At 35.0% G+C, this 105,150-nt stretch overlaps 4 protein-coding genes across 8 annotated transcripts; 2 read left to right on the top strand and 2 right to left on the bottom strand.

Moving 5' to 3' along the window:
* Positions 1 to 29,322: 29,322 nt before the first annotated feature.
* On the top strand, positions 29,323 to 37,592 carry LOC144422236 (thymidine kinase, cytosolic-like). The gene is made up of 7 exons (XM_078112225.1): positions 29,323 to 29,500; positions 30,060 to 30,091; positions 30,283 to 30,396; positions 33,548 to 33,638; positions 34,194 to 34,283; positions 34,577 to 34,696; positions 36,096 to 37,592. The coding sequence occupies exons 1-7, from the start codon at positions 29,411 to 29,413 to the stop codon at positions 36,195 to 36,197; spliced, it is 639 nt and encodes a 212-aa protein (XP_077968351.1). The 5' UTR covers positions 29,323 to 29,410; the 3' UTR covers positions 36,198 to 37,592.
* Positions 37,593 to 37,910: 318 nt separating this feature from the next.
* Positions 37,911 to 80,043, bottom strand: LOC120342523 (histone deacetylase 4-like). Of its 5 annotated transcripts, none has more exons than XM_039411413.2 (25): positions 79,847 to 80,043; positions 67,210 to 67,345; positions 62,243 to 62,305; positions 53,892 to 54,031; positions 52,627 to 52,674; positions 50,897 to 51,023; positions 50,018 to 50,120; positions 49,729 to 49,841; positions 49,279 to 49,431; positions 48,444 to 48,595; positions 47,513 to 47,626; positions 46,905 to 47,043; positions 46,613 to 46,684; positions 46,285 to 46,409; positions 45,499 to 45,644; positions 44,421 to 44,633; positions 43,603 to 43,768; positions 43,365 to 43,505; positions 42,768 to 43,119; positions 42,219 to 42,336; positions 41,677 to 41,890; positions 41,122 to 41,338; positions 40,393 to 40,632; positions 40,110 to 40,253; positions 37,911 to 39,551 (listed from the first exon to the last, which is right to left on the bottom strand). In XM_039411413.2, the coding sequence occupies exons 2-25, from the start codon at positions 67,223 to 67,225 to the stop codon at positions 39,193 to 39,195; spliced, it is 3,675 nt and encodes a 1,224-aa protein (XP_039267347.2). In that variant the 5' UTR covers positions 67,226 to 67,345; positions 79,847 to 80,043; the 3' UTR covers positions 37,911 to 39,192. The 5 variants fall into 5 exon arrangements, with proteins under 5 accessions (XP_039267347.2, XP_039267355.2, XP_039267330.2 ...); XM_039411421.2 differs by lacking the exon at positions 79,847 to 80,043 and adding an exon at positions 67,742 to 67,880; XM_039411396.2 differs by lacking the exon at positions 67,210 to 67,345.
* Positions 80,044 to 87,359: 7,316 nt separating this feature from the next.
* On the top strand, positions 87,360 to 89,128 carry LOC120342753 (uncharacterized). Its single transcript, XM_039411721.2, has one exon. The coding sequence runs from the start codon at positions 87,422 to 87,424 to the stop codon at positions 88,784 to 88,786; it is 1,365 nt and encodes a 454-aa protein (XP_039267655.2). The 5' UTR covers positions 87,360 to 87,421; the 3' UTR covers positions 88,787 to 89,128.
* Positions 89,129 to 89,373: 245 nt separating this feature from the next.
* LOC120342601 (sphingomyelin phosphodiesterase 4-like) lies at positions 89,374 to 93,740 on the bottom strand. Its single transcript, XM_078112196.1, has 2 exons — positions 93,628 to 93,740; positions 89,374 to 92,292 (listed from the first exon to the last, which is right to left on the bottom strand). Exon 2 carries the CDS (start codon positions 92,255 to 92,257, stop codon positions 90,095 to 90,097), a length of 2,163 nt encoding a protein of 720 aa, XP_077968322.1. The 5' UTR covers positions 92,258 to 92,292; positions 93,628 to 93,740; the 3' UTR covers positions 89,374 to 90,094.
* Between the last annotated feature and the right edge of the window lie 11,410 nt (positions 93,741 to 105,150).

The following is a 105,150-nucleotide window of genomic DNA, read 5'->3' as shown; positions in this document are numbered from 1 at the left end:
GTTTTGGCCATTTAGTTACGTCCCATACTCAGATAAAAAACGTATATATCATGGCCCTTGTTTTTTGGGAATTATTATCTATGTTTAATCAATCGTTACTTAACTCTTTTTCGGTCTTACACAAATGATAAAAAGTGATAGTTTTACCCAATATTTATGCCACCCATCCACAAAAGCAATCGTATTTTTGCGCAAAGTAGAAACTACATTTCGCGCCAATATTAATGCCTTTCATAATATATGCTCGCCAAGTTACTTTTGTGACAAATAAAGTTGACTGCTTGAAATATAATTTCCTGTCTTGCCACAATGTCGATTTTGAAATTTTGAAACGTTTTCTTAATATGAAGTTAGATATCCACGCAAAAGAGATGGCAAATAAAATTATTGAAAAACAATATGCTAATAAAACTGCAGCAATAGCTTAAGTCACATAGCTATTATATATTATTTTATACACTCCAGATTATTAGATGTTCTTGTAACCTTGACATATACCGTTATCCACCATTCCATGCATGTAGTTTATTTTTTTAATATATTTTGGTGATGTACACCGCGTTGAAAATTTTATCAGGTACAAATGGTTACGAGTTTTGTAGTGTAATTTGTATTGTAGTTCTGTCAGTTTGTTAAAATAAGTTCTGTGCAATTAGCGATACCTACATCAGGAACTCTTATAATAAAATTTGTATCTCTTTGTTTAAAATTTTTGGTCGTATTGGGTGTTGATTTATCGAGTTAAGTTGAATGACTTTAACCTTAACTTCGTATATGCTGACCATACAGCCGAGCCGAGTTATCTGAGAAACATCTGCCGAAAGTTAATTAGAAGAATGTTCATTCGTTTTGCTGCTGCGAATGTTTGGTCCGAATTATTGAGCATCGTTTTTCGTTATTCAATCGTTTAACGATCGCAGGTTTAAATCACTGAGTTAGTTTCATACAGCGATAGAACTCTGGACCCAAAATGGCGGGAGTGACGTCACACAAGCGCTTATAGCGTTACCAATGGTTGTCCTCACTTGTGTTATAGTCACTTTGGCTCTTGTGAATCTCAAATGTGACTATACAGTTGACTGCGTATTGGTTTTTTCTTTGATATGATACTAAATGCGTGTCGATAGCGCGCGTCATTCAAGCGTGGTGGAAATTTACCGTTTGAGAAGTCACCACATCGAATCAGGCGAATCAATTGATTTATCGAGTTGAGTTGAATGACTTCAACATTAACTTCATCTATGCTGACCATACCGCCGAGCCGAGTTATCTGAGAAATATCTGCGGAAAATTAATTAGAAGAATGTTCATTCGTTTTGCTGCTGCGAATGTTTGGTCCGAATTCTTGAGCATCGTTTTTTTTTTATTCAACTGTTTAACGATCGCCGGTTTAAATCACTGAGTCAGGTTCATACAGCGATAGAACTCTGGTCTCTGGACCCAAAATGGCGGGTGTGACGTCACACAAGCGCTTATAACGTTACAATATGCTAATAAAACTGCAGCAAGAGCTTAAGTCACATAGATATTATTTTATACACTCCAGATTATTAGATGTTCTTGTTACCTTGACATATACCGTTATTCTCCATTCCATGCATGTAGTTTATTTTTTTAATATATTTTGGTGATGTACACCGCGTTGAAAATTTTATCAGGTACAAATGGTTACGAGTTTTGTAGTGTAATTTGTATTGTAGTTCTGTCAGTTTGTTAAAATAAGTTCTGTGCAATTAGCGATACCTACATCAGGAACTCTTATAAAAAAATTTGTATCTCTTTGTTTAAAATTTTTGGTCGTATTGGGTGTTGATTTATCGAGTTAAGTTGAATGACTTTAACCTTAACTTCGTATATGCTGACCATACAGCCGAGCCGAGTTATCTGAGAAACATCTGCCGAAAGTTAATTAGAAGAATGTTCATTCGTTTTGCTGCTGCGAATGTTTGGTCCGAATTATTGAGCATCGTTTTTCGTTATTCAATCGTTTAACGATCGCAGGTTTAAATCACTGAGTTAGTTTCATACAGCGATAGAACTCTGGACCCAAAATGGCGGGAGTGACGTCACACAAGCGCTTATAGCGTTACCAATGGTTGTCCTCACTTGTGTTATAGTCACTTTGGATCTTGTAAAGCTCAAATGTGAATATACAGTTGACTGCATATTGGTTTATCCTTTGATATGATAGTAAATGCGTGTCGATAGCGCGCGTCATTCAAGCGTGGTGAAAATTTTCCGTTTGAGAAGTCACCACATCGAATTAGGCGAATCAATTGATTTATCGAGTTAAGTTGAATGACTTTAACCTTAACTTCGTATATGCTGACCAAAGTGACTATAAACCAAGTGGAGACACCTAGTGCAATGATGCATATCGGACGCCATTATGTGTCCGGCGAACGTGGCAGCGTCGGTTTGTTTTAGCTTCGTCAGAAGGTTTCGCTCTTCAATTTCTTTGGAGATTTGTGACTGTTTTGCATTTTAAGAAAGTTAAAGTTGCGATAGCTATCTCATCATCCCGTGTGAGTTACGAAACTTTGAAACCTCATATCTCACGAACCTTATATTATATATAGATAAGTTTTATATTGTTTGAGAGCCAATCTAGGTCCTAGGAGACTAATAATAATTATGAGATGGAGATAAAATGTCGTGATTATCTTACAAAAATCGGCAAAATTGAAAAGCGTTAAATTTTTTTGAAAAGCTTTTGAATTGAATAAAAATAATAACAATAACTTCGATTTGTTCTTGATTTAACCTAATATGATATCGACACATTCGCAGAGGTTAAAGATAACTTTCGAATGGTACCATTAGATAGAATTTATCGTGCACCAGTAAAATTCTAAAAAGCTGTTTTATTCAATGTTCTCCAATTCTTCACATGTCCGCCAACTTGAGTTAAACAATGACGTTCTCTAATCACTTCGTTACGCAATTATGTTGCAACGTAGCAGCTCTACGTTCTTCATAAAAAACACATATCGCTTTCCCTCGCAAGTGTGAAACGTCATTAACTTAAAGCATATGTTTAAAGCAGGTACTCTTTGAACTCGTATTGTGATACCCGTTCACACCATGCCGATTGTTTGAAGCCTTCGTTTTACATTAATTATTCCAGAAGCTGATGAAATGCCAGAATTTCCTCGGCTTTTCTTGATTCAACGAGCTGTTGCAACAGTTGCTCCAAAAATTATAGAAAATAAACGATCTCATGGCTAGCACATTGTGCGGCCTAATGAATTTCATCGAAGCGTACAAGTTGTGTTGTACATTATACCGTACAAAATTCAAAGACCAGTCGCCGCGACTGGTGTTACAGCAGGGGCGGGCACCCATGGCTCACGAGCCACATATGGCTCTTTTGGTGACGGCATATGGCTCCCAGAAAAATCTAAGGCTAAGCTTACTATAAGTACCAGATCTCAAACTATAAAGTTATTGCCAAATTTGGCAGAACATTTACCAATACGTTTGAGAACACGCGCTCAACGTCTGTCTATGTCTTGATAAAAGAAATGCTAGACAGGCATTGTGACAAAACTATGGAATTCTGGAACATATTTTGTGACACCACGAAGCGATAAAGTTGCGGAGCAATAAAAAATGCCTTCCGTCCGTTTGTACTGTTTATTTGTAATATTTAGCACCACGGATATGCCTAAAAGAAAGAAAGACGATGAGTATCGTCGATTTCAACATGTGTGCATTCGTTCAAGGCCCCAAGTGACAATATATCAGAAGTCACATTGAATGTATATTGAGACATTGTATGTGTTGACTTTTTAAGTAAAATTTTGAGACATGATTAAGGAAGGAAAAATGCAGTATGGCTCGCACGGAAATGCAATTAAATATATGTACCTTTATGGCTCTCTTGGCCAGAAAGGTTCCCGACCCCTGTGTTACAGTGTTAGTTCGATTCTTTCGCGTCGGAAAACGTAAAATATTTGCTAGGTGATCCAGCGACGCCATCATGTCTTTCATGTTCTCGTTGATAAAACTTAATTGTAATTTTAATGATATCCAACTGTGAAAAATTAGCATTGATGTTTCCGGCGGAACTCTATAAAGACGCGGGGTTCAAATTGTTTGTTTGTTTCTATGGAAAGTGTCAATCCCGGTGAATGACCCCACAATCATTAATAACTCTATTTCGGTCTTACACAAATGACAAAAATTGATAGTTTTACCCAATATTTATGCCACCCATCCAAAAAAGCAAGCGCATTTTTGCGCGAGGTATAAACTAGATTTCGCGCCAATATTAATACCTTTCATATAATATATGTTCGCCAGTTCCTTTTTAACAGATAAAGTTGACTGCTTGAAATATAATTTCCCATCTTGCCACAATGTCGCTTTTGAAATTTTGAAACGTTTTCTCAATTTAAGGTTAAATATTCAAGCAAAAATTTCACGTATTGATACATTTCAATATAATACCTTTTTTGCAATGAGTTTTATATAAACGAACAAACAAAACCTAACAACAGTCAGTGAAATCACATTTATTGGGCCATGGTATAGAAAAGCCTGCTTTATATAAATATTAAGTCCCCATGGAGATGGGGTGTGCAACGCTTTTTAAACCAAGGAAAAATGATCGTTATCTACAGAAAACCGAATTTTCAGAATTAAACTTATTTATTATAACATCATCACGAAATTTTGCGACGCCCTAGCAGAATTGAAACTTCCACGGGATTAGGTGAACAAATTGCGCTATTGACGAAGTCTTTTTTCAAGGCGAGCGGTTGAATTAAAATCATTTTTAAAATTCAGGCATGGCCTTATTTTGGGGGAAACACGGTAGAAACATCGCACTTGCATAACAATGCATATTCTGATCGTTTGACCGATTTGCGTGCTTGCATAACAATGCCGGTTTTAAACGTTAAGCCATAGCGGTTCCGGAAAGCGATTTGCTAAGTGCGCCTTGAAACATATTATATTTATTCCAAATGTTTTATTGTTTCTTATTAAAGCAAATGATGTGTATATGAATCAAATTCATTTTACCGTTTTATATTATTTAATTTTTTGTTACGTTGTTACGTAATGCTTAATGCTGCAATTTCGTTGGCGCAGTTTATTCATTTGCTGAACCGAATTTATCGAACATGAGTGAGTTTTGAGCATTTTAAAGAAAAGCTGGGCAGAGTTAGGCCTACATGTTTATAAACCTCAAAAAGCATAAAGTACATATTAACGATGACAAACTCGTGTTTTATTTTGCGGCAGCATATTTTTTTAGTGGAGGTGCGTCATTTAATTTTTCCTTGATGATTTGGTGCCGCTGCAAACCGATGCTTTATGCTAAGTTTGATCAATAAGAGTGAACAATTCCGGATTAAGACCAGGTCGTCGGTGGGCAGACATCGTAATTTATCATTAGGCCTGCATAAACAAACATTGCGCCACGGCTGAACTTGCTATGCAGCAAGAAGCATTCGCACCCATTACATTGAATAATCTGAAAACAGATGTTTTTGTTATTGAGTAGCCCTATTAAAAGTTAAGAATTAGCTGTGTCAATAAAATATCAAAAATGCATATTTTGAACTGTTTAGCATTATTAGCGTGAACATGGGCCGCGAAAAATTTTAATATATTATAGGGGGCCGCGAGCTCAAAAGTTTGGGAAGCCCTGGTTTACACAAAACGTCTGAAATTGCGCAAATGCACCTGGTAGATAAAAGCAGGTTCGCAACCTTCAAAATCTTTCTTCTTAAGATATTAGGAGAAATAATAGGCATGTTTCAATAATTATGTGCGAACTTCTCATAAGGCAAAACTGGACGAAAACGTTGAAAAAAAAATTAATTAATTAGGAATTAATTATTAACCCTCTACTGTACACAGAATTTCTCAAAGTCCAATTTATTTTTAAAAATTTTTGAGATAATTTTGCAAAAAATTTTTTTTTTCGGAGTGTGTTTTAAAGATATATTGCTGAATAGTACTCTAGCACACGCTTTTAAAAATTCATAAGAGAAGCTTTAGGGCTTAGTGGTTGACAAAAAAAATAACTTTGAAAAGACCATGTCAAATAAATTGGGTCAACAGCTGGAAGAGAGTTAATATGAAGTTAAATATTCACGCAAAAGAGATGGCAAATAAAATTATTGAAAAACAATAAACAATATGCTAATAAAACTGCAGCAATAGCTTAAGTCACATAGCTATTATATATTATTTTATACACTCCAGATTATTAGATGTTCTTGTAACCTTGACATATACCGTTATCCACCATTCCATGCATGTAGTTTATTTTTTTAATATATTTTGGTGATGTACACCGCGTTGAAAATTTTATCTGGTACAAATAGTTATTTAAAATTTTTGGTCTTATTGGGTGTTGATTTATCGAGTTAAGTTGAATGACTTTAACCTTAACTTCGTATATGCTGACCACACCGCCGAGTCGAGTTATCTGAGAAACATCTGCGGAAAATTAATTAGAAGAATGTCATTCGTTTTGCTGCTGCGAATGTTTGGTCCGAATTCTTGAGCATCGTTTTTTTTTATCCAACTGTTTTAACGATCGCAGGTTTAAATCACTGAGTTAGGTTCATACACTGATAAAACTCCGGACCCAAAATGGCGGGTGTGACGTCACACAAGCGCTTATAACGTTACCAATGGTTGTCCTCACTTGTGACTGCTCTTGTGAATCTCAAATGTGACTATACAGTTGACTGCGTATTGGTTTTTTCTTTGATATGATACTAAATGCGTGTCGATAGCGCGCGTCATTCAAGCGTGGTGGAAATTTACCGTTTGAGAAGTCACCACATCGAATCAGGCGAATCAATTGATTTATCGAGTTAAGTTGAATGACTTCAACATTAACTTCATCTATGCTGACCATACCGCCGAGCCGAGTTATCTGAGAAATATCTGCGAAAAATTAATTAGAAGAATGTTCATTCGTTTTGCTGCTGCGAATGTTTGGTCCGAATTCTTGAGCATCGTTTTTTTTTTATTCAACTGTTTAACGATCGCAGGTTTAAATCACTGAGTCAGGTTCATACAGCGATAGAACTCTGGACCCAAAATGGCGGGTGTGACGTCACACAAGCGCTTATAACGTTACAATATGCTAATAAAACTGCAGCAAGAGCTTAAGTCACATAGATATTATTTTATACACTCCAGATTATTAGATGTTCTTGTAACATTGACATATACCGTTATCCACCATTCCATGCATGTAGTTTATTTTTTTAATATATTTTGGTGATGTACACCGCGTTGAAAATTTTATCAGGTACAAATGGTTACGAGTTTTGTAGTGTAATTTGTATTGTAGTTCTGTCAGTTTGTTAACATAAGTTCTGTGCAATTAGCGATACCTACATCAGGAACTCTTATAATAAAATTTGTATCTCTTTGTTTAAAATTTTTGGTCGTATTGGGTGTTTTTTATCGAGTTAAGTTGAATGACTTTAACCTTAACTTCGTATATGCTGACCATACAGCCGAGCCAAGTTATCTGAGAAACATCTGCCGAAAGTTAATTAGAAGAATGTTCATTCGTTTTGCTGCTGCGAATGTTTGGTCCGAATTATTGAGCATCGTTTTTCGTTATTCAATCGTTTAACGATCGCAGGTTTAAATCACTGAGTTAGTTTCATACAGCGATAGAACTCTGGACCCAAAATGGCGGGAGTGACGTCACACAAGCGCTTATAGCGTTACCAATGGTTGTCCTCACTTGTGTTATAGTCACTTTGGATCTTGTAAAGCTCAAATGTGAATATACAGTTGACTGCGTATTGGTTTTTCCTTTGATATGATAGTAAATGCGTGTCGATAGCGCTCGTCATTCAAGCGTGGTGGAAATTTTCCGTTTGAGAAGCCACCACATCGAATTAGGCGAATCAATTGATTTATCGAGTTAAGTTGAATGACTTTAATCTTAACTTCGCATATGCAGACCATACCGCCGAGCCGAGTTATCTGAGAAATATCTGCGGAAAATTAATTAGAAGAATGTTCATTCGTTTTGCTGCTGCGAATGTTTGGTCCAAATTATTGAGTATTGTTTTTTTTTATTCAACTGTTTAACGACCGCAGGTTTAAATCTCTTAGTTAGGTTCATACAAAGTGACTATAAACCAAGTGGGGACACCTAGTGCAATGATGCATATCGGACGCCATTATGTGTCCGACGAACGTGGCAGCGTCGGTTTGTTTTAGCTTCGTCAGAAGGTTTCGCTCTTCAATTTCTTTGGAGATTTGTTACTGTTTTGCATTTTAAGAAAGTTAAAGTTGCGATAGCTATCTTATCATCCCGTGTGAGTTACGAAACTTTGAAACCTCATATCTCACGAACCTTATATTATATATAGATAAGTTTTATATTGTTTGAGAGCCAATCTAGGTCCTAGGAGACTAATAATAATTATGAGATGGAGATAAAATGTCGTGATTATCTTACAAAAATCGGCAAAATTGAAAAGCGTTAAATTTTTTTGAAAAGCTTTTGAATTGAATAAAAATAATAACAATAACTTCGATTTGTTCTTGATTTAACCTAATATGATATCGACACATTCGCAGAGGTTAAAGATAACTTTCGAATGGTACCATTAGATAGAATTTATCGTGCACCAGTAAAATTCTAAAAAGCTGTTTTATTCAATGTTCTCCAATTCTTCACATGTCCGCTGCGCCAACTTGAGTTAAACAATGACGTTCCCTAATCACTTCGTTACGCAATTATGTTGCAACGTAGCAGCTCTACGTTCTTCATAAAAAACACATATCGCTTTCCCTCGCAAGTGTGAAACGTCATTAACTTAAAGCATATGTTTAAAGCAGGTACTCTTTGAACTCGTATTGTGATACCCGTTCACACCATGCCGATTGTTTGAAGCCTTCGTTTTACATTAATTATTCCAGAAGCTGATGAAATGCCAGAATTTCCTCGGCTTTTCTTGATTCAACGAGCTGTTGCAACAGTTGCTCCAAAAATTATAGAAAATAAACGATCTCATGGCTAGCACATTGTGCGGCCTAATGAATTTCATCGAAGCGTACAAGTTGTGTTGTACATTATAACGTACAAAATTCAAAGACCAGTCGCCGCGACTGGTGTTACAGCAGGGGCGGGCACCCATGGCTCACGAGCCACATATGGCTCTTTTGGTGACGGCATATGGCTCCCAGAAAAATCTAAGGCTAAGCTTACTATTAGTACCAGATCTCAAACTATAAAGTTATTGCCAAATTTGGCAGAACATTTACCAATACGTTTGAGAACACGCGCTCAACGTCTGTCTATGTCTTGATAAAAGAAATGCTAGACAGGCATTGTGACAAAACTATGGAATTCTGGAACATATTTTGTGACACCACGAAGCGATAAAGTTGCGGAGCAATAAAAAATGCCTTCCGTCCTTTTGTACTGTTTATTTGTAATATTTAGCACCACGGATATGCCTAAAAGAAAGAAAGACGATGAGTATCGTCGATTTCAACATGTGTGCATTCGTTCAAGGCCCCAAGTGACAATATATCAGAAGTCACATTGAATGTATATTGAGACATTGTATGTGTTGACTTTTTAAGTAAAATTTTGAGACATGATTAAGGAAGGAAAAATGCAGTATGGCTCGCACGGAAATGCAATTAAATATATGTACCTTTATGGCTCTCTTGGCCAGAAAGGTTCCCGACCCCTGTGTTACAGTGTTAGTTCGATTCTTTCGCGTCGGAAAACGTAAAATATTTGCTAGGTGATCCAGCGACGCCATCATGTCTTTCATGTTCTCGTTGATAAAACTTAATTGTAATTTTATTGATATCCAACTGTGAAAAATTAGCATTGATGTTTCCGGCGGAACTCTATAAAGACGCGGGGTTCAAATTGTTTGTTTGTTTCTATGGAAAGTGTCAATCCCGGTGAATGACCCCACAATCATTAATAACTCTTTTTCGGTCTTACACAAATGACAAAAATTGATAGTTTTACCCAATATTTATGCCACCCATCCAAAAAAGCAAGCGCATTTTTGCGCGAAGTATAAACTAGATTTCGCGCCAATATTAATACCTTTCATAATATATGTTCGCCAGTTTCTTTTTAACAGATAAAGTTGACTGCTTGAAATATAATTTCCCATCTTGCCACAATGTCGCTTTTGAAATTTTGAAATGTTTTCTCAATTTAAGGTTAAATATTCAAGCAAAAATTTCACGTATTGATACATTTCAATATAATACCTTTTTTGCAATGAGATTTATATAAACGAACAAACAAAACCTAACAACAGTCAGTGAAATCACATTTATTGGGCCATGGTATAGAAAAGCCTGCTTTATATAAATATTAAGTCCCCATGGAGATGGGGTGTGCAACGCTTTTTAAACCAAGGAAAAATGATCGTTATCTACAGAAAACCGAATTTTCAGAATTAAACTTATTTTTTTATAACATCATCACGAAATTTTGCGACGCCCTAGCAGAATTGAAACTTCCACGGGATTAGGTGAACAAATTGCGCTATTGACGAAGTCTTTTTTCAAGGCGAGCGGTTGAATTAAAATCATTTTTAAAATTCAGGCATGGCCTTATTTTGGGGGAAACACGGTAGAAACATCGCACTTGCATAACAATGCATATTCTGATCGTTGGACCGATTTGCGTGCTTGCATAACAATGCCGGTTTTAAACGTTAAGCCATAGCGGTTCCGGAAAGCGATTTGCTAAGTGCGCCTTGAAACATATTATATTTATTCCAAATGTTTTATTGTTTCTTATTAAAGCAAATGATGTGTATATGAATCAAATTCATTTTACCGTTTTATATTATTTAATTTTTTGTTACGTTGTTACGTAATGCTTAATGCTGCAATTTCGTTGGCGCAGTTTATTCATTTGCTGAACCGAGTTTATCGAACATGAGTGAGTTTTGAGCATTTTAAAGAAAAGCTGGGCAGAGTTAGGCCTACATGTTTATAAACCTCAAAAAGCATAAAGTACATATTAACGATGACAAACTCGTGTTTTATTTTGCGGCAGCATATTTTTTTAGTGGAGGTGCGTCATTAAATTTTTCCTTGATGATTTGGTGCCGTGCAAACCAATGCTTTATGCTAAGTTTGATCAATAAGAGTGAACAATTCCGGATTAAGACCAGGTCGTCGGTGGGCAGACATCGTAATTTATCATTAGGCCTGCATAAACAAACATTGCGCCACGGCTGAACTTGCTATGCAGCAAGAAGCATTCGCACCCATTACATTGAATAATCTGAAAACAGATGTTTTTGTTATTGAGTAGCCCTATTAAAAGTTAAGAATTAGCTGTGTCAATAAAATATCAAAAATGCATATTTTGAACTGTTTAGTATTATTAGCGTGAACATGGGCCGCGAAAAATTTTAATATATTATAGGGGGCCGCGAGCTCAAAAGTTTGGGAAGCCCTGGTTTACACAAAACGTCTGAAATTGCGCAAATGCACCAGGTAGATAAAAGCAGGTTCGCAACCTTCAAAATCTTTCTTCTTAAGATATTAGGAGAAATAATAGGCATGTTTCAATAATTATGTGCGAACTTCTCATAAGGCAAAACTGGACGAAAACGTTGAAAAAAAATTTAATTAATTAGGAATTAATTATTAACCCTCTACTGTACTGTACTACTCTACTGTACACAGAATTTCTCAAAGTCCAATTTATTTTTAGAAATTTTTGAGATAATTTTGCAAAAAATTTTTTTTTTCGGAGTGTGTTTTAAAGATATATTGCTGAGTAGTACTCTAGCACACGCTTTTAAAAATTCATAAGAGAAGCTTTAGGGCTTAGTGGTTGACAAAAAAAATAACTTTAAAAAGACCATGTCAAATAAATTGGGTCAACAGCTGGAAGAGAGTTAATATGAAGTTAAATATTCACGCAAAAGAGATGGCAAATAAAATTATTGAAAAACAATAAACAATATGCTAATAAAACTGCAGCAATAGCTTAAGTCACATAGCTATTATATATTATTTTATACACTCCAGATTATTAGATGTTCTTGTAACCTTGACATATACCTTTATCCACCATTCCATGCATGTAGTTTATTTTTTTAATATATTTTGGTGATGTACACCGCGTTGAAAATTTTATCAGGTACAAATGGTTACGAGTTTTGTAGTGTAATTTGTATTGTAGTTCTGTCAGTTTGTTAAAATAAGTTCTGTGCAATTAGCGATACCTACATCAGGAACTCTTATAATAAAATTTGTATCTCTTTGTTTAAAATTTTTGGTCGTATTGGGTGTTGATTTATCGAGTTAAGTTGAATGACTTTAACCTTAACTTCGTATATGCTGACCATACAGCCGAGCCGAGTTATCTGAGAAACATCTGCCGAAAGTTAATTAGAAGAATGTTCATTCGTTTTGCTGCTGCGAATGTTTGGTCCGAATTATTGAGCATCGTTTTTCGTTATTCAATCGTTTAACGATCGCAGGTTTAAATCACTGAGTTAGTTTCATACAGCGATAGAACTCTGGACCCAAAATGGCGGGTGTGAGGTCACACAAGCGCTTATAGCGTTACCAATGGTTGTCCTCACTTGTGTTATAGTCACTTTGGATCTTGTAAAGCTAAAATGTGAATATACAGTTGACTGCGTATTGGTTTTTCCTTTGATATGATAGTAAATGCGTGTCGATAGCGCTCGTCATTCAAGCGTGGTGGAAATTTTCCGTTTGAGAAGTCACCACATCGAATTAGGCGAATCAATTGATTTATCGAGTTAAGTTGAATGACTTTAATCTTAACTTCGCATATTATGCAGACCATACCGCCGAGCCGAGTTATCTGAGAAATATCTGCGGAAAATTAATTAGAAGAATGTTCATTCGTTTTGCTGCTGCGAATGTTTGGTCCAAATTATTGAGTATCGTTTTTTTTTATTCAACTGTTTAACGACCGCAGGTTTAAATCTCTTAGTTAGGTTCATACAGCGTTAGAACTCTGGACCCAAAATGGCGGGTGTGACGTCACACAAGCGCTTATAACGTTACAATATGCTAATAAAACCGCAGCACGAGCTTAAGCCACATAAATATTATATATTATTTTATACACTCCAGATTATTAGATGTTCTTGTAACCTTGACATATACCGTTATCCACCATTCCATGCATGTAGTTTATTTTTTAATTATATTTTGGTGATGTACACCGTGTTGAAAATTTTATCAGGTACAAATAGCTATTTAAAATTTTTGGTCTTATTGGGTGTTGATTTATCGAGTTAAGTTGAATGACTTTAACCTTAACTTCGTATATGCTGACCATACCGCCGAGCCGAGTTATCTGAGAAACATCTGCGGAAAATTAATTAGAAGAATGTCATTCGTTTTGCTGCTGCGAATGTTTGGTCCGAATTCTTGAGCATCGTTTTTTTTTTATCCAACTGTTTTAACGATCGCAAGTTTAAATCACTGAGTTAGGTTCATACACTGATAGAACTTCGGACCCAAAATGGCGGGAGTGACGTCACACAAGCGCTTATAACGTTACCAATGGTTGTCCTCACTTGTGTTATAGTCACTTTGGCTCTTGTGAATCTCAAATGTGACTATACAGTTGACTGCGTATTGGTTTTTTCTTTGATATGATACTAAATGCGTGTTGATAGCGCGCGTCATTCAAGCGTGGTGGAAATTTACCATTTGAGAAGTCACCACATCGAATCAGGCGAATCAATTGATTTATCGAGTTAAGTTGAATGACTTCAACATTAACTTCATCTATGCCGACCATACCGCCGAGCCGAGTTAGCTGAGAAATATCTGCGGAAAATTAATTAGAAGAATGTTTATTCGTTTTGCTGCTGCGAATGTTTGGTCCGAATTCTTGAGCATCGTTTTTTTTTATTCAACTGTTTAACGATCGCAGGTTTAAATCACTGAGTCAGGTTCATACAGCGATAGAACTCTGGACCCAAACTGGCGGGTGTGACGTCACACAAGCGCTTATAACGTTACAATATGCTAATAAAACTGCAGCAAGAGCTTAAGTCACATAGATATTATTTTATACACTCCAGATTATTAGATGTTCTTGTTACCTTGACATATACCGTTATTCTCCATTCCATGCATGTAGTTTATTTTTTTAATATATTTTGGTGATGTACACCGCGTTGAAAATTTTATCAGGTACAAATGGTTACGAGTGATTATTGAGCATCGTTTTTCGTTATTCAATCGTTTCACGATCGCAGGTTTAAATCACTGAGTTAGTTTCATACAGCGATAGAACTCTGGACTCAAAATGGCGGGAGTGACGTCACACAAGCGCTTATAGCGTTACCAATGGTTGTCCTCACTTGTGTTATAGTCACTTTGGAACTTGTAAAGCTCAAATGTGAATATACAGTTGACTGCATATTGGTTTATCCTTTGATATGATAGTAAATGCATGTCGATAGCGCGCGTCATTCAAGCGTGGTGGAAATTTTCCGTTTGAGGAGTCACCACATCGAATTAGGCGAATCAATTGATTTATCGAGTTAAGTTGAATGACTTTAACCTTTACTTCGTATATGCTGACCAAAGTGACCATAAACCAAGTGGAGAGACCTAGTGCAATGATGCATATCGGACGCCATTATGTGTCCGACGAACGTGGCAGTGTCGGTTTGTTTTAGCTTCGTCAGAAGGTTTCGCTCTTCAATTTCTTTGGAGATTTGTTACTGTTTTGCATTTTAAGAAAGTTAAAGTTGCGATAGCTATCTTATCATCCCGTGTGAGTTACGAAACTTTGAAACCTCATATCTCACGAACCTTATATTATATATAGATAAGTTTTATATTGTTTGAGAGCCAATCTAGGTCCTAGGAGACTAATAATAATTATGAGATGGAGATAAAATGTCGTGATTATCTTACAAAAATCGGCAAAATTGAAAAGCGTTAATTTTTTTGAAAACCTTTTGAATTGAATAAAAATAATAACAATAACTTCGATTTGTTCTTGATTTAACCTAATATGATATCGACACATTCGCAGAGGTTAAAGATAACTTTCGAATGGTACCATTAGATAGAATTTATCGTGCACCAGTAAAATTCTAAAAAGCTGTTTTATTCAATGTTCTCCAATTCTTCACATGTCCGCTGCGCCAACTTGAGTTAAACAATGACGTTCCCTAATCACTTCGTTACGCAATTATGTTGCAACGTAGCAGCTCTACGTTCTTCATAAAAAACACATATCGCTTTCCCTCGCAAGTGTGAAACGTCATTAACTTAAAGCATATGTTTAAAGCAGGTCCTCTTTGAACTCGTATTGTGATACCCGTTCACACCATGCCGATTGTTTGAAGCCTTCGTTTTACATTAATTATTCCAGAAGCTGATGAAATGCCAGAATTTCCTCGGCTTTTCTTGATTCAACGAGTTGTTGCAACAGTTGCTCCAAAAATTATAGAAAATAAACGATCTCATGGCTAGCACATTGTGCGGCCTAATGAATTTCATCGAAGCGTACAAGTTGTGTTGTACATTATAACGTACAAAATTCAAAGACCAGTCGCCGCGACTGGTGTTACAGCAGGGGCGGGCACCCATGGCTCACGAGCCACATATGGCTCTTTTGGTGACGGCATATGGCTCCCAGAAAAATCTAAGGCTAAGCTTACTATTAGTACCAGATCTCAAACTATAAAGTTATTGCCAAATTTGGCAGAACATTTACCAATACGTTTGAGAACACGCGCTCAACGTCTGTCTATGTCTTGATAAGAGAAATGCTAGACAGGCATTGTGACAAAACTATGGAATTCTGGAACATATTTTGTGACACCACGAAGCGATAAAGTTGCGGAGCAATAAAAAATGCCTTCCGTCCGTTTGTACTGTTTATTTGTAATATTTAGCACCACGGATATGCCTAAAAGAAAGAAAGACGATGAGTATCGTCGATTTCAACATGTGTGCATTCGTTCAAGGCCCCAAGTGACAATATATCAGAAGTCACATTGAATGTATATTGAGACATTGTATGTGTTGACTTTTTAAGTAAAATTTTGAGACATGATTAAGGAAGGAAAAATGCAGTATGGCTCGCACGGAAATGCAATTAAATATATGTACCTTTATGGCTCTCTTGGCCAGAAAGGTTCCCGACCCCTGTGTTACAGTGTTAGTTCGATTCTTTCGCGTCGGAAAACGTAAAATATTTGCTAGGTGATCCAGCGACGCCATCATGTCTTTCATGTTCTCGTTGATAAAACTTAATTGTAATTTTAATGATATCCAACTGTGAAAAATTAGCATTGATGTTTCCGGCGGAACTCTATAAAGACGCGGGGTTCAAATTGTTTGTTTGTTTCTATGGAAAGTGTCAATCCCGGTGAATGACCCCACAATCATTAATAACTCTTTTTCGGTCTTACACAAATGACAAAAATTGATAGTTTTACCCAATATTTATGCCACCCATCCAAAAAAGCAAGCGCATTTTTGCGCGAAGTATAAACTAGATTTCGCGCCAATATTAATACCTTTCATAATATATGTTCGCCAGTTTCTTTTTAACAGATAAAGTTGACTGCTTGAAATATAATTTCCCATCTTGCCACAATGTCGCTTTTGAAATTTTGAAACGTTTTCTCAATTTAAGGTTAAATATTCAAGCAAAAATTTCACGTATTGATACATTTCAATATAATACCTTTTTTGCAATGAGTTTTATATAAACGAACAAACAAAACCTAACAACAGTCAGTGAAATCACATTTATTGGGCCATGGTATCGAAAAGCCTGCTTTATATAAATATTAAGTCCCCATGGAGATGGGGTGTGCAACGCTTTTTAAACCAAGGAAAAATGATCGTTATCTACAGAAAACCGAATTTTCAGAATTAAACTTATTTATTATAACATCATCACGAAATTTTGCGACGCCCTAGCAGAATTGAAACTTCCACGGGATTAGGTGAACAAATTGCGCTATTGACGAAGTCTTTTTTCAAGGCGAGCGGTTGAATTAAAATCATTTTTAAAATTCAGGCATGGCCTTATTTTGGGGGAAACACGGTAGAAACATCGCACTTGCATAACAATGCATATTCTGATCGTTGGACCGATTTGCGTGCTTGCATAACAATGCCGGTTTTAAACGTTAAGCCATAGCGGTTCCGGAAAGCGATTTGCTAAGTGCGCCTTGAAACATATTATATTTATTCCAAATGTTTTATTGTTTCTTATTAAAGCAAATGATGTGTATATGAATCAAATTCATTTTACCGTTTTATATTATTTAATTTTTTGTTACGTTGTTACGTAATGCTTAATGCTGCAATTTCGTTGGCGCAGTTTATTCATTTACTGAACCGAGTTTATCGAACATGAGTGAGTTTTGAGCATTTTAAAGAAAAGCTGGGCAGAGTTAGGCCTACATGTTTATAAACCTCAAAAAGCATAAAGTACATATTAACGATGACAAACTCGTGTTTTATTTTGCGGCAGCATATTTTTTTAGTGGAGGTGCGTCATTAAATTTTTCCTTGATGATTTGGTGCCGCTGCAAACCGATGCTTTATGCTAAGTTTGATCAATAAGAGTGAACAATTCCGGATTAAGACCAGGTCGTCGGTGGGCAGACATCGTAATTTATCATTAGGCCTGCATAAACAAACATTGCGCCACGGCTGAACTTGCTATGCAGCAAGAAGCATTCGCACCCATTACATTGAATAATCTGAAAACAGATGTTTTTGTTATTGAGTAGCCCTATTAAAAGTTAAGAATTAGCTGTGTCAATAAAATATCAAAAATGCATATTTTGAACTGTTTAGCATTATTAGCGTGAACATGGGCCGCGAAAAATTTTAATATATTATAGGGGGCCGCGAGCTCAAAAGTTTGGGAAACCCTGGTTTACACAAAACGTCTGAAATTGCGCAAATGCACCTGGTAGATAAAAGCAGGTTCGCAATCTTCAAAATCTTTCTTCTTAGGATATTAGGAGAAATAATAGGCATGTTTCAATAATTATGTGCGAACTTCTCATAAGGCAAAACTGGACGAAAACGTTGAAAAAAAAATTAATTAATTAGGAATTAATTATTAACCCTCTACTGTACACAGAATTTCTCAAAGTCCAATTTATTTTTAGAAATTTTTGAGATAATTTTGCAAAAAATTTTTTTTTTTGGAGTGTGTTTTAAAGATATATTGCTGAATAGTACTCTAGCACACCCTTTTTAAAAAAATCATAAGAGAAGCTTTAGGGCTTAGTGGTTGACAAAAAAAATAACTTTAAAAAGACCATGTCAAATAAATTGGGTCAACAGCTGGAAGAGAGTTAATATGAAGTTAAATATTCACGCAAAAGAGATGGCAAATAAAATTATTGAAAAACAATAAACAATATGCTAATAAAACTGCAGCAATAGCTTAAGCCACATAAATATTATATATTATTTCATACACTCCAGATTATTAGATGTTCTTGTAACCTTGACATATACCGTTATCCACCATTCCATGCATGTAGTTTATTTTTTTAATATATTTTGGTGATGTACACCGCGTTGAAAATTTTATCAGGTACAAATGGTTACGAGTTTTGGGGTGTAATTTGTATTGTAGTTCTGTCAGTTTGTTAAAATAAGTTCTGTGCAATTAGCGATACCTACATCAGGAACTCTTATAATAAAATTTGTATCTCTTTGTTTAAAATTTTTGGTCGTATTGGGTGTTGATTTATCGAGTTAAGTTGAATGACTTTAACCTTAACTTCGTATATGCTGACCATACAGCCGAGCCGAGTTATCTGAGAAACATCTGCCGAAAGTTAATTAGAAGAATGTTCATTCGTTTTGCTGCTGCGAATGTTTGGTCCGAATTATTGAGCATCGTTTTTCGTTATTCAATCGTTTAACGATCGCAGGTTTAAATCACTGAGTTAGTTTCATACAGCGATAGAACTCTGGACCCAAAATGGCGGGTGTGACGTCACACAAGCGCTTATAGCGTTACCAATGGTTGTCCTCACTTGTGTTATAGTCACTTTGGATCTTGTAAAGCTCAAATGTGAATATACAGTTGACTGCATATTGGTTTATCCTTTGATATGATAGTAAATGCGTGTCGATAGCGCTCGTCATTCAAGCGTGGTGGAAATTTCCCGTTTGAGAAGTCACCACATCGAATTAGGCGAATCAATTGATTTATCGAGTTAAGTTGAATGACTTTAATCTTAACTTCGCATATACAGACCATACCGCCGAGCCGAGTTATCTGAGAAATATCTGCGGAAAATTAATTAGAAGAATGTTCATTCGTTTTGCTGCTGCGAATGTTTGGTCCAAATTATTGAGTATCGTTTTTTTTTATTCAACTGTTTAACGACCGCAGGTTTAAATCTCTTAGTTAGGTTCATACAGCGTTAGAACTCTGGACCCAAAATGGCGGGTGTGACGTCACACAAGCGCTTATAACGTTACAATATGCTAATAAAACCGCAGCACGAGCTTAAGCCACATAAATATTATATATTATTTTATACACTCCAGATTATTAGATGTTCTTGTAACCTTGACATATACCGTTATCCACCATTCCATGCATGTAGTTTATTTTTTAATTATATTTTGGTGATGTACACCGTGTTGAAAATTTTATCAGGTACAAATAGTTATTTAAAATTTTTGGTCTTATCGAGTGTTGATTTATCGAGTTAAGTTGAATGACTTTAACCTTAACTTCGTATATGCTGACCATACCGCCGAGCCGAGTTATCTGAGAAACATCTGCGGAAAATTAATTAGAAGAATGTCATTCGTTTTGCTGCTGCGAATGTTTGGTCCGAATTCTTGAGCATTTTTTTTTATCCAACTGTTTTAACGATCGCAGGTTTAAATCACTGAGTTAGGTCCATACACTGATAGAACTCCGGACCCAAAATGGCGGGTGTGACGTCACACAAGCGCTTATAACGTTACCAATGGTTGTCCTCACTTGTGTTATAGTCACTTTGGCTCTTGTGAATCTCAAATGTGATTATACAGTTGACTGCGTATTGGTTTTTTATTTGATATGATACTAAATGCGTGTCGATAGCGCGCGTCATTCAAGCGTGGTGGAAATTTACCGTTTGAGAAGTCACCACATCGAATCAGGCGAATCAATTGATTTATCGAGTTAAGTTGAATGACTTCAACATTAACTTCATCTATGCTGACCATACCGCCGAGCCGAGTTATCTGAGAAATATCTGCGGAAAATTAATTAGAAGAATGTTCATTCGTTTTGCTGCTGCGAATGTTTGGTCCGAATTCTTGAGCATCGTTTTTTTTTTATTCAACTGTTTAACGATCGCAGGTTTAAATCACTGAGTCAGGTTCATACAGCGATAGAACTCTGGACCCAAAATGGCGGGTGTGACGTCACACAAGCGCTTATAACGTTACAATATGCTAATAAAACTGCAGCAAGAGCTTAAGTCACATAGATATTATTTTATACACTCCAGATTATTAGATGTTCTTGTTACCTTGACATATACCGTTATTCTCCATTCCATGCATGTAGTTTATTTTTTTATTATATTTTGGTGTTGTACACCGCGTTGAAAATTTTATCAGGTACAAATGGTTACGAGTTTTGTAGTGTAATTTGTATTGTAGTTCTGTCAGTTTGTTAAAATAAGTTCTGTGCAATTAGCGATACCTACATCAGGAACTCTTATAATAAAATTTGTATCTCTTTGTTTAAAATTTTTGGTCGTATTGGGTGTTGATTTATCGAGTTAAGTTGAATGACTTTAACCTTAACTTCGTATATGCTGACCATACAGCCGAGCCGAGTGATCTGAGAAACATCTGCCGAAAGTTAATTAGAAGAATGTTCATTCGTTTTGCTGCTGCGAATGTTTGGTCCGAATTATTGAGCATCGTTTTTCGTTATTCAATCGTTTAACGATCGCAGGTTTAAATCACTGAGTTAGTTTCATACAGCGATAGAACTCTGGACCCAAAATGGCGGGAGTGACGTCACACAAGCGCTTATAGCGTTACCAATGGTTGTCCTCACTTGTGTTATAGTCACTTTGGATCTTGTAAAGCTCAAATGTGAATATACAGTTGACTGCATATTGGTTTATCCTTTGATATGATAGTAAATGCGTGTCGATAGCGCGCGTCATTCAAGCGTGGTGGAAATTTTCCGTTTGAGAAGTCACCACATCGAATTAGGCGAATCAATTGATTTATCGAGTTAAGTTGAATGACTTTAACCTTAACTTCGTATATGCTGACCAAAGTGACTATAAACCAAGTGGAGACACCTAGTGCAATGATGCATATCGGACGCCATTATGTGTCCGGCGAACGTGGTAGCGTCGGTTTGTTTTAGCTTCGTCAGAAGGTTTCGCTCTTCAATTTCTTTGGAGATTTGTTACTGTTTTGCATTTTAAGAAAGTTAAAGTTGCGATAGCTATCTTATCATCCCGTGTGAGTTACGAAACTTTGAAACCTCATATCTCACGAACCTTATATTATATATAGATAAGTTTTATATTGTTTGAGAGCCAATCTAGGTCTTAGGAGACTAATAATAATTATGAGATGGAGATAAAATGTCGTGATTATCTTACAAAAATCGGCAAAATTGAAAAGCGTTAAATTTTTTTGAAAAGCTTTTGAATTGAATAAAAATAATAACAATAACTTCGATTTGTTCTTGATTTAACCTAATATGATATCGACACATTCGCAGAGGTTAAAGATAACTTTCGAATGGTACCATTAGATAGAATTTATCGTGCACCAGTAAAATTCTAAAAAGCTGTTTTATTCAATGTTCTCCAATTCTTCACATGTCCGCTGCGCCAACTTGAGTTAAACAATGACGTTCCCTAATCACTTCGTTACGCAATTATGTTGCAACGTAGCAGCTCTACGTTCTTCATAAAAAACACATATCGCTTTCCCTCGCAAGTGTATGGTGGCCCATCGTTGTCACGCGTAAAATTGAAAATAAAAATGAAAAATAAAATAAAAAACCGAAAATAAAAAAATAGTTGTGAAAAAACATAAAAATAATTAAAAAAAATAATTAAAAAAAAAAATTAAAAAAAAAAAATAAAAATAAAAACGAAAAAAAAAACATAAAAAAAAATTAAAAAAAAAAAAATTAAAAAAAAAAAAAAATTAAAAAAAAAAATAAAATAAAAATTGAATAAAAAAAAAATAAAAAGGTTGACAACGATGGTCCGCCTCGTGGCCCATCGTTGTCACGCGTTTTTATTTTTAGAAAATTTGCTTCTGCTTGGGACCAACGTTGTCAGGCCTAATCCTACGCGCACAAATGTGTTCCCTGGGTTTCCAACTCTACTGATTTTTTTGAGCAATATTCAATATGAAAATGTTCTATAAATTCTCCATGCTACAATGCTACAAGTTCAACAAGAAGTAATATATTTATAATAATGATAAGAGAATATAGAATTGAATACGAAAATTCGGAAAATTTGTTTTTACGTGTAGAAGGTAATTTAATTGGAGAATGCTGCTTAACTATTCAGTTGTCTGGACACTCGCGATGCCGGTACCGTACCGTCTTACCAAATACCGATAGTCGGTTATAGTCGCTTTGCGTCTGACCGTACCGGTAGCCATGCAATCACTCATGAAAGAATGGGAGATACGGATAGTCTCGTAGAATATAGACTACTGAAACACTCTCTGCGCCTGCCTCATACCGTACAGCCGTAACGTACCGATCCAGACAAATGATAAATCGCCCGTGCTCAACCATTTATTTCAATCCATACCTCGACTCACTATATTCTACTAGGATCGAGGTATGGATTGAAATAAATGGTAGAGCACGGGCGATTTATCATTTGTCTGGATCGGTACGTTACGGCTGTACGGTATGGGGCAGGCGCAGAGAGTGTTTCAGTAGTTTATATTCTACGAGACTATCCGTATCTCCCATTCTTTCATGAGTGATTGTATGGCTACCGGTACGGTCAGACGCAAAGCGACTATAACCGACTACCGGTATTTGGTAAGACGGTGCGGTACCGGCATCGCGAGTGTCCAGACAACTGAGTAGTTAAGCAGCATTCTCCAATTAAATTACCTTTTACACGTAAAAACAAATTTTCCGAATTTTCGTATTCAATTCTATATTCTCTTATCATTATTATAAATATATTACTTCTTGTTGAACTTGTAGCATGGAGAATTTTTAGAACATTTTCATATTGAATATTGCTCAAGAAAATCAGTAGTGAGTTGGAAACCCAGGGAACACATTTGTGCGCGTAGGATTATGCCTGACAACGTCGGTCCCAAGCAGAAGCAAATTTTCTGAAAATAAAAACGCGTGACAACGATGGGCCACGAGGCGGACCATCGTTGTCAACCTTTTTATTTTCTTTTTATTCAATTTTTTTTTTTTTTTTTCAATTTTTTTTTTTTTAATGTTTTTTTTTTTTTGTTTTTTTTTTCGTTTTTAGTTTTTTTTTTTTTTTCATTTTAATTTTTTTTATTTTTATTTTTTTTTTAATTATTTTTATGTTTTTTTACAACTATTTTTTTATTTTCGGTTTTTTATTTTATTTTTTATTTCTATTTTCAATTTTACGCGTGACAACGATGGGCCACCATACAAGTGTGAAACGTCATTAACTTAAAGCATATGTTTAAAGCAGGTACTCTTTGAACTCGTATTGTGATACCCGTTCACACCATGCCGATTGTTTGAAGCCTTCGTTTTACATTAATTATTCCAGAAGCTGATGAAATGCCAGAATTTCCTCGGCTTTTCTTGATTCAACGAGCTGTTGCAACAGTTGCTCCAAAAATTATAGAAAATAAACGATCTCATGGCTAGCACATTGTGCGGCCTAATGAATTTCATCGAAGCGTACAAGTTGTGTTGTACATTATAACGTACAAAATTCAAAGACCAGTCGCCGCGACTGGTGTTACAGCAGGGGCGGGCACCCATGGCTCACGAGCCACATATGGCTCTTTTGGTGACGGCATACGGCTCCCAGAAAAATCTAAGGCTAAGCTTACTATTAGTACCAGATCTCAAACTATAAAGTTATTGCCAAATTTGGCAGAACATTTACCAATACGTTTGAGAACACGCGCTCAACGTCTGTCTATGTCTTGATAAGAGAAATGCTAGACAGGCATTGTGACAAAACTATGGAATTCTGGAACATATTTTGTGACACCACGAAGCGATAAAATTGCGGAGCAATAAAAAATGCCTTCCGTCCGTTTGTACTGTTTATTTGTAATATTTAGCACCACGGATATGCCTAAAAGAAAGAAAAACGATGAGTATCGTCGATTTCAACATGTGTGCATTCGTTCAAGGCCCCAAGTGACAATATATCAGAAGTCACATTGAATGTATATTGAGACATTGTATGTGTTGACTTTTTAAGTAAAATTTTGAGACATGATTAAGGAAGGAAAAATGCAGTATGGCTCGCACGGAAATGCAATTAAATATATGTACCTTTATGGCTCTCTTGGCCAGAAAGGTTCCCGACCCCTGTGTTACAGTGTTAGTTCGATTCTTTCGCGTCGGAAAACGTAAAATATTTGCTAGGTGATCCAGCGACGCCATCATGTCTTTCATGTTCTCGTCGATAAAACTTAATTGTAATTTTAATGATATCCAACTGTGAAAAATTAGCATTGATGTTTCCGGCGGAACTCTATAAAGACGCGGGGTTCAAATTGTTTGTTTGTTTCTATGGAAAGTGTCAATCCCGGTGAATGACCCCACAATCATTAATAACTCTTTTTCGGTCTTACACAAATGACAAAAATTGATAGTTTTACCCAATATTTATGCCACCCATCCAAAAAAGCAAGCGCATTTTTGCGCGAAGTATAAACTAGATTTCGCGCCAATATTAATACCTTTCATAATATATGTTCGCCAGTTTCTTTTTAACAGATAAAGTTGACTGCTTGAAATATAATTTCCCATCTTGCCACAATGTCGCTTTTGAAATTTTGAAACGTTTTCTCAATTTAAGGTTAAATATTCAAGCAAAAATTTCACGTATTGATACATTTCAATATAATACCTTTTTTGCAAATATTATATAAACGAACAAACAAAACCTAACAACAGTCAGTGAAATCACATTTATTGGGCCATGGTATAGAAAAGCCTGCTTTATATAAATATTAAGTCCCCATCAGTGATTTCCCTACACCCCCCCTATAGGGGGTGAACACCCCCCCTAAAATTTCAAACACCCCCCCTAATTTGGAGGTGCGATTCCACACTGTAATTCCTAACTCAAGTATAATTGTATTCAAATATAACGCCTATGGCATATTCATCAGTGTAGATGAGGGGTTCCAAACCGCAGTCTGCGGGCCAATTACGGCTCGCGTGACGATTTAAAATGGCCCGCCGAACTTGAGTGAAATAGTTTAACCCTTCATGTGGTACCTTTTGAGTTTTAGATACCGTCTATTGTTACATCATTATCACAGTTTAAGCACGTTTATTTCGTAACAATTGAATTATACCGGTATCTTATGTATGGACCTTTCCCCGAGCATCAACTTCCTTGTTTACTTCGTGACATTGGCCAATCAGCAAAATGCAAAAAGCGACGTAACAATGCCCCCTTTTCGCATCCGCTCAGACACTTTTTTCACTCAGACAGATTTTCAAGCGTGGTTGTAAACATTACCTCGTTTTCGCGTTTTTGAACTCTATTCGCTAGTTTTCAGTTGTGTTTTGAAAACTTAAATATAAATCAGATAATTCAATGATCACTCTGTCTTCCTAGGAGTTTTAATTTAATTGCAGTAATAAAAATTAGTGTAGAAATAGCTGTGATAGACTAGCCTGAAATTCTTTACCGGTACCTTTAAAAAACAGATTGTTGTATGCAATGAATCATAATGATGGTTTGAAACATATACCCCATTTTACAGACGCCAACTTGCAAAAGCACTCTTAAAATAGCCCCGAAAATTTTGCAATGGTAAAGTATAGGAAGAATTTTCGGGGGTTAAAGGTCGGGGAAAAGTCCATACGTATTGGTATTAGGATTACACACTGCAGTATTTTAGATGTCAGCCGTATATTAAGAAAGCTTAATAATGTCACAAAACGAAAACTAGGCACCGAAAACAGACGTTTTTTAGATGAATGACAGCGTTTTTATTTCTCTATTGGAAAGAATCACAAATTTCAGCGATTTGTCTTCTTACCAACAAAATATTTCAGTTCTGAAGGAATACAACATTATGCGCCATTATGATCAGTTGACGCGCGTATTTCAAAATTTAATTCATTGCATAATTCATACAAAAGTCAAACAAACATGTTCGAAAAAATGTGAAATGTGTAACAAAACAAGTCATAAGTAGCCATTCATACAATGCCAGATGAGCTAGTAACTTTATTAGTCACTATCAGTTGCAAATTACTAGTAGTATATATTTACGTTTGAAATTCGTGCTTGTTATCTATTTCCCGGGAGTTCTATCAGCTAAATATTATAATTATTGATTTCATTACATAACAAACTGCGATGCTAGGTGTATCTAAAATCAAGCTTAGAGCCTATTTTGGTGCCTATTTCTCAAAATTTTCTCAGCCGTGCCGTCCCGCACTTTTCCTCGCTGCCCTTTTCTGGCCCTACAATTTTATTCTGCTGTGGATTTCGGTTCACCACAATCAATGTTCCCTCTAATTTTTGTAGTATGTGTGCGCCGAAATTTTGGTGTGTGCGCACTTTTCTGGAAATGACTAATATTTGTGCAAAAACCAATGAAGAAATTTGGGCGTTCTAACCGGGTAATAGGTGGGCTTATTAAGAAAATTCTGGTTATTCAATAAGTTTTTCTGTAGATTGTAAATGCTTTAGTGAAGGCTATATGTTATCAGTAGATAACAATGAACATACATGGAAAATAATAAATGAAATTGATTGTAACAGATGGTTTTATTTGAATTTTAATAAGGGGTGAAAAAAGAACAAAAGAACATTGTTACATTACATCGAAATACGTCTGTGCGCAGTAAATCTATGCGTGTGCGCAGCCTCTGAAAGCTGTGTGCGCGCGCACACGCGCACACCTTAGAGGGAACACTGCCGTCAATCAACTTGGGGGGGGGGGGGGCCTCTTGTACATTGTTTCTTAAATACATACCATTTTTTTTTAAGAATACAAATAGCCTAGTTTTATCTCAAATAGCAAATTATTTACCACCCCCTAAAATTCGAAACACCCCCCCTAAATGGAAAAGCTGGGGAAAATACTGGTCCCCATGGAGATGGGGTGTGCAACGCTTTTTAAACCAAGGAAAAATGATCGTTATCTACAGAAAACCGAATTTTCAGAATTAAACTTATTTATTATAACATCATCACGAAATTTTGCGACGCCCTAGCAGAATTGAAACTTCCACGGGATTAGGTGAACAAATTGCGCTATTGACGAAGTCTTTTTTCAAGGCGAGCGGTTGAATTAAAATCATTTTTAAAATTCAGGCATGGCCTTATGTTGGGGGAAACACGGTAGAAACATCGCACTTGCATAACAATGCATATTCTGATCGTTTGACCGATTTGCGTGCTTGCATAACAATGCCGGTTTTAAACGTTAAGCCATAGCGGTTCCGGAAAGCGATTTGCTAAGTGCGCCTTGAAACATATTATATTTATTCCAAATGTTTTATTGTTTCTTATTAAAGCAAATGATGTGTATATGAATCAAATTCATTTTACCGTTTTATATTATTTAATTTTTTGTTACGTTGTTACGTAATGCTTAATGCTGCAATTTCGTTGGCGCAGTTTATTCATTTGCTGAACCGATTTTATCGAACATGAGTCAGTTTTGAGCATTTTAAAGAAAAGCTGGGCAGAGTTAGGCTTACATGTTTATAAACCTCAAAAAGCATAAAGTACATATTAACGATGACAAACTCGTGTTTTATTTTGCGGCAGCATATTTTTTTAGTGGAGGTGCGTCATTAAATTTTTCCTTGATGATTTGGTGCCGCTGCAAACCGATGCTTTATGCTAAGTTTGATCAATAAGAGTGAACAATTCCGGATTAAGACCAGGTCGTCGGTGGGCAGACATCGTAATTTATCATTAGGCCTGCATAAACAAACATTGCGCCACGGCTGAACTTGCTATGCAGCAAGAAGCATTCGCACCCATTACATTGAATAATCTGAAAACAGATGTTTTTGTTATTGAGTAGCCCTATTAAAAGTTAAGAATTAGCTGTGTCAATAAAATATCAAAAATGCATATTTTGAACTGTTTAGCATTATTAGCGTGAACATGGGCCGCGAAAAATTTTAATATATTATAGGGGGCCGCGAGCTCAAAAGTTTGGGAAGCCCTGGTTTACACAAAACGTCTGAAATTGCGCAAATGCACCTGGTAGATAAAAGCAGGTTCGCAACCTTCAAAATCTTTCTTCTTAAGATATTAGGAGAAATAATAGGCATGTTTCAATAATTATGTGCGAACTTCTCATAAGGCGCCGTGTGAAATGGCCGAGGATAAAAAGATGGCCTCCATTGTTTGAGCGTCCATTGTCACATTCGTTTTGAAATAACAACGATGCTCATATTTCTATTGTAGTCTGGTGGTTTAATGTTTACTGTTCGACCGACAACGTCCTCGAGAACAAACTCGAAGAAACTGATATAACGCTTTCGTTATAAGTGAAAAATGTTCGTTAAATTCAAGTATCTTCACCCGACATCAAAGCGATACAGCTCGGTTTTAATGAAGTTGAGTAAAGAGTTTTAATATTCCGGTGTACGATGATATACTTGGGAGATAGTTGAACGATATGATAATAAAGAAAGAGACTATTTTAACGAAAGATATGAAATTTATGTACCCTTTAAATGCGATCTCAAAGAGACTAATTGTTCAAACTATTGGCAAACATTTGGATACTTACCACTGATAAAGTGCTTACCGCAAATGTAGACATTTGGGCCCGTTGGATTCCACGCGTTAGATAGATAGCTAGTTTATTTTGAAAACTCCATAACAGACATAAATTAAAGATGGAGAAGTCTGTAGCCTATAATTGATATTTTGACGTGGCCAGCATTGTTAAAACAGTATACACACAGAGAAAACAAAAATATCCAATAAATGAATGTTTAAAAACGTTGCGCATTAAGTATCTTGCACCGGTGCGTCAAGCAGTAGACAAAAATAATGTAACAAATAATGTAAACCTGTAGTCCCGGTAGCGCGTAGTATACCTGCAGTTTCCTGGTAACCGTTGGTCACGCATGAATGCGTCAGAATTACAGAATACACTGATAATATTTTTAATTCATAATTTACAATTTTCATTATTTAATTTCTAACATGAATGCAATGTTATGTCTTTAGCTAGAAATCCTATTACAATGTCTTGTTCGTCTATCTCTGCTTTATCGCATAGTCCCACGAAAAATCGGGGACAAATTCAGGTAAAAGGGGATTTCTTTATTTCAACTGTTTATTGTACAAGAACAATATTAAGTTACTTGTCTGCTTGTGCGGTACGTCGCAATTTTTTGATTTCAAGAATATCCCCCATATTAAAAGACATCAACTATTTTGTCCAAATTCTGTCAGAGTCAAATGTACTTTTACAGTTTTAATAGTGATAAGAGAATTTTTGAGAAATTTAATAAACCTTGAGTAAATTAAGCGTTCCTACCTAACAGACAGTTTTGCATATGCCAGTATGCCAATGTTTTGGTTTCCAAAAGTCTAAAAGCAGAAAAATCGAAAAAACGAAATCTTTTTTTAACCAGCAGTTTGTGGTAATTCAAATTTTCTTTGACTTCACAATTTTTATTGGAATCCAAAGCCATGGTAATACAGTAATAGAAAGTGAGCAATTCTGATAATACTGTAATACCAAACTACTGGACTGAATTTTTAGTATTCGTGTCCTTTTTCACCTGCAAGCTGTTTTAAGTGGTCAATATCGCATCACTGTCAAAAACTGTGTGTTTTCTCACTGTCATATTTATTTTTCAGATCATTTTGGGTCCAATGTTTTCTGGAAAATCGTAAGTTCAAAGGTTAAAGTTTATATTTCTATTTCAGTATCCCAGACTTCCCTGTATTGGGAAATTTGGTTGCGACTCTATTTTCTTATTAAGAATTAAGGCATTTAATTTTCATCGATAATTATTGTAATTAATATTTTTGACTGCATTGTTATTGCGGATAAGTTCAAACCAATCCAAATTTTTTTTAGGACTGAATTAATGAGAAGAATTCAGAGATATGAATATGCAAATCACGAATGTTTATTGATCAAATACGCTAAAGATTCACGTTACAGTGATGATTCCATTTCTACTCACGATAAGTATGTATTTGAGAGAGTATTATTAGTTTATTTAGAGTCAATTTTGTTCTGAGGACTACATTTGAGTTACCTCGGCTGTGAAATAGGAGGGAAACTTAAAATTGGCTCTCGGTTCTGGATTGAAAACAATGTGACTCCGAACTTCGAAAAAGTCAAATTTTGATAACCAAAACTATGGCACATGCTAACCGTCTTCCATAGACTTTTAAAAATGCCTGGTAAAATTAACAAGAAATCGTTAGAAACACCATTGATAGTTTGCAATCCTGACTTCATGGAATTCAGAATTTCGACTCCATTGGAAACGTGCTAAACTACAACTCCTACAATTTAATATTTATTGACATTCTGAGAAAATATTGAATGTATTATAAATTTACTTCACCAACATTCGACTGTTAAGTCTAACCTTAGTTGCTCTGGTAGCAGGGATGGCCAATTCGAATAAAGTATTCGAATGTATTCGAATATCTCGTCATTCGAATATCGGAATTAGCGTTTATAAGAATATCGGATTTTCGTGTGACGTTTCGACGCCGCGCTTTCAAGACGTTTCTATGAATGAAAACATTCTCGATAGAAACTTGAGCGCGATTGCTTTATCAGCGGACGAATTATTTAGGCCGTAAACGCCTTTACGCTTGTGTTATTTTCTCTAAAACGCAAGTATTCCACAAATTTGTTCCACGATAACGATGACAATTATCTATTTTTGTACTCGCACGGAATTGTGAATCCCGTGAATACGCTCATCGGCGGCGAGTTTCTAACGAAAACGCAAATTTTCTGATTGAAAAGAGGCAATTTAAAATACTGAAAATAAAACCGTAAACAAAGGATAGTATTTACAGGATAGTATTTACATATTTATCCCGGGGGAGAGGAAAGCCGATAAGACGGCTTATCCATATGGCGAACCACGACCTCTCGTCCGGTTACCATTCCAAGTCGGGTATGGGATTAGATTTACTGTATTGTTTGTTTTCGGAAGCATGGACTTGGTGGTGGAGGAAGCCGTAACCGACCAGCGGTTACGTGAACCTCGGCTGTGAAATAGGAGGGAAATATGTTCTATTGAAGCCCGCGACAGTTTAAAAAACGCCTTTCTAGGCGGTGAAAATTTCCAAATTATGTTTGGTCCGCGGAGTCAGTGTTACACATCTCAAATTTGCCGAATTCGCAAAATACGGATCAAAACAATATATTATCGGGCAGTTTACCACACATTTTTATTGGGGCTCCCGAAGTATGCGAACCAAGATGGCGGACATCGGAATGTAAAATGTGTACTAGGTTAGGGTTAGTCCATAATTTTATGTATAAATACTACGAGAGGCTCTTGGCTAGTCTTCGAACTGATAATAGGACTAAAATAAGGAAAACTTGAAAAAAATTATCGCCTAACCCTAACCTGTTACCAACCTGTTACCCATGTTACGTTCCGATGTCCGCCATCTTGGTTCGCATACTTCGGGAGCACCTTTTTATTTTTATGTCCGCAGATTGTCATGGTATATTAGAGTGGTGAGGATTTTATTTTGACGACGCAACCGCAGGTTAAATTGAAAACATTTAAATTAATAAAGCAAGACATTTTAAATATGCCCGTATCGGTCACGGATTCATCACTTTGCACAACAAAAAAATATATACGGTACCGGTACCGGTACCGGTATTCGTTGTAAAAGTCGGTTTTTTTAACAGGGGGAGTAATCGCGCGATATGTATTTTTAATTTCCTGCTAAACTTTATATGTATATAAATTGTATGAAATGAAGTTGTACTCTACATAATTCGATATAAGTTATTGAGATTTTTCTAACGGCGATAACGAGTAGGTGAGATTGCAAAAATACGTATTAAAATTAAATACATCAGGCAGTTTAACTCGTACTTTTAGGCCACAGATCGCTGTCGACCGAATAGTAATGTTTTTATTTTGACGTAAGAAGAAGCAACCGCGAGTCACATTGGACTCATAAAATTAATATATGAAGATATTTTAGGATTTCGTAGTTGTCATGGATTGAATATTTTACGTAACAGGATGATCATTATACGCTGAAAAGACGGAACGAGCGGGGATAGTATAGTTTAGTACCACAAGTACTTCCATTGGGCGTAGCATAACAATTTTTGCATATGTTATTCCTAATCCTCACTTGACTATGCCATCCAAAAATTACGTCACTATGACGTCACCATCACGCCATAGGGATTGCCAAAGTATAATTACGATCGCCCGAAATGGCATTTGCTAAAGCCGGCGATCTCTCTCCTATCGTGATCGTTGCGACGAGAAACGAGAGAAATAGCTTGCTCGATTTCGGGTTATCGTCTGCGCGTTTTGGACGACCAACCGCATACTTCGGTGGGCCTCATTACGCCACTGTGACGTCGGAATGACGTAATTTTTCGGTGACGTAGTCAGGTGGGGGTTAGGATTGACATATGCAAAAATTGTTGAGCCAGGCCAACTAGAAGAGGATGTGGTACTAAACTATACCAGACCCGAATCGCGGTGGCTGTTACATCCTAACTTATTGCTAATTTCAGATATAACGATATGCTACACATAATAACAATATGTGTCACATAAATTAATATACAAATATACTGGTAGGTAGTAGAATACTCTAGGCTTAAATATTAGAATTTGTAAAGGCATAATGGATATTCGATAGTTGTTGCTTGCTGCAGTTGCCTGTATTGCTAATGCATTTTATTACTCTCAGAAAATATACACAATCATCTGAATACAAATAGTATTTTTGTCAATAAACTTGACTTGTTGACTATTATCATAATATCATGGTACCAATGATAGAAAGCGTCAGACAACTCCTTGGCTATCTTTCCATATTATATGGTCATTTGTACTAAGTGTACAATTTTATTAAACTGACTGTGTCACAAGTTGCTATTATTCTTATTGATAGCTCTAAACTATCAATTACTTTGTGTACATATACTGTTGGTTTGTGGCTTTATTCTGGTATTACCATTGAAGCTTATTCCCTATTTTACTGGGTTTTAATAAACTTAAAAAATAATGTGTTTTCGATTTTAGAATGTATTCGGAATAGTTTAGTATTCGGAAATGGCCATCCCTGTCTGGTACTTTATAATTTTCACAACCTTCCACTTCTAGACGCATGCTATCTGCTGTAAAAACTAAAGTTTTATCAGAAGTTTCTATTCCATCGGATTGTTCAGTAATCGGAATTGATGAAGGACAATTTGTAAGTATTTTGAATTCCTCCGGCTCTGATGCAGGAACATATCTATAATTGTTTCCGAAACGAATCTTATTTTTCAATGGCTTATTGACTCGATACAAACACAACATGATATAGGATAGGATTCACATATTTATCCCGGGGGAGAGAAAAAACGATGAGACGGCTCAAAAATATGGCGAACCACGACCTCTCAGCCGGTTATTATTCCATGTCGGATATGTGATTTGTTAGCCAGAATCAACGCAGGGTAATCAGAGGTGCGTTGGCGAGTTTATTTCTATCGCTTAGCACGATGCGCCACACTGCTGAGCGTTATGTAGAATTGAAACAAGGCTGGGGAGCTGGTTCGAAATCACAGACTCTAATCCGGGCTTCCCAGCCCTGGAATGACAGTATTAAATATATTTTCAAAACAGAATAAGCTAAATTAAACATTGTTTTCATTACATTTTGTAAAAGTGCGTAACTATAAACTTGAGTCTCATTTTTTCGCAGTTTTAAAATTGGAAATATGTATTTTCTATTAATTCTGCTAAACGTTTTAATTTTATTTAGTTTCCAGGCATTGTTGAATTCTGTGAAACCATGGCTAACAATGGTGTGAAGGTTGTTGTTGCTGCATTAGATGGTACTTTTGCAAGAAAGGTGAGAATAGCATCCTTATATGAGTAATTTGCCATTAGTTGTTTTAGCTATTTAAGGGTGATTTTGGAACATGATGAATTGTGTGCTTTTCCTCAGGTGGATAATGTTAGTTTCATATATAATTAGCTTGATGGTGGTAATATGGCCATGGTTGGCCATGCCTCACTGCAGGATAAATATAAAAATTCCATTCTATAATACTGTTTGAATTTTAATCAATACCAAACAATAAATTGAAAGGCATGCCAGGTCAAAATCAGTTACCACCAGTATATTGTATTTCCTATTTCCAGGAATTTGGATCCGTTTTGTCATTAATACCTCTAGCAGAAAGTGTTGTCAAACTTAATGCAGTATGTATGATGTGTTATGGTGAAGCTGCTTTCACAAAAAGAATCGGCTGTGAAACTCAGGTCTGACTTTTTATTCTTCAGATAATGGTTCTATAAAATTGAAACGATGCTGTCCTCTCAAAGCGCATACAAATATTGTTATGTATGTCATTCTCTATTTGAATGTTGTAATTTGTGATGCAATTTCTGAGACTAGCATTTATTTTTACTTTACACTCAATTTATAACAGATTGGACTTGAGTCGATTTGAATTTAATTAAAAAGTCATTTATAGAGATTTAAACTACCTTTTTCATTTTAATACCATAGTTTCAATATAGTATATATATTTTGAGAATAATTAAAACAATTGTTAGATTAATTTAGAATGCATATTTGTGGGACAAAACCAAACATCAGGGCTTTAGAGCCGAGACGAGACTCTGGCTTTTGATTGCCTTTGACTTCAACTCCCAAATAAAGAGAGGAAAATTTAGACCACAACAAGTTTGGCATATGGAAGTCTTCTTTAATTGTCTGTTGAGAATGTCTAAATAACTACCAGTATGTTTTTTAGTTTGTGTTGAAAATTTTAAAATTGTTCATCACCATCCGAAGTCCGAAGTACTTTTTTTACTGTGGCTTCCAACTCTAGTAGTTTTAAAATATGACTCCGGCTTCAAATATCAATAAAACAATGCCAAACTCGGACTTCACAAGTCACAACCCCGCCCAATATTACTTGTTAAAATGGCAGCTAATTGCTAAGATCAATGAATAGGGATGACGCGGTGGCCTAGCAGTGAAATCGTCAGATTCAACTGTGTTGGCATTGCGAAAAACATATCTTGGGCTTGAATCACATGCACCCCACCCAGGGAAACCAGAAAAACTGATGTCCTTTCAAATAGAATAGAAATGACTCTTAACATATTTTGAGATATGAGAAGGCTGTTCAAAAACAAATATTTTTTTGATTCGAACCAAATAATTTCTCGAATCGAATGGAACAATCGAATATTATTGTTCAATTATTAATATGTCTCTATTGTACAATGAAAACTTCCTCATTTGATATTGTGGTAACGCATGCATGCCAATGAATGATTGTGACACCTTTTTATAGCAAAATGAAGGCGATAGAAATATTGGAAACCAATTATGAGAGAGGCGAGACAGGAGTCGCCTAAGCACGAAGCACCACCACTTGCCCAGTTAAAAACGCTGTGGTCAATAAAAAGGTGGTCAATAGGCTTTTTCCGCTTTATTGTGTACCTCATTTTAGCAATTCACAAATCAGCCGCAAACTGATTTGAATAATTTGCGAATATTCGGTTCGCTTGGACAGCGGTATTAAGAGGCTGCTTGTATAGCGCCATGTTTGGAGTGCAAAGCGTGAATGAGCATTGTATAAAAAGTCAAAATAGACATCTTTATTTCTAAAGTCCAGAAGGCTTTTGAATATTATCTCTATTACAGGTCGAACTCATAGGAGGGTCTGATAAGTACATGGCTGTTTGTCGTGATTGTCACAAACAAGATCATAAAGAAGCGGACACCACTCCCGGAACTCGATCTTAACAAACAGCAAGACACAACGCCAGAAACAAACACTGTTGACGGACATCGGAAAATTTCTATCCCACGACAATTGCTGCTTTTCACAAAAAGTTGAAATTGTCCAATTATGGTCAGAAAACTATGACAGCCTGTTATATTTCTAATACAGTGATACCTCGGTGGTCCGACGACTCGATGCTGTAGCACCTCGGCTCTAGTTAAAAATGCTGCGGTACTTGAACACAAATTCAGTGCTCGAACACCGAAGCGTGCCGTCAAGTGAATTTAAATAATTATTGTTGTTGAGGTACATGTTTTGTTAATATTTTTGGTAGTGAGAACAAATTAATATACCGTATTTCCTGGCGAATAAGTCGCTTTTCTGGACCCAAATTTTTGGCCTGATTTTGGGGGGTTTGTCTTATTAGACGAGTATGGTAATTTTCATTTTTTTTTTGGTGTAGCTTTATTCAATTCAGACCATAAAATACCTTCAGATTCAGATGTTGATGCGATTTTACTACCCGTCTTATTGGCAGGTTATATTTGCCGGGAAATACAGTAACTGCCATTGTTTCTCATGGCAAAAAAGTTTCGGTAGTCGAACACCAGTTCTGAACGAGTTATGTTCGACTAACGACTCAGGAACGAGGTATCACTGTATTTCCGGAAATATTTAATAATAACAATCAAAGAGACCATGTGTGTATGATGTAGAATTTATAAGCTCATAATATTATCATGTAAGTACTTGGATTGAATTTTATATTTTTATCCTATTCCAGCTAGAGGTCAAAGTTTATAACATGAAGCAGGAAGTAGTAAAATATCCTATTTCCTGATTAATTGTACTTTGGTACCATGTCTCCAATATCGACTAGTCTGTCTTAGCTGCTTTTAGCTTAATTCTCGATGAATAATTTGTATGTTTTGACTATGCACTGTATTCCGCTGCCACTTTAGAAATGTCTATTTCGCATTAAGTTAGGAGCTTCAGTGCTTGCAATTCCTCTTTAAATAATATTGATCCTACATGTAATTAGATTTGATGTTCCAGCAGTCAATTTATGGCCCACTCGTCCCAAAACTTAAATTTGATATTCATTCATGGGAGAGGAAAGCTTATATAGGTTGATTGTCAAATTGCCAGTCCAACTCAGTTATAGGAATTTGCCTGAATATATATATATTTTTGTTATATATATATGATGCCATTTTTTTTTTCACCCTGTATATATCAACCAATAATCAGAACTTTGGTACAAGTGGCAAGATGACACATTTTTGAGACGCCACTGTCAAGTGAATTAATTGTTCGATGCATGGATTAAATAAATAGATGTTTTGCTTTGCTCTTCTGCTAGCTGCTATCTCTTTTATTTGTCTCTATATATAACATCTATTATCAAAATTTGATTTCGTTCTCTCAGTGTTCGTAGCTGGGTGTAGATTGCAGATTTCCACAATCCTGGATAGTATAGAGCAGGTATAGGGGAGTTTGGATTATCAGCAATATTTCATTTCGTAGCTTGGAACCCAGGGGACTCTTGAAACGTCCTCCGGCGAATTTAGAACCCCCCTCCCTTTGAAAATTCATGGCGTAGCTTAGCCCCCGCCTGCTATAGCCGCACATCTTTCATATACCAGTGTACAAGCAAAATCTGACCTTATTCCATAGATCAATTTATTGTTAACGGCCATTCCCGTCACGCCGACGAGATAAAAATTAAAAACTGCAAAGACATTTTAGTACATGATACTAAAATCTGACATTACAAGAGAAAAGATTATTTTAAAAAACCCATGAATATTATCCAATATGCAAAAGCAAATATAATTATCAAACTGAGGGAATAAATGATTATTTTAACAAAATCACTGGAGCAATTGGAAATTTATATTCCCACAGAGTTTTTCAATTATCCCAAGGAAATGCCATCTAATATCAACGAAATATTCAGACGAAAGGAATTACCTACCTTCAAATGAATGTCACATAGATTCAATTAAAAGTAAAACGCAAAAATTGCACAGCATCGAACAATTTCATATGACACATGATAATTACTAGAAAGCTAATAAAAAATAGCTGTGTGCGCCCTTTTTCGGTCCTGGCAAAGTCTATTAGACCATATTGTACGAAGCGAATGGCACAATAAAGTGGAAACAAATCCTAATTCTAGTTATATATTGTAAAATTCTAAAAAGGTGTAAAAAGGACTTCCAAATTATAAAACGTGCGCCGTAAAGAGATTTTTTGTCGTTAAAAAATTTCGTAAAAACGAGTCCGTAATCCTGGTCATGATGGTAAAAGAAAAAAAAAAGTGTCAAACAACAAAAAAATACTATAATAACGAAAAAGAATAATTTGGAAAGCAGCAAGAAAAAAAGATACGACCACCAAGCCATCAGTTTTTGTGTAAAAATTAGGAAAAAGTAAAAATCAAATGCAATGTACAATAGAGGCTTGTTTTGGCAAGTAAAATCAACCAACGATCTGCCCACAAGTAATTTTTTTTATATCGGAAATATTTTCCAGAACATAATTATCGTATCAATCAAAAGTCTGCTGCATAAGAAATGTCCAGCTCAAAATAGAACATGCAATAGCAAATTTTGTTTTACAATCTCGAAATGTGTAAACCAATAAGCATAGGATCCCAGTAGAGAGGAAAGTTGATAAGACGGCTTGATCATATGGCGAAGCACAGAATCTTATCCGGTTAGGAAAAAAATGACCAGTCATTTGTTTCAGATATATAGACTTGATCCAGGAATAACGTACCAACATTAAAATACCCAGAAATTGTAGTTACCAAGTTGAGAATGACCCCTAATGTGTTCTACGCCCCAAAATCCATTGTGTATGAGAATATTCATTGTCATTTTTTTTCCTCAAAACCAAATTGTCTGTTGAGTGAAAAAAATGATTGACACACTGCTCGACGTGTCCGTATCGGCCTACATCTCATAAACTTGTCTCGCAAAACCCAAGTCGCTTTAAGCAAACTCATGGTCATGTTTCGTTGTTTTCAGCAGTTGGGCTGTCCTCCTGATCCATTGGTTCTTCTTTGATTGCGTTAGAAGCATTTTGATTTTCCGATGATTGCGACATATTACGTGATACGCCGGACGTAACGAAAGCAGTGCTTGGTATGGGTGACGCTGCAGGAGATTCTGATGACGGTGATGAGAGTCCCACAACATCGAGTGGAGAAGATTCCGCACTCATTGCTTCCTCACGATTTTGTCCATGCATTTCGTCAGCTTCGTCGGTGACTATTGTCAGTTTCGGTTCTTTTTCGTGTTCCGGCATCAAATCTCGTTTCGGACTTTTTGACGCTTGTGATCTGGTTAGAACCTCTCGTAACTTTGCTAAAACCGAATGCAGAATTATTTTATTAGATTAATTTTCTATGACAAATATAACTAATTTCATAATTTTGGGACTTGCAAACACAAATGCATATTCATACAATTCTAATTTCTCAGGAAATATTCCCCAAATTCAAGAACTTTTTGTAACGAATATAACAAAGTTTGTATTTGAAATTCATTTATTATACATTTTTGATGTGTGTGTACCAGGTTGGGGTTAGGCCATAATTTTATTCCGATTTTTATTATTTTAGTTCTATTAATAAAAGTTCGGGGACTGTCTGTGTTAGTCAATTGAATATACCCCCTGCCCATAAGATTCAGTCCCTTTACACAACTTGATACCTCCATATTGGTACACATGCTTCTAGAGCGCCCATTTTTCCACACCTTAAACAATGTCCTGTACAAGTAGCCAATGATACGTAAAAGGAGCAAATATTATTGAAAGGAAGTTCGACACAGTCTACCCAAAATTATCACACCCTGGGTGAGGGTGACGTGATTTGAAACCTAGATTAGCCAACTAAGTTGAATACAAGACTAGAAACAAACCTTTACTGTCCATATGTTTCGAATGTTCGACAGACAATGAAGCAAGAGCTACTACTGTTCTGTCTTCCTGTTCTTGTCCAAGGTAGGCTGCATGAGTAATGCTCGTATATGCAGACATTCTCTTTAATCGACTCCAGTATCGTTCTGAAATTAGACAAAATTGAGAAACATTTTTTTTTCTATTGTTAGTATGATTCTATTTGGATGACTGGAGCCACATAGGGTTAAAGCTCAAGTCGAGTCGATGGCACAAGCCCCCCCAGAACTGACCCACATTACCCACCTTGGAACCTTGATATTCGATGAATGGAACGAACTGCATTATCACATGGTATGCTTTTCAACGCTGAATCAGGAAGTTGTCCGACAGACGCATCCCCAGTTTCTCCAGAGTCTGAAAGCAATGTTCGAACGCAGATTTCTACACAATCTGCAAGAGGTTTTAATTCGAAACCACCTTCCAATGCCATAACGACTTTTCCGTTCGCAAGCTGGGACAGCAGGCGAGTAAGGTAGCTGAAACCTGTAAAAAAAGGAAAATTTATTGAAACGCTAAAAGAGAAATTATTGAAACTCCATAGGCAAAATGAGCTCAATGTACAACTATATATATGAACATGATGTGCCATTGCCATAAAAAAGTCATTAGGTTAGTACAAACTCATCATTATCAATATTTTGTGCGATTGCGGTAAAAGAGTTACTGGTTGGAATCGCAGATAAATACATTTCAGGTTTAAAATACCATGCCCCCAACCTCAAAGGGTGTGATAAATTGTGTAAAACATTACCACGTTGGAAAGGTTAAGACCCCTAATATAGCTGCTTGAATGAAAGACGATGAGCTTGCAAGCATGTTAAATAATATAACTCCTGAGGACACTCCAAGTATTAATTCTAACCTTAATTAAATAATTGATAATATTGAAAAGACTATATATTGATAATATTAAATATAATTAATTTCATAATTTTGGGACTTGCAAACACAAATGCATATTCATACACTTACATTGTGGGGAAACTTTATACCCTCCAAGCGTGGACGGATGACCATCGGCCGCAGAAAATCCAGCAGATATAAAAACAAAGTCTGGATTAAATTCTTCTGCTATTGGCATCACAACAGATCTGAATGCCGACAAGTACTCTGCATCGCCAATGGGAGGTTCCAGTCCGCCAGTGAGGCCGATGTTTACGTTGAAACCAACACCAGGTCCAGCTCCAGTCTGAAAATAATATATTCATCAGGATTGAGAAAAAGTTTAGGTGGCATACTCATGGGCTATAAGTTTTCATCCGCCCTCTAGACAAAGAATTCTTCATGGCCAAAGTTTTTTATAATCATTTCTGGTAGTTTTCTGAGCGAGTTTGTTTGTATCTTGATTTGAGCAATTTTGCTTCAAAAAATTATAGAAGTGAAAATTAGAATTGAAATTACAACAAAAATTTCTACGTCAAATAATTTCCGTACAAGGAATCATTTTTAGGTCATTTTTATTTTGATAGGATTGACTTCAAGCCCAGCGTAAAATAATTGCAAATTTCACAAAAATTATATATTCACCTCTTCCGGAGCGCCAGTTCCTGGAAAAAAGTGTCCTTCGTCATAGCGATGAACCGATATAACTAAGACAGAATCATCATCGTAAAATATATCTTGTGTACCATTGCAATGATGAACGTCCCAATCTACAATCAAAACTCTGCGAATTTTATCTGGGTAGGTACGTTGTAACTGACGTGCAGCTATTGCGACTGAGTTGAAGTAGCAGAATGCCCTGTAAAATTAAAAATGATCAAATATGTTTGAGTGCAATAAAAAAAGGCTAAAAACCCATAAACCGCATGAAACCCAGAATAATGCACTTAGTTCAGTTGGGCCCGAACTGTTTCGATATTATTATTTTTTTTTTGAAATTAATTAATTTTTTTTCATTTATTTTGGAATTGATTAACAGGAAAAAATGCGGAAATAATTACAATAAAATTCAGAAAGTTGAGTACTACAGTCGGCTACTACTCATTTTAAGTTTCTCTCAGTGTATGGTGTAAATTAACTTCTATCCTTAGACTAAATTCACCAAAAATACAAGAATGAAAACCTACATAGCCAAGTTTTTCTCTGCATGATGTCCAGGTGGTCGAACAACTGCAAAACCGTTTCTCAGTTCGTCAGCAGCGACACTCAATGCAAGATCAACTGTTAATCCAACAGCCATTCGTGCTAAAAATAAAATGAAGATTAATAATACAACAGACCAACACAATGAAAGCGTCGGATAATTCTTGTTTGAATATGCATTGGAGAGTCCAACCTACCGTCTGCATAGCAGCCTTATTCATGATTTTTCACTGTTTTGTGAGGTTTTTGACAGTTTAGTCATTTTGACGATTAGGACCATACAACCATTCTTACTTGTAAATTGTTATTGTTAGTATATGAACATAAATGAAGTTATTTATAACTCTCGCTAAGACAAATGATATTCATATTCATGATCATGCTAAAAGCATTAAATTGGTTCTTCTTAACTCAGCATGTTCCATTCTCATTTTAATTTTTGTTGTAAGATATGAGTAATGATGGAATAGGATAAAACTTGAAAATGAGGTATGAAAAAATTTTAAATAATTTAATGAACACTGTGTGCGTACCTGCATTAATAGTGGCCAGCTCATTCCAGACAGTGTCAATGTCAATTCCGTTATCTACTCCGACCCCCCCACAAGGTAGAACAATGAACTTGTTTGGAACTACAGACTGCTGCCTAGCGAGCGAAGTTGCACCATATCTGAGTGTGTGTTCTTGCGTGTGAGCAAGTTGTAGTTCCTCCATTGTAGCTTTTCGTGGTTCAAGCGTTTCACATTTCTCCGTCAAACCTACGTTAGTTAAACGAGACCATACTTCCTTGAGACGTCCTGCGTGTTCAGCGTGAGCGTCTCCGCACGCACACCCATGCTGGAGCATGATTGAATCGTATCCGAGACCTGTGGTGTATTTGTACTCCTTCGAAAATGAAAAGAATGAAAAAATTTGATGCAAACAGATTTTTATGAGGTGTTTTTACTCCTTCACTCTAAACAAGTCTCTGTATAAGCAGCCACCAATAGGTAAGTCACTATTTTCGAACATGTTTTGCCGAAATTTTGAAAATGATTAAATTTTCCATCCACTGGATGAAAGAGAATACTTAGAATTAGATATATCCGGATATATCCGAATGACCTCAAATACATCAAACTGTAACTTACTTTGTGTTTATGTTTTTGTGAAAAAGATACTGCGGGCGAACTTTGCGTTCGTGTCAAAGGTCGATGATGACCCATTTCACCTTCAAGAAGCGATCTTCGTCCTTGCAATGGCATAGGTTTTATTGGAGTGTGATCACTTGACTGCAAAGAGAAAATGTGAGAGAATTTATGCATGAGTGATTTTGTTTATGCATGAGTGATTTTGCCATTTTCGAATACAATCTCAACTCTCTCATACCTTGTCTTGTACGGCCATGGCAGCTAATCTTTGATGACTTAAATGTGGTGATAAAGCATTAACGCTATCTCCCGATACATCAGGTGCTTCTTGCTTTACAACGATAACATCTCGATCTTCGCGATCTTCCGAAGATGTTCGTTGTGGTGTCGAAACAATAACCGATCTAAAATATGAAAAGTGTGTGTTTCTCTGAAAATTCAATATTTTATTTGTTTGCTCTGAACAAAGCTCTTTCAAAGTAGCAGCTGTGTGTTGTAGGGAACTATAGGATGAGAATGAACATAATTTCGGTAACAATCACTTTCGTTCACTAATTCAAAAGTGTGTCATCCATTTTCGACAATTCTTACAAAATTAATAATATGTGACAATTTTCGTTTGCTGTTTTTTTATTTATTTTTTGTCGAAAAATATTATCTAAAATTACTTTTGTTTTATTTTTCTGTTTTCTATGTGCGTAAGAGTGAGTATGCATGAATTAAATATTCATCCTTTATTTGGAGGCGAGTAAACAATTACAATTAATTTGGAAACACCTTTTTATTAAAATTTTGTACATTATAAACCTTACTCCTACGAGATCCAAAATTTCACGCAAAATTGGCTGTTTTATTTCAACAACAGGGAACACTGTTTTTATTCCTTCAAGTTAAACTGATTCCGTCACAGCTGTCCTTCATTTCATTTCGCAAACTCTGTGCTCGGGTAACTGATTATTGCTACTGAGATTAGCATGCATGACATTTGACCTTCGTGTGTATATATTTGAGCATTACTCTCTTGTCGAGTATAACTCGAAATACAAAGCCACTCACCTTGATGATTTTTCAGGTGTAGTCTGAGTATGTTCCATAGAAGTATGTCGCGATGTTGGAGGTGAACTTGACTTATTGTCTGATTGTTTGGGAAATGATTTGATAGCTTTGTTATTGTGTTTGATCAAATGTGAATGTAATGCAGCAACAGTTGTACTTGATATTGCAGCAGGATGGGTGGGAGGTGGAGAGGCTGCTAATTTCTTTGTCCTACTGTAGAAAAATATAGAAGATGATAGGAGGATCCAGAAATGGGCTGTGGAGTAGGAAACATTTACAGTTGACTCCCCAATCAGCGCTCCAGAAGTGTGTGTACCAATATGGAGGTAACTAATTTTGTTCGCCTATTTTACATCTAGTTGTGTAAAGGGACGGAAGCCTATGGGCAGGGGATATTCACTTGGCTAACACAGACAGTCGCCGAAATCGTAATAGAACTAAAATAAGGAAAATCGGAATAAAATTATGCCCTAACCCTAACCTGGTACACACACTACAGGAGCACCCCCCAATCTGGTTTGGCTCAGACTCCTGGTTATAAAAAATTTTGACTCTGGCTTTTCTCATATGGTACCCAATCTGGACTGGTAAACGAACAAGAACTTGTGGTGAACTATTGGAGTTTTTGTGAGATGTTTTCACAATTGCACTCTAAGCAAGGCTCTGTAAAAAAAAATCCAATGATTATGAACCACATAACAGTTTTTGGACAAATAGTTTTTTTGTTCAGCATTGTCTTCCCAATTCATTAACCCATGGACGACTTGGTGGAAACTTGCAACACCAACGAAGAGAATTTTCTATCAATCACTCCAAACACCACCAACTGCCCCCACCCATTCACCATCTCATCAGCTCTCCTCTCTTTCATATATATTCGTCACATAATTTTGAAGGATTTCCAAGTATCTCCCACAACTTACAGCAGGGGTATATGGGCAGCACACCTTTCAAAATTGGCCCTTTTTTGCGGATGGCACAATTTTTTCACAATTTCCTCGTAGGCCACATTTGGCCTGTGGGCCGCTGTGTGCACACCCCGAACTTAAAGTATCCGACAGTATTCCCCACAACTTACTTTTGTTTCGATGATTCTGCATGTTCAGCGGCTTCTCTATGTGTAGCAAGTGGTCGATAAGGTGCTTCAGCAGCCATTCCAGATATAAGATGTGGTGCATGTTTATGTCCTGGCATTAACAGACGATTGTGTTCTAATCTTTTCTTCTGGAAAATAAGGCAATTTTGTAATGAAATACTGCACACATCACATAAAAAAACTTATCATAACTCACTTATCATAATATCCTATGTGATTTGGTGCGTGTTATGCGATCATGAATAACCAAATTTTCTCATTATGTTAATGTTTTCACATCACATATGATATAACGTTGTGTGTTATCTTCATATCATCGTAAAATTCCATGTGATTTGTGTGCGTGTTATGTGATCGTGATTAAGCAAATTTTCTCATTATGTTAATATTTTCACATCACGCATATTTGAGGATATGTTATCTTAGATTATATGAATCTCGTAAAAATAATTTTTGTGTGTTTCTATGAGCCGAAAACTAACCAAAATATCTTATCGTGTAAGTGTTTTTACTGTGCATAAAAAGTTGTGTGCTCATACTATAACCTAAATATTTCTTCTTAATCTTATCCTATCACATGAAAATGATGCAGGGCCAAAAAATATCAAGTAGATAAATATGCCAATGTTTCACAATTGACATGAAAGATGATTTAATGTGATCTAAATATCTTGCAAAGTTTTTTGTAATTACTACATTATTTCAGCAATAACAGGAAATAGAAGAGACCAATGAACGAATTTTGCAAATTTGATGACATTTTTTTACCTGTAGTATTTGATGCTGAATCTGAGGTGCTGTAGGTGCAGAGTGAGTTCGACTCAATGCTTTATGTGGTCTGGTATGAGGTGTGCGAATAGGTCCTGGAGACGAATCTTTCTCAGTCGCAGCCGCTAGAACAGAAAATTTCATGCTAACCGTAGGAGTCATTAATGTGAGAACAACGCAAAAATATTCTGCTACTAGAACAAAAATATTCATGTTATTCGTAAAAGTCCTAAATGTAAGAATCAACACGAAAAAATGCAACTGCTAGAACAGAAAATGTCATGTTATTCGTGAAAGACCTAAAAAAGCTGAGCACTAATCTCCTCACCCAATAAGGCTGACTGTTGTTGTTGTTGTAATAGGTAAGATCTCATTGCAACGTCCATTTCTGACATTTGACCTGCACACGTAAATACGAGGAATTAAATCAGGAAGTTAAATTAATAGTTGCTGTTATGTGTCTATGTGTATCCTTCCACCACAGTTCAAGGTGATTCATAGTGGCTTACTTATTATGAAAAAATTGATACTTTTGGAAACTGTTAGAAAATTGACAGTTCATTTTCAAACATCTCATTACGATTGTACTACTACGAATGAGGTTATTTTACGTCTCGTACCTGGAAGTTTGTACATTTGTTGCATCAGTGGACCAGGCAGAGACGACGTTCTACCTAGAACTAATCTCTGGAGATCTGCTGCCTCTGGTGGATACATGAGAAAACTGGGTGGCGTACCAGTGATCATTGTATTCGGATCCTAAAACAGAGAAATTTATAAAAATTATTTTAAAAAGTCGACAGTGGCATAGGATAGTTGTCAATCATCATCAACAATAAAGCTTCACAACTAGGGTTATGAGAAATGAAAAATTTAATTTTTCAATTCATTTATTTAACATATGGCTTTGAAAACTAGAATTCCAACACCCCTTTTTACTTGTTTTAATTTAGATGCATTAATTGTTCTAACGAAGCAAGACTTTCAATCCATTTGATAATACTAGTCCAATGAAACTTCATTTTCACAAGAGAATTTTTGCTCAAAAAAGTCATACACTCACTCAGAGTGAAGAGACTGGGTTCTGAACCAAGTTATAGTGACCACTAAATGCGAAGAACTACTGAAACCACATAGAAATATGTGGTGCATCACATGTCAGTAAATGCTCATTGTACTTGTGTAGAAATTTTGAATAAGCAGGTTTAGTTCAAAAAGTTTTACTTACCACAGATTTGTTTTGTGAAAAACCAAGTGATATGTTAGGTAACGAGGGTGAAGCATAAATCTCACGAGGTTGCAATCCCATGGCAAGAGGGAAGGGGTAGCCAGGCAATTCAGTCTGAAAAAAAAAATTCCAGGTAATATTAAACAATTTAAACTGAGCATTTGGCCCTCTAGTGGACATGTACCGGTTCTCCGAGAGCCTTCACTCGATACCATTCGCGATGACAACATTAATTTAAATCAAATTGACTGTGAATTAATTAATTTCCTGGCTGTAATGAATTTATTCTTTTTCTTTCTTTTGTTTCATATTTATTGTTGAATATGGGTCATAAAATAATTGATGGAAAGCAAAAATAGATAGTTTTATAAAAGATAAAGGGGACACATAGGAGGTGTCAAAGATCATGAAAGTTTGAGAACACCCGTAGGAAGAAAAAAATATTTGCGACAACCTTTATTCAAAAATGAATAAACCAAATTTTTGAAACTCTAAATTCTTTATCACTGTAACTAATTACGCTTTTCCGATTCGGTAATCATAAAATTGAGTATAGGTTTGACCATAATTATACCAAAATTTAATATAAGATATAATTTTTATGTAAACCATACATAAGAGAAACATTTCCCCTCAGTTATATTCCATCAGAGCATGGAGATAATCACTTCCCTATTAACCTTGCGTCAGTATTTCTTCAAGAAAAAACGAGACACTGACTTTGCATAATGTCTTCTACTGTGGGTACCACATCATAATCACATTACGCACAAAATTTTAAAGTTTAATTCAATTTCAACAACGAGTGAACTTTTGGATTTTTTTGAATAAATGTAATTAAATCTAAAAAGTTTTCTATATAATTTTGGCATTTCATGCTCGATTCATCAGTAACTCTTGTATGGCCAAAAATAATCTTTTCATATTATACCTCCGAGGCCCCTGTGGTGGGAAGCTGTCCGAGACCACGAATAGAAGAGCTGCTTCCAGTAGTTGAACTATTGTTTATATTACTGTTACTGCTAAGTGGTGAACTGGGGCCTGAATTGGGAGCACTGTTACTTGCAGAATTGTCGACACCAGCTGTAAAAATGTCGAAAAATTACTAATCTTGCATTGCTTGTAGTACTTATTTGATGTTGTACATTACAATTCATTCAAAATTATTGAAAACTTGAGATTTTTCAACGACATTTTGCGAAATACTGATTTTCTATTTTTATGAATTTCATAAGAATCACTAAACATAATGTTTCATTTCGAAAATTGAGATATGCTCGAAAAATATACCTTATAATTTAAATGTTCAATCTATTTTATTACCAAAATGATTATCTTTCGAGGACAAAAATGTTTATAACAAGAAAATTTGATTACAAAGGTATAAGCAATGAAACGAATCAATTTACATCCGAAATAGTGAATCATTAACGAAACTGTCAGACCAAAAATGCTCATTTTCTGTTAATTAGGAGATTAAACTAAAGTTCACAACAAAATCAAGAATGTGTCCAACTGTAATCGTAAAAGTTTACTCAAACTTGACATAGAATATGTTTTTTTTGTTTTTTCATGGATTGTTTTAAATTAAAGTCAAAAATGTGACAAAATTTAATAAAAAAATTTCTAAATCCAAATGTACTGTTTTTACTTTATACGCAAACAACACTCAAAAAAACAACTCACATTTGAATTCTGCGAAATATTTTTTTTAAAAGCAACAAAGTCCTATAAAAATAGTCATTTTTGAATCCAAATCTACCAACCTTGGTCATTGTTCAATATTTTCTGTTTGATTCTGTTTGCGATGTCGACTCGACTGTTGTCGATAGGATGACGTGGAAGTAGAGGAGAACAACGTCGATCTAACGTATTAACCTTCCGAAGTCGAGACTTTACTTTCAAATTTGGCTCGGAAGCTGTAGAAAAAATCAAAGTGAATACGGGATTTGATTATCCCTGATATTGGCATCTTGGGTTCAATTGCAATACAGCCATACACCTTCATAATTCTATATTGTTTTAGTAGATCATGGCATCTGAGTGACAGACAGGTCACCAATAACTCTGATGAGAGATGATTCTGATAAAGATACCATTGAAGTCCTATGTAGGGCTTTTTGAAATTCATTTAAAATCATGGAATATTTTTGAAATGTTTGAAAAGTTGAAATCACTCGCCGCATGTTATTACTTATGATTTACCAAGTCTGTACCTGTTTTCCTTAGAGGAAATGTACTCCTCTTGTCAAAGAGTAAAGGATAAGGTGCCGCAAGATCATGAACTCCATTTCTGCTATCCAGTGAAGGTGTCCATCTCAACATTTTCCTAAAAATATTGACAAATGAAAACTAGTGAAAAAGGTATGTTAAAAATAGTCAAATGAAAATTAATATTAAAAACCTAAATATAGTGTATCACTCAATATTTTGAAATTGGATAAGAGCAATTATAGGTTCATATTAAAATATTAGATTAAAAAAGCAACATAGTCCAATTCCTACCTTTCCACAACGTTATTTGGATAGCCATCATATGTTTTTGTTTTTTGTCTTCCGATAACAAATTTCTGTAAATGTTGTTTTACTGCACTAGAAGCATTTGCACCTAGAAAATAAAAACCATAAAAAAAATCAATAAGTAACATTTCGTAAAAAAGGCTTCGTAAATATATTTTCAAAATAATATATCCTGATGTAGTAGTGTTGCCAAGCCCACAAAAACGAGTTAATCAAAATTGCAATTAGAAATTTCTAATTATGATTAATAAATAAATCAATACATATACTTAAGGGCAAACTTAGAAAGCTATTTTGTCATTACACTCCATTAATACTGACAGAATCATAGCATTGTGAAATGTATTTTAGTTTCAGAATCAGTTCCAATCTGAATATTGGCTATCACATAGTTTGTCATTCTAGAAATGTGCCTTGCAATTCATTTAAGTTAGATTAATCTTCTAATTGAATCAATTTTGCAGAAATCTAAGATATGTGCAAAAAATTTGCAATTACCAAAAGAAGGCATTGTACATGCACACAAAATAAAAATTCTTTTCAAAATAAAAAAATCTTTTTACATATAGCATAACTTTGATTTTTTAGAAGACTTTTATAGCCTTTTGCTCTGAGCAAGGCTCTGCAAAAGCATAAGTACGGATGTTGAATAGACCTGAATCTAACAAGTTCAGTATTGCCTACCCATTTTATTACACACTGGGTGATGCGATGGGATTTGAACCTTTTAACGAAATTCTTTTGACATTCCAAAAGTGGACTCAAATAGGACATGCTACCAAATAAACAAGAAATTTTCTCCGTCATAACCACTTTATTTTGACATATTGCATTACCAGTAAATAATATAAAATATATCCTTACTTTCTCTACTTTTATCTTTATTTAAAACTTGACCAAATAAATCATGCTTTTGTTGCATTTCTTCTTCAGCAATGCGCATATGATTTTTCGCAGCATTTTGTTCTTCATGCTGTTTTTGCAAAAATTGCTAAAAAAAAAAGAAGAAAAAACAATAAAAAGGATATCCTGCCTCATTTTAATACCCCTTCCCAGAAGCTAAGACATTTTTTGATGTCAAAGTAGTATGTTCGTTGTTTAATGATTACATCATTTTTAATAACTAATAAATATTATCAATTAAAATAATGTTGCGGTTAGTGAAGGATATAATTATTTATAAAATTATTCCAATTAAAACTTATAATTAAGGATATAGTACCGGTACTATATTTCCGAGAAACAAGTTATACGAATGATAGAAACGTTTTGTTAATCATATACAACAGTAAACTCTCTGAAATGGTCAATTTTTCAGCCAAAGGTTTTATAAAATACTAGTTATTGGTCAGTGATTGCTCAAGCGGTAAATCAAGGAGTTTTAAAACCAACATTTGAGAATTCAAATGATTTTCCTTCAAAAATATCTTCTCAGGGCATTGCCTACTCAGTGAAGTGAGAAACACTCACTCCAGACTAAAATCACAAGATACTAATGACTACTAAATGAATAGGCACCCAACTTTAAAAATTCAATCTACTTTCCTTAATTAAAAATATCAGTTCACTTCACCCATATTCACAATAATGTATTCAGAGAAGCAAAACGCACTCACACACCCCGAGTAAAATCGGAAGAGACCTATGATTAGTGAATACAGAGAACATTCTAGAATTTGGAGGAATTTTCTATTCCAATTCCTTTTTGATTGGTTTAAAGCAGTTTTGAGAAAATGGATCAATTCCCCCCATTGAAAGGTATTGCAAATCAGTTTTACAGGGAAAGACAAAAAGACCAGCCACATTTTAAATTTATCAATTAATAAAATCACCTTGTATAATTCAGAATAAATATAAAATAGTTAAATATTCAACTTGCCTAGCTCATTATCATGTGATGCATAGGCATTAAAAATACGAAAATCAATGCATTCCATTCTAGGCAAATTCAACCTAATCATTTCCGTCCCTATTGTGTTTTATCTGCAGCAATGCAGCAATGAATGCGATGCAAGAAAAGTTGAATGAACCGAATTCTATTTTTGGAAATAATTTGACAATGTACCTACGATAGCCTGCATTAATCATTCATAAATGTCAACAGCATACATTGGAGATTAACATTTTGCGTAAAGAATTTAGTGCATTAGACTTTCTGAAATTTGAGAAATTAGATTGCATAATTTGTACGGTTAAAGTTTTAGGAGCTATTTTGCATATTTTATCTTGAGTGATAATATCGTAAATTGAGTAATTCAGGTGAATAATAAAAAATAATTGGGCCTCATCAAGAAGGATGATTCTGCCAAAAAAATCATTTTTCTGTGTTTAAACGATTGAAGCATGGTGTGAAAGACAATTAGAGAAAATTGCAACAACCTAACTTCCTTGGTGACGTTTCACATCTTGACTCTAAGCGAGGCTCTGTATCAGAAGTTACCGATTTGTTAGAAGCTGACATAACTTGATACATGTGAGATTTTCGATAAATAGAAAATGGCAGACATGAAAGTGTCAGTGAATGAGATTTTTTTTGATTATTCTTCACAATTCAAGAAAGATAATAGTGGGATTCAATAAATATTAATATTTACCCTGAAATGCTCTTGGAGTTGCTGCTGACGCTGAATGTTGGCGAGTACCTGAATAATTAGAAAAAAAATGAATATACTAAAAATTTAAAACTAAAACAAAAATTGAAAGACAAGACCAAGACAAAAACCATAGGAAATTTTCAATAAAAAAAATTAAACCAAGTACCGGAAATATGATTTTAGCTAAACACTTCATAAAAATTTGAAATTATTCTTCAATGAATTTCCATTTTCAATTAGACAGTCTCTTTTAAATCTTACTTTTCAAATAAAAAAAAATGTATAGTATATACACGTAAGTCTGAATTTTCTTGGCCATAATTTGTGTTATAATGTAATATTATGGACAAACACTCTACATTCCATAACAAGTGTTCACCTGGCTGGTGTCACAACAAAGTATTGATTATGGATCTACAGAACAATGTTAATTAGCTCCTAACTATCAATTACTTCATACAACATAAATAAAATAAGTGGATTCAGATGCAAATGGTTGAATTCTAGAAATATACAAAAATAAACACATACATAATAAAAAAGATGGAGTAGTAAATAGATACAAATAATAGAGCATCCAACATGTTTTGAAGTTTTTGTTTTTGAATATTTATCGTAAAAACATGCATTTTTACAATGTTAGCTTTTGGGTTATCATTGTTATAAAATAAATAATATGTTTTTTAATTTCAACAGATGGGCAGGGACAATCATATACTTAGTTTCATATTACAAATGTTGATTAGAAAACAATTTTGAAATTTAGAATATTATATCAAATCGGATATTAGAAATTTTGAATATATTCAAATATGGTGCCGGTAATGTATTTGCTTCAGACATCATTTCGTCGTGAGCATGCATCTTCCTGACTATTTTTTGAAATTTTAACATTCAGAAATTATAATTTAAGATATGAACTACCTATGTTTCAATTTCTATGTTAAAGGGGCTGAAAAGTTTAATGAGTGGTATTTTTAAACTCCCCATTTTCAAATTTTTTCACAACTTAGGGTCGAAATTTTAAACTACTAAGGGAGGTAATCAAGTCAAATTTTTTGACGGCCATTAAAAACAAGGTTTACAGTGCATTCTCAACTAAAGATTAATTTAAAGACGATTTTCCGATGCTGCAATGTTATAAGTAGGGTGTAAATTTTTCAACCTTCACAGCCCTGCATAATAGCAATCAAACTCAAGAGAAGTGTAATTTCACCATTTTCTTTCATATTCTCGAATTCAACGTAACATCAAACAAATCCTACCTGTACCTGTTCGTCGAACTGCTGCTGCCTCAACTTGAGTAGTTTCTGGTACTCCTCCGACATAATTCCAGCGCCTGCTGCCCCGGCCAACTCAGCTGCCATTCCAACCCTCGGAAAGGTTCCGATAAATGTTCTATCCTCTGTAAAAAGAAAAAAATTATATATACACTAACTTGCTGTAATTTGACAAGGAACATTATCATGGATTCATTTTTTAGTTATTTTCTGATAAGTTAGCAATTATATTTATGTTAAAATGTTGATAACTTGACAACATATAATACCAACTAACCTACTTTGAAGTGAATAAGTTTGGGAAAAATGAAGATCTCCATAAAAACTAATGTCATATATCTATAAATAACACACAAATATGCAATATATAAAACAATGTTTTATTATTTTGTAGTGCTATGCGTCATTGTTATGCAATAACATATTCAATATTTAGATCAGCATTAGATTTAGACATTTTGGCATAGCAAATAAAGTGAATAGCATCTTATTATTCAAACTATGACACTGAAACAAATTAAATTACCAGTAAACATAATTCAAAATATTTTTGTTTAAAACAAGTGATTTTTAATACGAATTTGGATATATAAGGTACCGGTAATCAAAATTATCATTCTTTATGGAAAATTTGGAATCCTGAAGCAAAACCAGAATTGGCGCTCCAGAAGTATGTGTGCCAATATGGAGGTAACTAATTTTGTTCGCCTATTTTACATCGAGTTATGTGAAGGGACGGAAACCTATGGGCAGGTGGATATTCACTTGGCTAACACAGACAGTCCCGAAATCGTAATAGAACTAAAATAAGGAAAATCGGAATAAAATTATGGCCTAACCCTAACCTGGTACACCTACTTAGGGAGTACCCCAGAATTTATATCAATTTTGCTTGTAAAAATTAGCAAATACCATGATTTTATAAAAAAAAAGTTTGCAAAGCAGAGGATATATTCAAAATTAAGTTGTGTTCACAAAGAATGAGAGAACGTTCCTAAATCAATGCATATCATAGAATACATATTATTTCATACCCTAATTCCCTCCTAAACTAAAACTAACTGTATCGATTATAACTAATTTTGAATATACTCATATATCCAGCTAATTTTAGTTATTTCTGCTTCTTATTCAAAATAGAATAAACTATAAATACACTCACCTATAACTGAACAATCAGAATATACTGCTCTACAAACAACCAAACAAAACTATCAGCTCAAACTTAAATTTCTCTTTAAATCCAGAACTTGCTTGCTAGTCTAGAGTCTTATTAATAGCAAATAGGTCAAATATCACATACAAGAAAGTCAACATTTGTTCGAAAACATCAGCTTAATTAAATTTAACCAGTGAGTTATTCCTAAATTAAACTAAAATTGAAATACTCGATTCTCGACGCTGACCAAGAATATTATTGATTATTCTGGAAATGTCAAGTTCAAAATCACGTTTAGGCGTGTTAATATTACAAAAGAATTGCAGAACTTCAAAAATCATGACATACCTATAGTTCAAATCCATTACATGCCATTTAATTTAGTAATGCTAAATTGTGTGAATGCGATACTCCAATGTATATTTAGTTTACCAAATTTAGAAATGATAAACAACATGACATAACATTGATGGATGTGCAAGCTGTTCCTAACGTGTTATGTGTCATTGTTATGAAATAATGTGATCTATATTTAGATGTTATTAGGCATACATTTTGGCATACCAAATAAAGTAGATAATACAGGAACCTTATTACGCAAGCTATGATACCGAAAAGAATTAAATTACCAGTAAATGTCATTCAAAATATTTTTATTTGCAATATGTGATTTTAAATATGAATTTGAATATAATATGATTTCGGTAAATTATTTTTATGAAAAATTTGAAAATCCAAAACAAAATTAAAAATTACGTAAAATTTTGGTTGTAAAAATTAGCAAATATCATGATTTTATGAAAAATAAATATCTTTAAAATATTCAAACTTGATATGAATTTCAAGGCAGAATACTAAAATAGCATAAATTATTTAGATATTGAAATACTTAATGCAAACTACTGATTAAAAAAAATGAGAAAAATTTTTATTATCATCATAAGGCAATAAAATAATAATAAAAACATCAAGTTTTAATACCAATAAAAATCATAAATGAATAAATCTGCTATTTAAAAAATTTCAATTGCAAAGTTGAACACTGATAACGCACTGAATAAATTCTCTCTTTTGCTTATTCAATTCCAAGTTCAAATTATTAAAATACTTCAGTTAAAGGTAATACTTCATTTTACTTTCAAGTTTTAACCCCCCACGAACATAACTAACATAGCATTACTTCTCATTCAAACAAACTCAGTTGGGTAATGGAATACGAACAACGTTGTCTCCAAATGAAATATTCAATACATAATAGTTGAGCGAAGTTGAGTACTGCAAGTCATTGATAGTCTAATATTTACAATGTTATCGGTTTTTGCTTCCCGAAGCATGACTTGCATAAAATGTTTGCATTACTATGCATTTCTCCCATAATGTAAATTTAATTAACAAGCTTCAAAAGTGGTCTTGTAATACATTGAACTGCAAACATTAGGAAAAAATAATTAAATTAATTGCGCTAATTATATCAATTATTTTATAATCTCAATATTTTTAAAAATTCATCATTTTCTGAAATAAAAATAAAAAATCTAGCCAAAAATATATTCAAGTATTCAGATAATTTGAATTAAAATTTTTCATCTCTAATCACATAGGATTTCCAAATCATTTCCACAAAAAACTATTTCTTGTCTCAATTTTTCCATATATAAATAGTGATTTAATGGTCTTGTGATTAATCTATATTTCAGATTTTACAATTGCAACCTATTTTGCAGCAATATTACTGTAAAGCTACAAAATATTTCATGATAAAAAAGGCAAGTTTTACAGCAAAGCGTTTATTTTCTATCACTGGAAAAAAAAATTCCCAAATTTTATTTCAAAAAACATAAATTTTAAATCTCATTTGGTCCAAGGTGGCTAATTTTTTAAGGGAAAGGTTAATTTTGATTTCATAAAAAATTCCTATTCCTACAAAAAACTCTGAAAAAACACAACTTTTCATAGACTTCCTATGTTCCTATCTACAAATATATTGAAAAGAAAGCTTGACGCTATTCACCAGATACCGGTAACTGTCCTTAAACAATATTAGGAATAGTAACTGTGATACATTATACAATTTTTAAACAAATTGTTTGATGAAATTTCCCTTTCTCTTTTTAGGTCATATTGAACTTTGTTCGTTCAACCAATAGTTATTCGATAAAGTTTGACGTAGTTGTTCACAATACAAACAGACATAACTCAAATATAGATAGTCACGTCGTACTCTTTTGTAAATATGAACTAACAGTGCCACCATTGATAAACTTTTTCGGGGTCATGGTAGTATACGATAAGAAATATCTTAATTTAATGTAATTTGAAATTTGATGTTCATAGTTAGATTGCAATTACTGAGGAGCATCTGAAAAAAAGGGACCAATAGGAGAGTTTATACCTTGAACAAAGAGAAATTCAACTTGGGTCGAAATATCAACATTTTTTTTTGGTAGTTCGTCTATATTCTCATAGTTGGGTTAAATGTGTTCGCATCAAAGATCAAAAATTCAATAAGGTTCTAGACTCACCCAGGATGTAAATAAATTGGGTAGCCAGTGCCAAACTGGAAAAATCTTGTTTGAAGTGAACATTATATATAAAAAATTTGGTTTGTTGTAACTTTGAGAACAAAATATGAGAATTTTTAATAATAGGAGTAATCATCAAAAATTTGGTTTGTTGGTAACTTTGGGAACAAAATAGTAGAGGTATTAATAAAAAGAGTAATCATCAATTTACCCTTGGTTCCAATTAAATTTCCATTTTCAAAGTAGACTTGATAAACCTTTATTTCCTTAGATAACACAGTAAATATATTTAAAATATCCTGAATCATATTACAATGCAGAAAAGTATTCATTAAATGCTAGGTTTGTTGCACAAAGTGAAAATGTGAAAATGCCCAGTCTGATCAAGTTTGCCTGAACTTTGAAAGTTTGTCTATTCGTCCGTTTTAACATTAAACATAGAAAATACAGTACGTAGCAGATCTTTGTTAGACAGATTAAGATAAAATATTTTCAATTTCGAAGATTCACCACTGACACCACCCACGCAGAATACTGGTTGATAAACCAGGTTAAAACTTATTGAGCTATTTTTGGTGCTGATGAGTCATGCGTTGAAATGATTTTTGAAGAGTCAAAGGGATGAACTTGATTGAAATGTTAAATAAACTATTTCTATACAAAAATAGTTATTGCTCATTGAAATGCTCAACACAAAATTCTATGATTCGAACAACACAAAATTCTATAATACCACACCAAAATGCAAATTCCCATCCACAACTGTGTCAATAATTGAGCTGTTTTAATCAATTTCTATTTAAGGAAATCAAGGAGGTTAAATTTCTGTCAATTAGGCCACAGTATTGTCTGAAACCTTATTTTCAACACAAAGTAAACCTTACATAACAAAACATACCTAAAATAGAATCAAAACCTATTTTATTAATTCACCACAAACAAGCATACATTTCCTAAACACTTCATTAAACCCATGTTGCAGCCTACAATATTCGATTCTAAAAATATCTTTGCGCTGTGAATACTGATCAGGTCAGTAGAAACCACAGCGAAAATGCTCATCTTCATTTAGACACTATCAATTAACACATCACCCAAATTTAGCAATTCCGTAACAAATGGTTGAATTATAATTACGTTCGAATAATATGTACCTCATAGATAAATCTCACATATAAATACTGATTTATCGATGCCAGTTTTGGACCATATGGACATAATGACGATAGAGCGTACAGTAATGGGAACATATTCATCATACTTAGCAAAGAACCACAACATGAAACAATTATTTTTAGAAATTTATACATACACATTATGTTAAAGGGTTCAACTAGGTTCATAAGCATATTTTGGAACAATACACCTATTTTATTGGTTTGTACAAACCCAATAAACACCCTTTGCACTAAATGGTTGATTTTTATCATCTCATTTACACTTTCTAACAAGACCATTTTCATAAGCATTCAGGACATTTTTTCAATATATCAGACAAATGCCACTTTTTACTATAATATACCTCTCACGTATTGTTGTGTAAATATTTTCCCTCATATTTTATGTCACAATGTGAGCTTACAAATGTATTACTTCCATGTATATGCTTAAATCTTGGAAAAAGGTTTAGCATTTAGGTCTATATATTTCTCTTGTTTGGGTTAAAAGTTAAAATTATCATGACACACGTTGGCTACCTAACATTTCCAATAAAAGTCCCAGTCACAGAATTATGTGCTTTTTTCTACAATCAAATAGGTATATTTCGTGAATCGAAGATGGCCATTGTCGAGGCCAACAAAAAATTTCCTTGCTGCCTGAGTCAGGCTGTTTCAATTTCAGTTTCATTTTCTATTATATTCAAGGCTAATCAAATTTTTTATTGGATATTTAAAAAAAAAAATTTTACAGAAAGATATACCATCTGATTTCATTTTACCAAATAATTTACACAGTAGAATCTAACACTATTCCAATACTAAACTGTCTTAAAATGACTGGTTCCTGTTTTCTATCTAGAGTTTCATCTTTAAGTTATATCTCTAGAATTTATATAGTAAAATTTGTGTTTCCGTAGTTAAAATTTGATTCTATGAATTATATATAAGAATTAGAACAAAATTGGCCAAATCATGAAATACAATAAATCTTAGTTGCAGGAAAAAATCTAGAATACCAATATAAAGGGGTGTAACTTTCTCTCTTCTGTGTCGCTGGAACTGCCTCTTGGAATGACAAATAACTTGCTATCAACTGGCGCATTGGCTTGCAGACCAAACAATTTCCTTCAGAGAAATACAATAGTTGCGCTTCGCGAGCATGAATTCAATTGCCAAAGTTTATTAATAGAATTTGCGACTTCTCTAGTCACGTTCGCATCTATTTTCATAAACACAAAGAAACAGAATTCAGAAATGTCATGTATGGTCACTCAAGCTCGAAGCTGAGATTGTTAAAAAAATTGTCAAAATGAATCGAATACGGGAGTAAATTTCCCGGGAATACTTCAACGTCGACAATCCCAACTAAGAGAAAATAAGAAAAATTGATGACCATGTTCCTTACTTATAGGCAATTCATTTTAGAATACTCCCTTTTTTTTCAAATTTAAATGACTTGAATTGGCACAACAGTGCCGAAATGGTGATATATCAAATTTAGCATAAATTATTCTATCGCTGCCAGGATGGAAAACTTTACGAAAAAAACTCTGATTATTCTAACTCTTGAACAAAAAAAATTCCCGGATATAAATAATTTTTTTTATAATGTCAGTGGTTGGTAAGACCGCCCAAAACGAAGGTAGTACTTCTTTGCTCGCAGACTTTAACCGGTTCATTTCAGAGGATTTTACACCAGCGACACCAACGGTGTTGAATCCAACGATCTAAACGTTAAGTCAACGCACCCGATATAACATACTGGAAAAAAAATACCAGAAAATTAAATTTTTAATTTTAAAATAAATGATCGATATTGTATTTTCTATTCTCGACTCTCGTCCCATAATACAACTGACATTTGAACACGAACATGCCTGGTTTAATAATAAATAATCGGGAACATCAAAATAGTTAAAAATAGAGTTCAGCGTTCCAATCTAGGAAGAACCTCAATATATCTTTGCGCAGGTAATCCGGTTCAAAGTGTAAACTAAACGATGCACTCATTTTATAACCCGATCGTCCTTGGCATGGTATAAGTTATTGTATGCAAATAAATTGAATTTTCACAAAGATTAAAATTGAGGCTAGAATCCGAAAGAAAATAAATAATTGAAATATCGTAACTGTTTTTCACAAGATTTTTCATTTTTGCAGTTGAATTGTGGTTTTTAGCATATTTTATCATTTCGCTGACAAATTATTCAATTTCGAATATCCGAAATCAAAATTAGCGCCAATCGGATTTGTGTTTAGAAATTCGGCTATGGACATTTATAAAACAACCAACCGAATCTAAAGTTTAACTTGTATTGTCGTTATCTCAACATAAAAAATGGTCTTCAATGGCAAATAGCACTTCCAAAAAATCCTCGATCAATTTCCACCGAAATTGATGAAGGATGACATTTTCGTGTTGACAACTACAGTTGCGCCCGGTCGTTCGTGTTATTTTCTTTCTAATTTCGAAACTGTGGGGATTTTCTTGGTGGAGTTTCTAAATTTAACTTCTTGTATTTAAATTATTAATCGGAATTGTGTTTTGTTTTCCTTCCGAGACCCGAAAAAGTTGAGATTTCAGTATTACGAAATATAGATGTGAAAATTTGTCAAATATATACCAACAATTCTGAAAACTGAAGAAGACGCGTTCCCTATGAGTCATGGTGCAACCCGGTCAACGATATTCAATTACTTCTTAAGAATTGTTTGCGTTAGTCAGAAAACTATATAAAAATACGGTAGTTCCAGCAGTTTTCAAAAAAAAAAAACATTACAAGCCTTTTGCGTTGTAACTAATTTGAATTGATAATGGGGAAAAGGTATTGTCCAAAAATATGCTCCACGTGATTTGCGTTTGCGTTAGTCGGGAGTTGATAAAAAATAAGGCATCGTATCGACAGTCATGCGGTGGATTCTAGTGGCGTATTTCTCTATCTACTTGTCATTATCAACGAGCAAGATAAGGTTATATAATCTTCAGGTCGCTCTGATAAGATCTGTTTATGAGTAGTCATGACGTCATGGCGGTATCACCATTCATGGAGAAATCGCCAGATGGAACTTCAGGCGGAATATGGGTTTTCTATTTCTATTTTTCACAGCAAAGATGGATGAAATTCTGACTAATTTTCAAATATAATCGAATTTCAACACCATTACAAGTAAATTTAAGCGCTATTTCATCACTTATACAACAAAATTTCATACATCACACATGATTGTATATTATACTAATAATCGGGTATAGCTACTGTTGCAGTATTAGTTGTACTGCAAATTGTAAAGTACAAAACTGGTTAAAAATAATTAAACTGAAAAATAGTAAATCTAAATGTGTCTACCTGATGCCGTAACTCTGTTGTATTTTACTCAAAATCCACTTATTAATTCGACTTGAGAATCACCAAATGTAATTTTATGGAAAAAAATTTACAAAACACCACTAAAAATCGTCGAAGATTATGGTAATGAAATAGAATATTTTCTTACCTGGATGTACGTCTTTAAATCCGTTAGAATTCTTTGTGGTTGGAGGCGGTGAATCACTATCTCCTGCGATAATTATAGACACAGTGTAAAAATAATGCTTGCAAATTTCCAATACGTTCTTAGCTAGAGGCTATGGTAATGTATCGTTTTATTTTGTATTTGTCAGCATTATGTCATCTTACAAAATAGTACTGTGGAACATAAAAATAAAAATATTTTTTTGAAATACAATTCGACAATATGAAAATAAACTTCAAACCCAGTGACTTGTACCAATGAGCGATGAGAAATAATATGAATAATAATGCCATTTTTGTACAATTTATATACCGCCAGGGTTTTGTCTGGTATCTAATTCTCAGTGTCCAAGTATTGTCTAACTACGAAAATTTTGATTTATCCTCTATGCTCTATGCATAAAAAATTCCTCCGTGTTTTTCATTTATATAACTTATATTCTAAATAGCATCAATCTAGGTAAAATGGCATCAATTTAGGTAAGAAAGGAACATTTTATGGAAAAATGCAAACAGCGAAATTTCGAATCTATTGAAGAACATTATTGGAAATACCATCTTTGCTCAAACTGAGTTTTTTTGCTATCACTAAATATATTTCCAGCGCCCTGTAGAGAGTAGCACATGCCGCAAACGCTTGAAAATCCCCGTTATAACACGATATAACAAGAAGTATGAAACTACTACTATTCAAATATTCAAACGAAACTTGAAATTATTTTTTGTTATAAGGAAAGAATGGTCGTGACAGGAAACGGAAATGCGTAATAATAAAAAAAAAATGTTTCGAAGTCTTGTACAAGAATAACATTATAATAAGGAGCACGAATAAGAGTCAAATATAAAACAGAAGAAAAATTACGACGTTCCAAAACGGATATGTATATATCATAACTCATCGAGGCAGTCCCGTATTCGTGTCATATATATAATTAATAATATCTTTCGAACGCGCAACTAAGGTAAATTGGTAACAAAAATATAACACTGACGTTCGGAAGACAGTTATTTTCGACTGAGAATTTCGATTCCGACTTCCAATACAGAGTCGTCCACTTTGCTCTCAATTTTCCTCTAATAATGCCATAATTAAAATATGGACAAACCGACATAAATCTATATCAGGAGCTACCCAATGTATATGATTATATTATTAAAATTATCAAACTACTCAACTCTTAGAAAACTTCAAGTATAATATAGCCTACAATAAGCAATACACCAAGACTAACTAACTGTCTGTAGACTTTGATTAGCAACTCCCGTTATGGCGTATACTGTAATAAAATCTCGGATAATTTACGTGCATTTTGTAAAAATTCAACCCTTTCTCGTTTAGTCTCCTCCGTTTAAAATCGACTTATAACGCTTCACATACTAAACAGTTTTTTTCAACAGCGAAATTTATTTTACGGAAAACAAAGTCTCAATAACCAACGTTGCGTGAGTAAATTTACTGAAATTTATTCAACCGAGCGTATCGTCCCCATGGACGATATCTAACTTTAGAAATACCACAACTGAAATAACTCGAATTTCAATACGCTGACTGGATGGCGGGTCAAAATTGACAAAACAAAACATTAGGAAAGGAATAGTCCGTGCAAATGATCTCTTTTAGACCTGAAACTGTGACCCTTTAGTACACTTACACCTCAGTAATGACGAGCCGATCCACGGATGGAATAAGTCTTCTTATAATCATCGACGAGTTAGCATACCTGCTATGTTATTAAAGGATATGCAATGTTATAATGAGATAACGATGCTGTCATACACAAAGCAAAGTAGGTCTATTTTTAGAAGGGGCGCCAATCGGATATGTCGCGTCTTTTAATGAAGTGACAAAGTTATCTAGATTCTAGGCTATTAATTCAATTCTTTACATGATATAGATATAATTTATTTGGAGCACGATGGAAATTTTACGTCATTTTCTATAGATTTAGACCTCACTTTCCAAGTTTCAAACGCGAGAATAAATAAACTAAAATTATAAATGTATGTAATTCCTAAACTACCACAGAGGGCAACCGGTGGCAAAACTCTTCAGATACTGCTGGGAATATAACTCCTGGACGGCCTCTACTACCGGCACTAAGAATGACAGAATTCATTCACAACAAGAGATCTGGCAACTAGTCAAAAAACTCAATAGAATTCCTAAATTACCACAGACTACTGATAACGGGCCTTAAAAATGTCGCTAAATTCTACTGGCTCTACATGTAATAGTGCATATTTACCTAAAATCACTCTTCGACATTTAACACCGATCCTTTCCATTCTATCTGATCAAAAAATTGCAGCACCATTTTACAATAAAACAACATCTATCTGATCGATTTGTGAGCCTTTTTCATTAAAGCTTTTCATTCTCAGTTCGACACCGAGTACATATTCACGCACTAGCGAAGATAAATACTTTTAATCCATTGTGCCACATCGATGCTAAAAATAGTTAAGCTAGCCTCGACTACATTTGCGAAATAAGAGGAATGAATCATGAGACTCTCGATACAAAAAAAGAATCTATATTTGGAAAATATTTTTTAATAACAACACACACAGACTGCTGAGTTCATCACGACTTGTGAGTGAGTAGTACTGATTTAAAGTACATCAAATTATCCCATTACTTATTTACCGGCAGTCAAACGAGTCCAATGGTGGAGGTAACTTGACTAAATTCATGACAACTAGGATACGTTAAAATATTTTAGGTTTAGTATTCTGCAAGGCGACAGAAACTGAAACTCATAGCTACGAAGTGCTTTTAAAATGGGTAATATTTTGGAAATAAATATTTTGAATTTTTTGCTGACAATTAAGAATTAGAATAATCTTTTTTGCACTAGTTATTCAATATTACCACGAATCCTATTCTATTTACAAATAGAACTTGGCTTATACAATGATATTACTGAGAAATTAATTTGAACTGGGAAAATCGAAAAGAATTATTAGCATTCTAGTAAACAAATGTGAATATCTAAATTTTTAGCAATATGAACAAGCTCAAATATTATGAACTCAGAAAAAAGCTAAATAAAAACCAACTATTGCACTAAAGAATAAGTATTTTGCTGCGGGCTACTGAAATCTTTCACAATACCAAATGTTTACTTTTAGTCGTTCATAAAATATACTTTCGGTAACATTTCCCGGAAAAAGTTAGACATTTATTTGCGGTAGCACCACAAATACGACCATTGACGCAAATAGAAAACATACATCATAAAAATTGACAAGGAACAGGCAAACCAATGGCTGAGACAAAGCTAATACTGGCGAGGCAAATATTTCAGTTGATAAACAAATGTTGACTACAAAAAAATCTCAAATATACATAATTGCAATGATTTGTGAGGAATTTTACCATAAGCAAAAAATGTAATTTGTGTACATAAAAAACAGCGTTATTAACCGAAACGGAAATTTCTAACCTAGAGCAAACGTAATCTATATAAGGCGGGTTCACCGGTTTATAATTATATCGATTCATGCCAAACCGAAGTGTCGCTAACCTCCAATGACTTTTCATTGCTAACAACAAGTTATGATCACCTCTCACTCATCATTTCAACTATGGAATGCAAACAAAGGTACAGAGAAAAGCCTCGTATACCTCCCGTGGGCTAAAACAAACGTCGAAGTCTGAAGTAGATTGTCACATTTATAGATCGCTATCTACGACGACAACATTCGTATTTTATTATACTTTCCATACTTCATCGGCTCTTTCCTTCAAAATATTGAAAGGTGGACAATAATTAGAACTTCAAAGTAGGGACCAAAAATACACAACAACAAATATATACTAGGACAACTCAAATAACTTCAACTAACTTTCTAATATACACAGCATCTTTTTGGTGTAGAAATTTTCATCTGCAAGTATTCTACAACATTACGTTTCGGTGGCGAAGACTCGCACGGCAATTAAAATGAATGACGACAATGAAGTAATTCATAATTGCTCAGAAACCAAACATCGCGTATTATGCCCATGTAAAAATGATAATTACAACATTTTTATCTGTACTGACCACAAATGAATGTTTAATTACGAGCTATTTGCTTTCGCCGATAACTGCGGGAAGTCTGTTTCCAGCAACCAGGGAAAGAGGAATAGTGGCAAAACCTCTGCAAGTACCGCACACCTCATGCACCCAATGTGGTGTTTTTTTTTAAAACGCAGACACGCAGACAAGAGAATTAAAAATATTCAATCAAAGTATTGTTTTTTCCTGCGATTTGTCATCCACAGAAGAAAAATTCTGATTTACGACAAATGTTACTTTATTTATTTGCCTATATACATACCATGGTTTTACTGAAAAATGATTCTATTCAGAATTTTCGATTATTCTGAATCCATAATTATTGAACAGCAAAATTTTATGGTACCAAATATTGGGATATCGACATTCCTACTGAGAAATCAAGTTGCAGGACGCGCTTACGGCTATCAAATTTTTATAATTTGTGCAAGCTTTTAAATGTAGCAATTGCGTCCACTCACTCAAGTGTATTATTAACTTTCAATTTGTGTTTCGACTATTTTGCAACGGCCTATAAAACGACCGGCCGGCATTGCAGTACCACTAAAACACGGACTGTCACAATTAACCCAGCACCACACTGATTTACAGATTGCTCACTTAGTTTTCGTCAGAATAGCTTGTCTTTAACCCGGAGGGTATAGTCTACCTCACGTTTGCTGAACCTAAGCAAAGCGGAGCGAAAAAATGTATATTTTGAAATTTCACGCTTCGTTGATTTAACAATCTATTTTGAACCTAGCGTGCGCGCAGGCCCCAAGAGAGGTGAGCACACCCACGCGCGAATGCCGGCGTTGGTAAAAGGAAGGGAGTGGAAAAAAATAAAATAAAAAATGAGAACACAACAACCCTGTTTTTATTTTCGCGAAAATAATAATATGTATACCTGCACAATACGGCATGCTTCCTACGATGATAATCAATTACGACAGTCTCGTTTTACATGGATCGTCCTCTGCGCATCGGCGACTGTTTGTTTCTTTTATTGCTCCCCACTCCCTCCGCATTGACGTCAAAACGACCTGGTAAGTGGAAGTATGTAATAGAGCGTTGGGCCATAATAATACAGGCCTGACGTCAATGGGAGCGTACTATAAATAGAAAATGCTCTTCGGTCGGAGCAGATAAAATGAGCGTATGAGAATTTACAAGTTTCTTTAAACTTCTTTTTATAAAATATAAACAACAAAATAGTGTCTTTATCTTCTTCTGTTTACATTTTTGCGGCGTTTGGGTTTATTTTACTTAGAGCGAACATGTGAAATATTGCATGCAAGGCCAAGAGCAGCGGGTATAAAAATATATAGATTTTTCAAAATTGGAATCGATCCAAACTACACTTTAACGCTGAAGGTAGAATTCTCACTAAAATCCCAAGGGCTGCTGGCATGCCCTTGTTACGCTTGTCCATCACGAACCTGACTCCAGACTTCCTAAACCGTTAGGGAAGATTCACAGACTTTAATTTCGGAAAGTCCAATCGCCGATTTGGTAAATTCTTGCTCAATCATTTACACATGCTTTCTTCTGTTAATAGATGCTCAGAGCTGTCAACAATATTCAGAATGTAAAAATTCGACGCCAAATGAGCACAAAACCCGACCGATGTTAATTGCAGTAATCCCATCCCCAATTAAATTAAAGCAGCGTTCTCTCTTCTCAATATACTTAATCTGATAAGCTAACACAATACTGTGAACGTGTACAGATGGTGCCAGTAAATGGCGATTGGGAATGTATGCTATTTTTAGAAGCACATCAATAATTGTTCGGCAAATATGATGAGACCAATAATAACGCTTATAAATGCAAAAGCGCAACAAATTAATAATGTAGAGACGACAGCAGGCCAAAATAACCACCGACTTCTATCACCCATCCGCGACGGTATAAACTCGGTTCAGTAGAGCTATAAATAGACAGCGGAAGGCTATATTTTGCAAGATGCATTGTGCAGATTGAGTGGCTTCCGAGGCATGGGCACTTCAAAAAGCCAAAGATTAAATTTTCTGATTTTTCTACATACGAAAATAGTAGTTTTGCTCTATTTCAGCTTCAAATTTATATAACTGACGGTGAAATTGGAATAAAATTTCGTAAATTTTTCAACCGAAACAATTAACTATAGCGGGAGACGAAAACAATAAAAAAGACCCAAACTATTTGATATTCTAGATAGACTTCGATTTCAGATATTCTTAATTGCTTTATTTTGGAGTAAATCCTGTCAATTTCTTCTTTGTTTTTCCTACAAATCGCAACGTGAATGCAGAAATGAATTAATTTCATAAAAATGATAACTCCAAATATATGAATTTTTTCGAATCAGATATTTTTCGATTACCAATTATTTGGTATTTCAAGCGAAAAAATTCCTTGATATACTCCAAACAAAGAGAGCCAAACTAAACCAACAATAAATTCCTATAATACTGCATACTGGCGGCATTCGCCGAATATGGTTTTTTTACTATTTTAACCAATAATAATAAATCGAACATGAATTTTCGATTATGGCACATAAAAGCCCTACAATCGACATTGACATTATAAACACGGCGAAGAAACCGCAAAAAAAGGTAGCATGTCTAGAATAAATTATGACAGCGTAACAGTGCACAGAACACACAGCGGTAAATGCATGACGTGATCGCAGCCTCAATCCTAGCCCGTCTGTCTGCACTGACAAATATTATTTGTATCTCATCGATATTTACGTCAAGGGCAAAGGTTAGGCGTTTGTAATACGTAGTGAGATGACGTCACAAGGCGGAATCAAAGAGATCTCTGAATTCTAACGAGCTTTAAATTGTTTATTTATAGACCGTGACTATCAATTTGTACTCTTCAGGGAGCACAATTATTTATTTACATTTTGCTCGTAGATAGCTCATCGAATCATGTCAAGACAGAGAATAAACATTCATAAACGCCACATCCTGGTAAGTTTAAACATCCAACCAAGCATGATTACTTCAAAACGCTGAAACAACAACATTGCGAACTCATCAAGGTTATATTTAGGCAAATTTTCTACTCAATAACAATAAACATCGTTAAGATAAGCGTAGAAAAGCAGGTGTGCACACCCATAAACAATTTTTGGAGTTTCAGAAACTAAAACAAGAATTACGACTTGTTCACGATGTTAGGAGATGGGCTAGGCACCATTATACAGCAGTAATATTTATAGCACACTGCTTGAATACGAATACACACAATGCTTTGACTTGTGCAATTCACCAATTTAAATTGATTCTTGGCAGTGGTTAACGCTCTCTGTGCATAATTTATTGATATTCAATAGTTGGTAGTTCGATTGTTTAACTAGCTCTTTTATCTCAGCATACGAGATAATGATTATGAAGTGGAGAGTGAGACCTCAAAGTTACACATAGACTCAAATCAAATATTCATATTAGAAAATCTAGAAAAATATCATATTCATCTATATACTCCTCCGTAATCGTTGAGTACGGCTTGAAGTTTGAAAGGAACAAATAAACACGTGTCTAAGATTATCATTATTTATTTACTTGGGTTATTCAATCTTTTAGGATAGGAGCAGGGTCTAAAAGAAGAAATGTTTCTGGCCTCGCTTTGCATTTTTGGGTTCGTATTGTGTCCCGATCGGGATCGATTTTAATTGATTGATTTCAAATTGGTATTATTTAAAAAGAAGTATCTTGAACAATTTTAAAATAACTGGCTTCTAAATTTGAAAAAACGACATGAACAACAAAGAAAATTCAAAAAGTAATAACATATACCGAAAATATATTTCTGCTAATAAAAATAATATAGCTTTCCTTTCCATAATTTACTCTGAAAAATTCTTGCCAGGTTACTACTTCAATCAGATCCTGTTACTTTTATCAAAATCTAAACTAGCAATAAATAGCCACAACGTCTATTTCTGATCATAATCATAACTCGTACGTCGCCAATTTATCAAATGAGAAAGCGCTTCGTGCGTGCGTAGAACGTAAAACCATAAGTCTAAATTAGACACGCAAGAATAGCAATTTTATTAAAAAAGTAATTACGAGATTTGTATACCGTTATCTCGATTTATTTTGGTAGCGGATTGTTTATTTTCGGCCACAAGGATATATTACATTTGCATGGAATTTTTTGAAAATATTGAAAGTTAAATGGGTTCTTTGCTGAACGAAGATCAGTTTGAATTTGAGTCTCAATATTGACAAACGATTACATATAATGGTCAGAATTCGGAAACAAGAAGAATTATTGTTATTAATTGGATGAATTCCCGTAAAAGATTAGCTTCAAACACGACAAAAATTAAACAAAATATTACATGAATTCATAGAAAAAGAACGTTTTATCAGTTTATGATATGGAATAGAACATTAAATATAGAATGCAGTTAGAAATCCAATGATAAATAGAATATTTGGTCACTTAAAATGATTGATTGAAGATTGAATGATTGAAGATTGTTCCTACCCATTTTCGATATATGGGGATTAAAGGGAATGTTATTCAAGTTATTGGTCAGAACATATTTAAAACAAATATACTGGTGATAGGGATGTGTCTTCTCGTCATTAGAGAAAATAGATAGGCTACGACACACATTGGTACTGGCGCTATTTCAAAACTTATTAGCTGCTGAAGTTTAGTTGCTAACAATGCCCGCTTGAACGTCCTCTATTTCCCGAAAACCCTGTATACTATTAATAATACACATTTCAGATTTTGACGTAAGTTCTCGATTTGATTACAATTTCACAGATATCCCAAAAACAAATATCTTCCTGGTCACAATATCAGGCAGACGATTGAACTTCGGTCTATTGTTAGCCTACAGTAGGAATTTTGCCAAAATTATGCGGTCGCCAAATGTAAATGTCAAACTTGCCTCCTGAGTCTGATATAAACGGCAATCGAACTTTGAAAATACCATTTGCATGTGTGCTAAATGCGCACGTTAGACGTCGTATACGTCATTCGGCAATGGTATTCTGTTTGTCTTGTGGTTTGCGTGCGTGAGGCCGACGCAAAATGTTCGTCCGAGTGTCTATTTTCATTCCAAGTAAGCGGAAAGCAACGCCCTTAACGAGGGTTTTGTTGATAAGGGCCTAGAGCTATTTTTGGAGACAGACTATTTTGAGTTAAGATATAAGTGAGACAAGCACGCCTTCCCGAAATCAGTGATTTCTGCCTATAAACAGGTAAACATAAAACCTTATGAACTTCAATAAACGCATATCCTGGTTAATGCCTCCTATACTCGACAAGCGAAGTAATAATCATCAAAAGTGGATTAGTATTATTAGATGCTGGATAAATTTATTCCAATATTGAAATGAAGTAAGCCCACACAAAATATTCAAATTATCGCCGAAATTCATAGGAACGCCTTTAAATATTAATTAGGTTATTCTTCCAGTTTGTATATATGTGAGGGAATGCGCAAAAAAAGAAATTACTACCTGACACATCGTTGCAAATAAGCTGCAAATAATACTAAAATAACTATACTTTCCATCCATAATAACTGGGGAACGATAACAGTTCCCAATTTAGTAGATCGGTTTTATGAGATTTGCATATTACATAACACTAAACTATAAAAAATATTTCAAACTTTATCAAGATAAGATAGTATGACGTATCATGATAAGATAATAATAATACTCAAAAAACGGGTTAGCAAGCACCGTTTAATACTTCCGTTGTTTTTCGGAAAACAATACTCTAGTTTGAACAATGTCCAAAAATAGCTCGTGAACTTCAACTTAGCAAGTTATATTTTGAAAATAAGAATTGAGTGAAAATGAGAATGCGAAAAACAAGTAGGTGAATTATAAATATAATTAACTGGAGCATTAAATTGAGCTATTTTACATAAATTAACCAAATACGAAAGATGAATGAACTTGTAGTACGCCGGGGATATCGATTAACGCGAGTCAAACTAGACCTATAAAAACGCTAAGAACAACTCCTGAATAAATCCGGGCGAATTGGTTGACGGGCGGCCACACATGGTTTCCATTCGGCGAAAGGTAAGTACATTAAATAGTAGTACATTAATCTAAATGTCTTTATCCTATTACTGACATTACCCTCTATTTCATTGTTATTCTTCTACATACAGGGTGTCCAAAATAAGACTAATATTCAAATATTCCATGTTAATAATTAGTGATTTTGAAGATTACTAAGCATACTTTCATTTTGAAAACTAACATTTTGAGAAATCCACGACTCCGTGTACCTCTTTCCTGCGTTTCAAAATAAATTCAAACTCATTGTGAAATGCATCGACCTTTTTTCTAATAAACCTGACTCTTTTCAGAATGTGTTCCAAACAATATTTTTGAGTGCATTTAAAATGTCATATTATTCTGTTTTGGCCATCTTTGACCATCAGCCTAATTTCTTGCAGGTGACTCGCACAACTAACTCTGAAGAGAAAGCGCGAACGATTGTCGTCGCCGTGGCCATGTTATTTTTCCGATATACAGAAAATCGATGATCTGACGTCAAAGCGAAAGAAAATTCAATTACCGGTACCAGACGACTTTAGGGACCAACACATGCCAGAAATAACTTTCGTATGGAGAAAAATAATATTTGGTTGTTTGTAAAAACACAAAACATAAAATTATCCCCACATGAACTTTCACTGAATAAGACCACCAGAAAATGGGGATTATAGAAAATTGATAGTGCGCCAGTTGTATAGTCTTGAATGCAAATGAACTCAACGGATAGTGAACCCCATGTACTTTCCACGCTAAACATCAGATATTCAATAGTATAATTAGTTCAGAAAATGAACTAGCCTATCGGTCTTTATCGCCGACTCGTTGTCAATCAATAGCCAACAAGCATCAAAACAATTAAAATCGCAGTTTTGTATTTTTGTCGAATTTCAAAGACTTTCTGGAAGTTACTCTACGGATTAGCAAGACGGCAGTTGCCATGAAAACAATGGGAAAAGGAAGTTTTAATTTCTGGCAACGACGAGAAGAGGAGAAAAAAATAAACGAGAGTGCTCGACCTTTGAATAATATTCCGAACATTTTCGTCACATTATTTTTTCTGTAAATCAGGACCATGGAATGCAATACGAAGTATATCAGATAACGGCGTATAATACCGGTATAGATATAAAATGGTATAAGATCTGGGGACTGACAAAAACGATGGCCCAAAAATTACTTTAAAGTGCATGTGCAGGTAGTGTAGATAACTACAAAAAGCATATGGACTTTCCTAACCCTCCTTAGGGTCACTCGTTTCTGTCCAAGCACCCATCTGTTCAAATTATATCAATAAAACAACTATTCATTTATTTGCTAGATATGCCATAGGCGCCTTTCAATAACGATAATTAGATGGTTAACCGCTGTTGTGACGCACTAGATATTGAACACGGCTAAAATCGCGCTCGCTAACGAGCCCATAGTCTAATTAGCCCAATCGGGAAGTCACGAATTTGGCACTGTCTACGATAATGAAGCCCAAAATGGGATTTTTTTGGAAATAGACACCAGTAATTGGACATTCACCGCCCAAACATCCGCGTAATATTTCGATACCACAACAATGACAACATGCTATTTTCTAACCCCAAATGCAAAAATACTAAATACGATGAAAGATATTTATCAGTAAAATCGTAAAAACAAACACGAAGAAGTATTCCACGAATCGCATTTATCCCAAAAATGGGGAGTAAAGACTGGAGACTTGAACAATTCAAAAACTTTTTCGCTTGTAAAATACCGATTGTCTCAAAGAAATAAATTATGCGTATGATATCAATATATTTCAATTCCAAACTATAAACTAAACACCGTGACACTCTAATCTTCCGATATGACTTGAGAAAAAAAACGGTAATTTGAAGATTATTGTCCGATTTTATGCAAAACAGATTCAACAACACAAGGTATAATGACGCCAAAATCTACACCAATAACAAGTAATGAATATTCTGTCTGTCTAAATGTATCTAGCGAGGCATCATATTAGATAGATAGATTAGACACAAACCAATACCTGTAGAAGTAATCAGCGTTTCAGCTTAAAACGAAAACTATCTTCATGATTCAAACTCCTATCAAAATGGATAACTTGGTTTATATACAAAGATTAATTACGGCAAATCTTATATCTAAGCTAAACATAAATTTTTTATCGCGATGACTCGATGGAAATCAAAACGGCAAACTCTATACGATATGACACTGCCAAACAACTACGAAAACTAAAAACACGCAATGAAAACAATTTAAAATCTCTATTTTTTCATTTTAACATTACAATAACACTGGGCTTATTTCTTTCGTTTTCACTCTATCTTACCAAAAATAGTCCTTGTCCATGTCAAATTTTACTAATACCTTGCCCGGGGCTAATAACCAAATGATAGAATTACAATGTCAACGCTATATATGTTGATCATTATTTAATTTGAGTACAAAAAGAAATATTATTCGACTTGGCTAAAACGCCTTTGCCCAGTATATACATAAGAAAAATCAAGACTTGTACCCAATTGGCTACACGTGAACACTGCCACAAATAAAAACGAATAAATTTATATATTAATTTTCCATTTAAGCAAATTTATATTTCTCTACAAACTGGACAATAAAAATCGCCAGCCTCAAAATAATACAATTTATACAAAATATTGTCAGCTTCGAGGAGCACGCTGCAATGAAATAAAACGAAATTTAAATAATAAAAAAAAACTCGAAATTATCCAAACCAATGACGTTTATTTTTGCACGAAACGGAAGAATATGGTGTCAAAGGAAATTTAAAAACAGCTATCAGTATAGAAAGTGTTGTCACAACCAAAAATCATATTTTAATTTAAACAAAAAGCCCACGAAAACGAACAAAAGAAAACAAATAGTACGTAAATAGGAAGGCGGGGCAAGTAATGATACAGCCAACCAAAACAATATTTTGCTTGTTGAGCTTCAAAAAAATAGACAGTGACGCATTCGGATACAATAAATGCATCCGTATTTTCAAATGCAATAAAAAAGGTGATGAATCGTAATTATATTATATACAAAGCACGCAGGAAATGCTGAAAGGTACAAAAACGACAATGGAGTGTAATAGGTCAAATCACAAATACCGAAACAAAATATATGCAAATTATGAATGTCACCAAATAATCTTTCGTTCAGTTCAATTTCCAGAACGGGCATGCACAAATATATCGGTTAAAGATTAATTCCTTTTCAAATCTCAATTTACAAAAAATTGAACACTTATATTAAAATCTTTAGGAAAAACAAAAGTCTAAAGTGAAGAAATGATGTTTTGATAAATATCTTTATTATAATAATATACGTTATATATTCATTAGCGATATTTGAACCAATTACTTTAGTACAGTTTGTATACTAAACAATGATAGACAAATAGCAAGGAGGTGGAAATCCAAAACATCACCATAAAAGCACCCGAATTTGACGCGCCGTCAATGATTTCGATTGGTAACCAAATTCTAAACCTTACATTATGAACCGGTCGTACATTTTCTGGTTTTTCTGTTTTAAACACTATAAGTCAGCAAATGAATGATCGTTTTACAAAATTGCCGTTGTTGCTTATCGTCCATTACTGAATCACTCGGTTCCGAATTTTCAGTATTCGAAGATGGAGGAAAGTCGCTAAAATACTTTTACTACCATTATTTTAAAATAAATTCCTGCAGACTACGGAGCCGGATATTTTACCCAAAATTTTGCAAGAGAAGAGAAGATTGTTCAGTATTAGACCTTCGTGCTTACATATTCCAATTTGTTTCGACTTATAATAACGTGAAGACAAGTTGTCAAGTTATTATAGCTAAAATCATACCGGAATATTTAAAAAATTGAGCACACTAAAACAAAAGTAGTATTAACGGAACTTCAACACAAAAACTCCAAAACGTAAGTTCAATCAATCTAATGCTCTTAATGTGGACATTCTTTTCTTTGAGAAAAATATTAACCATCTCCGAAAATGACTTACTTATTGCAGCCTGAATTCGTCTACAACTAGTCTACTTGTAGTTTCAAAATAAAAGCTCAATTGCGGCTAAGTAAAACAATCTTACAAACATTCGTGCCAGGCCAATAATGAATTCGCTAACAATATTTCTCGGAGAGAACGAAAGCGTTCATTTACTCTAACGTAAAAAGAATTAACAAGCTTCCCTTTGTGCAAAAACTTGAATATACGTCAGGATTCCGGAAGGTAGTAATCGGCTAATCGCATACCATAATATGTTGTATTTATTATAGTGTAAGACCTGAAATATTCGGATAATTCAGAATGACTTTCAAAACGCGCTGGACTGCAATTCGAAAAATAGTGAATATTTTTGCACTATGCTCACATTCAATCTGATAATTCGGACACTGCCTATGACTCGGTTAAACCATTAAATCAGTTCACCATTTTAAGCTCAACGCAATTTTTAATGCCTAACTGACCAACGTCAACGTAAACATATTCGAGCAGATGTTGCAGATATCGGCAAAACGAGTATCAAACTGCAATTATAGTGGACTTTCTGATGACCCATATACTGGGAAGATATAGTTATTTGATAACATTGGTTGAAGGTGAATTTTAAAAAGTTCATAGTATGTATTCTATCACTATGCAATTATGTCTGCTTCCAATGGTGGGATGCAAACGGTTAGAATCAAAAATGTATGGAATATGGATATTTATTTTATGATCCATGTTATGGATAAGACTTTTCAGGAAAGGATACCAACTTTAGCAACAACTCTAACAGCCACACAAATGACCAACCAAACTTACTGTGGAAAAGAAATGGCCCTATGCATACCACTGTGTAAAGGGAGTCAAACAACTTTTCGCATATGGAATTACCTGATATCGAATAGGAATGAGTCGTTTTACATAACCAATGGGAAGAGTAAAGAAGATTTATAAAATGTGAATAATCACTGCCAGTTTGACAAAGCCAAACTACAACTAGGCAGCTAGACACAAATAAAATGAAAAACATCAGCAATACCTAGTTCAATTCCTAATCATGATATTTCAAAGCTATGTTGTGGTGGCTGACAAATGTTTTCATCATTTATAAAGAATAAAAGGACAAGAGCTTTAATGGTTCTGAAGTGACGAGTGGGCTTGTTATTTGCCAAGCTTTATGATCAAAGCATATTTCAGCAAACATCAAATCTTCTCTATTATTTAAAGAACCATAAATATTATTTGTGATTAAATTATTATTAGCATAACAAAAACTTGCAATAAAATTAGTCTGTGGTGACATAACAATATCATTAGGTTCAATACTGCAAACATCTGACAAGAGAAAGAGAAACAACATGGTATCAATTCATTTAAAAATCAATAAAAGTAGAAAACAAATCATGACAAGCTCAGGAAAACTGTCGCACAAGCAGCAGTACTGTAATAACTAATGATCTATTGTATATGACAGCGCCAAGTCATGACGATTTGCATACATGTACGTAACCGGAAAACGTACAAGTTGGCCCAGGTTAGGACTAGAATTCAAACAGCAACCAACTTTAAAGTTCCAACTAAGGTTGCCTCTCCTATTTTGAATTCATCAAACCTTAAAATGTTAAATATAAAATAGTATCAACAACTTTATATGGCCTCCATAAATTGTATTAAAACAAGTAGGAAAATACACAATGTGGAAGTATGTATGCCTGGGTAGTCAATGTAGAGAGATCATAATAAGGTTCTTGATGACTGAGGAAAAACTAGTTTTTTCACTCGGCCTCAACTCCTGCTCTATATAAGCTAACAATCGAAACTAAAAATAAGCAAACAATGCATACAAGGAAATTGAAGAAATGAGTATTTTTTCATATCACTGTGATCAAAGCACCTAATTTCTTTAGTACAAACTAGTTTTCATTTTTTTTCAGTAATTATCACTCTTGATGATAATTCTTGTATTGACGAATCTGAATTGCTACACACAAGAAATAACATAAACTGTTCTTTTGGTATCATTCAGAAGTTGTTTGTTAATGGAAGCTTAATTTTTATACAAAAATTAGTAACTAAAAAGACATTAAAATATTACAAAATAATTTTGCTTCCATGCTCATTACAGTAAATTAGCGTCACTTTTTTGTATCACAAATGCACGAAAATTTGTTCATATCCACATTCATAATTTCTACAAATCCATTATTATTTCTATTTCTAATTACCGGTATGTAGAAAGAGTTGAACCTTGCCATAATTATTGTTTGAGCATTTCAAGTAGTTTCAACATTATCAAGTGGGTAGTCTGCACAATCATAATTTTTTTTTAATTTTTTCAAAATGTGATAAAGAGTGGTTAAATCATAGCTACCGGTAGTTTAATACAAGCATAATGATTCTTCAATAGAGCAGATTTTCCTAAGAACCTTGACCTCAACCTCAATAAATTACTGCTTCTAGTGAACCACTTCACATTTTTTTATGTTTACATTGAGAGTCATTTCGCTCAATCCGGTTGATATGTTCATAGCTATCATTTTGATTCTGAATATTTAAACCACCTGCCATTTTATAGTACTGATAGCTAATTTTGGCTCATCATTTAACAGTTTTTTCAACTGAACGAAAACTTCTCGGTGGACAAAAAAAACGAGTAAGTTATTTGATTTAAAGCCAGGTTTCATAAATACAACTAAAAACTGACAAATATCCAATGAAGATGAGATTTCCCACCATGCCTGAAAATATGTCTTAGTTAAAAGTGTCCAACTTTCTCCTAAAATTTTTATTGTTACAGTCTTACTGATTAGTGACCAACGTAGCAGAAGTAAACAAAGAAGTTGATGCACTAAGAAATGTCCATTTTTCATTGAACAAGATATTTGTTCTCATCCTATACTATTGGCAGTACCTTCCTCAACTCAATAAAACTGCATTTTATAGATGCAATAAACTTATAAAATTACAATATTTATAGGTTCCTAAGCATTTTCTGTTTGATGTGGAAATATATACTGTTATAGGTCCTGATTCAGATCTATTAACCAATAAACTTATGTTTTATCAATCACTAACAGTCTTTTTACCTCATGAGATTAACACTCTAGCTTGAGCAAGTGTTCGTTCGGCCTTACATGCCAATAGCATAAATTGAAATATTTTTTTGAAAATATTCAAATATTATTGCCAAATCATAACCTCTTTTATAGTGTCTAAAAGAAGACTTCTTTCTATAATGTACAACACAGTTAAGTGTTCTGCAGTTGTTCATTTGTTCTCTCTGACAAAATAAATATCTTGCATAGTATATTACAGTAAACAATAAATGACTCATAAAGCTCTCATCTACTTCAATAAAACCACTTCAATGGTCCTAAGCAGGTCAAAATTGTTTTTGTGATTTACAAATATGACGACTTCCATTTTTACAAAACATGAATCACCCCTGAATAAAAAGGTACAAAACAAATCACAAGACACAAAAACACAGATTAATAAAAGGTTATAAAAACACTTACTTTGATTCAATGACTTGTGATCCATACTTGGACTAATTCGACCAGATAGAAGATGATGCTTGTTGGCCTTGGTCATCAAAACAAAACATTGGCACGTCGGTGCATACCAGTCAGCATCAGTAGCAAAATGCGTTCCTTTATCAGACTATATTATAATAAATACCCTAAGTGATATTAAAAAACTAGAAATCTGTAAATTCAATATACAGAAATTTAGTTTATATTAAAATGATTAAAAAATGAGGAAATAAATGCTCACTGTAAAAAGCATGCAGAACAAATTGCTCATGCAAGGCGTCTGTGAAATGTAAACGCAATAATACGCTCTCTCGCAGTCAGATTATTGATTTGTAGCTAAATATAGCTCCTTGATGTGATAAAACAGAAAAGCAATTTTTGACGTTGTGGCTTATAAAAGAAAAAAGAAAGCAAGGTTGTCAAAATACCCAAGGCGTTACATATATACACGAACATATTTAAATTTAGACTGATGTCAGATAAAAGCGGCAAGAATACTCCTGCACCACAAAATATTAACCGCAATTTGCACATAAATTGAAAATAATAGTTCAACACCATTGAACTCAAACAATTCCATCATTGTAAAAACCACATGAATTGAAAATTTAATGAACAATTGAATTAAGCAAAATTTCACATTATGATTGACCTTTAAAAGTTGAATAGTTATTTTTAATACAGGCTACATGAGAAAAACCTTTAGTTGGTAATGCAATACAAGATTATAATCAAAAACATTCTAAAATTCTAATTTTAAAGACAAATATGGAGTAAAAATGGTCAATTTCGAGAATGAGAAGTCCTTTTCAACATCTTAATTCATAAAATATGTTGTTTTAGAATAGCAACAGAAATTTCATGATTTAGTAAAACAAACCTCATGTTTATATTCATGCATGTACAGTTCCTCCATTTTAAACAGATTCAATTTTTACACCTATAGCTCTGAACAGATGAATGATCGAATTTTCAACTATAGCGCTAGAAGATTAACTTTTTAATTTCATGTTTCGTCAGAAAATATCTAACATCAAAAATTAACAAGTTGCTTGATCATCTTATCACAGTTGATATTTTTGTAGTAAGCTATTCAGAATTGGTTGTCGAAAAATAATCAGTCTTAGAATTAAAAACTTTGAACAATATGAATAAGACAACAAAATGATCAAGTCATACCATCAATCTCAGTTTTCCCATTAATAATAACATTAAACTAATGGTATTATTAAATTTCATTCCAACATTTCATATTGATACATGGCAGCATTAGGCAGTGCCAAGACATTGTTGAATTTCTTACAATTAGAAATGTGTTAAAAATTTTAACACATATTGGTAAAATAATCAAATCGAAATAATCAAAATTGATTACGGTATTTACCGGTAGGGAAAAATATTTGTCAACAAAATTTATAGTATAAAAGCTATGCTATACACAGGGTTACCAACTACCTAGAGCCCAAAATAGGCACAGGTGTCACAATTTTATTTTTTTTTTTTGGAGGGGGGACTTAACAGCGGCAGAAAAGCAGAATAAAATGAGAAATAAATCATACACAAGTCTCTTTCGCACTCCCAATTTTTATTATTAGAAGTCGCTTCGAACACGGTTGTATGCAGCCCCGACGAAGTCACAGCCACACGCAACCTCTAAACGAAAGTCTACATACTTCGGTTTCCCGCAATGCTTCTTGTGTTTTGTGGTAGTATTGTGGGCACTAATTACTGTTCTTCCTTTTTCTCGCTGCCGCAATAGCAGCAGTGAGCATAGCTCTTACCCATTCGACTTTGTTTGACATTAGCAAATTCCTTTTCATATTCGAAACAGAACTCATGATTACGCTTGGGAAACTCATTGTCTAAATTGTGGTTTGTCCCTAAAAACTAAAAGCAACTATTATAACTGTGTCACAGTTTGCCTGGAAATACAGCAAACCCCCTCGTTAACAGAAACAGTTCGCGCTGAGAGTGATCGAATCCGAGATACGAGGTCACGGTGGAACATAGCTAATTGATAAGTCACAATAACACCACAGTGAAGCGCGAATAATGATAAACATCGTCCCTCATTTCCATGGAAGCTTTGTACAGCAAACAAGAACGAGTCATTTATGTTTCTAAGATAAAATAAGCACGCAACTCAAAAATAGGCACTTTTCCTAGAAATAAGCACATCGTTACTTTATAAGACGCAGGCTAGAGAATAAGCACAAATCTTAGAAATAAGCATGATATGGTATTAAGACCCGAGCATTTGTAACCCTTTGTCACATTAAATAAAAAATTACCAAAATGAGCATCCCAATTTGTCGAAAAAGTTATTCCTCTCGGCAGTTAAAAAAAAAAACTAAAGAAAGTCTGATTTTGGTCAGACGAAACATTACAGAAATACATTAGTGTTGGTGTGCAGCAGATTCTTGAATTGCATAGTACGGTCGTGTTTATTTCTGCTACAGCATCCTTACATTATACAAGTACAGATCCACTAGCGCAAAGGCATTGAGGAAGGATTTGAAGTTAGTATCACGTAACTGCTACTGATAACTATAATAGAGTGTAATAATAACCTGAACCCAGGTTGTGCACCAGGTTAGGGTTCAGGTTGTGCAACAACTTGGTGCGCATACTTAAGGCAGTACAGCACACTATCCAAATTCCAAGAATTTCCCTCCATTTGGCTCAATAAAACAAACACTTTATGTGTCTCACAAACGAGGGGCGTCTGGGACCACGTCAGATGCTTCATATCGTGCCATGCTTGTTTCAATAAAAATCTAAATTAATCATGGCCGTCACATGACCAAAATTGCCGTTTTTTGCTGAAAACTCTCGAATGCTACGGTAAAAATTTTTTTCCTTTGATAAATCGGATTATTTTTTCCCAAGGAATTCCATGATGACGTTACTAGAGTGTGCTTTTTTGTAGTATTTTGCGCAACTTCATTATACTATTACCGATATTGAGGGACAAAAATGTCCAGACGTCTCCCAAAGAAGGGGTGTCTGATCATCTGTAAAACGGGTTTCTCTGAAACGGGACAATCTCACCCGATTTGTATAGTGTGCTGTGCTGTCAGGAGTACCCTATATTTATATATGGAATAATAAGTAATACAGTGACAATTACAAATATTAAATAAGTAAACTCTTCCTAAACAAACCGAGAAAAAGTCATACATTAAAGCGAGATTATCAAGCAAAATAAAATAATAATCCTGGCACCAAAGCTCTTAATTCACTTCTCAGAAACTGCAGATATGTAATAGAGACTTTTGTTCAATCCATCAATGGAATATGGTAATTTTTTTTTCATCACATAGGTGGGCTATATATAAATATTGATTAGTATCTTCATGAATTCGTGTGCTTGTAAACTTATTGATCTTTCTTTCCCTCATGCACTGTCGACTGTCAATTATTGGCAAGAGTCGAACCTTAGTGAAACATTCTTTCTAACCAATTAGATTAGAATTTTTTTAAAAAAACGAATCAATAGGCAGTCTTATTAACCCCGTACACAACTTCCATGCCCATGAATTGTATATAACACAGAAACTGGGATGGATAAAAATTGTAAATACCGAGCTATCGTACTTATGTCATTGATGTATGTAATCATGAGATCATATGGTCTTGTCCTAATATTATATATGACGTCCAAACCAGGGGTGGGTAGGCAAGGTTATTTGGCCAGGAACCAAAAATTTTGGCCACCTAGACTGGCGAGTATTGTAATTGTGACGTGAAAGTTACATTTTATGGGGTGTCCTGTAGTTTCGTACCTAAAGTACTTCTAGTGGGCGTAGCGTGACGATTTTTACGCATGTCAATCCTAACCCCCACCTGACATTGCCATCCAAGAATTATGTCACTACAATGTCACAATCACGTCATAGAGCTTGCCAAAGTATACCTACGTGTTGAGACAGTGTTGAAAAAGCAATAGTGGAAAATAATAAGCCCTGTGCCACAACTAAATTTAATCGTAATCTCAACAAATTCCTTGAGTTATTTTTTAGCTAAATTATCCAAATTTAGTTTGAGTTTGGCTGTTGCAATTGTCAAAACAGATTTGAGATCAGTTTCGGCAAATTGAAATCTGTGTTCGGATTTGCGGAAATCATCAGCTGGAGGTCTGTTCACTCACATATGTGGACAAAAGTTGGTCTTTATTAATAATTTAGCTATCACTCTTCACGAATTAGGGTGCAGAAAAAGAATGCAGCAACAGATTATTAGAAAACATTGAAAAACTATAGATTCGATTACATGGTAAGTATGTGTAAGCTATGAACAAAGAAGAACGTTGAGAGAATGGTATAGGGACATTAACAAAACTTTGTCGGCACAAAATTAAAACTTGGGGCTACACGCAAGAGGAGAAAGAGATGCGCAAAGTACACTGTTGAATCGACTGAGCGAAAAAATATGAATTTTTTTTAACATCCCACTTACATGACAGCATGGAGGTCTGTGTGAACCTTAACTACAACTTACACAGACTACGATCATAATTTAACAAGACTATTGCTGTATTGCATCATACAAATTTTAATAACAACTCTGTGCTGCATGTAGAATTGGTTAAAAGCAAAAATTTACAGCAGCATCCGATTCAGGTGGGTCAGATTGAATAACCCAACCGGCCGGATTTGGCCCGTGGGTTGTGGTTTGCCCATGTCAGGTATAAACCGTTACTACCGGTACTGAGGAATGCACTGCAGCACTGGCACTGTTTCAAATTTTTGTCTTTCTCAGTTTTCTTCATATGGGTACGGTACCGTACTTTATGCCTATCATTGGATAGTATCAGAATTCCACAACTGCTGAATTGGCAGGGTTAGTAATAAATAAATAGCCCCTACGGTACTGGTAAGCATAAAACAGTAAAAAACTAAACTTAACATATGAATTAAAACCACATACCGTACAATCATTCAGGTAAGATCAGTTACCGGTACTGAAAATACAGAGATGAGAAAATTATTTTCTGAACAGCTTAATCTTTTTAACTAATACATTACAAATCACGGTACCGTATCCTGTTTGGAAGCTAGTGGACGACTTAGATTACCCAGCACAGTACCGGTACCGGTAAGGCGGTACCGGTAACTCGTTTCGCTAAATCAGCCAATAGTTGTTGTTGTCGTGATTAAATTTTTCACATTCATAATTGAACAAAATCGCTCGGCGGTGTGGCGCATCGTGCTAAGCGTTAGAAATACGCTCGCCACCAAACCTCTGGTTACCCTGAGAGGGTTCGCAGGTTCGAATCCAATGCGGGGGTTAATTATGTGCGAGAAGATTGATGGACTCAATTTTTTCGCCTCAATTTTACCTCGTGGGGAACTTTTTATGAATTGAGGGAACACTTTATTTCGTCTCGTTTTTTTTTTTTGGACATCCGTCGCGCTTGTCTGCAGATCTTTTCTGAAAACTAAGTGCTCGACTCGACCTCCGAATCCATATATTTTAGAATTGCTCTCGCGTAGACTTTTTAATGGCAGTATAATAATCATTATACAGCACAAAACGTAAATTAAAAAGTTCTAATACAAATTCCATTTTGCACTGAAATGTATTTGGATATGCAAAAAACAGCACTAAAATGGAAGTCCCGGTTCAATATCGAAATTTATACAATATTTCAGGACTCCCAATTTTTATATACGCAGTGGACGTTTTGCTAAAGTGATTTTGTTTTGTTTTTTTATTGTATCGAAATATCGACTTTCTCCTAATTACAAATTTTCAATTCCCAAAGATGGAAACATGGATATTAGGCCTACTTACATTTTTTAATTTCCCTAAAGTCCCGACATTTCATATGATATGATTTACATATTAATCCCGGAGAGGAGGAAAGCCGATAAGACAACTTAATCATATGGCGAAGGACGACTTTTCGTCCGGTTACCAGTCCATGTCGTATATGTGATTAGTAGGGATGGGAATGGTTAACCGATTTTTAACGGTTACGATTTATTTTAACCGTTATCTGACATCTCAGGTACAAATCATTTTTATAATGTATAATGTAATCTTTACAATTTTTTTAAGAAATGATTACGTCATCGCAAATTTGTTTGGTGTGGCGTTAAATTCAGAAGAATAAATGTGAAAAATAATAGAGTATTATGTGACGAATTTTCAGTGTTCGACGTGCAAATTCTACTCTGAGATATCATAAAGAAAAACAGCATCAACTGCGCACTTGTTTGATGGCACTGAATATACGATTTTGCAATAAAATCGTGAACAATATATTTTGACCGAAAACTGATTCTGGATTTATCATTTGTCAAATTTTCATAATTAGCAATCTTGAATAAAATTTAATAACGGATTCGCATTTTAGTAAAATATTTCCATATGTCCTAGGCACGCTGCATTTCTCTTGCAGCAAAGCGATCACGATTCTATCTCCATTCGTGAATAATTTTAAGCGGTACCGGGATAAGATCAGGCGAAATTACTTTGAACCATTGTGACGTAACAAGCTAAATTATTACGTAAAACGTCACGCTGCGGTTAACCGGTTAATTTTGCTAGGTTAACGGGTAAAGTGTTTCCTTCCTGCGCGCAGGGTAATCAGCAGGGAGGTGGCGAGCGTATTCCCAACGCTTAGCACGATGCACGACACCACCGAGCTGAAAAAAGGTTCTCTTTTGTATCGAAGTCTTTTACCGTTTACTTTTAGGACTATGTATAAAATTATTCATATTCAGAATTCAATTGAAAGTTATTGATTATTTCCAACATTCCCTAAATACAATTACCATTTTGCACAATGAGTCCAAATGGGCGACTAAATGTCGTCAATACCTGACTAAATTGCGTCATGATTTGCAGAACAGTTTCGAGTGTTTGTTTGTTTCTATAGAATCTTCGGGCACTTCATTGTTTTTCACGTTCACGAATATTTTACCGATAATACTCAAAATCGATTTTCGCCTCTAAGCTGGTTATGTGCGAGAGGATTGCTGGACTCCTCGCCGTCGTTGGGTGGTTCACGTAACCGCTGGTCGGTTACGGCTTCCTCTACCACCAAGTCCATGCTTCCGAAAACAAACAATACAGTAAAACTAATCCCATACCCGACTTGGAATGGTAACCGGACGAGAGGCCGTGGTTCGCCATATGGATAAGCCGTCTTATCGGCTTTCCTCTCCCCCGGGATAAATATGTAAATCCTATCCTACCCTAAGCAGTAACGACTTTGCTTAATTGCTTGCATAAAAATATTCAAATTCTCGATTTCGTGGGGTATTTATTGCACGTAACTCTTTGCTTTGCCTATGACTAGCCCGCTGCTGTTCAAAGTTGGAACATGGGAAGTATCGATGGTGGGAAGATTTGCTATACCTCGGAATAAATACGTAAATCCCACCCTATCCTAACCCACTCGTTTCTACTTTTAACGAGAAACCTTCAGCCCCGACAATATTCCACTGGGTGTCTCGCATTGCGGTGATATTTCCGTCGCCATGACAGCGAATGACGCTTCACTAGAAGGATTAGTTGGTAATGTAGGTAGGTCGGTCGCCTCTCGACATGATTGCAGTAGTTGGTAACAAAGAGGCAATAATTCGCAAGGACTCTAATTATTTTACTAATACAGAAAAAACGCTGACCACTAAAAATCTAAGCTCCAGTCTTAATCTTCCTGGAAATCGCAGGTCTATGAATTTGCAACGCCGCCCTCGCTCAGCAATGGAAACACGAGATACGGGGCCCACAGTAGAAGATCTCGAGAGCACTTTATCGAAGCTCAAATCAGACTTGAGACATCTCAATGATAGTTTAGAAGAAAACTATGCGAAGAGTCTCGTATTTGCAAGAGATGCGAATTACGATCAGGACAAATACATTGAGGAGTTTCATAAAGAAAACCGATTGGGTAGTAATGGTTATGGTGACTATTTGAACGATGATGCAGAACTGAGAGATTTGCTGCAGCGGAAGGATGAGGAGGCAGTGTCACATTTACCACCAAGAGACTCAAAGTGGTATAGGGACCCACAGCATTTGACGACATCCATGGGTAATTTCGACACTGCAAAAAAGCTCGGAATATCAACACGATCTGTGTCACCCACTAGTAGGGGAACTGGAATTTTTGGTGCTGAAATGGCCACAAAGAATATTTATGGTCAGCTGACATCCACTGATTTAGCATCAAGTATGGAGACGTTTCCAGTGAGGCTGACTGCCCCACACATTGTAGGAGTACGTTCTTTGCTTCCACCTGATTTTCCAGTCAAAATGCAAAGGCCTGCAACAGCAGCTGGTACAACTTCAGAAGTAACGGTGGTGCCAAACTTTGCAACTCGCAGTCCATCCAGGGCCCACTCACCTCGACCAACTTGGGTGCCAAACTCACGCAATGCAAATGCTAGTGCCAAACCACCACCTGCTTTAAGCACGACAAAGCGTCGGTGCAAATCGGCATCAATGAAGCGTGCGACTGTGCTTGGTGCTGCAGGAGCCAATTCCTCAAATGAGTTGGTCACTCGTGGGCGTTCCATAACAAGGCACTCGACCATGAGTGAGGGGTCATATCCAAGGCAAATACACCCCTTGCCTTCCGAAACAGAGTTGAGATTCCTTAGATCAGCAGATCAAATCGACACCCGCAGAGCATTGGTTGAAAATAGCCCTTACCAACAAGAGCTTGCAAAGCTTCGTCTTGCAAGGTTACGTGTGGAAGAAGAGTATTTGCTTCAACTTAAACGAGAGTCCGAGTTAGAGAGGGTAAGAGGGCCGAAACCCAAATGGTACACAATGAAGGGACCAGAGTTTCACTATGAATGTAACAAGAACACCACTCTTCATAAGAACAAAAAGTCTTGGGCGAAAACACTTCAATATCGAAATGAATTGTTGGAATCTTCTAGAGAGTTTGCTCAAACTGTTTAGATCAGTTCAGATGCATGATAGTGCGTATAGCTCTAGAAAATTGGGTTGCTTTGTTATGGAACATCTTGGGTGTTGGTACTGAAATTTTAAAATGAAAACCTATCATGAAGAAGTTAGCAAGTCTATAATTATTGTGATACTTGAAATTACATCAAATTATTTGATTTGCAATACAATCATGGTTGTTTAGAAAATTGTTAATCAGATATGCGTATTGTTTGCCAAAGTGAGACAAATTGTGTTTTCTTTTCAGGGTGTCTAATTTTTTTGTGTGTCTGAATGTATCTGATACTTTATATTTTTTAGTGTCATTAGATATTTTTTGACTGTGATTTTTAGCAAAACGATCGGCGACAAAAAGACAAGCGTGGTCATGTGGTAATAAAACCAAGGTAGTATAGTTTGATATATAGCATAATGTTAGATGTGGTACTGCAGACAAATGAAATAAATAATTAACTATTGAGCTTGAGGTTGTAATTACAGTTACATCCAATCTATATGCTGAGAAATGAATGCAAAAACACTATCAAGCCAATAATTATAATCATGAAAATAAAGACAGTATAAAAAAAGTATGATTGATCTACGACTTTGGGAATTAATTTTTGACACTTCACATCAATGTATTTGGCAGAAAATTGATGTATTATTTACACACTAAAAATGGTTTATACGAAATGTTAGTCAATATCGAATACAACATCAAATAAGTGAAAAATTAGGGAAAAAATGAGTAAAACCCATTCACAACACCATTACATAAACTAGACTGTTTAAATACAAATTTGTCAAAAAGTATGTGATGAACTATAGCTTATTGTCAGAAGGAGGGTATTTTTGGTAAAAAAGAAGACACAGCTGAGGAGTTTGTACTTTCTATTAATAATGGAAGTCTGGTATGTTTCTATTAATGATGGAAGTCTTCACCTTTTACACCGAAGAGTCAAAATATCAGATTTTGAAATGAAAAGTCAAATATTGAATTTCTATCATCGAATTGATATCAATAAGCAATTGAATAGAGAATGCATATTTACAAATTTACAAATTGGTTTCTTGTAGCCGAGTGTCATAACTTTTCTCTACCTGTTATCAAAGTTGGAAATTTTCGTTAACCATGAGTCTGAGTAGTTTTTTTCAAGTACTCAATAGTTCAGAGTCAGGAACAAATTTTTTTGGCTTCACAGCCTTAGATAATTCTTCTTCATTACCAATTACAAGATTTAGCAAATGCAACCTCCTATATGATTCATCAAATATCCAATTGATCCACAAGGGTAGGGAATGTATATTGGAGAGAAAATATCAATCTTTACTGAACAAAGCTCTGAAGAATATTATGATGACAAGTAGAAAAACAATGTAAATACATGAATATACAAAATTGAACCTAAAAAATAACGACAGAGCATATAACATGAAAATGTAGAATATATTTCTGTAATGAGCGATAAACCTCAAAGATAAATGAGGCTTAGGGTGAAAACCATGTTTCAGTGCAGGGAATTCGTCAGGTTGTTCAAATAATATTTTACAGACTTTTCCCAAGATATCATTCTTCTTGCATAATTCTTCAATTTCATGTTGGTATTTGCCATTGAATTTTGATGAAAGTTTGTGTAAAAAACGAACCAAAAAAGCATTCTCAAAACTACAAATAGGACGAAGATCTGGATCTACATTTGGCAAAATTGGGAATTTTTTCAATTTGTTTTGAAGCTGAAAACGGCCAGTTGGTGACAAACTCATTTTTCCATTTTCATCTAATTCATAATCTGCTATATCACTGCCACGTCCAGGTGATTTTCTTGAAACGGTATCAAGTTTGGGTAATGGTAACTCAAAAATATCACAGAAAGTTTTCAAGGCATAATTCAGATTTTGCTCAATCTTTTTCTTGTCTGGTCCAGTAGAACCAGAATCGTTGTTTTCAACAAAAGCTCCGTAACCACAGAACGTTAATACTTGATTTGACCAGTCGGAGTTCGCAGAAGCAGCTGACGATTTTGTAGTTTCTAATGCTTGGGAGATTATAAGTAACAGTTGCCTCACAACATCGATAAAAACAGGAGAAAACAAGTCATCATCTTTAGGCTCGACAGCTCCATATGATTGGCTAATGACATAGCTTTCAAAATTTCCAGACAACTGACTGTAAGCAAGTTGTGGATTTGCTTCATGTGCTTGGTCTATCAAGGTGATCAAATTAGGTTGGCTGTAAACTTTTGCAACTCGAAAAAGCAAGAAGGAATTTCCCATTGTTCCTATATCCATTCTAATGAATCTCCTAATAACAACTTGGAATAAAGCCGAGTAAAACTGAATATTAGCATATACAAAATGATACCAATTATTGTTTACATTACAATCAGAAGATAACGTAGGAAAATCATTTTTAACATACCTCCATGGTTGAATATAACTCAGCCAAGTTTCTAGTACAATCCTAAAAGTGTGATCCAGGGGCCATACCTCGAAACAATGTTGCAAAAACAGGAACAGTTTAGGTTGGAATTTATTCATCAAATTCTGGTCGAGTTGCTCCAAGATTGAGTCATTTTGAAACCGTTTAGTCAAAGTGTTCCCCATGTGAGCATTACAAAAAAAGTGAACATGCTTGACAAGAAGTCTAACTGCCCTGACATGATTTTCAGTTGGGACCTTTCCTCGAACAGCAGAACCGCTACTGAATTCACTTCTGTTTGGTTGAAATCCATACATCCAAAATGTTGTAAATATATTCATCAAAACATCACAGCACCAAGTCTCACTGTGAGAAGGTTGTCCATGTGATATAACATTATTAGAATCATGTCTCAGCAGAAAACTGGATTTAGTAATATTACGATGCACCTTGGTTGATGTGTTGAATAACCCACCAGTATTTAAGGTAGGAGGTTTAGCATCAGCACCAGAAGGAAGATAATATGATAAGTAATCATCCAGCAAAACAAAGTAAAGTAAATCTTCAGCTCCACTTACTAACAAATTCGGGTTTCTCAAGTTGAATCTGTTGTGTGGAAACATATTGTTGGAAATCGTCGTATTCAAACTTAACTTTGTTATAATATGAGAAAAGTAACAGAAATATGATTCGAAAGGACAGCCTAATCTTTGAGGATCATACATGAGATCTGAGTGAAATTCTCCAAGAGCCACCATATCTGGTCCTTTAACTTGCACTCCATGCATTTGCATTCTATTTATAAGTTGAAACATGGCTCCATCTGGTCCCAGGAATCGTCTCACAATACCAAAGTCTGCCATAGGAACTCCGCTTCTCACCAAACACCATTTATATGTTTTGTTGATGAAAATATCTTCAACCAATTTTTGAAAAATATTTCCGAGTGAATGAACACCACAGGTTTCAATGACTTGAGTTAAACTTTTACAAGTTTCTTGAATATCAAAATTCGATGAAGCCATTTGTAAAGAATTGTTGATTTCATTTTCAGCCGATCTCATGATGACAATGAATATGTTATCAAAATATACAGTATCTGTGAAAATATTACATTAGATTGATAATAGTATGGAGAATTATGTTACTACAACAGAAGCCAATTTACAACAGAATATATCCTATACATTATATATCAGTGTCAATCTTTGTAATCTTAGTTATTTTAAACATTTTTATCATTATGATATGATGAAAATGCATTATTCTAAATATACCAATGAAGTTTATAACCAATGAATGTTTATTAACAATCATATTCCTTCATATAAAGTAACAATTTCTCTATCAACCAAAATAACAACAAACCTAAAAATATTAAATTAGAGTTATTAAAAATCACAATAACTGGAAAAACAAAATATAAATAACAGTGGTTTATCAATAGCATTGTGCATTTCTTTACACATATTTATTTGTTATTTATCATACACTTTCTTTTATATTGCAAGCAAATAATTGTTTACTGATGACCTAACTAATAAACACCTAGCGATTTATACTCATCTTATTTGGTTAAATAATCGAAACTTGACGACAAAAAGATGCAAATAACAATACGACTCATAAAATTTATTATGACACAGCGATAAGTTCCACAAAATATTACCATTTCTCAAAAACTAAGGATATCTTTTAATTACCATGGTCCTCAAGAACTACAGGGGTGGTGACTCCTCTACGGCCCATGGGCCGGGGCCACAGCCCATCCAATTGGGCCCCATGGGCCATGGCCCGTCAACCTACGGGCCACGGCCCCATCAGAAAAAATTCAATTATCTTACCAAAATTTCCAATTTTTACAAATTTGTCAATATTCGAACCAAAAAAAATCGCGGGATGCCTCCAAATTTTTTTCTCACGATAAGCATTTATATAAAAATAAATACCAAGCAACATACTACTCCTGTAGTATGTGTAGGGTACCAGATTAGGGTTAGGAGTTTGGTCACTGTCTGTGTTAGCCAAGTGAATAGTCCCTTTACACAACTTGATGGGCCGCGGCCCATAGCCTGATGGGCCGTGGCCCCGGCCCATGGGCCGTAGAGGAGTCACCACTTCCACTCCTCAAGAAAGTAATACAAATAGAAAAATTTTCAACAACTTCTGCTAGTTCTTATTCTAAGGAGCATACATTACAAGAATAAAACGGCGGTGTATTAGGAATACAGTCACCACTGCACCTTTGATTACCTTACATGGGCTTGCAGGTTCGAATCCTGTGTGGGGAGAGTTACGTGCAAGAAGATTGCTGGATTCCTAAAATCCTAGCCACTGTAGGGTGGTTCATGTGACTGCTGGTCGGTAACGGCTATCTCCACCATCATGTTCATGCTTTCGAAAATAAATAACGGGCGAAATAATAATCCCATACCCAACTTGTAGTGTTACCAGATGAGAGGCCATGGTTCGACATATGATTGAGTCTGCTTATCAACTTTCCTCTCCCCCAGGATAAGTATGTGGACCTATCCTAGATTGCATAATTTGAATTTAATTATTAAACAGTGGATATAAAATCAAACATACAGTTATGGTTATTGAAAAGCAATATAAAAACAACTTGAAATTATTACCTACTTTAAATCTTCTCAAAAAATTGTATATAGCTAGTAATGAGCGAATGCAGATAAATAATAAAGGAAGGGGTTTTTGCTTCTGAAACCAGCTGTAGTTTTACATTACTGTAAGTGGAGGGATATAATTATATCGAATTAGTGCAGGCTGTATACTGATTAGCAACTTCAGAACTTGCCGAATATATGGAGAGTTAGGATAGGATTTACATATCTATCCCAGGGGGAGGGGAAAGCCGATAAGACGGCTTATTCATATGGCGAACCACGGCCTCTCGTCCGGTACCTGTATGGCATTACTTGGTTATTTGTTTTCGTAAGCATGGACTTGGTTGCAACGTATGATTCAAGGTGCTCAACAGTCCGCTGCAGGGAAATTGTTAATTAAACGACTTAACCATGATAAATATGTAAATCCTATCCAACTAAGTGAGACTATTCCAGTTATATCAATATTTCATTTAAGGAAACTACAAGAGACCTGTACCGTGTATTACACGGCCGACATGATTATCTTTACAGAGATCTTTTATAAGTAAAGTGTGTCATACTGTCATAACTTAATAAAGTCTGTGTACAGGTGTAGTCTGTGCAATGACTGAATGACAGTATAGAAGAAATAGGGTGGTTCACGTAACCGCTGGTCGGTTATGGCTTCCTCCACTATCAAGTCCATGCTTCCGAAAACAAATAACTAACTAATCCCATACCCGACATGGAATGGTATAGCATCCTATACATACAACTACGGTAGCACTTTCGAACACCTTGTTCGATCACTCGCAAATGGAGCGGCCAATACACTGAGGCGCAGGTCTTACCACTTCATGGCGGCTCCTGCCACGAACGAACTCTTGGCCTTGTTTTTATGGCGGTAGCATCGGTACCAGATTTTAGTTTATCGTTTGGAATTATAGCTACTTGAACCTAAAACCTAACACCAAATCCATAAAAACAGTATCCTTAGGGAAAATGTTCCAACTTACCCAAAGTTGGTTTGTGGCAGCTGAAAATTCAGCCGCCATGGTTTGGAAATCCCGCAATGGATAGGATAGGATTCACATATTTATCCCGGGGGAGAGGAAAATCGTTAAGACGGCTTAACCATATGGCGAACCACGGCCTCTTGTCTGGTTACCATTCCATGTCGGGTTTGGGATTAGTTAGTTATTTGTTTGTTTTCAGAAGCATGGACTTGATGGTGGAAAAAGCCGTAACCAACCAGCGATTACGTGAACCATTCGAACTTGCTTATATAGTACATTTTGTTTTACATATTACAGGGACAACATACAGAGAGCATTGCCAGTTAGGGACCGATCAAGGTATGTAATGAGAGGATAATACTATTACATATGTGAATTGAATATTTATGTTTGTATTTGCCAATATAAATTCAACCAAATAGTATTAGCACCTCCATCAGTGCTGAAAATCCCTTTGAGAATCTTAGTTCGGAGCAGTGGTCCTCAAACTTTTGAAGCCGCGCCCCCTTTAAGACATTGAGCCCCACCTCAAAAATATTTAGCTAACAATAAGGGTTCTAGAATGTACGAACCAACAGCATAAAGTTGAACTCAAACATGCTCCACGTTATGAGTAATAAAGATACAAGCATGGCAGCCCTCTGCACTCTCTAAACCAGGCATGGGCAATGTACCGGTAAGGCCCGTGGGCCAAATCTGACCCGACTGAAGCTGCCTCAACGAAACTGAAAATGAATTTTGATGTTTTATCTAAAAATAGCCCATGGAATTTGTTAAGACTGTGGTTCGATCAATGACATTAAACAACATGATGCACAACTACGGCATTTTTGGCCGAAGATCGTATCCGATGCACGCTCCAATGCACATACTTGACGAGACGAAAACGAGCGGATGTGTGCTGCTTTCAAGGCATAGCACGAATGGTTTTCGTGCCTGCTTTGACAGTTGTTGTCGATTTTAATGATATTTTGGAAAGTTAAGGTAAAAAGAAATTGGAAAAAGGTAAGGTAAATACTATTGTTGTATATCACACCCGGGCATCGCACTATTAAGTACATCTGGGAAAGCCAGCTTTTGTCAACAACTACGAAGTTATTATTTCAGTACGGTACGTAGTTGCCCATTTGCCGGAATTGCATAGTTACTTACCCCTTATGGTTCCAAATAGTTCATGCACCTCCATTTAGATTTTTTTTAATCAGTCAGGATATATACTCATTGGTGTAACATACTATTGCTCATTCACTTCTATTTGCGTATTAAATCAAAGGGTTAACAAGTTCACCTAACATACCACTCATACCGGTATATTGTATAATCTGATCTCCCAAGTATTTGGAGCCACGAATACTTGTAAGTTTCTGACTAAAACCCTTTATTAGTTGATTTATATACCAAATTCAGTAAAACATTTTTTACATAAATCATGAGATATTGGATTTATTAGCTTTCCCATTCTAAATCATATAGACTTATTTATTTATTCTTAACGAAAATTAATAAATCTCCTCTCTTTCTTCAGATGTGAAAGTTGTGGACGAACCTGACTAAGCATTGTGAGACTCCTGCGGCACAAGAGGTAATAGCAAAAATAGTAAGTATATCAATCAAGAAATTAAGCCGACATAAAGCAAAACTTTCAACTATTCGTCTAATCTCAATTTCCTATTATTTATTCACAGGACAATTATAGCAGAAGGGGAGATATCAGAAGTCTGGCGACATATCAGTGACAGTGTGATTCCAAGAAATATAATTAGAGTACTCTATAAATGTTTGCAATAGAATAACAACCTATGGAGGCATGCAAAGACATTTGACCCTCCGATAGAGTTGTGTATGTCCCCCACATCCTGAAGGGCTTGAGGAAAATAACTGAAAATTTCAAAGCTTAAGATTGCATAAGCGATCTTATTTGTAAAAAGGCACAAAACACGCTAGACATACTTAGCACAGCTTTGGAAAATGGTTCTTTGGTTCATCAACTTTTGGTAGTACTATAGAAGAAATTCAGGAAAGGGTATAATCATGATTCATGATAAAATACTGTTATATATATTTTCGACAACTTCAATCTAGACCAGGGATGTCAAACTCGCGGCCCCAGAGAACTTCCACTGCGGCCCTCGAACGCTTAACAATAATTGTAATAGTATTTTAGAAGTTTTTTTTTATCTAACTGTAATAGATTTTTCCAGCCTTTTTAAAGTGAAATTGATTATTCACACAGAAAACAATTTACTGAAAGTAGTTTTGGAAAATTAATTTATTTTTGTTCACATTTTGGCCCAATTAAAAATACACATCAAGCTAGCAAAAGAATACTTGAATAAAACATTTGAGTGATTAAATTAAACGCAAAGTACATGAGGAAGGTGGCATTTTCGAAGAAAATTGGAGTTGCAATATTTCTGCTTTTCACAAAACTCTGAAGCACATTGTTTAATTTGTCATATTTCCATCAATACAATGAAAATACACAATAAGCTAAGCAGTCAATATGACAAATTCAAAGACCAACTTCGAACAGAAAATTTCCATGTGTTTGTATATAAATATACAACGTTTTACTTACTGAAAATCAATATCAATAATAATTCAAGCAATCCTATGCCACGCAATGTGGCGAGAAATGTCTTGTCGAAAAAAATCTGTCATTTGTCTTTTTACTGATCTATAAATGAAATGATAAAAGTAACTTTTTTGCATTACTGGAATTAATTAAACATTCGCAAAGATTCAGATTGACCCATGATCATGTGACCTCGTTAGTTAGAGTTAGTACTATAAAATCATTTCAGCCTGGCCTTAATATGCTTGGTGACACAAAAAAGATGCCAAACGTCAGGACAAATGCAATTAAAAAAACATTGAGTTTATACTGTAATATTATTGTTAATTTTAAGTTCATATATTTAGATTAAGTCATTTTTAGTGTATGTATAATTCTTTTCTTATCCAAAGCTTGTTAAAAAATGATTTTGATGGTTGTACATAGAATTTTATGATTTTTTATAATAAATACAGTAACTTGCAATGATAGTGGAATGCAAATATTAATATGTAATTGCATTTGAAATTAAAGAAAATAATAAAACTTAATCCAACTGTTTAGTTGCATCACAATATATGTCACAAACTAAAACTATCTTAAAAATATCTTTCCAGTATACATTATCAAAAACTGTTCGCGGCCCTTTTTACAATTTCCAAAATGCAATGCGGCTCTGAAAAACCCATGAGTTTGACACCACTGATCTATTCCAGACGATTCAAGCATAGCTTTGGGAAATAATATCACTTCAATTAAATTGAAAAAAATCTCGCTGTAATAAATACAAAATCGTTGCTATCATAAAGGTAAACCAATTCAGCCACTCGAAATATATTGGCCTTCACAAAGCAATGGAGGCAAATGAGCTATGAACTTTTGTTCTTTTCTTTGTCTTAAACTTTTCATACTCCACAGCCCCTATTAATTTTTTTAAATTTTAATTACCATGTGATGGTCATACATATCTTTAACTTGTATTTTCTGTCATGATGTATTATCTCAATGTGTTAAACTATTAAGTAGTGTGCATATTTTGCTTCCAGATGACATAAATGTATTTATGGTCTTGTTTATTACCTCAGCTTGGAGTATTGACAAGAAAAAGGTGCCAGTAAATTACGTAAATTTTTTTTAATCAACTCTTTGTTATAATCAGAATTCACAATTAATAGGAATTATAAACAGCCAACAATCAATGAGAATTATATGCGAAATCCCTCAGATTAAATTTGTCTTCTAAAATCGGAGGAAGGCAAAACATATATATGTAGTTTCCATCCACACAAGTCTTTCAAGAAGACTTACTCGAGCCAAACTAAATGAGCATCGTCAGGTGATCAGTAAGGCTGCAAGTTGAATTCAGCCTTGCAACCTCCTGCATAGAAGATAATATTAATTAGTGGGCTATGAGCTAAATTCCTAAATTTAAACAAACCTATCCACGAGACATTAACTGAATATGTAATATGTCTAATACATTCACCCACTAAAGCAAGTTCGATAGGTGCAAACTTTGTGTTATGGAATTGTATCACAGCACCGTTAAGGGAAGTAAAAACAGTTTTGCGGTTTTGTATGACACTCTCTTTAAATGAAATTTCAATGTTTAAGCGCAAACATAAAAATTACTAACTTTGAACTTTGTCATTATCTGCGAAATGTTCCACACATATCCTTCCGCTATCGCGTTTGTAATCTTCTCTGATAAAAAAAAACGTCTATGATGTCCAAAATTGCTCTTTACAGCTTGTCTGCCATTCCAGCTTTCCAAGTGAGCAAAACTTCTTAGATATAGAGAATATTTTCTTTCGTTACAGGTGCAAAGAGGCAGGTACTACACGTAAAGAAGACGCCGAGTAGCAAAAGCGAGCGGAAAACGGTCGCGAAAGGCGACGAGAAATATGTGCATTGGAGCGTATCATGAAATATAATCTTTCGCCTGTAGTCTTATGGAGTGACGTCAGTAACACTGTAAATGTTATTTATAAAATGTTACTTTTTACGTCACACTTACATGACCCGCCACTATAGGTGGGCAAAATTTTTGGCCCTCGCTTCAAAAACCTTGCCCACCCCTGCTCTAAACGATAAGGAAATATATTTATCCAAAATATGGCGCGCAAGATCAATTCTAACAAATGTTTCTAATTAGCCTCATGCCCCCTCAAAACATTGTCTACACCCCCCTTGCGGAATCAAAAATTCCTGTGCCTCGACCGCTAAAACAGTCCCACGGTTCCCCACTTGTTATTATAGCTGACTTTTTCCGAGGATAATGATTTTCTGAAAGTCTAACTCTAGTTCTATGAATACAAGCTTGTATTTTGCAATTAATATTTTCTTGTCAATGTAAGCTTCACTCACACATTCGCGACTGCAGAAACTTGGCTTGAGACTCCTACTCTGATAATTTGTTGCGATAATACTGCAATATTGTGTTATGGAATAGCTTCTAAAACAATTTAACACAGAAATTTTATATTTTTCAGCTCTGGATGATCTGGCAATGAACTCCGATTAATTGTAGTACATGTATATATATTTGTAAAATAAAGACATTTTGTTATTATTTTTTTTTTTTTATTAAATAATTAATGTTTGATTAGTGGTAAATTTCGTGGCATTTGTAGTAAAGATCCATACCCTGTCTGTATTACAACACATCACTTACCTTGGCCTGGCCATATGCCACGATTGTGTTACAACGTATCGCCTACGTTGGCGCGGCCATATGTCATAATTGTGTTACAACGTATCACCTAGGTTGGCCCGGTCATGTTGCACGATTGTTTACAACGTATCGCCTACGTTCGCCCGACCGTTTGCCTCGGTTGCATTACAGCGAAAGGACTGACGTTGGCTCAGCGGCGTTCGCCATTATTGGGCCGATGGTTCAAACAACGTTCGGCCTTGGTTGTGCCGACGAAGTTGTGCTATCTGGGATGTCGGGTTTGAGATTAGTTAGTTATTTGTTTGTTTTCGGAAGCATGGACTTGATGGTGGAGGAAGCCGTAACCAACCAGCGGTTACGTGAACCACCCTACTGCGGCGAGGAGTCCAGCAATCTTCTCGCACATGATCATCGCCACATGGGATTCGAACCCACGAAGGGTAATCAGAGATGCGCTGGCGAGCGTATTCCTAACGCTTAGCACGATGCGCCACACCGCCGAGCCACCTGGTTCTGCGACAGCTTAATTAAGACGCCGTAAAATTTCCCATCCCCGTCTGAAACAGTCGCCGCGATTACGCGCTTGTTAAAAGAGCCGCCTTTTTGGACACGTAGTGGACATAACGATCGTTTCAATATTATGTTGTTGTTGTTCTTGTTCTTGTTATCCTTGTTGTTGTTCTTGTTCTTTGACACGTTTTTAAAAAGTCGCTTTTCTCTTCGAATACTGGACCAATTGCTTTGAAATTTTCAGTGGTTGAAGATAAAATTTTTCTCCAGAAGGCTATTACTTTTTTTTTCGCTATGACGTCATCAAAATTATTGCCATTGGGTGGCGCTACGTGTCCATATATTTGAGCATAGCTCTCTTGTTCACGGTATAATGATTTTTCTGTCCCGCAAAATATTCAATCCATAACAACCACCAGATTCTAAATTTGGGGCTCCCGAAGTATGCGAACCAAGATGGCGGACATCGGAATGTAATATGTGTACTAGGTCAGGCCATAATTTTAGATATAAATACTACGGGAGGCTCTTGGCTAGTCTTCGAACTGATAATAGGACTAAAATAAGGAAAATTGGAAAAAAATTATCGCCTAACCCTAACCTGTTACGTTCCGATGTCCGCCATCTTGGTACGCATACTTCGGGAGCACCCTAAATTGTTCTTATAATTGAGTTGTGTCCAACGTAACTCGCGGTTGCGTGTTCTTATGCCAAAATAAAAACATTTCTACTCTACTAAAATACCAAGGTCATCTGTGGACCGCCTAATGTATTTAGTCTTGATAGGTATTTTTGCAATCTTGCGAACTCGTTATCGCCGTTAGAAAAATATCAAGAGTTGATATAAAATCCCGTAGGCGTAGAGTAAAATTTTATTTATTACAATCAAAATACATATAAAGTCTAGCAGCAAATCAAGAATACATATTCATCGCCTCCAAATCCAAGCGGAACAGTTGCTGCAATTACGCCAATTGTTAAAAGAGCCTACTTTCTTAACCTACTTCAAATCAAATCTTCTCAAAAACTTTGATTATTGTATTTAGTTAGTAAAAAGCGAATGTAGATAAACAACAAAAGAAGGGGTTTCTGCTTCTGAACAAACTGTAGTGTCTCACTAATGTAACTGTTGTGATATAATTATATCCAATTAGTGCAAGCTGCATACTGATCAGCAACTCACCGAATCTGGGGAGTTGCAATGTGGGACGCAAGGTGCTTGACAGTGTGCAGGGCAGTTGTTAATTTACCGACTTATCAAGTGAGACTGTTCCAGTTATATATCAGTACATGCTTAAGATTTTTACTTATATGACCGACATTGTGTTCTTTTATATGTAAAGTGTGTGACTGAGCTAGTCAGTGTGATCCATAATGACAGTATAGCGGAGATAAATACAACTAGCACTCTTGAACACCTTGTTTCGTCACTAACAAACAGAGTGACCACTACACCAGTTATCAATCTACAAAACAAAATTTTGGAATTTACTTAAGAACAAAATAGGATACTCAAAATGAATCAAATTCAAAATTACAGTTTACATGATAATTCACAAAAAGATTCAAAGATCAATAAGTGAGAATAAAAATAAATGTTACATAGAAATGAAGTTGAAAACAATTTGCAAACAAAGAAACAAAAGCAATTAACAAGATATGAGAGGATACATTTAAAAAAAATTGAATAAATAAATGATACAATATCTGAAACGTGAATAACGGTCAGAGACCGAAGACTTATCGATCGAAAGTTATGGGATTCTCCAAAACAGCGCTCTTACTCCATAGTGACACCTTGTGTCCCATCACTAATTAATTAATAACTCGCTAATTATACGACATAATTCATCAATAGGCTCCTGGTACGCATATAATGAATGCACATGCAAAATCTTGAGCAGATTCAATCTTGCTTTCGTGAGATATCGCGTGCATCTAACAGACAGACAAATACCTATCAACATACTTACCGATTAAAATCGATAAGTAACAACACTACTACTGTAACTGTTGTGATATACTTACGTTACCGTATATCGAATTGATGTAAGATGCATACTGATTAGCAACTCGCCAAATCTGGGGAGTTGCAACGTACAATGCAAGGTGCTTGACAGTGTGCAGGGTAGTTGTTAATTTACCGACTTACTAAATGAGACTGTTCCAGGTATATTTCATTTATGGCACCTGCTTGAGGGTTGTATGATACAAGGCTGAAATGGTTATCTTTATGGTGCTCTTTTTCAAAATTGAAATTTACATGATAATTCATAAAAAGATTCAAAGATCAAAAATTGAAACCAAAAATAAATGTAGGAATGAAATTAATACCATTTCGCAAACAAAGATATTACGGGCAGTGTTCACTATTAGCGCACTTTTTTGCCAAAAATGCGAAGCACTTTCCAATTTTTTTAAGGTACTGCGAAATAGCACTTTTTTCGATATTGAAGGTCAAAAATTCAAAATTGACAAATATTTTCGTGCGAGAATTCGAACCTATGTGGTGCAGACATGGAAGATGAAGCTTTTGCATTAACGGCAAAATTCTAGTTTATAATATGATTCTTATACAAGCACACCTATTCCGCTTCTCCGGCAAAAACGCTCAGCGGCTTCTTCGAAACCTGATGTTGGAATACTACGCAGTGCGTTTCTTTGAACGAGAGTGGTCATGTGACTATCAATGATATCGATGAATTGTGACCAAAGTGCACGATTTTCTAATTAGACGAAACTTTCAGCAGCATCTCGCAAATTTCACCAAATTCACAAAATACATAGGTCGTATTAAGTGCCATTTTATTGTAACCACGAATGTTAGAAACACTTGGCATTTTCCGGAATTTTGCGATATTTAATATTATCTAGTCACGATAAATCAAACACAACTATTCCTCATTGATATGCGAGTAGGGGTGGACAAAATTCAATATTCTTTCAAATCGAATATTTTTTAACAGTAGCGAATAGTCGGATAACGAATATTTTTTATACACAACAGAAGTCTAGAATGTCGTTGGAAACATTAAAAATCGGCAACAAAGCCATTTTACTGGTTGATTCCGTTATAATCGCTAATAGTTCTTGCCACCGCGATCGTTTTGGCGGCGATATCCAGGATTTGGTAATCTATATTCCCGCTCTTTCTCTTTTTGCAAATATGAATTCTTGCGGGTCGGCGGACATCGAAGTTTTATATTTCGGGTTTACCCGTGCGTTCACATCGGCAACAGCTGTTAAAGACATTAAGAGCCCAAAATAACATTTGCATTGGCTTTAATATTTGTTTTATTATTATCAAGATTTGTAAATTTACCGTCCCAATTTTAAGCGAATGGTAATATTATTATCGATACCGTGATGCAGATATTTATTAAGACGATAATTAACTTTCTTATCTTTTCTATGGTGTCTGTATTATTTTACAGATGAACCTCACAAATGTGAGATTGTGCCAATCCTGAATGTTGATTTAAAATAGTGATTAAATATTTCGGCAATAAAGGCATTTCTGCGTGGTCATAAGACGAGATGCCGTTAATATGATGTTTTTGGCATTTTTGGTTGGTGAAATATTAAAAAAGATATAGAGGGGTGTCAAAATGACCCAGGAACACCAGCGGTCATTAGGGCAACCACCGGGCCGCGGAAAGATTATCGCCGGTCCGCAAAGAGGTGACACAAAAACAGACAAGACCGTAATAAAATTTCTACCATATATATAAACACGAACCCTACGAATAATAAACAACAGCTAACCAGACAAACAATTCACAAACATTTGCTATGTCAGTATGTCGCAATAATGCTGGGTCAATTGTTTCCACTACGCCCCTAAAAGAATGTTTCTCATCAGTCCGTACAAGCGATGAGCATATATGCTCATTGGGTATAAGATGTCTGCAACAAAATAATTCTCGCTAAGAGCGTGACTACTCCACTACTGGCTCATTGCTATCCGGTCATGCCTATTCAGTGCTAATTTTATACTTCAGAATCCGGATAATCATAAAGTTAGCACATCGGGCAAAAATAGTTTTGCCAAAACAAACATCAATCAATACCCAGACCAGAGTCAGAAGGTCTATACTTCAGGCATTAATACCTTTCCCGAATCTTATTAATGTGAGACCTGGTTTTCAATATTGATAACTACAAAACGGAAATATCAAAGTAGTCTGGATGACCATATGAGAACAGTTAATGGTCAGCAAACAAATACAGATATCACATCAAATAGCATCACTTTCGTTTTTTAGTATATTGTCAACATGAATTTCCTAATGTGTATAATTTATTGTATAGGCTTAGTATGTTTGTATAAAGGTGGTCCGCCGAAAGTTTGGTCAGGCTTTACCGGTCCGTCACTTGAAAAAAGTTGCCGACCACTGGATAGTCGAAAAGGGGTTTTCAGCAGTGACACTATTCAGCTATTGCTATCGAAACAACAAACACTATGAACAATGATTTGTCTCTTTATTTATTTGGTCTGTATTATATTCGTTTCTGACTTTACATTTTTTGCGGTGCCGTGGGGGGGGCGACGAGGTTGCATAAATTACTGTAGGGGGGCGATGGTACAAAAAAGTTT

This window comes from Styela clava, chromosome 1 (assembly GCF_964204865.1).
Source record: "Styela clava chromosome 1, kaStyClav1.hap1.2, whole genome shotgun sequence".
Lineage (NCBI taxonomy): Eukaryota > Metazoa > Chordata > Ascidiacea > Stolidobranchia > Styelidae > Styela > Styela clava.
The sequence above is the reverse complement of the archived record's forward strand: the minus strand, read 5'-3'. Positions and strand labels throughout refer to the sequence as shown.

What these genes read in the sequence shown, in the direction of transcription:
- LOC144422236 (XM_078112225.1), top strand. Translation starts at nt 29,411, where the DNA reads ATGTCTTTAGCTAGAAATCCTATTACAATGTCTTGTTCGTCTATCTCT. An exon ending in AAAATCGGGGACAAATTCAG is followed by an intron (nt 29,501 to 30,059) that starts GTAAAAGGGGAT and finishes TTTATTTTTCAG; the next exon opens with ATCATTTTGGGTCCAATGTT. An exon ending in TCCATTTCTACTCACGATAA is followed by an intron (nt 30,397 to 33,547) that starts GTATGTATTTGA and finishes TTCCACTTCTAG; the next exon opens with ACGCATGCTATCTGCTGTAA.
- LOC120342523 (XM_039411396.2), bottom strand. Translation starts at nt 79,922, where the DNA reads ATGACCAAGGCCAACAAGCATCATCTTCTATCTGGTCGAATTAGTCCA. An exon ending in GCAGAATCATCGAAACAAAA is followed by an intron (nt 44,634 to 45,498) that starts GTAAGTTGTGGG and finishes ATTTTTCTACAG; the next exon opens with TAGGACAAAGAAATTAGCAG. An exon ending in GAACTGGCGCTCCGGAAGAG is followed by an intron (nt 41,339 to 41,676) that starts GTGAATATATAA and finishes TATTATTTTCAG; the next exon opens with ACTGGAGCTGGACCTGGTGT.
- LOC120342753 (XM_039411721.2), top strand. Translation starts at nt 87,422, where the DNA reads ATGATTGCAGTAGTTGGTAACAAAGAGGCAATAATTCGCAAGGACTCT.
- LOC120342601 (XM_078112196.1), bottom strand. Translation starts at nt 92,257, where the DNA reads ATGAGATCGGCTGAAAATGAAATCAACAATTCTTTACAAATGGCTTCA.